Here is a 130,589-nt window from a genome sequence, read left to right as displayed (position 1 = left end):
AGTCATCTCAGATGGTGGTTGGTGGGGTTGAGATCAGACTCTCTGCAGGCCAGTCAAGCCCTTTTACATCAAAGTATGTGAACATCCTCAACCTTCTTTAAAAAAAATCACATTATTCCTTTTAGCACTGATGATTTTATATTTTCAAATCTGTTCCCACCAACCGTGACTTTCTCCCCCACTCTCTGACAATTCAATCCTCAACATGTAATAAGCGCTGCAGTCCACGTGGTGGCAGCATAGCTTCAGTATTTCTTAAACCACCTTGTTGTGAGCTCACCCGAACTTAAGTGATACATTTAATGATTGTACTTCAGATAAAGTGTTTTTATTATATTGTTAACACTGTAGAATGTCAGGAAGACAAGTTCTTTCTCTGGCTATAGATGACAGATGTTTGCTGTTCATGTTGTTGTCATGTGTCATCTCACTACAGAGCTGCACAAGAAGCTGAGGTGGGCATAATAGTCAAGAAAAATAATGCGTGACATTTACTCTACAAAACACATTGAGTTTGTGTCTGAATGGATGAAAAATGGTCACAGAAAACATAACAGATGAGAGCCGCCGCTGCTGCATCTTCAAGTGAAGGCAATTTTTGCAACTGGGACAACTGCTGAGAGAATAAATGAAGCACCTGCCAGCTTTTACCTGCAGGAGACAAAAACATGTGATGGTGTTCTTATGCTTAGAGAAATCTGAGAGTTGGCACTTGCATTTGGGATAAAATCATACCCTGAAGTTTGTCATTCAGAATCTCTCCACCAAAAGTGTCGACATTTGATTCACTCACAAGTTGTTTGCAGGGCTGAACGGTCCTCAACTTGTACTGAAGGCTGAACAGAAGAGTAGCTTCATCTGCATTACAATCTGATGCTATGCAGAAAATCCGTCTGAATGAATCTACTACACCGCACATCGTTCTCTCTGCACTCACCTGTAACTGATAGAATTAAGCCCTTCAGGTTCATTTGAATAAGCTTCCTCCAAAAACACGATTCACTCAAGAAAAGAAAAAAATCTGCATCGGCTTCTCTGTCATCGCGTCAATAACAGACCAGATACAGTGAATACATAATCAAACACAAACCAGGGGCAACACAACAGAGCTTCCAGTGCATGTGTCCAATTAGCATACCATGCTGGCTGGCTGTGTGAAAGACAGACAGACGGAAGGAAATATCAAAAGATGCCTCCTCGTTGTCAGCTGTGACACATAATCAAAGGAAAAGAAGCTTCTCTACAAGAGGGTGTTACATTACATTACCCTCTGATGTCTTGGCAGAGGAAAAAAAAGTGCAGCGTGGAAAGTGTGGTGCTGCTGGTCACCAAACGTACCGTAGGTCTGTGAAGGCAGCACCGACACTCCCCATTAATCACAGGTGATGACTATTAGTACAAGCCTTTGGTGAAGCAAAAGCAATCAGAGGATTTGTGATCTCCGGACAACCAGGATTGAGAACAACTGGCCTCAACTAAGTTTTCAGCGCAAGAACATCCTGAGACTTTTTGTTGTTTTCTCATGTCAGGTCAATTCCTCCAGCTGTTGTTTGGGCAGAGGATGAAGAATTGATGCTTTTTGACCTCCTTTTCAGCCAACACACAGAAAATGCCAGCTGGATCAGAGCTCAGACTTGTCTGCCATACATTCAGACACTTTAGGTAAAGAGAGAAAAATTGACTGCTGTAGTGCCACTTCAGTAACTTGACCGTGCCCGGCCTTCGCTCTGTGCTCAGTGAATGAGTTTGGCAGCAGCTGGGCTCCCATTGATGATGAACTGGAGAGAGAACGAGAGAGAAAGGTAGGGGGTCTCGTGTGTGTGTGTGTGTGTGTGTGTGTGTGTGTGTGTGTGTGTATAACCGATCTGGCTAAAAATAGATCCCACGTTAGTGTGTGGAGGTGGCGGAGGAGGAAAAAACGAAAAAGATTAGGAACGAATTGTACTTTTCACACCGACATGTTGACTCATTAAATGCAAATAGGGCCCTGTTGTCGCACTTTCTCTGTCAGTGTTTATCTGTTGACGAAGGGGATTTTATGGTCACTGCAGCCTCAAGCTCGGGACAACACACACACACACACACACACACACACACACACACACACACACACACACACATCATTTGCACTTTAAACAGTGTGTGGACCACCATCAAGCAAACCTTACGTTCAAACAGGGCCTTAGCCATAATTTCATACATATCAATACTGAGGTGATGAGTCTAAATACTCCCAGCACAACCCCACTCCCACTTAGAAATATTTGATTAGACACAACGCTTTCAGGAATACAATTCTGGCAGGAAAAAAGCTTTTTTTTTTTCACGTGCTGAGGTAACAACGTAATCAACACTGAGGACATGTCCACAGTGGTGAAGCTATGGGCCCCGGCTCCAAGTTATTACCAGCTGCGACAACGATGCTGGTATTGTTTTCACCTTGAGAGTTTGTGAATGACTCATCATAGCCTCATGTGGTCCTGGAAGCAACTATCGTAACAGGAACTACCGCAGAGGTTTGAGTACTTTGCCAGGTGTTTATATGTCTGTGAGCAGATTTTGTCACTGCAATAGCGCCACAACTGTGCAAGATGCAGTCACGACATTTTACAGGTGTGTAGTTGGGATCAAAATGAAGGCCGAGTGTGGTCTGAGCAAGGGCGCTGGACGGAGGGGGGTAGGGAGGGGGAAGTTGGCCCTCGGCATAGCTGCTGGTGTGATCCCATTACAAGATGGTCTATTGTTCTCTTTGACTCCCACCCCTTATTATATCTGCTTTCCCTGACTCATCTTCATCTTCACAAAGGAAAATAGTTGTTGCATCTTGAGTGCCCTGCACAAACGCAGGAGCTCGACCAGCAACAAGGACCCCTGTCACTTGGGGTGTTGCTCCACCAATCACCCACAGGGGGCGCTATGGATCCAGGTTTGAGTGCTGGTGGCCCCATTATTACAATTTAATGGTTTATGTGAGCGAAGAGGCAATGTTCCCTCCTCTCTCTCTCTCTCTCTCTCTCTCTCTCTCTCTCTCTCTCTCTCTTCCCCCCTCCCTCCCAGTAGAAAACTGTGTGCTGCTCTTATCTGGCCAGACCTGCTGCAGGAGCCAACCTGCAGTGCATTAAACAAGCCACACGCACACACACACATATTTATATATATATATCTATATATATATATATATAAACAGGCAAATGCACACAGGAGCAGCGTGTGTGTGTGTGTGTGTGTGTGTGTGTGTGTGTGTGTGTGACTGGCTGTGGAAATGAACAGAGTAATGAGAGAGGAGCGACAGTCAGAGACGGTTAAACGGAGGAGAAGGAGAGTTCATCAGGGGGATTGATTGGACAGTCTATTGTAGTGTATATTTGTGAATAATTCATCTCAGAGATTACACTCAGAGAAAACCATGAACATGCAATCTCGCTCTGTATATCCTGTGCAAGAAAGTGACCTGGAGATGAGAGTAATGGGAGTGTGTAAAGTGGCATTTAAGACAGATTCAACACTTAAGTATATTTAGGTTGTTAACTGGTTCCCTAATTTGACAAATCTTGCAATTTAAATCTTGAATGCTGGAATTGCTGGTAGACCTTTTGCACCCATGTTTCTTTGTGAGCATGGACACATAACAGAGGTAGCTGTGCATGAGACCTGTCAACTTTGCAGCCATCTGAGTCATGCCAACTGTGTGTGACAAGTGTCAAAATGGATGTGCTTCTGTGTCAGATCTGCTTTGCCACGGTGAAAAGTTTGGTGTTTTGTAGGGTTGTTTTGGGAGGTAAAAATGCTCACACACGCACAATGTGTGTGCCAGTTCGCTTTGATTCACACATCCACACACGCCCAGAGAGAGAGAGAGAGAGAGAGAGAGAGAGAGAGAGAGAGAGAGAGAGAGAGAGAGAGAGAGAGAGAGAGAGAGAGAGAGAGAGAGAGAGAGAGAGAGAGAGAGAGAGAGAGAGAGAGAGAGAGAGAGAGAGAGAGAGAGAGAGATATAGGGGGATTTGGTTGGAGCACTAACTTTATTTCACCACATCTGTCATAAACCTCCGCTGCGCCTAAAACAAAGATTCAGTCAGATCTTTAACATGTCAAATCAAAATTCCGAGCACATGTTTTTTTGTCTTCTCTCTGTCCTTCTTTTTTTTTTTTTTTTTACAGCCGTAACAGCCATGCACGTACACATAGGGAGACAGACATGTACATACAGCACGGATGCTACCCGGACTATTAAACTCCAAGCTGCCCGACACGCCACTCTCTCCAAACTAGGCGCACAGGCATGAGCGGCCGGTTTCAAGCTGCCCTCTCTGTGAATTGATTCTACTATGAGCCTACACGAAGCGCTGCTCTCAGAGGCGGGGGTGAGCGATGCAGAACAGCGTGTCCGATATGGCTCAAAACCTAAACCGAATGTCACACAAGTCGAATTAAGTATCTTTAAACGGCATCTGTGATTGTGTTTATTTCGCTATAACGGAAATACAGCTCGTTTTGTGACGGATTTGTGGCATCTCCCGTGTTCCGTCACCCCCGCGCCGCCAAATGGAACATTCCACAATTTATTCCAGGGAAAGACTGACAGTTTTTTGGGTCATGAAGCAGCTGTTCAAGTCAGCGGCCGGTCCCCCCTCCGCTGGAATAAGAAATTAGTCCATTTTAAAGTAAATAACTAAAGCCTCCGGCCGATAAGAAGGAATTATAGAATGGAGTGCAGGCTCAATTTGACGGAGAGAGAGACCCCAAAACAGTTAAAGCCACTAAATATGATTTCCCCCCCTCCTCCAGCAAATTATTAAATACATTGGTGTTAGAGTTAGGCCAAGTTATTGTCAACACAACGGAAGATTGGAGGCTGTATACCATAAGCAACTTACACCCATTATTGAAGAATTACATTTGCAAGGCTGCCCAATGGTGGCAAACCGCCTGCAAATGCACACACAATGATGGGGAAATAATTCTTGGTGCTTGAATGAAATTTTAGGCCTCTTGAAGGTCATGCAGAACATTATCTGTGTGATGTTTGATTCCTAACTGTTTAAACGGATTGCTCGTGGTGCTGATGAAGACACGGCTTTGCTTATATTACTGTCGTCACAGGCTCCATTTGTGTCAGTTATCACTCCACTTAGTTGGAGTTTGACAATAATTTGATGCTTGGAGAGAGTGAATCACAGCGACCGTTTGTGTATTCCTTTAGTCATTTTTTCTGCGTTCTGACTTCTTCCATAAATTTGTTGAGCAAAAGCTCCGTTTGCCATTGTTAAGTAACTTGTGCTTATGAACTTTCACAGCACGTGCTATGTAAGACTTTCTGTGTAATTAATTCTCCTGGCTTCAAATAAATGCCATTGAACACCTTGACTGTATTTCCTAGAACATATTCCAGATTTAAAGGGCTGTATTAGTTAAGTAGGCCATTAGTTAAGTAACAGTCAGGTATTGTGCCAACATATAATTAAGTTTCATGAAGCATAATGCTGTATGAGATTAACAATTTGCGGGTTGTATTCATAATGAAATACATCCTCCTTATTTTCAGTACAGTGGAACTAATGCTGAAAGTGGTTCATAAAGTTGACTGTGAGACATGTGATATCATTAAGTATAACTTAATCTATGAGATACACCAGATACAATTGATAAAAATGATCAAATGTAAAGTCTGTCTGTGTGCTGCTTAAGGAACTGTGTGGTGGAGTATTGATAATAAAAAGATGAGTCATTCTTAATCTCTTGACTGAAAACACATTTATTCTCATTAAGCTAAACTGCTCTCATATATAACTACTGTAATAGACGCTATGTTTACATCTAGACATTTATGGGCTAAATGACTTTATTAAATAGGGAAAAATCAAACAAGTTGGAGTAGAGTGATATTGCATAAGCTTAAATTCTTGAAAGACATGCTCAACATAAAGTAAAAATAACACCAACGCCATTAATAGCGATGGCATTTGTGTAATAAATGAACAGGTAGTGTCCATGTGGGAAAAGTTGTAATCTGCATTTCTAAAACAAAATATACATTTCCTTTGTGTGTTGTAAGACTCAGAAATCAAAGCAAATCATGGGACCTTATTTCGGAAAGAATATGGTGGTAGTCTGCAACGAGAGACGAACCGTTTTTTGATCTTGTTTGAATTGTGCCATGAATTACACATTTGTCAATTAAAAAAATATATTTTTAAGTCAAGAAAGTCGCAGTTTGTCGTAAAACTGCTGAAATGTAAGACTGTTAAAATACGTGATTAGAAAGACAACACACCCAAAAGTCGCGTAAGTGATGTCGTAACTTTCTGCCTCGCTGAAGCTACGATGCCAAATGTGTTTCGTACAGTTAAAATTAGGCAAGGTAACATAATATGGAAAACGTGCCCCAAACGTCACCTGTGTAACTTCCATGCAACTCAACAACTGAAACACCAACAGCGGTCTCCTGGGTGAAAGTCCCCTTCTACCACCCGTATGTACTCTCTCAATTGTTATAGACGTCACTTGCACTGAGCGTAGCATATTCACACGTATGCATTTCCATTTTTACTCAGTGCAGACTACGTGGTGTTAATTGACATACAAAAAGCAAGAATGGCATTGTTATTAAACGCTATCATTACTTAAAAATTGTCGTGTCATTCATGCGCCGTTTGGTGAGACCGAGCTGGTAAAACACATCAGACAAGATAACATTTGTGAGTGGAACAAAGCGAAGCTACCTAGCTAGCTAGTGTTGATGACGTTCACCGAATGGTTTCACACAAAACGTAATAATACTCCTACAAACCTACAACCAACTGCAGCTTGCAAAATTATGTTTTTAATTGACCAACATCGGATGAGTATTTCATGGCGCAATTCAAACAGGATTAAAAAAAAGAGTTGTCTCTCACAGTTGTCTACCGTACATATTTTTTTACGAAATAAAGTCCCACTGGGGACACCGGAAGGGGAAAGGCATTTGTCTCTCTACACAGAGATATATATGACGGAGTCGGAGCCTGGATTGAATTTACACCAATCCCCATTCACTTTTCTCACTTATTCCTTCACATCTGTCAGTTTTTAATTGAATCCATTTCATCCTTCTCTTCTTGTCTCGTCCACCTGATCCATTTGTCTCTCTACCTCTACGTTTCTCCCTCCCTCTACGCCACTCTCCATCTGTTGGCCCACCTCCGTCTCCTCCTCCTCCAACCCTCCCCTCCTGTCTGCCCAGAGTCACCAGTCATCCGCCAGCATGCGTTCCTCCTCTGGTCATAATGGAGATCATATGTTGAAGCCAGCTCTGAAACCCAACACGGGACGTCCACATCAAATAAAACCTGCTGTCAGCAGCGGGGCCTGGCTCTGCCAAGGGGAGTGAAACCGTATCTGAGTCGGCCTCACCAACACGCCGTAAAATGGAAGCCCAAAAGACCAACAGACAGACAGACAGACCACACCTCTCTGGGAGACATTCCATTCTCCTCCTGCACAACTATAGTTTTTGTTGGTGGAGGTGTGCTCAAACCTCCTGAGGTGAAGTCTGCAGCCTTTTTTTGTTTTTCTTGCAAAGACTTGCAGCTGCCAATCATTCGGAAAAGATGTCTGATTGGCAAGCGCATTTGTGGAACCGCATGAAGATTCAACATGTGTCTTCTTAAAAATCCCAACACTGTCTTTGCAGTTCCGTCATCACTGTGGCATGCTCACCACGTCATCGGATACTCTTGTTAATTGCATTACCTTGCCTGAATACATGGATTTTCTGTACCCCGCACACAGTAATGTTGACAGTGCTGCTCTAAGTTGTTTTACCAATGAACAAAACAGTGCTGATTTCTAGTTTGGTGCCAAACATAGATACCTCAAACTTAGAGCATCGCTGGACTATCACACTGCATTCCACAGTGAAAAGAATGTGACTGCAGAGGCCACTGTGAGTTGGCCATCGTGAATGATTTTCAACTTCATGGAGAATCTGCACTGATCTGCTGAAAATGGGGCAGGTCGCCCCGGACGGTTACCATCAAGTATCTCACCTCCCGACTGACCCTCAGACCAGTCGGAACGGTCGGGAATATATGAAAGATGTTTGATATAATAACTGGAAAACATACACTAAAACCTTGTAACAAGCAGCAGCTCAAATACGGGCCAGGTATAGGTTGTTGCCATATTTGGGATGACGTCCAGTTGAATCCATGCAAAACTTTGTCACACTGTATATTGTTTGGAAGGCCACAGCCTGTTTAAAATAAATATATAAATAGTTTTCTGATGAGACCAGGATCCAAAAGGGTCCAAGAACAGAGGCCGTCTTTTTCAAGCTTGTTCCCAAAAAAGGGGTGCTTACGTTGAACTGGTGCGTATCAGATCACCATAAATCTCAACCAGTGTACATTTATATGATTGTTATCTGTATCGGTGGCTTCCTGTGTTGTGTTCCACACGTGTAGCCTGTGGCCCGCCACCCACCGTATGAGGCGGCAGGGCAGCATCACCATTTCTCAGCAGATACGACTGAGATTGAATTGCCCTTCCAGTCCCCATGTCTGAGCAGTGTAGATAGAGATCCAGAGTAAGAGCTGGAAGATGGATGGAGCATCGGCGGTGATGGTACTGCTGCCGGGGGGGTGGGGGGGTGGAAGCCGGAGTGTCCTGTTGTTCGTCAAGTAGCTGAGAGATCAGATGCTATCGGGCCAGGAGGTGTCTGCTCTGCCCGGCTCCGCTCCACAGCCCGAGCACTGCACACAGCAGTTAGTTTACGTAAAGGATAAACAGTGACCCGGGGGTTGTAATCCACTAGCGGGCCGAGCAGGAGCTGTGTGGATTACTGGAGGCTAACTGTAGCCTCTCCACTTGTTTTACACCTCAAGAGGATCCTAATTGAGCTAAATCTCATTATTTATGGCTGGCTATGGAGACGGTAATCAGAGTGGCTGGTGTGTCTTTAAACAGATCAGTCAGGAGCTGCGCCTGCTAATGCAAGCATTTGCGCATGTGCCCAGCACACACACACACACACACACACACACACACACACACACACACACACACACACACACACACACACACACACAGGTTCAGTTTCCAGGTTTCTCTCATGAGAAGATTTAGCAGAGGGAGGGGAAATATTCTGTGGTCATTAGAGGCTCCAGCACACTCATCATCACTGTGTTGCACATGTGAGAGTGTGTGCTTGTGTGTGCAAGTGAGAAATCAGATGAAGGTTTTTTTCTTTTGCTGTAGACAAAACATACCAGGAGAAATGAACATCGCTGTCACTTGTAAATGACTGATTTAATATTTCCATAAAACAACAGTTAACGAGACATTTCCCCCTCATTTATTTCTTCTGATTTAATGAATCCAGCCGATGTAGATCCACAATATTCATTGCAAGCAGCTACCTAGACCAGCAATTTCCCGTGTTATTAAAAGGCAGGGATCGTTGATATGAAGATAAGAAGTTTCATTGCTGGCTTATATGAGAATTATGAATGGCGACGGGGGGCAAGAGCTGACCCTGTGTGGAGTCATGGCACTGCTGAGGTCTGCAGCCTCACTGAGACAATGGGGAAGAGAAACTCCAAGAGCAGTTCACATAAATGTCACGCTTTCTAGACTGCTAATAAAAAAAAAAGAACAAGGCTCACAATAAAAGCTGCAATGGTGGAGCAAATGAAAGAGAAATTAAGAGAGCAAGAACGATGAGGAGGAGAAGAGGAGTATGTTAATATAATTCAGACAAAAGGGGGGAAAAATATATCAGACAAAATGGCGGAGGAGAGATTTTTCAAAGATTTTGAGATGGTTGATGATGTGGAGCAGAGTGAAAGAGAGAGAAAGAAAAAGAAAGACGAGAGATGGTGGTTTGGGAGTTTAGAAATCTCTCAACCATATGCATTTCTATGTCTGCAATATACATGCAAATGGCGGCATGCATGAGCGATAGGAAAGCAAGGAGCAGAGATCTTCTTTTTTTTTTTTTTTTCAGAGCCACATTACCCAGAACGATGGCATAGCTCCAGCCCACCTCCACCCATCAACACAAAACACACAGAGCTGCAGACGACACTGGACATTTAACTCTTTAATTAGCATTTTCCTCTCTCAATCTTCCACCACTGCAAATCCCAATCTGTATTCATGACTGTAGGTGAAGTCACGGCTTGTGTTCAAAGAGTTATTCTTACAGACAATTAGAATTTTTTTTTAGCAACTCACAGAATGGAAAAAAAGAGAGAAATAAAAGACGATTTAGAGCCGGGGAGAGACAGTAATACAAAGAGACAAAAAGACATATCAATAGTGCCTGTAGGAAGGGGGACCTGACTCTGATTTTGGCAAACAGCTCGCACAGCTACAAAGCAGCTCCAACGCAGACACGGAGAACCCAGGGAGACATAAAGCTGCAGAAGAAGGAGCTCTGTTTTCGGGATGAAGGGAGAACCTGTCTGGAGCAGATGTTTTATTGGGGACACATGCATGCTTGAGAGGACATTTTACTGTCCATTTTACATCAAAGAACTTGGCCAGCAACAGGACAAATAAAATATGTCTCAATGTGTATGTGTGTGTGTGATCTTGTATTTCCATCTCTATGGGGACCAATTTGAATGTCAGACATTTTTGTAAAGTGAGGCATTTTGGCCGCTTTACACTTCTTCAAAAGGTTTTTTGCAGGTTAAAACTTGGTTTTAGGATAAAACTAGGATTAGATTACGGTTAAGGTTGGTGTTAGGGTTGTGGCTAGCTAATGCATTGTGTCATGACAAGTATAGAAGTACAAACGTGTGTGTGTGTGTGTGCGCGTGTGTGCTCACTTTAGCACCTGTTGTTTTGCCAGTACAGTGGACAGAAACCATTCGGTGATCACTGAGCCAATGTTTTGACACAACCTGATATATCGAAGACATTAATCTTCACACACAATGTATTACATGTGGAGTGGGTCTTTTGTGTGGTTGTGTACTCGGGATATTTAGCTACAGTAGCTACATTCATGGTTTCCAGAAGATAAATCCCAATCCCCTCCCACGTTGGCGATTTCATATAGTGCCAACGTGAGGATGACATTTTCAGTTATTCGTGAGATGTCTCAACTTTTGAATTGCATTGCCATGAAATCTGAAACAGTGTACATCCCCTCACTTTTGATCTCGTGCTATCATCAGGTCATACATTTGAATTTGTCAACCTACGTTTATGACTATTACTTACAGAAGTAGTGACATTCCAATCAGTCTCAGCTGATGTATATTGTGATCGTTAACTAACAACATGAAAACTAAGCTGGAGAACATGGTAGACGTTATAGGCTACCCGATAAACATCAGCATGTTGGCATTGTCATTGTAAGCATGTTAGCATGGTGGTGTTAGCATTTAACTCAACGTATTAGTTTGACTCAGGACAGTATAACAGAGACTATAGTGTGGTTGTAGAGTAGACTCTTAAAGATCTAATGTGTAGGACCTGGTGGCATCAAGCTGTGAGGCTGCAACCAACTGAAACTTCTCATTCGTCCATCATTAAAGTTTTGGAAACAAACAATTTAAAGAATACGGAGATGCGTAATTTAAAGATGGATTGAGGCAGTTGATTGCAGAACTGCTTAGTAACGAGATTGTCGCAAAACATATGATAAGACGAAAACAATAGCTTCATGCTAATGTCATTCATTATTCCTGTTTGGGGCTAGCGCTACACATTGCACTGACGCAATTAATTCAGTTTTGTCTTGTATTGTGAATTTTTGCATTGAGTCAAAAACACATCGGACTCTGTGTGCAAGGTTTCTGTGCAGAACGATTTTTATCGGTTTTAAAAAACGCATCAAAAATACGGACTTGGTGTTTAAATGTCTTGTTACTCTACAACTGCATGAAGCTTATTTGACAGGGTGTAGATGGAAATCCTACCAATAAAGGAGATTTAGGGATTCAAATGAGAAGAAAGAGAATCAGAGAATTTTAAAGTTCCGAGACAATTGTTACTGAGTTGAGTTGAGGGGATTGTAATACTTTCATTATTTTAGTTTGTTACATATGTTCAAAATAAAGATCTAACAGGCTAAATATATGCGAGTACATGAACAGATTTTTGTTTCTGATTTCTGACCTCAAACAGCTGCCATACTACCGTTTAAAGTGTAATTTTTATTTAATTAAATGAAGGAAAAAAAGCTACATATTTTCTATCTCAAATATAAATTGATAACGCTTTATTATGCCAATTTCAGCTACACACACACACACACACACAAAGAAATGTCGATTGTGGAAAAGCAGCATTTGTTGGCATGGCAACATGTGAGGGTGTACACTGTGGTGTGGTGGTGTGCGACAGAGCTTGTACAGTATGTGGAAGGTCTGAGTGTTACACATGTGAGTGTGTGAGCGTGGCTCCATAAACACAGGAGCGTCAGAACAGGAGTTTAAGAGGCTGGAGAGGTGTGGAGGAAGGGGAGCCACTGTAAATGTTTGTCCGAGAGTGGGGGCTGTAAAAGCATTAATGTATGTCGCACTGTGCGTTTTAAGGCCGAAAGACGCACATATGTGTGTGTTTGTGTTTGCGCGTGTGTGATCTGAAAGGGTGTTCTACTGATTGTATCTCTGTGAATGAGCATCTGATTTTTTTAATGTGTGGTAAAGTGCATGTACTGTTGTCTGCATTTGTACATACAGTAGTGTTGCAGCCAGCAGAGAGATTTACTGTTTCTCTTTGTATATGTATGTGTGTGTGTGTGTGTGTGTGTGTGTGTGTGTGTGTGTGTGTGTGTGTGTGCGTGTGCGTGCATGCATGTGTGCAGGACATTGTGAGAGGAGCAGCAGCCTCCTCTCTCCTCTTCTCTCCTGCAGTAATCAGTAAGAGTGGAGGTCTGGCCTTCTCTGCCTCTCCCTGCCTGTGGTTTGTTCACATACCGTCCCAGCCGAGCGGGTAGGAATGTGTTTGTGTGTGCGTGTGTGTGTGAGCATTTCTGCGTGTTCTCATGTGTCATACCAATTGTGTGCACAGTAATGCGTGCATCTTGGTGTGTGTGCACATCCGTATGTGTGTCTGTGTGTGTGTGTGTGTGTGTGTGTATGTGTGTGAGAGAGAGAGAGATTTAGTGCGTTTGTGTGTAAGAATAGAGGGTGGGGGTTGAAGAGGCCCTGTAAGGGAGCAGACAGAAAACCTGAAGGTAGTTAGTTGGCCTTTTCCCTGCAGGAAACGGCACATGAGACACATGAATTCAAACCAGCCTGTTGTGAAGTGTATGCACGTCATATGAAAATGATAAACATTTAATCAAACTGTACTGAAGGTAGCTGGCTGAATGTCAGCCCAGGGAAGGTTAATATTATAATTGGGGGAATAAATAAAAAGAATTACAGATTAGATTTTTTCCATCCGGGTGCAGGCTTCCTGTGCAGTATGCTGGTCTGTTGTAATAGAAGAAATGCAGCTGGAGAAGTGTTGTCCGTTTTTGGCTTTGTTCACTAGAAAGAGAAGCAGACCCACAAGCCCGCGAGCAGAGCTGTTTTGCAGTCAGATGCGGGCAGAAGGGGACAGAGGAAAGCATTGAAACACCAATGTTTATGCTTTTTCCCAGACAGTCTGCGAACTTGGTAAGCCTCTCCGCTGGTTCCCAGAAACTGCGACGTGCACACACTGGAAACACGCAAACATGAAACTCTCGCCCTCTCTCCCTCTTTCTGTCACACACACACACACACACACACGCACATACTCTCCCTCTATCAAGTTCATTAATGAATTAATGCGGCTCCCGAACAAGGCACAACGCGGGGCTCATATTACACCGGCTTGGCATGATCCCTCAGCTGATATAATCACCATGTGATGAGAGGTTGTGATGACACATGGAACAGGGAACATTTGGTGCCTCTCCAAAATATGTCACTGTTACGATAACCCACTTACCACGACGTTATGATGACTTTGCAGACGAGGCAAAAATGCCTAGCGTTTTTGAGTAGCCTGTATTCTATTCTGTTATACAGCTTAATCAAACCGTGACGTCATACTGAAAATATTTGGCTCATCTTGTGACTTTAAAGTGTTTGGGTTAAAAATGGTTATTTTACTTTATTGTAAATCACGTCCTTCACACTGAAAACAGGACAGTCTGTGCTGCAGTTCGTGATGTTAAGAAACACACGTCCTTGAGCTGGTTCATCACCGGCAACCCAGTCGCCACGAAAAAATGTTGGCATCGTTCAATTCTGCAAACCACGGATACGTATGTAGAATAGCAATGTTTTTGCATTCGGTGAGAGCAAGTAAATTAGTTTATTGAGCGCCGGTTATTAAAAGTTACGACCGAGAAACTCCATTGAGGGCAGATGGAAAGTGTGGTGGATGAGTCAAACAAACACATGACTAGAACCCAGAAGACCACTGTCCCTGCCCTATGTGAAAACAAATGTAAATTTGACAGAATAGTAAAAGGTTTTCGTTTTTAGAAACATGTTCCACTTGTTACGTAACATTATGTAAGAAAGTCCACGAAGGGCTGTTATTTACTGTATTTACGCTAGTTGCATTGTTGCATTTCGTTGTTACGTTTACACTATTTTAACACACACCACGATCTTTCTACTGCCTAAACCTAACCACTTGTTTCATAACATTAACCACGTGGCATCGTACGTTTCTGCAAGTGTAATACAAGGCTGATATGAAACATATATTTGGTTTTACAGAAATCTACAATGCCAGCATGTTGTATCTGGGGACTGGTCTGAGACTGGACGCTGTGTGATTATCCAGTGTGTTTATCAGGACCTGTTGAACAGCTATGAACAGAGAGAGAGAAGCACGTTTGGGTGTTATCGAAGTGAAAACCCCTTTTGGTGCCAAAGAGGGCAAAGGAAATACAACCCCTAAAACTATTCAACAACTAAAAAAAGCAGGTTTTTCTTTAACCAAATCTTTGCCTTAACCCCAAGATTAAACCTACAGGAGACCTAACGCCTAATTGTAACTTTACACAGAGATGATTTCCTCCTTGTTCTGCTGGCACACCGCGGTCTGACTGCTGATAAATTCCACTTTATTTCTGGCAAATTCATGACTTGAAAATCTGAGAGAATATTCAAGATTTGTCTCGTAAATTTGTGTTTTTGCTGTTAATTTACTACTTTAATCTCAGGGAATAACCACGTCTGTTCCTGTTAATTCTGAGCTTTTTCTTCCTTCCACCAGCTCAGTAATATATATATATTTTATACATACAATGTCCCTAATATGCCGTTGTAGGTGAAGTAATGACTTCCTGTAAGTTGAACAGCAGCTATTGGTTGTGGATAGTTTTGTTCGTACCAAAGCTGATTCAAAGAAGAAGTTCTTCGGGTGTTGCTTCTCTTCTGCTGATCTCTTCAGCCTTTTGTGGATCTCTCTTGAGTCTGTTCCTCATTTGCGTTCATACATACCAAGCACATGCAATCAACATACCTTATTAGTGTACCCTATAATTACAAACAAATCTGCACGCTGTCTCTGTAATGGGATAAATTCACAGTAGATTTCACAGGCTGTTATTAAATTGTCAGTGGACAAACTCCTGAGATGTTGATAACATCACAGATTTGCATATTTTTCCGTCACATTCTAGTAGCTTTGAGAAAGAGTTGTTCATAGTCACTCGTGTTTGGGTTGGATTCAAAGATTAGCATATTGAATGAGCATTAGTGTCACATTGTCTGTGGTTTAGTTAGGATGAGAAGATCACTGACTCTCTTGAACAATCCATATGCAATGACGATGCAGCAGAAAAGCAGCACTTCTCACTACCCAAGTGGGGTGGCAGCAGGTCAACTGGAATCTATAATTCAGTGTAAAGCATGGCTGCAGTATTAGACGAAAGCAAACAAAGAAAAGACAAAGTAAGACACAGAAAGAAGGCGAGAGCGATGACAGGAGAGTGAAATCATTACAATAATTTAGAATTAAGTTAATTTATATAGCCCAAAATCACAAGGGCTTTACGATCCGTGCAACATATGACACCCTCTGCTTAGAAGGCTGTCAGCCGTTTAACCAGCCGTGTCTCCTAAAAATGACATTCCTATACAACAAAACTGTATTGTGAATTAAAGTTTGACAGAAACGTATTTTGTCGTAGATTATATTTATTTGTGTAGTATCACAAATGCAGTGGTTGGGTCAGAATAAACAAAGCTTTTACCCAGGAGACTTCAGTTTGTGTCCCATGTGAACAAAGTGCTTTTGTTGCCTAAACCTAACCAAGTACTCTCATCGCGTTTTTGTTTAGTTTCAATTTCGTAGTAATTTTAAGCCAAATCATAGTATTTATTAGTAAACCTGACCAAGTAGTTTTTTTTGCCTAAACCTAACAAAGTAGGTTTGAATCGTTTTGATTCAATTCAACAATCTTAACGACATGTTTCAAATCTTTTAAGACTGCAACCCCATTTAAATGTAAAAAGGAGCTTATAACAACCGAATGCTGAACAGGAAAATTTAGGCAACCAAAGAGGGTATACTTAAGTTTCATGAACTGAAAGCGCACTGGTTTGTTGACTAGGGTGTCGAAGTCTGAAATTCGGCTTTTTGGTCGTCGCCATCTTTGTTTTTGGCCTGACAACGCAGTGGCAGCGACCTTTCAATTACAAGATAGCCCCGCCCTGAAGCATACCCGACTTATCATTTTACTCTATATGGGACCATCATTTTACAAAATGAACATATCATTTACCAACTCAGAGAAGTGGATTTTTAGTTTTAATTCACGCTCTAAAAAAGAAAGCATCTCTTTCACATCTGGACACATGTAATGGAAACTTACCTGACACCTTTCTATTGTTTGTACTGCATTCACTACTGGTTAATGATTACAGGACTAGGAGCTGCTGGGTGCATCTGTTGGTGACCCACCCTGACCTCCCTCCGCCCTCACACAGCATAGAGCTGTATCTCTCAGTAAAAGGGACAGTACAATATGCTCCCGCGTCTCTTCTCTCTTTGAGCTCATCCTAAGCCACCGCCCAGTCTAATTCCAGCCTGCATCTCAGTGCCTGGAAAAAAAGGAAAACATGGTGTCATAAACTCATCAGATTAGGTCAGAGTTGGTTTCATAACCACTCCATGACCTCTTTACTCTCCCCCTCTTTTTCTTTCCCTTTCTGTCTGTCACTCTTTTTCTCTTCTCTGCACTTTTCTGTCGTCTCTCTCTTTCCCTCCTTCTCCTTCTCATCTCTCTGCTCTCCACTTTCTGCAGACCAATCTGTCCTCTATTTGGCTTCAGTCTCTTTTCCAATCTTCCCGATCCCCCGCTTCCCTTTTATGTGCTCTATCTTCACACTCTTTCGCCCACTTTATAAGGTCCCGCTGTACCTCTAAACTTCACAAGTCCCATGCTCCTTGTATTTGCCTTTCCCTTTTTCCTTTTCTATCTTTTCTTTTCCTTTTTTTCTCACCACGCTCGCACAGAATTCATTTTCCATTTTTTGTGCTACGGCCATCTTAGTCACCAACTCTCCGCAGCAACTCTCAGCAGCCTGGTGTCTCAACACGGCAAGAGGACCTTTCATAACAGCAACTATAGTCAAGTGAATGTATAGATGATGTCCAGCAACCATAAAAAAGACTGAGATTTATGTAAATAGCATTGAGGTGCCATGTGAAAAATTGTACATGCAGAGTACACCTGTTTTCATTTCCCCAATCATATATCACAGACATACCAGCCCAGTTCTTTATTCTTTGTCAGTTCATCTTCATTGTTTCGTTGCTGTGTGGAGTTTTCCAACAGGAAAGGAAGTTAGCATCTTACTGGTTCCCCTGACCAAAAAAACAACGGGATTTTTAAGTTGGCTTTTGGATAATTGCAGAAAATAAGTGCTGTGGCAAACAAACGTTTGTGATACTTACACGTTTTGTTCAGTAAGATAATCTTCACATGCGAAAACCACTTTGATGACTTTTGAAGCGTGAATGCAAACGGCAGAAGTAAAAAGCTAATAGTAGAGTATAATCAAACTACACCACATGTCTCCACGAGCAGCAAAAGAGTAGTGCAGTTCTACTGTGATATATCTACGTATTCCTGATCTACTTTTCCATCAACACTGATGCATATGATTGATTCATCATTTTAAAACTGAACCTGACGGCAAAGAATGCTATTTGCATAATTGAACCTACATTACATTGGAAATAAAACAGTCAGAGAACAAGGAAAAACATAGTTCTAAGATTAGGATTGACATTTAGTATTAAGAAAAGTTGCTCCTCTCATAATGCAACTTTAAACATTTTGAAAATGTTCATATAAGTATTTCTTTCCTTATCATTCATTTATTTACATACTTAAACCTATTCGAAGTAATGAACGCCTGGATCCAATCTATAATAGGGACATTTCACCAGTTCATCACAGAGCAATCTAACACAAATTAATGAGATTGGCCAACATTACATAAATACTCCAAACTAATACCAAAAACTACTCAAAATACATGTGTAATTCCAGGCTCACATGTTGTTTAGAATGAACCAGACCAACTCTTATTCCCGCTGAGTTTCACTGTGAGGGAATGAGAGATGAAACCACAGGAATAAAACCATACAGTGCAGCCTAAGCTTGGATAAGACAGGTCAGCTAATCTCTATCTATGTCAAAGGACAACACTCTTAAAAGATCATTTTTGATGTCTTTATTTGATCACAACATCTAAAATTTGTATCTCTATAGCACTAGATTAGAGATGAGAAATATAGAGAACAATGTTCGCATTATTTAGTGGACTTATTATATAAAATCATGAGCATATGTGGAGTAATCTAAACCATCTGCACAAAAACATATTGCGTCACACATATTGACTAGCTGGCTACGCTGGCATATAGTTTACACTGAAACAAATAAATGCATTGTGAAATTGTCATGTGTATGTTTTGTAAAGCACAAACTCTGCTTTAGGAATGGATCTTGACTGACTTATTGGCCATAAAATTCATTGAGCACAGCTTTTCAGAAACACGTAATGTAACTCAGTGTTGAACACTAACAGCATGGCTGCCGGGCACGTTTGTGGCCAAATATTCTGTAATCTGTTGTGGTAATTTAATTAGTCTAGAAAGAATGTGATTAATCAAATCAATTAGATTGCACTATGAAACATAAATCATGTTTCCCCAGTCTCATTATGAACCGCGGGGTGGACGTGTGAAAGAGAGTGTGTGTATATGTGTGCATCCAAACATGTGTGCATTTCTCAATGTGGCAATGTGTCCAATTGTGGCAGTGAGAAAATGTGGGTCTGTCCTTTAGCAGCAACCATTTTATCGACAGAGGGTATCCGCATCTGTGTGTGTGTGTGTGTCTGTGTGTGTGTGTGTGTGTTGACGTGTGCAGCTAGTGTACACTGGAGAGTAGCTAGAGAGGAAAAAGAGAGGGATAAGCATTTGCAGGCTGCAATTATGGGTAATTTTCCAACAGCAGCTAAATTAAAGCCCCCCAAAACAAAACAAAGAGGGCAAATTTACTCCCTGGATGAGTCTGTCACTGATACACGAGAGAGAGAGGGAGAGAGAGAGAGAGACAGAGACAGAGAGAGAGGGAGGGAGAGGGAGGGAGAGAGACAGAGAGAGAGGGGGAGAGAGAGAGAGACAGAGAGAGAGGGGGAGAGAGGGAGAGAGAGGTTGACTGTTAGACATACAAAGCTTCAGGCAGCATCTATAATACAAATACTATACAAATATTGACAAGTGAAGTTTGTCATGTGTTGAGTCGCTTTGGTTCACGCTGGGTCTCCGGCAGCATCTCTTCCTTTGGGCCCTGATCAGGAGGAGCCTTACTTGGTTGCTATGGCATCACATTAATCCGACCACACACATCCGTTTAGCCTCCTGGTTGTATGTTGGGTGCATCTTCAGATTAGACCTATAGTGTGTATCCAGCTTGGAAGGGGCGAATACCTTCATAAAGTGTAAGCTGCAGTGGTGTATATATTAGCAAGATTGTTGTTGTTTTTTCTTAAAATTTCACCTTTGCTATAGATGCATTTCTGACACATACATTTATGGAATAAAATGAAGCAGCTTATTACCTCTAGTGGCCTGAGGAATTATGAGGAGAGCAAAGGAGGAAGTCAGGTGTAGCATTATAGAGAGCGACAAACACACGACTTTCACCCAGGAGACAGGTGTCGTGTCCCATGTGATACCAAAAGTCCAAGTCAAAACGTTATTCCAAGTTATGGACGTAACTACGTCAATTACTTAAGTACATAACAATCGTACTTATTCAACATATCCTCATACAATGGTTCGTATATCTTACGAAAGTTACTTCTCATTTTTCGTGCATTTTCCTACAAAAGTAGACACTTGAGCCTTCATAGACTAAATTAAGGCAACAAAACTACTTGGTTAGGTTTAGGAAAAGAAAAAAACGACAAAATATTTAATAGGTTTAGGCAACAAAACTCCGTTTGATCTTCGTTTGGGTTTGTTTGGGTTCAACAAACAGTGGTCTCCTGGGTAAAAGCAGAATTTGTGTGCGGTAAAACCAAAGCAAAAAGGTAAAACAGGCTAAAAATCCAACTGCAGAGTCGGGGAATAATTCTCTCTGGGTTTGTCACAACCAGCAACGGTAACATTTGTTTTGATCCACTGTTAATATAGATATTATTGATTATTGGAGCCTCATCTGTTTGGTTTATGAGGTTTTCATCTGTGAAAGTATCTGTCAATGAAGACAGTGAAACACGATCAAATCTGAGTTAGGTTTACAAAAAATCCACAAAGTAAATATTTTGTCTTCCAAATGTAGATAAATTCAATCGTCAACTTCTCACAATCCAGCTCTGAGAACGAGGAGTAATGGAGAGTGAAGTTGGGTAGGTGTGACTCATCCTGTTCTGAGAATCACCAGAGCTGAAATTATAAGCTGGTATGCATATCAATGAGAACTGAGCTACCATGACAACTCCCAATGATCTGAATGTTTCTCACAACATGTATACCTTTTTGCTCATTTAGTTTTCACACGTTATGGAAGGGGGACTCGCATCAGGATTTTACACAAGCTCTGGATATGTAGCAGTGTGAAATGTTAGTGTTCTTGCAGCATGATTTTCAGTGAAACATCCCTTTAATGCACTCTGCGTCTCCCACTGCGAGGTGATAGCAGAGAGCAGCCACGATGCAGAATTGGGGTTAATTAACTAAACCTCACAGTGTCACTGCACTCCTCTCCTCTCCTTTCCTTTTTTCTCTCCTCTTCTCTCCTCTCCTCTCCTCTCCTGCCCAGGGCCACTTTTATAGTTGATGTTGTTTCCAATGACACCAGAATGACCATCATTAAAAGCCAACCAGCATATAGCCCATAGCGCAGTAATCCCATCAAAAGGAAACAGGGTAACAACCTCTGTCTATCCCTCATTAGCCTAGCTCCTCCCCTCACATCCTAACCCCCCCCCCCCCCCCTCCTCCTCCTCCTCCACCAAACACCAGTAATTAGCTTAGCACTAACGAGTCGCCAGAGGTAGCAATAGTTCATTTCAGCTACAACTCATGTTAAAGTTCAAAAACGCACAATGGCAACAATGGCATAAATCTATGTCTTTTACTCAGTATCACATACTCCCCAACCATTCCCAATAATGACAACTGTCACAGATGACCATTTCCATTTCAGAAATAATTTTAGCAATCAAAAAGGAATCCTCTCTGTTTTGAATCCATCGTCAGCGTCATGGCTCTAAGGGATGGATTGCTGTAAAATTTGTACTAGACATTCATGGTGCCCAGAGGATGAATCCTGGCGGCTTTGGTGCTCCCCTGACTTCTCCTCTCAGCCATCCTCAGGCCAAAATCTATATTCATCTAATACTTTGGTTTATGACAAAACACCCCATCAGCCTCTGCTGGACTTTTGCTGGACTTTGTATTTCGTGGTAATAAGAAAATATTAGCATGCTAATACACTTAACTATAATGGTGATCATGGTAAACATTATACCTGCTAAACATCAAATGTTAGCATAGAACCAGGCGACAACCTCCAGTTCTGAAAAGGTAAGTCAATGTGGAAGTGCTTTAAATTTGCATTCTTTATAATGGCCAGCAGGGGGCGACTCCTCTGGTCGCAAAATAAGTCCAATTGTATGGAAGTGTATGAGAAAATGTTTATTTGCTAAAGTGAGCACTTACTCTAACCACACCCATCCTCGTACTCAGCCTTCATTTTAATCTCAATAACACCTAAAGTTTTGTGACAGAAGCCTTGCGCTCACAAAGTGGCCAATGTATGTTAACTTAAGTGCACGTCTGATGACAGTGAACTAAGTGTTCATATACACTGAGCTATGAGCAAGGAGAGGGGCATGTTGAGTGACCCTCAGAATTTTCAAATAGTCATAGAAAGCATAGCATTATAGCGCTATTAGCACCGTTAGCTGTGAACCGCATGCTCGCCGATACCATGTTGAGAGCCGTCGAGAGGCAATCGAAATACTCCCAATCTTGGATCTCGCACTCTTGAGCATTGTTACCCTAATCACCTGTAGTCTTGCAAAACGTATTGAATTCTACATCACTCATGCCACCCATCCAAGGCAGTTATCTCAGAATTAGTCTTTTTCTCAGCCAGAAATGTCCACTTCAGAAGCACTTACATACACCAAACTTTCCAGTTTCATTCTTATCTATTTCCTCTCTATAACTTATTCTGATGGTGTTTGCAGAGGGGTTTGTTCATATATCATTCATCACCTGATTTATAGTATTGTCTGATTTATGGAGTGATAAAAATAGATCAAAATTAACTCTGTAAAAACCTTTAAACCTTTAAAGTCTAATATGTCAACAAAATACAACAAGACTTTTTAACCTGGCTTCATCCAGTGTTCAACTTTCTGTTCTGGGAATTTGTGTACATTTACATATTGTATACTTAATAAGATGCTGCCTCATTTGCATATTTAAACAAACTTTCAGAATACAAAAACTAATTGTCTTAACTTTCATGTTTATCTAGTTATTATAGTGTGAATGCATCCACAGCTGGACTGAAGAACTACATATTCAGCTTTGAAGTACAGTGTGCATATAGATGGCATAGCTTCAAAACAGCATATCCAGACATTTTATTATTCAATTGGAAATACCAAATAGCCAATGCAGTCTGATGATTTTTTTTCTGTTTTGCAGCATTTAGTGTTCCCACAGATACAATCACATGTGAGCAGGGAAGCAAAATCTCCTCAGAATTGAGACACATATGAGATGCACTCTGCAGTCAATCTGAACTGGATCTGGACACAATCTAGATACATCTGGATACAAGCTATTAGCTCTGAACATGGCCTTTGTTGAGTCATGGTGGTTATCACTGTTCATGCTGAATACAGCGTGCATCTGTTGTTGTTGTTGCCAGAAACAAACATAACTTCTGTTTGCCACTTCTTCCCCGACAGACCTCCCTGATTCTACATGAAAAAAGTACATTTTAAAAGCTTTCATGACGTGGCTACTGTGTCACATCAACTACTGGAAGAACATACAAAACACACTTTAAAAAAGATTATGAAAATTTCAATCAAACTGCTGAAAAAGAGCCGGTCAAAATAACACTGCTATCTTATAATTATGGCGTCGGTCTTTGTTTTCTGTGCCACTGGGGGCTGTACAGTCCCTATATGTTTGAGTTTGTTTGTTGGATTAAATACACAGTGACAATAAAACTGCTAGCAATTTCGTTTTCACAATAGTCACGTGCTCGCCCACTGACCAATCACAGCACACGCTGCACCTGAAAACTGAGCTGCACGTAATGCTGACGTACTTGTAGGCCAGCTAGCAGGCTCTGGCACGTCAAAGAATACGCCCAACATGTCAAACTAAAGATCTGATTGGTTGAAGAATATGACAATCAACAATATCGTCCCCATTCACTTGAACTGCAAAGGGATTCACGTGTGAGTCTTCAGGCCTCGGGCCTCTCTTCTTACCTAGAGACACAGAGGTGAGATCTGATTGGATAAAAGCTCTACTTAAAACAAGCTGCACTGGAAGCAGAGCAACTGAGGCAGACAGTAGCTGTGCAATGAGAAAAAATAAATTATAATACATGTAGTGTATTTATGAAAAATGATATAATAGCTATAACTTTGTGGTTCTGTTTAGGCCAGCAGAGAAGGCCTTGCTGGCCCTGACGGCCCACCACTGCTATATACTGATAAATCTGTCTCTTCCTGTCTCCCTCTCTCTTTCTGTCTCTTTCACTCCGTCAGGCTGAACCCAGCTGATCTGTTCAATCACCCAGGAGCGCCAGGCAGGACCCTATAAAAGGTGATTCACTCCATTTCAGCCCTCTATACACCATTTGTCCTGCTCCTCTCATCGCGTCTTCTCTCTGTTTATAGTTCCCCTCTATCAGCCATTGTTGACCTCTCACTGCCACGTTGCATTAAAAGAAGGACCTTGAAAACTGTTTTTCTATTCTGCATGAATAGTGTAGTTTATATTCTTTAGCTTTCTGTCATTTGAAAAAGAAAAGCATGCACAGACACTCCTATGTTTATTTGCTAACGTTAACACATCTGTTATGCAACCGCCGCTTAAACTAGTTCATTCTGTTTTGGTTTGTGAGAGACTTTTCTGTAACTTTTGTGACATTTTGAATTTTTTGACAGTTTGAAAAGCTGTAGAGTGCTAACAGGCAAACTGTGTCTGCTGCGTCTTGTTTGCAACCAATGACTGACATCGCGTTACGGATGCAGACCCAGATCCCGGCCGGTTTCCAAACTTTTGTAGATGTCATTATAACACATGAAGAGTTTGACAGCCAATCGGCTGATAGGTGAGCCAGGATTAGCCGACAAAGAAATCCTGATAAGTAAGATGAAGAGCTCCATATTTTCTCCGACTCTCAGTTAACCAAATTGAGATCTTGATTTGGACAAAAAGAAATTGAAAAACGCTGTCTTCGTCCAAAAAAATATCGTAAACAATTACCCTATGTTCCCTATTGTTTCAGCCATTGACCCGTGAAGGCTGAGAAGTGACTGATGTCTGATTGTATTGTGCTGTAGCCCCTCATCTCCATTCGGTGTGGCCAGGAAATGTAGGGGAACTGGGCAATTATTTCTGATTTATCTACTTGGACAAATCCTGGCATATAATTGAGCCGGGCTCCGGAGTGTAGTTGAGGTTTGTGTCCTCATTATCGATACTCTCCATACTGTTGGATTACTTCAAGCTCTGCCAAGACGGCCAGTTTGTTCTTGGGGTCCTTGGTGCATGACTGATTTTAAGAAGCATGCTTTTCAGTCATGTAAATGAGTTCATGGGTGAGTAAGTCATTAAAGGAAGAAAGTTGGCCTGATTTAATCTCAGAATTACACATAATATTCTATCGTAGATATCGGATATGATGATGAAATCAATCTTAGTATTTGTTGGTGTACAGGATGATGAAGGGAGGGTAAAAGCCTCAGTTTTGTCAGAATATATGTTCTATGATTTGGTATGAATTTTATCCAAAATTTGAAAGATAGGCTATATCAGGTCAGGGATAGGCCTCTCAACTGGCTTTGCCCAGGGACCACGATTTTGTATTTTATTGAAGCTTTTTTCAGAAGAATAAGGGGGATCATGCCCTGGCACTTTTTTTTTAATACAATTTTTTTATATATATATAAACAAGCTCTTTTAGTATATTTGATGCTTTTTATTGCCCTCTGACACTTTTATTTACATTAAAAGTACAAAAGAAATCCCATTGTGAATTCATTTATTCTCATTGGGAATTAGAAAATGGTAGGAGGGCCAAGTTGATCACTGTAAACCTTACAGAAAATACAACTAAACTGCACTAAATTATGGTCGCAGTTTAAAAAAGTTCTAAATACGGTTAATGTTGAAAAGTTTGAAAAAACAAAATGCTACTACTTCGTTAGGCTTAGGCAACAAAACTACTTTGTTAAGTTTTAGTTAAAAAAACAACATGGTTTGGCTTAAAATTACTACAAAATTGAAATGAAACTAAACAAAAACATAACAAAAGTTCTTGATTCACATGGGACACAACTAGGAGAAAACCTGTGATTTTTAACTAATCCATCATCCCATCTTTCTCCCATTTACTCATTTAAAAAATGTTGTGATACGGCAAAAGCAAATCCATGACAAAATACTTTCACAATGCAGTTACATGCATTAAAATGACCTTTAGGAGACAGGGGGAAATGTTTTTAACTGGCTGCTTGAATACTAACAGCTACTGTTTGAAACTAACTTTACATAAATACATAAAGATCATAAAAATAAACAAAAACACAACTAAACATAATACTTACTTCCCCCAACATTAGCCACTTTGGAGCACAGGTGCCTGTTTAACACAGAGACACACCAGGGGAGCTCATTCAGCCTCACAAACCTAATAGAGTGTTGCTGTGTTCTGACTTGTTAAATGTGATGCTTTACCAAATTGTACGGTTGCAAAACTTGATCAGATGCCATATAACACGACGCTTGACTGCCAGTTTAAATATGAAGACATCCAGTTCCTTGTGTTGCATCCTCCTTGTTTCTTTCACTGTGGTCTGAAACTGTGGCCGTTGGTGTGCCTTCAGGCTACTTTCTACCAGAGCTTTAGTACGGTTACGTGTACAACAAGCCTACTGCATATGCATGTACAGTAAAACTACTAATGCTATAAAATAGTGTGTGAGAATGTTGAGAGTGCACAATTTTGGCAGTTAATATACAGAAGATGATTTGCGTTGTGCAACGACATGCATCAATCAAACACTCTGGCAGACTACAGACAGTTTACAAGAGACTTTACAAGAGTTGACAAACTGCTCTTCCAAGAGCTTAGTTCTTTTATTTTGAGCTGCTACCATAGCTAGGGCACTATTGTACACAGTCTGGTATTTATTGCCTTATGTAGCTCTTTAGTAATTGTTGTGTAAGTGTACACATGTATGCATACTGGCATTTTTATGTATACTTTATGTGGTTATTTTCTAGTGTTTGCATATACTTTATACTTAAACCATGGTAAGACTCAAGCAACAGCATCTGTTCGTAGAAAGTGTTATGCACCAGTCACCAATTCAAATTCCTTGTTTGTTTAACGTACTTGGCAATAAACGGTTCTGATTCTGATTCGGGTGTAGAGAATGCGGAAGTGCCTTAAAGTTGCATTCTTTCTAATAGCCAGCAGGGGGCAACTCCTCTGTTTGAAAAAAGAAGATTTTATAGAAAAGAAAGTGACCTTACTTCTTTCTTGATTTATTACCTCAGTAAACATTGCAAACATGAGTTTATGGTCTAAATTGCGAGATAAAGTCTTCTTTAATACAGCTTGACGTTCATTTAGTAAATGATGGTCCCATTTAGATTTAATATAGACGATAAAGCAAGGGAATGCTTCAGAGCTTACCTTGTGGTTGACGGGTCACTACCACGGTGTTTATTACCTCAGTAGATATTGTTTATGTCCTCAATTGCTAGTTTCAGCATGATGTTGATACAGAAAATTATTGCCCCATTTAGAGTAAAATAGGCTACCATGTGATTGACAGGTCGCTACCATTGTACATGTTTTTGTCTTACAACTTCAACCCTTTCACAGAGCGTTTTCAGTGCATGAAAGTTAATACAAACATTTTGGTCGCCTAAAAGTATCTTATTCAGCGGTTAGACTTAACTCCCGCCTCTTGTGTCGCTCGTGGTTGCAAAAAAAACAAAATGGCGACGGCCAAATGCAAAACGTCACGGTGGCTATGCCCACTTCTTATATACAGTCTATGGTTATAACTAGTACTGATACATACTGTACTAACATGCAACTAAATCAAATTGCACAAATCATAGTGTGAGTTAAAATTGAGGATTTTAATGCATCATGTCAAAATCTGATTTAATTGTTGGTATTTTTTTTTCAGGTACACTCAATAAAAGAACCATGACATTATGCACGTGGGCACAATTCCCTGAGCTTCACTTTCAGTCTATTATAAACCATCATATTCCCTCCATCGTGCTACTCCCCTGCTCCACCCATCCCCCCCCCCCCCCACCCCAACAGTAAATTGACACGGCTCGACACATAGAGCATGTGTCATATTCTTGCACATGGAGAGGCCCCTTCAATTAATTCCCAGGCGGGCAGCTAGTCATCCAGCCAGCCAGGTTGGCAGGCAGCCAGGGAGGAAGCATTCTTCAGGAGTGGGCCATGTTGTCTCGACCAATCACTGGCGTACGTATCTTGTAGCTACGACTGCGCCTCCCTCATAGCTGGCACTGTGGCTCGGATACGCCTCTTTGTTCCTACTAAATCCTCATTTGTCATGCCAAACTGACACACACAAACACTGATCCAAACCCCTCCATCGTCCAACCCACTTGCCAGAAAGAAATGTTGACATTGTACGTTTGTGCGAACCACGAATATGAATATTGACTTCTCTGAACCACTGTTAGAGTGTTTTAACTGCTCGTGGCGCTTTGGTGTTTCGAATCTGAATTCTGAATTACATTTAGGTTCAGGCAACAAACCTACTTAGGGAACAAATATAATTGGTTAGGTTTAGGAAAAGGTCATGGTTTGGGTTAAACTAAGTAAGTTGCTTTTGATTTCACACGGGTGATAGTTAAGTGTTTGACCCCTCCATCCATCTATCCACGAACCCACCCGCCCTGACCTCAGCCCTACAGACTTTTAGTGCATGACTATGCGTGTCATGGCTGCCACTCTGCTCCATTTAATCAAACTCTGCGTAAGTTTGTGTTGAGTGTGAAACCAAAAGTTATGTACTTGTTTTAACCCAATCCATGATCTTCTATGAAACCTAACCAAGTAGTTCTGTTGTTGAAACCTAAACATAATTGAGAATGCAGTTTAAAAACGACAAAAGCACCAAAAGCCGTTAAAACACTTTAACATTGATGTCAAAATAACTACATGTGTGAATATGAAACGTATTGTTGCTTTAGAAACACACACATCTAGAAATCTTGATATGAAACGTACTTCAATGTCAGAAATGTTGATATTAAATGAGTTGGTTTTCAACAATTGGTTTGTTGAGTTGTTTTTTAGAAATGTACAATGCCAACATTTTATTCAGGCGACTGGATTGGAAACAGGATACAAACAAACGTCTCCTGTGTTGAAATCACATGCTTCATTGACCCATCCAACCACTCCGACCACCTCCTGAACAGGTTTTTGCGCTGCTATAACAACGTCCCAATCTCATATCTTGCACCTTAAAGGGGTCAGTATGCTTCAACAGAACTGCACGGCAGATGGTCCAACAACCCCATGTTTATCGGGGCCTCCCCCTCGTGTCCTCCTCGGCCGGCTTTTCAACCACCTTTCAACCAGTGTGGCTGTTCAGTAACACTTCTGACGGGGTTGAGTGACATGTCGTGTGAACCGGTTCTTTATAAGCAATGGGGCTATGTGTACATGCCTGCCTTGGTGGCATAATAAGCTGTCTTTATGTGACAAGTCTATAAAAATAGGTTTTAAGAGGTGATTTAAAAGGTGAGACTGTTTGTGCCAGCAAGTTCTTCTGGCAGGTCACACCAAAGTCTGGTAACCTTGAACTTCTGGGGGCCCTGCCTGATGATCTGAGGCTGTGCACAGGCTCATGGCACGGTGGAAGGTCTGCGGTATAGCTCGGATCCTCAGCTTCAGAAGTTAATGGTACAATTTTTAGAAATTACCATTTTTACTGCATCTCTTCGATAAGCTAAACACATGTCTGGTTGATGTTAGAAAGAGATGAGAATAGCTCAAGGAGCAAAGCAATAATTGGTGCTACATTTCTGGTAGGCGGCATCCTTTTTGGGTGTCTGATGAACGTCTAGTTCACTATGAAAGTAAAAACGAGTCCATTTGCATGATTCTTCCGACATTGAATGATTCACATCGATAGGTTCAACCCTTGCGGAGCGCACTATTTATAAACAAGTGTTACAGTCCTCTGACTCACAAGTGCCCCTAGTTAAAGTCTTTTTCGGAGATCCTACGCCAACAATGACCACAGCGTAGATTGCGCTGCTTAATCATCAGTGTGCTGAAGGAGCTGCAAGGTGCCATGACACACAATAATATCCAGATACTTAAACACACACAAGCAGAGGCAAAAAAAACATAAAAAATGCTGAGAGCTGAATCTGTTATATTTAAGTCTGTATTCTGCGTCACGGTGGCGGGGGCTGTTTACGGAGGATGTGTTTGTGTGTGCGTGTATGCATTTGTAAATGTGCAAATATGTGTGTTCTTTTGAGCCACAGTTTTTGTTTTTTTCCTGAAATAAATATGCACAGCACATCCACTGTTTGTACTTAGGCAAAATAGATGGCATTGCTGGTGAGCAAAACATCTATCATTTCTGCCTCTGATTAATAGTTGTCCTCGGGATGGCTGCTCTGCAAAGAGAGAGAGAGAGAGAGAGAGGAGAGAGGAAGAGGAAGAGGAAGAGATGAAGTGTTGGATGAGAGGGAGAGGGAAGAGAGAGAGAAAAGCAGAAAACAGCAGAGGAGAAAGAATGAGAGAAAAGGGGGAGAGAGAGACTCATCCCACTCAGGGGTCTGAAACAGTTAAACGGAAAACTGAGCTCAGAGATTTCTGAATGTGTCCTGTTGTGTTGCAATTGTGTTAAAAAGGGGTTTATGAATAAAGCCTGTCAAGAGGATGCTGTCATTATTGGTGAATCACAAACCACAGTGAATAATGTTGTTTGGAGGTTTAGTTTTTTCCAATTCCCCTTTCTTTCTCTTAGATTAGCCTTAAATTATATGATATATCACATCCTAATCTGTTACTGTAGTTACTACAGTGTTATGGTGGTGGTCGTGTTCACTGCAGTGTGAGCATCATCACTTAAACTGCCATGCAACCCTTAAAAAATGAAAATTGTTGGCCATGGGGTTTCCCTACACAATTATCAATACGTTTTCCAAACTAAACAGCACAAATGGTTCGTCATTACCTTCCAAAAACAGCAAAAATGAGCATGTTGGCAGGACCGCATCGTTTCAAAGATGGTTCATATGGCCGTTGTGCGACCAGCAAGAACAAAAAGTGAAAAAACACTTCGTGAAGGTTAGGTTAGAACCATGCTAGTGTTAAGGGGCGATGTTGGTCAAGACGAAAAGAAGAACTTGGCTAAGGGGTTGGGAAAGAAGATAACTGTCAGCAGGAATCCTGCAGCCTGATCTCCTAAAAAATGACATTCCCATACAATAAAACTGCATCGTCAAGTTTCGACGGGAACATATTTTGTCTCGGATTCCGTTTGTTTTTGATGTATCTAAAAATTGTTTCTTCAAAGTCCACGTATGTTTGTGTCCTGTGTGAAACAAAAAGTAACTTATTTTAAGCCCAAACCATGATCTTTTACTAAACCTAACCGAGTAGCTTTGTTGCTGAAAGCAAAACGTAAGTAAGAATGCAGTTTTGAGACGGCAAATAAATACTACATACGTGTATATAAAACTTATTTTTGGTTCATAAACACACTCACAAACCCAATCTAGAAATGTTGCTATGAAATGTATTTTTGGTCCAGAAACGTTGTGATTCAATGTATCTGTGGTTTGCAGAAACGTACAATGCCAACATTTTATTCTGGTGACCGGATTGGAAACAAGATACAAACTGATGTCTCCTGTATACAGCAACATTGCCCTATTTCACCTAGACACAACATTTTTTGTTCGCATGGCCTCCAGCAAATACAGAAAGTGAAACTGTTTACGACAAACGTATATAATTTGATTTGCTAACAAAAGGAGGATTGGTGCTTTTATGGTTATGTTCGGGCAGCTCAAAGATCAAAGTCTTGTTTAAATATTGAAAAAGTCAACGCTGACTTGTTTACTTTGTCAATATTTTACCAAAACCACACCGTTTCCTAGGCTTAACCAAGTGTCTCTGTAGCCTAAACTTCATTTGTAGCACTTCCTAGAATAGAAAAAAACAACTGCTTTGTGTGTGGCGTGTGTGCGTGTGTGTGCGCGTGTGCGCCCGTGTACAAGTGTGTGTCTATATGAAATATGGGTGTATGCTAATAAGAAGCCACATGGATATGTAGGTCACGTCAACCTATTTTCTGCAAGGCATACACCCCCTTCCATGAAACATAAACACATGTACGGAAGCACGCAAGCACACATGCCAAACACGCACGCAGAAATACAGTCGCTGCAAAACTCAAAATCCCTCCTTACTTCTTAAAACACCCGTTTTTAGTTTGAGCGACTTTGAGTGAAGCTGAGGTAGAGGGGGGAAAAGAGGGAGAGGGAGCGATGCTACATTCCTGACACACACACACACACACACACACACACACACACACACACACACACAAACATGCACACACCTACCATGATACTTTTCTCATACAAGCCAAAAAGCCCCGGTGAGCATCTTGCCGAGCCTCCACCTCAGTGTGAAGCCTGCGGTGGCATTCCCCAGGCGTCCCATGGCGTTGGCTCGGTTTTGATTTTACTCTTCACAGTGGTGCACATTGAGACAAAAGCTTCAGCGTGCCGTCCCCGCTGCCTTCTTATAGTCTTCAAGATTTTTTTTACAGTGCAATTTAAAGCAGGAGCAGGGTTCATGCAGGAGACGAGCTCCCATGGGTCTATCTATCGAGATGTTTAAGTGCAAGGAGAAGGGGGAGGAGGGAGGAGAAGACAACCAAACAATACCTCCATCCTACTCTCCTGACAACACAAGCAGCTCTAAATTCATCATCCCACTGTGGCTATTTTGGGAGCTTAAAAAATTAAGCAAACTTCATACAGACGTGTCTCCTGATCTTCCTCTCTGGGTTTGTTTCTGTCTCTCCCCCTCCCTCCCATCTCTGTCTGCCAGTCAGCTGGTGTAGGTGTTAAGAGCGTTAAGAATGGCTGTTTACTTTCTGTGTGGTATTATTCATATCATTGAGCCCTCCACCGCCCCCCACCCTCTTCCGTGACACTGACAGGATCACAATCCAGTGTGCCCTGCCCACCGCTACACGCATCATCCCGCCTGACACACCCCTCCAGCTATCGTGTCCCCTCGCTGACCTCGTCTTTGCATCATACGCAGTTTAGCCAAGTTAGTCAGATGTACAAGCAGCTGACAAGTCCACTGGAACAAAACGCAGCTGATAACACATTAGTCTCCATCCATTGTCTCCATCAACCCGTCACTGCTTTTTTAAAATATATATATATAAATACCTATCGCACCACTTGGTACTTGCCATAATTGATTTGTGATGTTTTATTTTCAGGTGTTCAGACTGAAAAAGATCACACGTTGGGGAAGAAATCTGACTCGCATGCAGGAGACGGCATTGACTCATAGTGATGACTCTGAAATGAAAGTGAAATACTTAATGGCTGTAAAAGTTGCAGGTTTCGTTTTCTTCCCTGTGTGATTGGTAGTTTCATCACTGAAGCTTCTGTTGTGAAGCTCGTGGAGTGAATGACGTTCAAAATGGCACCAGTTCTCGCTTGCAGGGCACAGAGGAGCAGACGACCGTCTATCCCTGACTCCCTGGTGTGACAACCCCCATTACCCGTCTGCTTAAACCCCATCCCCCCCCTGCAACACACGCACACACACACGCACACACACACACACACGCACACAGAGGCACACATTCATGCATACACGTAGGCCCTCGAGGCAGTGGGAGGTCACAGTGCTCCATGCCGCCTGGCAGTGGTGTACGAGGATGTGTGGGAGACTTGCAGCAGAGACAAACTGTGATGCAGAATGTATGCATGTGCTAGTGTGGGCACGCATGCTGGTAAGCATGCTCATGTGCATGTTTTGGTAAGGAGAATTAAAAAATGTGACAGGGCTCGGTGGGGGGGGGGGGGGGGGGGGTGAGGGGTGGTATTAGAGAAAGAGAGCTTGCTAAATGGAGAGTGGGGATGGTAGAAGAGGAGGAGTGACTTGGCACGCCATGTTTTTGCGGGTTCCACCGAGGCGTGTTTTTGGCGTGGTGGCTGCCTTCACGCTGATGATGCAATTTCACCGCCTGCCTGGCAGTCGCAGGCGGCACATGTTCTGCTGCCACCGCCGGCCAGGTCCTTATCTGAGTGTGTCTTGCGGTTCGCCATGGACCTCAGGGTCCAACTTAAGGGATCGGGGTACCACAAAGCCTGTTACAGAAAACAGCTAGCTGCCACTCTCACTTCTCACTCACTCCGGGGCCAACTGTAGCCCGTCGTCTTCCTCGGCGCTGCCATGGTAATTTGATTCTATAGGTCTGACGACGGCAAAGCCAATATATTGTGGTGGGGTGAAAGTAGAGGATGGCGGGGTGGTGCATGGTGGGTAATGGATGACGGAAGCAGAGAGTGAGCAGGCATAGGATGTAACCACATGTTTCAGTGTGGCTCTATCGGGTTGGGCCTAGCTGTTTGTGGTTCCCATCTAAAACTAAGCAGGAAGCCGCATTGGAAAAACACAGAGCAATTCCTCCTCACAGTTATCACCCAGAAATAAAGAGGATCTACTGGTGCAGACATTACAGCCATGTTTGTCTCTGTATTCTATCAGCTGTGATGTGAAGTCACAAAGGAAATTCCACTGGTGAGAGCAATACCAATACTTTCACTGCTGTGGCTCATCTGGGGTCTTTCTCTCTCTCAAATACAAAACTTTTACTCAAAAAATCCTCCTGTTCTTTCCCCCTCTCCAGCACGCAAGTAACCGCAAGTAACCCCTCCTCCTCCCTCTCTACGCCGTCCCTTCCTCTTCCATGTCTGCAGAGTACGATGTGATCACAGCTGTGGAATATGGTCGTCAACATGGCTCTCTTCCCCGACTGTGTGAGGATAGGGACCCTCACTCACACGTAGAAAAATGTGTTGCCTTCCTGTGTGCGTGTGTGTGTGTACGTGTGTGTGTGTGTGTGTGTGTGTGTGTGTGTGTGTGGGCAGGCGTGTGTTCATGCATGTGTGTGTTTATGCTGCGGTGGGGCTGTGCCACTTCCCACAGAAAGAAAACACATGAGAACATCACCACCGCCTCACTCTCTCTCTCTCTGCCACTGCACTTCTCTCCATTCTCTCTCACCCCCTTCCCTCTCTTCTTCTCGTTCTTAAAGGTGCAGGGACAAAGTAATCGTGTCGAGAATATAATCACATGCTGCTCTCTGACCGCACCTCATCAGACCAAGTTTTTTTTCCAAACATTTCAAGATGCACCACCACAATTCAGTCTTCAGTATGAGTTCTTTATGTACTGTATGTCAAGGGAGACGGGTCAAAGAAATCTGTGGCGATCCGTTTTTTGAGGCGTGTCAGATTTTGCAAACAGAGACACATCATCTACTCATGTAATCCCTCATGTTTTGGTTTTTACTTCAATCCACGAATGGCGCTTACACTGACACGTTGGCCAGTGTATTCTGCAACACTTTGTGTCTCTCAGTTGGGAGAATTTGATTGTCTTTGCCGTATCTTCTCACGCCAAAGCTCTAAATTGTCGGCCGGTGGCCTCACAGTGCGATCTAGCAGCACCGCTTTGGAATGACGACCAAAGATTTCACCATGTTTCTCTTCAACGTCAACTCGCACGGTGGATGAAGAGCCTCGAGGCCGCGTTCATACAGACACAAGCAGCTTGTGATTAAACCAACTTCTTGTCGCTCCCAACTCGGCAAATAACGACGCTTGGTCTGTAGCCCTCGGCTTCTAACACCTGGGCAACAAAATTGCATTCTGAGGGAAATGTATCGTCACCCAGATTACGTTTGTTTTTGGGGTGTCATGAATTGGTTTAGAATCAAAGCGGTTGATGGGTCATACAAACACTCAGGAGACTGCTCTCTGTGTCCAGTATGAAATGAAAAGTCAACGTTGGCTTGTATTAACGTTATGTTAAACGTTTAATGTTACGTTCGTAACTTAAGTTACGAGACAAATGTATTTATTCAAGCCAAACCCTGATCTTTTGATAACCCTCGGCAATACGTTTTGCTGCCTAACAAACAGTTTTGTAACGTTAACCGTGTGTTAAAAACTGTGATGGAATCCAGGAGAAAACACGTATTTCTTGAAACATGATTGAGAATGCAGTATGCTGTATGGCAACATCATTTGTAGGAGCCAGGGTGGGAAACAACATTACCCCACCAACGCAGCCCAATGCATGTTTTTTCTTTTAATGCAGTGGTGTTTTTAATCTGAACGCCTGGTTAATAAGGCCTCATCGCTCTTGGGTTCAAGGTTCGATTGATGGTGAGGTGGCTTCATCAGCTGATAAAGCTGATAAAGTAACTGCACAAACAAGTTGAAAAGAAAAAGAGGAAAATGTCACACAGATCCCTTTTGCCCATTAAGGCTTTTGTGTTGTGGAACGGTGTTTTTAAAGTTTGCCCCGACTTTGAACATTTTTACGAGGCGGCCCAGAGTGAAAGATATAGGAGATGGATTTTTCTTATTATTGCTTTCATGTGTGGCTGCAACCTGTATCTGCAACGAGTGCCAAAGCTTTCTTTCTTTTCTTTGTCTCTAATTATGGCAGCGCTGAAGAGCACAGTCTTTCTTCATCACAGCAGAGGCCGGCAGTAGCCGCTGGGTGTCAGATGGATGAAGCAAAGCGAGGGGGTGGGGGGGTTGGGAGGGTGCCGGGTGTTTTGGGAATGGCACAGACAAACTTGGTGACCAAGTGGAATGACGCAAATCAAAACAGACAAACAGACAAACAGACAGGAAGGCAGATATAACAGCTGGTAGATAGGCACGCAGACAGACAGCAGAGCAGACAGACAGGTTCATTTTTGGGATAACAGAGCGCTTGAAGTTATGTAAGCTGGGGCTTAGAGCTTCGAAAATGTTTCAGCAGGAGTAGATGTTTATCGAGGCTGTGTTGTGCAGATGGATTTTTTTATTTTATTTACTGCTGCATACAATTTCCTACATGCTCAGTGTTTTGTTTGGTCTTTGCTGAGATATGTACTTTTTGCAATTACAATGTAAACACCTTAAGCTGAGCATTATTCAAACCAAGCAACCAAACAAGACCTGTTTGTTTGTGGAAGCATGATTTCAATTCAGTGACCGAAAAGCCGGCCGAGGATGTTTCACGTTAACTTTGGCTGAATGAACTATAGAGTGATGTCTTGCTTGCAGCTTCCTGTGTGAATTTCACATGTGAGACAGGATTAGCATCAATGATTTTGCCACATGAGCATTATCCGCTTTTGTCTCCCCTTCTCTGTTACATGCAAACAGATAAACTACCTATTGGCCTAATCAGTGACATAAAGAGAGATTCAAGAATTCTCCATAATGCATTTTAAAGTGCCATTTCTCCTCTCTAAATCAAGATGTCAAGGAGAAGGAGGAGGAGGAGAGGAAAGATGGACTGCGAGTGAAGAAGAAGAAGAAGAAGAAGAAGAAGAAGAGAAGAGGCGGATCAAGGGGCCACTGCGAGTCAAGGCTGACTCATAGGGATTGTAGGGCGGAGGTTTCATTGCTGTCTTGTGTTTGGTTGTTTCTGGGTTGTGTGTTTCTCTTTTTACTGGCCCTGGAAAAGCTCCTCCACCGCACACACACACACACACACGCACACATAACCTACACACACATGCAGGCTCTGGGGACGCCTCCTGAGGCAGGTGCCGAGAAATGGGCTGAGAAAGGCATCCATTCGCTCTGCGCTGAATTATTCAACCTGTGATTAATTACAATTTGGCCTCACAAAGGCAGGGGCTGGGGGAATTCCTCTGTTGGTCTGGACTGCAACTTATTGTGTTTTTCCTTCCCGTGCAGGCCGACGTCGGGTCGTAGCAGAGCAGAGACCTAACAGGGGTACTGGATGCCTGCACGTCTAAAGTGGACTCTCACTGCTGGAGCTATTGCATAACGTGACAGTCTTTAATGGGGGAAGGACTGCACTCTGCGGACTGAAACAGGGCAACAAGAGTTTAGCACACAATTCAGTGTATAGACATGTGGCCAGGAATGGCTTAGTGGTTCCTGGTTTTGCAATAACTACATTGCTTGCCTGAGTGAAAGCAAGGCCACCCAAAAGAGAAAATGACAGAGAAAGAGAAGCAGGAAACGACAGCACTCGCTTACCTCCGGGTTCCTGCCCAAATAGTTACGGGTTGCCAAAGTAAGGACACGCAATCATGATTTTCTTTTATATATCTCACATTAATCCCTTTGTTACCCTGATCAAGGGTAATTGATATCAGTGAAAGATATACTGCTGCAAGGCGTGGTCTCTATTACTTCAAACTGTATTACGGTTATTACATATCATCACTATCATTACCTTAAGCTTTTGACGTCAAACATGTATTTGATTTATCAGATGAATTAGCAGTTTTTATAGTTCACCTCAGCCATGTGGCATTAAGCCGGTCTGAAAAAGTATAATTTTAAGTGTCTTTATTGGTCTTGGTGAAAAGTCGTGACATTTTATCTTCGCTGTTGCGATATAGTCTCATTATTTTATTTTAGCACACTGCTTTTTCTTAATTTGGACACTTCCGTTTGCACGTCCATGTAACTGTGTACACTATATGTACTTACTTGCGCAGTGCGATCATTTCGCCAGGACAGTGTTGTCTCAAATCAAGCATGTCTGTTAAGCACTCACCGGAAATGTTTTACCTTTCACTTCTTCTTCCTTTTAATTGTAAATTGCAACCAGACAGAGCATTGCCGCCAACTTACATTTGTACAGTGCGGTGTCCACAGGAGCAACCGCTGCAGCTTCCTCGTCTGCCATTTGCTCAAGTTTGGTGTTCTCTTCCCTTCTGCTACGTAGCCAAGATGGCAACTACTGAGGGGGAGAAGTGACTTGGGTTCCACACACGTTGAATGTTTGGAGTACACCATCCAGATACTCTTAGTACACTGCATTTTGCTGTACTTGTCAGTGTGAACGCACGTATGCACTCAAAGTGCCGTCAAAATGTTAGCGATGCAATAAAATAACTGAACCTTTTCAAAATATGTGACCAATTCTGATTCTGTTATCTAATAAAAAACTGTCAAAAAACCCATTATGCACTATATACATTACAAAAATTCATTTTTCCAATGTTTTTTCCATTAGTTTTTGATGTATACGGACCAATACAATGTCAAAATTAGAACAAATTACAACAAGTTGAAGTAAATTAAACAATTTACACAAAACAAAATGTCTTCTTTGGTTCAATAACAACCCTGATGGTGTCCTCGGGGTCGTCTCGGCTTGGCCTGAAGGCTTTATTCTGAAGGCCTAGATTTCAAACTGGAGCTGTTGGGATTGAAAGAGGGTATGAAGGGTCTAATGAAAGATGCTATTTCGTTGCATTATGGGAAATGTAGGATGTAGGTTTTTGGAACTTGACCCATACTTCGGAATACATTTAGAATATCCCTGCTGTTTCAATTTTCATCATTCTTTTTTAAATCTGTCTCTTGTGAGCTCCCCAACTTTATAGAATTGCAATACAAACTCGTCGGAGTACCCCTTTAATTACAAATATAGAACACTAAATAATTGATTGCATAAATATTAACCACCTAAAACCCCCTTGCATTCTCCAGATCTGGTTCCTGGAGCCAGCGCTGTATCATACACTGATCTCTGTGAGCAGTAAACTGGCCTGATAAGGGAGCATGCTATAGGATATTAAAAGTTAAAGATCACAAGCACGTCCTGCCTTTAGGCCTGGTTGACAAACACCATAAACTTGTCTCACTTTAAGGATCTCGTAGCTAATCATAGATGCTATTATACAGCACACTGGGTGATATGGAACAACCAGTGTGCCACCTCTCTACAGCTGCTTTGTAATTGGAGTCGGAGGTGTAAGAGTGCCAGGGAAAGTGGGTTGCCCTCGGGTCATTGGGGTGTCAGAGTTGGAATGAATAATAATAACCAATCCCCTTTTAGCTAACAATCAGCTAAAGATCTCATCAGGACGTGGCTTTGTGCGAGACGTGAAATGTACAGTAGAAGCTGCGCCCCGACTGTGGGGCGATCGCTCTCTTTGCAGAACAGTGAGTATTTGACTTGGCACTGGAGACTGCTGCTTAAGCCTCCTTCTTGTTAACCAAGAACGCCCTTGGTTAACTCATCGCTTCTGGATCCACATCAAAACCGTTCATTTTGTATTTTTTTTAATAAAATAAATAACAAAAGATCAAGTCCTTTGCAGCTCAGAAAGCAGATTGAGTGAAGTAAACCTCAGAGCTGTTTGTGTGTTTGGTTGTACTCTGACCAGACTACAATCATGATTATCCGTCAGTTTGAGTCAAATAATTGTGAAAAAAAAGGTGCATGAACTTTGACCTCAGTCAGTGATTATCATCCAGCAGACACCCACTGATATAAACAAAAATCAATATGGGTTTCAGAGGCCCAATCCTCATACCATTTTGACAGCACTCACACCAGTGATGCATATTAGTAAGCATTTATCCAGCTATTTCATTTGTATCTCCTTTTACTTTAAGCATTGGTCAAGAGTTGGTGAACACTTTCTTTGCCTGTGTCTGATGACCTGTATAGATGACCCACATCAAGATCAGGGTCTGAGCCAAGTGTGTAAACTGAGTAGCTTGATGAAGAGGTTTGAAGGGACCAGTGAGTAGAAAACTACCTGACTCACAGCCCTATATGTCCTGTGAAAGGAGCTTTAGGTATAGGGATGCCATGGGTCCCAAACAGATTGTCTCTGTGTTGGGAAATGTGTGGTTGTCCTGGTGTAAATGGTCACCATCAGATCACACAGAACCCAGTGGTATGAGAAAGTCATTTCTACCTGCTGTTCGATGCATGCTAATGTAGAACAGTGGTTAAATCAGAATCAGAAAGGTGAGTTCAGACTGTACGCAACCGGTTTTAGGCGCGCCGTGATTGGATTTAAAGTTCTAAATTCAAAAGCGTGGGTGCACACAAATAGATGCATATTACACTCGCTTAATTGCTTTATCTCTACAATTCCTGAGGAGATGAGACGAAAAGGTCGGTTTTGAGATCAGTCTCAGGACGAGCTGTCAGTCAAACACATGAACACTCACAGCACACGGTCGTAGGTTTAGAGCTCGCCACAGCTAACATCTGTTCAACTGGCACATTGGCTGTTTCAAGCAAAGAAATTGCCAAGACAAGCAATACATTTTACAATACATATAGACAAGAACATTGATATTTGGCAATTCGGCAAAACCCCAGATTAATGCCAAAAATAAATGTATTTTGACAATATTTTTGTTTCTTAATTCTTAGGTTTAATTAAGTTAAATTGCCTTTGTTCGATTATTAGTCATTGGAATTAGGAATTATGATTTCTGGATTAACATCTTTCCCCTTTTCTTCTGTTGTCAGGTAAACCAGTTGAACTATGCAATATTAAAAGATTAAATTTGGAACTGCTGCCTTTGTTCATCTGTCTTTCCAGACAAGCAATTGAGTTGGTAATAATCCTTGAACCACACTATCCTAAGGAGAACTCATTATTCCTTCAAACTAAATATTCTTCAGACACCAGCTGAGGATTTCTTGGGGCCATAGGCTACTCTAATGCCGGAAACATACCAGGCAGCTCGCCGCGCTTATTTCATTTTTTCCACGGCCAGGAGGCATGCGCATGCATTTCTGGCAGGTAGAAATTGTTTGTAACAGGTCAACCTGTCGCAGGAGTCGCAGGACTCTATTGTCTGATTGGCTGCAGGAACTCTCTGGTCGCAAATCGCCGCAGATTCTTAACGGCCGAACTTTGCCACTGCTCTGGTGTGTTTTCATTATAATGTTACTACTAAATGTCATTTTTTTCTTTACATTCAACGCTTCTTGCCAGGTTTAGAATGAAGCTTTGAAAGTCTGTCTTCATCAGCCTGAATCAACCTCCTTTAATAAATGTAACTCGTCATTGCGCGCCTCCTTCTCGCCGTAGCAAGCGGGAGAGCAAACAGATTTTTGACCGCAGTGAAAATGTAGTTTTTAAAAGGCTAAACGCCAACAAATATGGTTTGAAACAGAATATTATGTTCAACTAAACACAATTCAACAATCCAATGCAGCCACCACTGGAATCTATGAATAGTATAATACTAACAATATTAGCGTAGCCTAATCTTTATTTTATCTGCAACTGTGCAGAAACACCGGGTTTAAACAGTTGCGAATAATGATTCCGAATTTGAATGTCAGCATTATGAATGAAGCCTTGGACTATTCGGTACAGCCCTAACATCTAAAAAATAGAATGTGTCCGTTGACTTAATACGTTTCCTTAAGCTCATATGGTGCAGCGCTTATTTCGGGGTCATGACAAAACAATAGCCTACTTGTTACATCAAGACCAAATCACACATATGGGAAATAATGCCTTCCAAAAAGCATGTGTGCAAACATTTTTAAAATGACAGTAGCGTCCTTATTGGTGTGAGTCAAAGTATAAAATCAAATTGGAGCCTAAAGTCCTGGAATGTCTTTTTAGGGGGGGGGGAAACATTAGGACTATTGCCAGCCTCCCAAAAAGAGCTGGCTGTAGTCCGTTTAGAGTAGAGCCCTTTACCCGGCATGCCTTTCCCCATCTTCCCCCCTTCTCTCCTCATGTTTCTGAGGTCAGTAAACAAGAAGTGTGTGTTTCCCTTTAAGGAGCCCCCACCGTTTGCACAACGGAGGGAGGAGCAGCAGGTCTGCGGAACAGCGGCTGAGGAGGGGGAAAAAAAATCCAACAGGACGGTTTCAAGTCCCCCCAATAGAAACTGTGCCTGATTTGTGGCCAATGTTGGAGATGTAAAAAAAAAAAAGAAAAAAAAAAGAGAGAAAGAGAGGGAGGGAGAGGAGAGAGAAGGCGGAGGGAGGAGAAGGGGGGAGGAGGAGGGGGGGGGGAGGAAAAACACTAAAGGGGTAGCTATGGAGATGGAGCGTTTTCCTGGCTGCTTTCTTTGACAGGTGTTGAGTGGGGCAAAAGTCTTAAAACAGAATCCAGCATGTACGCCAAAGGTAAAGGAGCTGTCGTCCCTTCCGATAGCCAAGCGAGAGAAAAGTAAGTGAATTACGCGCTATACGGGAGGACTTTACCTGCTTATCATAGAGGCGAGGGGGGCATTGGAGGGGAGTCCAACTTTCTAAACTAGGTAGTGTAATTTAAAAGCAGCGTACTGTACAGAAAGTGCGCTCCTCCGTGCGGGGTTTCCACCTTAGAGGTGCGTCTTAAACTTTAGTTTTCCTTAATTTTTACCTCCTGTTTGCACTTTTTGTTGCACGGGATATTTACTAATATTGTGCATTCGTGCAACGCGCGCACACTTCTTGCAACATTTCGGGCTGCAACAATGTATTTAAATGTTGCGATACAACACGCTTTCTGCAGCGTTGGGAGAAGGAGATGAAGCGCGGCTTTTTTGTTGTTGGTTTGTTGCTGTTTTAATTCGTTTCTTTGTAGAAACACGTTTCTGTTTGAGGGTGGAGGTGCTGGTCCCTGCCCGCTCGTCCTCTCGTAAACTTTCGGTTGAATTATTTCGTGTTGTAGAAATAGAACCGGGCAGCTCGCTCGGGCTTATTTAGCTGTGTGCTCTCAGGCGTGAAGCCGGGGCGCTATCAAACCCGGCGATGAAGGGAAAAGTTTTGTCCCATTCAGCAGCCAGACAGCGGTGGTAAACTTTTTTTCTTTTTTTTTTTTTAGTTTTTTTTAGCATCAGCTCACGCGAACGGTGGGAGACATGCTGCCACGAGCATCAAGCTGTTAATATTACAGACTTCTATTACAAGACCAGCCGGTGATTGTAGTATCGCATGTTATTCTTCATGTGTGTGGAAATAATGTAGACAATAAATCTCTCTGTTGGGTGTTTTCAGATGCGGTGAAACTCCATCATTTTTGCTCGATTTTGTGTTAAATGTTCTTCCCCCCCCCCCCCCCCCCCCCCCCCCCCCCACTTAAAAGCACATTCACCAGTGCACGGATTACTGCTTTTGTCTAAAAGATGAAACAAAAAAAAAGCCAATGCAACTTTTAAATGTCACTGTCCCTTGTAGACTGAAGCTGCTCTGCTCTTTATTTCGACGCATGCCTAGAATACTTCCTGCATGGGGCCATTCAGAGATTTGGACCTTTCCTTTGCATCCCTGCGCTTCAGATCGGTGTAGCCTTCCATCACCGTTTGCTATTTTTAAGCACTAAACAGTCTGAGGGTTGGAGGAGTGAGCAGGCATCCCTGCTGAGATGCAATTGTAATCCAGAAAACACTGTCAGGTCCTGAGAGGCTGTGCAGATCCACAGCACCTCATCCATCTGTAATAGAAACAAAATTTCTTCAGAGACTCTCTTGTATTTTTTGATGCATTGCTGTGTCACATTCAATTGATTAAGCTTTCTAGAGATGTGGCCTCGCTCATGTGCTTAGTGTAAGCTTCCTCGAATACGACTTTGCACACTTCTGGTGCCACAAGCGTTTAATTTCACTCTGAATTCACATCCGATTATTGGAAAATTGAGCAGCTCCTTGTGTGTGTCTGTGTGTGTTTGTGTGTGTGTGTTTGTGTGTTTGTATCTGTGCGGAGTGAATCCTAAATGAAAACAGTCCCATGTGGGTGGATGAACAGCAGGCAGAGTGACCTTTGAACCAATATGATGCTTTAATATTGCATATCAACCATCAGCAGACGTTGGGCTGCTTCTACACCTGTTTGTGTAGCGTTGCTTCCTTACTTTTTTATTTTCATTGAAAGCAGTGGATAATTTAAATGCTGTGTGTGTTTTTTTTTTTTTTTAATAGACAGCTTTTAGTTGCTTGTTCAGGGAGTGTGGATTATGTTCCATGTGTTATTGGGAGTGAAATCAGTGCAGAGGCAGCATGTATTTCAAATCAAAGTGTAGGAGGAGGATTAATAATTTAACCTATAAGAAAAACAAGTCTTTTGGGAGCTGGGGATGATGAATGCGTCTGTTTTAAGGCTGCTTGTGAATAACAAAACTCTTGTTTTGTTTGTTTGCATTCATTTCATATATCAGAAACTCCACAGTAAATCTCCTATTCTTTAGACCCATGTTCATATTTAGTTAAGCCTGTATGTGGGTTTGCCCGCCTGCACGACACAGGCCTATCGGTATTGTCCACACATAATGGACGTCGCTTGCCCTCTCCCCTCACCTGTCTTGTCACCCTAACCTGCCCCGCAGGGCCAACACATGTTCCCTTGTAAATGTGGAGCTCACAACAGCTGCCTCGATGCATCACTGAATTAGCTCATATTCATATTTACATATTCATATTATGTCCCTTTACATATTCAGATACTAAAAAGAGGGCGCCCCAGCTTGACTCGCTCTTAAGGGATGACACAAAGTATCACAGCTGCCGCTCTTGCTCAGAGGATTGGTTATCAAGTCATACACTTTATTAAATAAACTATAAGTTGATCATATATTATCTATCTTGGCTTTATAAAGTGAGGTTGTAATCAGTCTGGTCATGTTCAAAGTACAGAAGAAAATAGTTTTCCTTGTGTTCCACAGAATGTTTTTAGCCCATAATGTATGAACTGTTTAAGATTATTATTCTCCTTTTTAAACTAAGTCGCACCATATTGCTGTTAGAATATACACAAAAGTTTGAAAAGTAGAGACTGGCAGTACATGTAATCTGTCCAGAGCCGTGTGAAAGCAATCCGACAACACAAAGGTGTGTGCAGGGCACGTGAGCTGCTACAAGGAAGGAGTTACAGACGGGGATTTTGTGTATTTCCTGCAATGACTTTTTTTTCATACACATACAGACTTTATTACACCATTTGGTTTCAGTTAGCAAGCTGGTGTCGTTAAGATTGACGGCCAGCTGCGGAAGCTTTTCAGGGAAATTGTGGATTAACCTGAGAGTTTCAGAACAGCCAAAAGAAACATGTTCTTCATAATCATTTTTTATCACTTTCTCTTCTAACCCTGAGAAAAGAGCGGAACTTAAACAACTTCTATCGCAGCAGTGATAAAGGCCGGCAACTGCTGCGATGTTGAGGGTGTTTCTACGGTGTTTCTGATCAGCTCCTGGTGTTACGATCATCCTGTAATGATGATTTGTTGATTTCAGTGGGGAGTTGCCAGATTTGGAACAGTTCCTGCATGTGATCTGGTGTTGACAGATGTGCAGTCTGACACTTAAAGAACTTCATAAGAACAAGCAAATGCTCCTCTATAGTTCAGCATGTACCTCTGTGTTAATAGTACTGAACGCCTCAGTTATCAGCCACCTGAAGAGTTTACAGTAGTTTTAAGAAAATGTTACATCCTCAGTCGTGTGTGTGTTTTTGTTTCTTTCCAAAGCCTTGACACCAAGGCTCGAATCCAACTTGTTCAGAAATGCAACATAAAACGGTCACAGGTACATTGCACAATTGATGTGGATTCCTCCACGTAGCCAAGGACTCGCCATACATTCGCTGCCTGGTTTCACTGTCTTAAGTTCACCGGCAGCCGGCCCGAGTGGGGAGTGAAGTGATGTCTTTGCACGTCCTTGAGAAGCGTTATTGTGATCGGACATTTTGTGAAAAGAAAACATTGATAATAATAATGATATTATTAATAAAAGCAGAGGAAGACCTGGCGCCCTTGCGACCAAAGAAATTAATTACGCTCCACACTTTATTTTCCCCAGCGTTTAATTTAATTTAATTTGAACAGGGGTACAGCAGCTTCACTATTGATGTCACCTTATTATTTAGTAACTGGAGCCTCTTTGAAACGTGCACTGATGAATCCAGCTTCCTAATTAAAGGTGCCATTCACACAAAAAAAAGATTTAATAGCTGGAGCAAACATCTCATTTTTTTTAAAAGCACGTTCTTAATTTTCCAAAAGAATCCTGCGTTTGTTTTCTAATCTTCCGTGTTTGTTTACTGACAGTTTTGTGCGATTTCAAGTGTCGATGGATTTGTTTGGGAAAGGAACTTCAAGAACTTCAAGTTAATCAGTTTGTTTTAAACACGGGGTTCTTTACATCCTCCACTCCTCCTCTGGCTCCTCCCACGTATTTACATGCAGTTTAATGGGGATCTTCAGGTCTGAATGCATGGTTTTGATTCTACACAGATGGCTCTGCCATCTGCATTTTACCCCTTTTGAAAGGAGCATAAAGAGCTACGCGCTAACACAGGCAGAAACATTGCACTAAAAGTAAAGAAACCCTTGATTTACCCTCGGCACCCTTTGGCTGACTGCTTTCATTCAGACATGTCAACAGTCAATTAATGCTGCCTTTCGTTAGCTGCTTTGGGTGCATCCGCACAAATCTGTTCGTTTTCTCACTTGAAATAAAGGAGACAGTATAAATATTGAGGCTTCGTGCCTGAAGTTGTTAATCAGTTTGGCGACAGAGCACACAGAAGAGAAGTGTGTGTGTGTGTGTGTGTGTGTCTTTTTATTACAGAGAAAAGCTGCTGCCTCAACAGACAACAGGTACTTAAGAAAGACTTCATGTGTTCCTGAGGATGAACATAGAAAACAAAGGATTTGATTGGATTATTGAGGTTAAAGTTACCTCATATTACTGTCCTCATTAACTGCTGTGGGAGAAGAGGTGATAACAAAACGATGTCAGCGATGTCAATATGATCTCTCATCACACACCGTTAAGGATCCGTCTCCTCTGCCTCTTTTATTAAAAAGACTGAAAAGGAGCAAGTTATCCTCTGTTAAACTCTGAGGTTAGAGGACGTTCACAGGTGAGCGTGTCGATAGGTAGCCGTCACGGAGTCGAGCTCGCTGCTGGTAGAAAGCGAGAGGACTAAATGTTTGTGTGTGTGTCAGTGTGGATTAACCCATGGCTAAAGCCAAGCGTGTTTACACGCGTACTGACACTGATTTGTTTTGACAAAAGGAACTGCCATAACAAAGCCAAGCAAATATAAACCGTGTGTGCAGTGGGAATAAGCTTTAGTGAAACAGCTTCACGGTATTACAGGTGTCTCTAACCGCCATCCAATCTCTCATTCGCCTTCAAGGGAAACATCACTGCAACCACACCCGTTCACCACGAACAGTGTCAGATCTATTCTGCTTTCATACCATGTTTATAAATATTTAATATTTAGGAAATAATATTTTGTGTTTTTTTTTTTTATCCAGCTACGCTTTGTGCTACATTCGGTGCCCCTCTGAATACATAAATGATGCATGCTATCCATGTTTATTCTTTTGTTAAAGATTGTATATGAAAGTGTGTGCCGTAACGAGCCCCGCTGAACCCTCCTCCATCACTTCCTCCGCTCATACCTTACCTCACCCTGCCCTCGCTGCTGAATTATTGAAACGACGACATGAAAGTTAATTTGCTAACTGTCTGTGCTTTAGCTGGCTAAACTAAGCCGAGATGCCCTTGTCTCTGGAGGCGAGCGAAGGAAAAGGGAGGGCTGGATGGGGCAGCCTGGGGCTAAATGTCAGGTGTGTTTCCTGGGGACGAGGCAGTGGGAGAGATCTCCTTGATGTGTGGACATTGAGCAAAGCACTAGTTAGGCCGCACAAGGTTAGGGCCGGGAAGGGGAAGAAGATCGCAAAAAGGTGCATTAGATCCCCTGCAAGTTGCTATAAACAGTTTACGGTTTATTTCTATTTTAATATAAAGTCACTCAGCAGCTTTACATCATGAGCCGCGACATTTAGTCAGCAGTCAAAGTGCAGGTTACATGTTCCTCCTCCCACTCAGACAGATCTTCTTTTCATCTCATGTAATTTGAATCAGAATACGTTATCGTTAAATTTCATCTGCGGACGACTTCAGCCGAGGAAGGAGGCGAGTGAAATGTGTTGCAGAGGAAACGCGAGCCGTGGAGTGGGCTGCGTGGTTGTGGTTTGTCTTGTAAGCATCTCATCTTTTATTCCTGAGTGACATGTGTAACTAGTGCAGAGTTCACAGGGAAGGAATTCAGGTTTACAGTATCCAGGGAGGAAAGAGTTGAGGCCCTGACCTTCAGTTTCCCTCTGACACAGCTCTCCTGTACAGTACAACCCCCCCCCCCCCCCCCCCCCCCCCCCACATGACTCCTTTATCTACCTGGCCTTCCTCGGGCTTTGCTCCATCAGCTCGCCAAAAAAAAAAAAGTCTCCTCCTTCACCGAGCTACACTTACTGCTTCTGACAGAGTAACACAAGGTGTCCCCCGAAGCCTGGTTTGAATGAGTGTTTTTAAATAATGCATTACAGCCGGGGCAGGTGCCCATCACTGAGGGATAGAGCCCCTGAGATCACACCAGGGTCTGCCATGAAAATTTCAGTGCATTACCGCAATGCTCATGGGAATGTCTGTTCGATCCTGTACAGTGAGGACGGGGTATATAGGAGCTGATGCCTGCCGCTGGGTATTTCACACTGCAAAGAGGACCTCATTTCTATATTTTACACCAACAGACGTCTCACTTCACCCAGTACCTGGGAAACGTAAACGCCACCTGAACTGCTCAGGCTCACGGTTACTTCAGTGAACGACCAAAAAACACAAAGCTGAACATTTTTAATCCTATTTTTGCCCTCTCATTGGCTGCGAGCAAACCATGCAAAAAGATAAAATGCAAGTATCGTTTGACTGGAGAAGTTTTGATACCCACACTCACACACTTTTACAGTTTTTGAGTTTGTTTTACTCACTAAAATACATCCAAACAGTGTTTTCGTGTTCAAGGATGGCGCCCCCTTCATTCCTATAAAAGTTGCTCTCTGGGCGTATCCTCGTAAAAACAAAAAAGCTTCCTCAAAGATCTGCGTGTTTGGGCCGATAGAGCGTGCACACGTGAGTCCTCCAACCGAGCCGGGTGAAAGCAGGGGAGTCCATGACTTCCGCGGGCCGAGCCGGAAATGTTAGTGGACCAAATGGATTCAATTCTGATAATATAAAGATCTGTTTTGCGGGGTTGTGACACAAAAAAATGTCATACCCGCTACTTTCCCCCCCCCCAAATAAATGATCCCATTGTTATTCTAGAAGGTGCAATACCCCATGTGGCCACTACACCGAAATTGGGAAACGAAATCTACAGTTAATATTCTCCCTAAAACACTCAAAAATGTAACATCAATCAAAGATATGGCAGAAATAGATGGTGCTCTTTTTAATTTAATATTCATACTTTATTTTGACTGTTAAATGTTTTTTATACAGCATTTATTGTGAAAAGCTCGATAAACTTTTTCATCATAAATATGTAATTTGCTGATTGGATGTAAATGTATATAAAGGATGGACATCGCGTTCACTTTTCCAGACAGAAAATGTTCTTTTCACATTTTCAGACGACACATAATTAAACGTCACTGATCAGTTTAACGATACCAGGAGAGTCACTCCATTTGAGATCAATATTAAAAATTTACAACAAGCAGTTTGCTCCTTCTTGTGACTTCTCACAATCCTTTTTCTGCACACCGGACCTTTAAGTAGTGACGCCTCTTTAAAGAAACACTGACATACACGCTGTAATTAAAAACTCTGTCGAACTATAAATCCTCTTTTATTTTTTTTCAGTGTGTTGACACTACGTAACTGAAATGGGTGTTGATTCAGTTGTATCTGATGTAAGAAGGAGAAACGGAAGAGGCGATAGCATCTAGTGTCTAATGCGAGTTGAAACTGGTTTGGACCAGCTGTAGCAGATCGTTTTCTTACATCAGAGCAGAGGGTTGTCAGGATATTGCAGTGAAATTCAGTGGTATCTTTGAGGAGATAATGAATCAGGTTGCTCAACTGTGGCTCATTATTGATTCATTCAGTATCAACTCAAACATCATACCTCTGTGTCTGCTCTGGCCTTGATGCATGTGATCAGCATAAAAACAGTCGCCCTCCGTACATGAAAAAGCACGTCCACTTTGTGTCAGACACGGAGACGGTTGCATACAGATGATTTTGGGCTGTGATGTCTGTCCAGACTGGTCAGAGTGAGAGGTCCATGTCTTTCTGCAGCTTCATGTGTAGTCCGATGAGGACTCGGCAATATATATTGAATATCTGAGATGATCCTGGTGGGTTTAGTTGCAGACACAGAAGAATAAGAGGACAACATTGTCGTTATTAAGTTGTTCCTCGGTGGAGTCTTGAGTCGGGGCCAAGCTGCTGTAGACTTGATCACCTTCTTGTCTCACCAGGGATGAGCGGTAGCCGAGTTAAGGCAAAGATGGTGACAAGTAACAAGGATAAGTCAGCTGTTAAGAGAAAGAGAGAGCCGTGATCTGGTCCCCCCCCCCCCCCCCCCCCCCCCCCAAAGAAAATCACACTGTGAAATGTAAATGGTTCAATTTTAGTGGATCGGGTTCAGAGCAACTTTCTGCCCTTTTATGCTTCTTCAGTTAAGACATGCCTTTGTTCAACATTTGGGAAATACACGTATTTGCTGAGAGTTAGATGAGAAGATTGATAACACCCTGATACCTTTACGTCAACAGGACACTGTTAGCTTAGCTTAGCATAAAGTTTCAAAACCGCTCTGTCTGAAGATAACAAAATGCAACAACCAGCACCTCTTAAGCTCATTAATTAAGAATTTAACAAACGCTTGTTTAAGTCATTTTAAAGACAGAAGTGTAAAAACAGACCCATTGTGCGTCTGCGAGGGGTTATGTGTTGGACCGTTTCTTAGCCGGGAGCAGTGACTTCATGGAGTCTGCTCATCTTGTTGCCAGGCAACCAGACTTTTACTTGCGATGTGAAAACATTACATTGACTCTTTGTATCAACAAATCACACAGAAAAATGTCAAAACTGGCACAACTTGTCGTATAACAGTCAATTGAAAATAAATTATTAGTTATAAATAATAATTATTTCTCGTTGCATGACTGAAGTGTTCAAGTGGCCAATAGAGTACAGTCGGCATTATTCTCCTTTCAATGACAGTTGCCACCATTGATACATGCTGTGCTGTATTTAGCCATTTCAAGGAGAAAGCGCCATTTTTTAAAGCTTGATAAAGACATTTTCTTGTAGATATGAACCCACTGAGAGTCAGTGATGTTGGTGTTTTAGCACGATGTTTGTTTGTTGCAGTGTCTCAATTCGGATACCTCCGTTACACTTCCATGTAGTACGCTGTGTACACTATATGTACTTCTTTGCGCGAGGTGGACAATCTCAGACCGTCTCAGCCATTTTCACCAGTTTGGCGGTCCGTCGCCTTCAGCTTCGTAGCCAAGATGGCAACGATTGAGGGTGAGAAGTGTTCCGCCTTCCACGCTCAAACGTTTTGACCGTCGTGAGCACACCATCCGGGTACTCTCAGTGCACTGCATTTTGCCATACTTATACTTCTGCACTCAGAGTAGCAAGTGTAAGTACGCAAGAACACAAATTGAGATAGAGCTTTTGAACCAAATCTTGTCAGTATGTGAGATTTAACTCCAATTAGATGCTCATATTGCTCTACTGTATGTCTGCCGGTTATCTGTTACAACTTGACAAGCCAATATATTTTTAATGACTATGTTTCTGTGAGTTTGTTTAAGTAATATCTGTTATATCTGATGCATAAAGCATCAGGCATCAGCATGTGCGTGAGACCTAAAAATAACAGGAATTCAACAAGCAGCCCGGTGAATCCGACTTCAGCCACGTCTGAGGATATTTTTCGTCTCCTCTGTCCGTGTTTCCCTCGGTGTCTACACTGTCTTGTTTTCAGCCTCTGTGCCTCAACGGCAGAGTTCCTAAAACCACAGGGATATGGCCGAGTGCCACGGAGGCTCTTTAGCCCAGAGCTGCAGAGCTTTACATCACACATTTACAACCCCTCCACAGTGTATAAGATCCCCAAACTGTGAAATCTTGTTTATCCAAGCGCCATCTAAAATGACACCGTGATGATTTTCTGCCAGCTGTGCACGTGTGTGGGACTTACGTTGACGGGCTACTTGGAATGAAACAAGTGTGGCACATTTTAAGGATGAAGAAAGAGCATGACCTTGTTTTTTATTCATTTTGTAAACTGACACCTTTCTCTCTCTCTCTCTCTCTCTCTCTCTGTTTTCCAGGTTAGCTTTATATGTGTACGAGTATTTGCTGCATGTCGGCGCACAGAAATCAGCACAGACCTTCCTGTCAGAGGTAAGACGTTCTTTCAGTTTGACTTCCTGTTTCTAAAGCGTGAGTGTGGTTCCCCCTCTATTGTATGACCAGTAATGGAATTCACATTATAAGTTGCTCTGGGTTCAAGCAGCTGTTGAGCAATCTCACTGAAAATCTAAGACAATACTAATACATCATGAGCCAAGACTTGGTTTTTTTTATCTACTGCTGCTGAGCAACAGCAATGTTCTCTTGAGTGTTTATTAATTTGGGACAATGTAAACATGGCATCGGTTGGGCTACTAAATATGATTACCCGCCCTTCATTATTAGCTCTAATTTGTCATCATAAACATTACTTAATTAGAGCAGTTTGACATATTGTGAGCATGTGTTGCTCATTTGATAAGCAAAGTAAAAATCAAGTTTACCTTTTAATATTTGAACCAAACACGACCATGTGTCGCAGGTCTGCTGTACTTATTAGTCTCATTTTAGGCCCCTGAACTGTTGAAGAGGTAATGTCTCTAATGTGTTGCATCCTCTTCCTTAATGGACATCCTTCCTGCTAATGGTCCCGTGTCCAGGGTTGGACAACACCTCTCCTGCCCCACTGGCTTTATTCAGCTCCACTTAATACACTCCCCAACGCTGAGAGGGCTTTAATAGCAAGCAAAGGCTGGTCCATATTATTCAACTTTAATACTGACAGTGTTTATCTCTCATTTCATCTGGTGAGCTCAGTGTAGAGTCGCATAGAGATACTGATGCATCTGCATAAACTCACACTGCACACCCAGAAGTGAGAGTCTAGTGAGCAACAGGCGGTTCAGCTGATCATCTGTAAGAGTGCTAGCGAGAGGCTTTGGTTCATTTTAAAGTTGAAATTAGTTTCTCTACCAGTTTCTTGTAAAAGGCAATGTTTTATCTAGAATTAAAGGAATAGGTCAGCATTTTAGGAAATGTGCTCATTTGCATTTTTTATTATTCTATACCACTCTCATATCTTATATATATATATATATATATGTTTATATATATTTAATATGAAGCTAAGGCTAGCCGATTTTAGCTTAGCTTAGCATAAAGACTGGAAACATGGTGAAAAATTTAGCACTGACCAAGTCAGTTAACATATTATATCCTGTTACTTTAATTCGTACAAACACTGAAGTATAAAAAACGTTTTTTGGGGCGTTTGTCCTGGACTTTATCTCGGTCGAGCACAGTTACTTCCTGGAGTTTTGTCGTCACCGTGAAGTAGCCAGGTAACCAGTGCTGACCCCTTTTTTTCCAGTCTGTATGCTAAGCTAAGCTAAGCAGCTACTTGCTGTAGCTCCATATTTATAGTGCAGACATGAGAGTGGTTTACATTTTCCCATCTGTCTCTCAGCAAGAAAGGGAATAAGAGTGTTTCCTAAAATGTCAAACTATTTATTGAATGGGTTGCACCTTTAGTTAGATGGTGATAGAGCTTTTGTTAGGTTTGCCTATAACTGCTTCCAACCACAACCATTTATTTTATGTCTTACTTGGCCTGGGCCACAAAACAAGCTGTAAAAGAACTGTCACTATCAATGCGATCATTTTAATCCCTAAAAAAAAAGTCATATCTCTTCCAGTTGAGTTGAAAAGATTTTTGCAAAAATAAGAGAAAACACATAAAAAAAGAACATATCCCAAAATCACTCTTGCTGGGACGTGGATGTATCAATCAGACAGTAATTGGTTGCCTTAGTTTATAGTGTGCAGGCAGGCTGCCGGCAGGGCGGGCAGTGCTGCTGGAGGCCGTCCCAGCTGCCAACAACCACGGGCGGACGTCTAAAATATGAAGCAAAGATGGGGGGAAAGCAGCACAGGGAGATCAAGTGGTGGGGCTGCAGAGAGCCTCGCTCATTGCAGAGCCCTTGTGGGTGAATATTCCCTCCCGGAGATTGAGCGTTATTGGTGAGCTGCTGGAAAGGGGTGAAGTTCTGGGTCGCAGGCAACCGGAGGCACACACAGAGACCCAAACACACATTTAAACGGCCTCCAACAAGAATTTAAGCAACATCTCCACAGATGGGGATTAGAACAACATACACGCAAACACACACACACAAACAATCCATGTCCACGAGGCATGCATGCAAAGACTGCTAAGTCAATTTGACGCCAGTTCTCTCAAAATGTTGCGCCTGCAACCGTATATTGCTAAATGATTTTGTTTATTTCAACCACAGCATCGTTTGTGTTTTGCTGTCTTATACGGTCGGAGTCGGTGTATTTGGATTAGACTAACGGTAAACAAACACAGCAGCTTGACCGTTCACCTTTTCACCTTCGTGCAGCAGTAGAATGTACTCTCACGAGTATTTGAAGAAAGGTTGCAAACGGAGATGATTTGTTATACTCATCTACATGTTCGGTTACCCTGTTCGCACTCAGTCAACGTTCTCCAAATCTTTCTTAAAGCACACAAAACCTGATCACCCTCTCTTGGCTTTGATTTCTTTCCTGTAATCCTTTCGTTTCGTCGATCATCTGCCGTTTTTTTTGCTTCTGTTCCTCTCTATTAACCTCCTGTTAAACCTCCTCACTGTTTATTCTCCTGCTTGTTTCTCCACGCTACAGTGGCTGAGTGCCCTCAATGAATGCAACTAAAGAAAGCGCCTGCAAATGGAGAAAAAAATCTTCGAAACAAATTAATGCAAATAAATATAACGCACTAAATTCAGAGAGATACACATGCATAAGGAGCATAAATGCACCGCAAATATAGACGCGCTGCAAATCAAATACAACACAATAGAAAATCGTTGAAAGCTTTGATCTGGAAAAAGCAAGTAAGAGGACTATTGCTTACTGATTATCGATTAATCTGCCATTTAATCTTGATAAATCAATCAATCATTTTGTCTCTAAACTACCGCAAGATAGTAAAAATATACATAATTTCCCATAACCCCAAGGCGATGCATTGAAATAGCTTGTTTTTTTCAATTTGTATTAGTCTAAAACCAAAAGAAATGCAGTTTATTAAATAAATGACGAAGAAAAGCATCAAATCCAGAAACTTGTACATTCTTTACTCGAATTCTTACTTAATAAAAATGACTAAAAATTACAAATCAACTATCAAAATAGTAGTCTGTTGATAGAATCATAGATTAATTCAAATAAACATTGTTTTTATTTTAAAAACAGTTCAAGATGTCACGCTAAACGTGTTCTTTGCAGTGCATAGAGATCACTCAACCTCCGCACCTATGTACCTCTCAGTCTCTTTCTCTCTCTCTCACACACACACACACACAAAGAAAAACACATAAATGTTTCAATAGATAAGGGACTTCTATCCTCGCAGGTAAACTGAAGGCCCACACACTCACACCTGTTCATCTAATGAGAGCGCTATCACCTGGACTCTCCTACCTCAATTAGCCTCTGTTCCTCTTCAGTGAGGAGCACGCACACACACACACGCACACACACACACACATGCTCATATTTATTGTATACACACAATACACTTCTGTCCCCGAGAGGACTTTGCCACTCTATGCTTTCCTGCACAGTGCAGCACTCAGCTCTTTAGCAGCATTAAATCAACAAGCCCAACCCACCTACGGCACATCACATCACTACAAACTGCACTGGGGAAATCTATAGAATAGACACTTCAATAGAAATCTGAAGCTAGGATCTACTGTATAGAAAACAAAGACAAATCTTGCTGCTGTCATGCTGTCCTCACAGACTGGTGAATCACGTATATGTATGACTATGTGAATGTGTGTGTGTCAGGTCAGTAGGACTGTGTGTGTGTGTGTGTGTGTGTGTGTGTGTGTGTGTGTGTGTGTGTGTGTGTGTGTGTGTGTGTGTGTGTGTGTGTGTGTGTGTGTGTGTGAAGCAGGCAGCAGGGTCTGCTATCTCTCATTGGATCTTGTCTCGGTGTCCAGATTCAGGCAGGAGCTCTGCTGGTTTGTGAGGGCAGTGGAGAGGGCCGCTGCTTCAAGACAGCCACAGTTTCTTATCCGGGAACTCAGCGCTGCACTGCACTGTCGCTGCGCCGCCCGTCGGCTTATTTTTCTGTCCGACTATCGCTCTGTCTGGCTAAAGTTGGGAGGACAGTTGAGCAAAATGATTACGATATGCATAAAACATGCTGCGATGTCTAATTTTTTATTTCCCTCCTCTGTCTTCTCCCCTCCATCCTCTATTGCACTTCTCTCTTCCTCTCAGATCCGATGGGAGAAGAACATCACACTTGGGGAACCTCCAGGATTTTTACACTCATGGTGGTGGTATGTACATGTTGATCCTCTTGTTCTTGACCACAACAGCTTACGTTCATACTGTAGAAGTACTCTTGATGGTCTGAAAGAATGTGCAGGGGTAGAGCGGGACAGTAATTGCAGGGAATGCTAAGTACATCATCTCACACATGTTTAAGTGCTGTTATTCTGGCGTCTCTCTGATTGACAAGTGAGGTAACTTGCCTTGCTTTTTTATTTAAGCACTTTTTAAACCTCCCGTCGAAGTGTGCACTGTCCAATCAAAGTGAAAATCAGAGTCAGATCCTCTGTCACAGTGGTTCTGACACTGGGGACCCTCCTCCAGACAAAATCCAGGCAACATATCGTCGTATGTTGATATGGTTTCAATTGCGGGCGGTGGGCTACAATTTGAGCCCCCTTTAGCCTACATGTGTTTACATTTTAGGGAGTTGGCACCATTGAAAGTATGCCAAATTAGCAATTAGTACATCTTGTTTTTCAATGTACAGACAACTATCAGTGGATTACTTTGATACTGAAGAGAACTTAAAAACGGGGTTATTCTCAAGCAAGTTCTGACAAGGAGTGTGTTTTTTTTTCCTGTGATTTGTAAGTGGACGTTTGTTTGCCGGGGCCATCAGGGGTAATGACATCCTCAGAAAGCACAAGTCACACTGAATCAACAAATATATGTATCATGTCTGTGTGGTCTGATTTCCTGGAGTTATGACTCGAGATGAGAGGGCCATCTTTGACGCATATAACTTCCTGTTGTTTTTAGAACACCACCTTGTTTTTTCACCTCACCCATCTATCGCTTCACGTCTGACCCGCCATGCCTCCTCACAGTTTGAAAACCTTTACTCCGTCGTCAAGCTTCTTGAGACTTTTTAACCTTATGCTCCATTTAACAGAACACGGCTCTGACGTGGGTTGTTCCACTTTTCTTTCTGCATCCTTAAACAAATCTGTCAGATCTCTTAATGCTAGATGAAACGAGGACAGTGTTTTCTATCTGGCTGGAAGAAGGGGGTCAGTGGGCTTAGGGCCTGACACGAATGGGAACACCCAAATGTAGGATTCCCCTCTTTCCAGTTGTCAGGCCAAGAGCCAGAAAACCCAACTTAAAGGCAAGGAGGCGAGCAGGCAGGCAGGCAGGGATGAGGAAGCTGGGCAGCTGGAAAGGATGCAGACAACGAATCAAGCAGCCAAACAGACAGGGAGGTTGAGAGGCTGAATCCTCAGCAAGGCAGCACTAGAGGCAAAGAGAGCCAAGATAAGAGGTTTGACAGGGCCCGCTTTGTTTGTCATTCATGCTATCCTGCTCATCCCTAAAGCCCCCCGGCCGGCCCTGTGTAATAAACCCGGACATGCGGCTTCATTCATTCATCCTCTCTGGCTCCAGTGTGTGTTGTAATTGTGGAGCCTGTTGACACGGTTCATAATGGTCCTTAAAGAGCCTGGCTTCTCTCAACCTGACAGCTCTCAATTGGACAGCTACCAGTAATGCTGACAGAATGACATACACAAACATACAGCGCAGCGTAGGTTTGCTCTCGCCTCTGCCTGAACCAATAAGAGGGCTCAGGGAGACTGGCCCAGTGTGTGTGTGTGTGTGTGTGTGTGAGAGAGAGAGAGAGAGAGGGAAACAGAGAGGGAAGCCGAGCGCTCCTAGTGTGTGTTCTGACTGCATTGAAATATTTCAGCAGAGTGTGGGAGATGACCTCGTGTGTGCGTTGAGCAGTTGGAGTGTAGGCTGATGATTAGCCGGGCTGAGCGGGGCAGGACTCCGGTGTAGTATGACCTCGCTGAGGGGCGTCTGTCTGGGCCACACAGCACGTGGACGCGGAGACTCACTGGGGGTGGGGTCTGGGGGTCGGCTGCCGGGGGAGTAGGGGGCGGGGGGCAGGCGGAGTCCTCTGTCCAACCCTACACCACCCAGCAACCCCCCCCCCCACCCAACCTCCAGCCTCCCCCCAAAACAAAAGCTCCAGATGGTAGGAAAGCCACCAACCTCCCTCATCCCTCACCCTTCGCTCCCCCTCCCTCAACCTTTGTCTGGAGGCCTGTCCCTTTGTTTGCGGAAGAGAGACCCCCGAACGGATTAACTCTTTGCATTCCAGCCTCTTTTGTGTTAAACAGCCAAATCTAAGACCCCGACCCCGCCGCCACCCCTAGCCCCGCCCCCGTCGTCCCTTCCTCAGCACCTCACTGGGGTTTTCTTCCCTCCTGTCTCTGCTTCTGTGGCTGTTTCCTGTAGGATGGCGTTGGCGGGGGGCTTCAGAGTGAGACCGGAGCTGTAAAGGGGGGGGGGGGGGGGATGTTGGGGGAGGAAGAGGGAGCCTGGCGGTGGGGGTCACTCATCCACATCTGTTGTTATGGGTGGAAGGATAAAGAAAAGGCTCAGCGAGGGCTGCAGGTGTTGATTGTGTCATTAGCTCCCTCTCTATTGGCTGCTGCTAGTTGTCTCCTCCTTATCCTCAAATCGATTGCTTTAACCAGTTTTCACTGGATGGCCACTGAATCCTCAGTACACCCCCCCCCCCCCCCCACACACACACACACACACACACCCCTCACCCCAACACACAAAACATACACACACATGAAAACCTCAGCACAACAACAGTATGTCGAGGGATCATCTCTGTGATTGCCTCCAGCTGAAATTCTTATTTGTGAGGGGTAGAGAAAACAGTGAGAGTACAGCCGTCCTCTGCCCCTAAATGTCTGGACTGCTCTTTATAAACACAGGTTTCAGAGAGTCTTCTCTGCCTCTTTCTCCTCTACTACCCTCTCCTTGCTAATTCATCCGTCTTTCCTCAAAACGTGTCTTACAGATCGTAAATTGGAGCAGCTGAGTTTGAAATACTGTTCACAACTTCAGCCTCCTCGTCGAGTGCGACATAGGAGACAGACCATCGCCTAGCTGTTGCATCTAAATACAATCCAATAGGAACACTAACACAGTCAATTCAGCTACTTCAAAAGGAGCAGCACACTGTTTGTTTCTTATCTGGTTTCACTTGTTAACAAACTTCTATGATAATACAACAAAACAAAAGACTAATTAAAGCAGGTATGCCTACGAGGCCAGCAAGGGCAGTAATCATCTTGGAATAATGCATCGACAGTCTCAAGTCAGAGTGACGGGAGGTTTCCTGTTCCTCCCATTTCTCCGACATTGCAGCATATTCAAATCCATTTGTAGTGGAACAGAAAATCTGATATATTCTGAAAATGCAGATCGCCTACTGATGGCTTCCTTGGATACCCTGAAAAAAAGAAAACTCTATCAGTCTTATCTCAACTCTTTCTGCGGTTGAAAACTACTTGAAAAGGTTGACTTTAGAAGAATTAAGGTTTGGTCCCTTCACCTTTTTAATAACCAAATTTAATTCATTAATTTTAAAGCAGTTGGTGCAACCAGTGGATTTTGCTTTTGGAGGCAAAGTAAACCTGAGCAGAGCTTGCCGAACGAATTGGCATCTTTCGGCAAATCTGAGAATCCAGAACAGAAGAAGCTATCGCGTCATGTCTCGTGTCGTTTTATTTGACCTCTGCTCCACAAAGGAGATGCAGCGTGGTCTGCAGTCAGCTGCGAGACATGTGTAGAAGTAACAGGATTACCGGTTACAGACAAAAAGCGTGAGTATTCGCTACATCACCGAGCTTCCAGCGAAACCCATTTTGCAACAATGTGTGGATTAATTTTGCACTGCCACTTAAACTGTGGGATTGGGCACTTTGTCTTTGGCTGTCCAGAAGGTCTCTGAAGTCTCCACCGTGTACCTCAATGCAGGAATTTCCTCCACCTGCATGTGTGAACATCTTAACAGCACACGTACGACTTCATTTGAATTGTTGACTCCTCTTAAGCCGTCACTGTGTTTCTATTTATTAGTCCAAAGGGAGTATTCCTGATTTACATGGCACAGTGGTGCTGTTGTTTTCTCCTGCTCGCTGGATGCATTGCTGCTACCAGGAGAACGGCTGACGCTTGAGTCAAGGTAATAAAGACAACTGGAGGGGTTGTGTTTCTCCGCCTCCGCTCTGTGATTGCAGCGTTTTACCCCATTAAGAGGAGCCTGTTCTGATAAGAAGCAGCATAGTCGACTCTCTGAAACTTTTCTTTGGACTCATTCTCTGTCTGCCTCCTTATCTCCAGCTGTTTCCATCTCTGTCTTGATGTCCATGTATATTTCCTTCTCTCCTTACTGCTCACGCGTTGAAGACGCACACAGGATTATCATGTAGACCTGCGGCCAGCAGCCCGTGTGTCTGTCTCTCCGTGTCTTTGTTTACACTCCTTATTATAATGGAAAAGCACATTGTAACCACTGGCTTTGTGAGACCACAGTTAATTGCAAACAATTTTCATGATGGCATTTAATTTTAGTAATTGTCTTCTTCTGGACGGCTGGTCGCTAATCCCTTCCTCCTCTGTTCTGGATATAACGTGTGTGTGTGTGCGTGTGTGCTGACAGTGCCAGCTCATATTTTCTTTGCCTTGTTTCTCATTTGAATGAATGAAAAAAAGAGTTTGCATGACCCCAAGCTGCAATTTAAATCTCCTCCTGTGACTTCAAAGTAAGAGCAGTTTAAGTTTTCTCCTACACAGAGTTGTTTGGCTCAAATACCATCGGTTGCTACCCATAATACCATAAAGAGCTTCCCATGATGAGATGATTAGATTGAAATGATTAGATAATTGGATAGAACATTTACTATTACAAGGGTGTGCAGAGTACAAGATTTCTCGCAGATTGCTGTTGCTAATTAACTGCGAATTTTGACTTCCCAGATCATTTCTAATGATTAGTGTCTCCGAAAAGGAAGAGACAACAACTATGACAAGAGCTTTTTTCTGGAAATGTGGGTGGGATTGTCAAATCAGAGATAGCAATGGTCCCATCCAGACTTTGCCTGGATTCAGTCCCAGTGATACATAAGATGGTGCACTAGATGGGAATGGATTTTTTTCCCCCTGATTGCACCCTGGAAATCATTAGTACAACATTAGAGTGATTCTGCCTGCTAATCCAACACCTTTTCACACCTAAGGGCTCGGTTGTAACTCTACAGAGGAACGAGTCCTGCATCAACCACCTAAAATGATATGAGAATAATGAAAGTCTTGGTTTCTGCATTTAGTCTCATCCACCAGCGATCCTGTTTCAGATTATGCAGAGCAACCGAGAGAATGAGATTTCCCTGCGTGGCTCAGACAGAAGCAGGTCAGCTGCTCAAACCGCAATATATTTCAGACTTCACAGGCCGTGAGATGTTAGATCACCTCCCCCCCGCACACGTACCTGGTTGTGTCTTTTCGGGCAACAAACTGTAACCTACGTTCCGTTTCATTTCCCTGAGAGCTGATTGGATTTGCGATGGCCGAGCCTTTTCACCGCGGCCCGTGGCTGACGGAGCAGCAATCTTTTTGACACCGACCGATGGATATGATAATGTACACTGGCTTTATTGTCAAGTGACAGAAGGGCAGCGCGACACGCGCACCATATGTGTTCACTGCCGCTTTTGAACAGTCCCTCTCTGTTCCTTCAGCGCCCTCCTTGTCTAGAGGGGACGCCTCGGGGCACCAACTCTGTCTTTTAATCTTTAAATACTTTACCAACACATTTCTATTGTAGTTCACATGCTTTGAGCGGTTGGTATCATGTGCCGACGGGTTGAAATATCTTTTTTACTTTCAGGACACCCATTGTTTCCCTCTTGTTTTTCTTGGTGTCCTCCAATAGCACAAATAGCTCAAAGGAACATGAGTGAAAGTGCATATCAGTGATCAGGGATGTTTTATAATAACCATATTTAGGAGATGATAGCACTGAACCATGAAAATCAAACAACTTGTTCAGTGAAAAATGACCAACATGTAACAGGATGCTAGTGAGCAATTCTCTGACACTTATGGGCAATCAGCTAATATTTTCTGCTCCATTTCGCAGTCCGTCAAATCAAGTGTCACGGCTGTCCCCGACATCAGCACAAAGAACGCGCGTAACAGTTTATGTGCGCCTTTAAATGACAGCAGTTCTTTTTTTAATATGTATAAGCTGTCCATGAAATCAATATCTTGAAGAAGTAGAAGTCCTTAATGTGGACCGGCTTAGCAGGTACTTCATTTCAGTGCAGTAATTAAGGGCCCATTTGGAGTGGGACCTAGTGGCCCCTGTTGCCCTGAAGGAGTGGGATTGGTCTCATTAACTAATATGAGAACGGCTGATTGGGCAGTAAGTAACATAATCACAGCTCATTGGTCAATAACTTGCAGGTCACCAGGGCAGATTGAGAGGAGCATTTGGTGACCCGTCCTTCCTGGATAAAAGCTCTCTGGAGGACTGGCGGACTGTGTGGAGGCCAACGTGAATCTGAGTGCTGAGGGTTCCTGTTTTTACAGGGCTTTTTAATAGGGCTTTGTATCCAATCACTGGGTCTATAGCTATCAGAATTGAAAACTGGAAAGTAGAGCTGAAATACCTTGTCCATGAATGAAAAGGCAATTCATTTAAATACATTTTAAGGAAAAATGCTAAGTGAATGTATGCTGGTTTCTCTATGATAGTAAACTAAATGTCGTTGGGTCTATGACCGTTTGTTAAACAAAGCAAGCTATTTAAATATGTAAACTTGGGCTTTGGAAAATTGTGATGGGACCCATTTTACCAAACAATTAATCAAAACAATAAGGTACATCAAGAATGAAAATGATTGTGAGTTGTAGCTATGTGAGTTTACGTTATCGACTTATTGTACGATATTTGTACATGATCTCAATATTTTATGTTATCACCTTTTTGTACGATATATGGACATGACCTCGCTCATTTTTACATGGTGGACTTATCGTAAGATATATGGACATGACCTCAATCATTTTTACGTTATCGACTTATTGTACGAAATATGGACATGACCTCGATCCTTTTTACTTTATCGACTTATTGTACGATATCTGGACATGACCTCTTTGATCATTTTTGCTGAGCTCATAATTGGCCCTGGCGTTTACATGTGTGTTTGTTGACACAGAACGCCAGAATAAACAGCAGTGCTTTTCCGACCATTTCCAAAAATTGTGCATTCTGTAAAAAAGCAGATTCCCAGATTTCACTCTTACTTTTAAGACATTTATTGAATCAGTACATCCAACTTGTGCTCTGCTCTCAACAGACCGTCTTCCAATCTATTTTATTTCTGCAAAGTTCTTGTTTGGCTGCTTATGACAATGTACTATTTAACGTTGCTGTCACATTTGGACTTGTAGTTTAATAAATATAACTAACAAATGATACTGATACCAGTGTGCGGTGAGTCATTTTACCTTCTTGAGCACACAAAAAGGCGCACTTGTGAATGCTGTTTCAGAGATGAATGGCTTGCATTGAAAAATGTGTTTGTATTACTTAATAAAAGGTTATTTATACCTTCGTCCTATTCATATTACTTTATTTGTTGTACCTCCATCAGTGCACTTTAACCACTTTCCCTCAGCACACTAACTTGTCTTCATTTAAAACCATCTCCACATCAGTAATACACAAAACAGGAACATACCATGTCTCTGGATCCACAGTGTCTAACTTGCTCTCTCGTCCTGTGTGCACAGTGTATTCTGGGATCTGTACTGCGCTGCCCCGGACCGGAGGGAGACATGTGAACATTCCAGCGAGGCCAAGGCTTTCCATGACTATGTAAGTGAACTTAACCAACCCTCCAGTTGTGTACTAGCATGGGCACAAATGCAGTTTGCACACATTCACCACTTGGACACACGTGCTTGTGTGAGCACATACAAGCACACACACACAGGGTGTGCATCAGAGAGATGGGACTATTCTGTCTGTGATAATGCTGCTGGTTCTTGTTTTGACATGTCTGGTCGGCCTGCTGCAGCCTTATGTTTTGCATGGGACAGCCTCTGAGCCAGACGTCTGACGTAGCATGCTTTTAAAAATGCAACACCTATGAACACCACTTCTATATTTCATGGGAAAGCCCTTAGACTTCCGCCTTTGAATTTTTAAAGTCTAATCGAGAGTCTTCATGCCATTTCTGCCACATTTCACATGATCGAGCTTGGTTAGCTATCTCTTTTTTGCAACCCTGTAGCTCAGCTGCTGGCAGCACTTCCTCAAACGTCGACCCCTGACCCCTCAGGTCTCAGCCAAACTGTCGAGCCTGTAGGTGAAAGGTCACAGCACTGCCTGGCTATTTATTGGTCCACTCAAGGCTTCAGCAAAGGTCACAGCACATAAAGCAGCTGGCTGATCACACAAGCACATTAACACACACACATTCACAAACAATACATATACACGTAGGACACATTTAGAGCTGGACAGGCGACTATAGTTGTGGCTGTAGGGGGCCGGACGGGGCGATGAAAGGTCAGGGTCTGCGGCCCTCTTGACCCTCTCATCTTCTGAAGAGTTGGTGCAGTCGATCAGTAACCTATTGAACACACGCACACACACACACAAGCTGGGTGAGAGCGGATCGACTGCAATTGAAAGTCTTTGTTGGCCCAGCTCGTATTATTGCAAATGACCGTTTTGATGTGTGATTGTGGCCCTCACAGACTGACTCCCTCTCTGTCAGTTTGGGTTTTAAAATAGATTTCTGTCTTCCTTTTTGGCTTGTCCACACTACATGTTGCCCGAGACGTATTTGAATAAGGATTACACAGGCGTTAGGATGTCGACTGGACAGACGGCTTCACCCACTAGATTATCGTTCCACCTGGGCAGCAGTGAAACCTGAAATGGATTAGAGGCGCTATTCTCACCATTTCAATCAGGCTGTTTCAGCCCACAGCCGTTCACACATTCAGTTGAACTCTCTTATGAGGTTTGACAGCAAAAGTGTGAGCACTTGTCAGCTGAACAGATTACATTTGTTGTGCATGTACTACGCATGTGTGTGCGGGGCACGAGTCGATGTGCACGTACTCCCCTCCTGTCTGTGTGCGTTTGTGCATGCGTCGGACCACCATAAGATTAATTACATGGTTAATTAAACCTAGTAGTTAATTAAATCTGACAACTGTGTCTAATTAATCTAAATGCAATATAATTTCCTACACCTTTCTCCAGAGGTAGGCCAGCTGGATACCTGCATATCAGCTCTTTAACGGCTCTGGTTTGACAGGCCTGGTCAATATATGGCCGAAGCTTCAAATTCTGCCGCCGTAAAAAAAGACACATTTAAAAAAAAGTGTTTCACTCTCCGGCTGCGTAAATCAGTCAGGGTCACTGATGCTGCTGTATATTTGACGACAGAACAAAACAAATACTTAAACTGCTCTGTTGGAAGTGATATATTGTAGTAAATGAGGACGCTATGAGGTCTTGTGAGCTCGTTTTTAACAAACGTTCAAGAAATCAGACAGTGTTGTTCGATCTTTGACCCGGCTCAAGTTCAGGAGGTTGGAGTGTGTGAGCTGTCTGTCTGTCTGTCTGTCTGTCTGTCTGAGAGGGCAAATCTGTTGACACTTTAGATAAAAACATGATTCATTAAAGCATTAGTTGTGAGACTTTATCTCCTTAAGATACAGTTATAATATTCTAAAATGTCTTGGATGTCTTGTGCATCTTTTTATACACCTTAATCCTGATTCATGTATTTGCTCTCTTTGGGAAACTTAAAATAAAGTGATGCATCTCTAAGCACTGTTTGGCTGCACAGCATGAGTTAGTAATGACTGACCCAGGGGGCCACTGCTTTTGAGTGATGCTATTTAATAATAAAGGAATATTGTACTTTTTCCTCCTTTTCATTGTGAACGCTGGAACATTTTAAGATTCACCCCAAAGTGACAGTCAACCGTTAAGTGTGTGTGCATGCTCAGCGGGTGTAGCAGAGGCTCTGACAACAGTAAAATGCTGTTTGTGTGTGTGAGCAAACATGCTTTTGTGACTGTTACCGAGTGTGTGTGTGTGTGTGTGTGTGTGTGTGTGTGTGTGTGTGTGTGTGTGTGTCTTTGTGTGACAGAGAGAGGAAAAGAGAGTGTCAGGGTCGAAGCGTGTGAATCCCCAGGGTGATGAGGGGTCTGTCTGTCTCTGATTAACTCTGGCTCCTCGGTCCCCGCAGACCGACGGCCTGATCAAGTCTCTATCGCGGCCCCTTGCTGATAACGGCTCCCTCATTCCCGCTGGTCCCCCCGGATCACAGAGTGAAAAACAACACGGCTCCCGGGAGTCGCACGCGCTCCTCTCTGTGTGTCGTTCTACAGAAAGAGGAATGTGTGCGAGATAAAGCGGGATTGGTTTTGATTTTATTAACGTTTTATTTCTCTTATAATTTATGGCCTCCGCTATGGCGACGCCAGTTTGTTCTCTCAACGTTGCTGTGCTATAAAACTGATATTTAGAAATGCAGTTTGCTTATTTGTTTCCCGGAGCCAATGTGGTTGCTAGGCAACATTGAGCCCATTTACAGTGTTAGTTACAGATTTGGTTTTGGCTCTGCTCAGTTTGGCTCCATTTGGCCCGGTTTGAAGGCACCTCTTACTCAGCCCTGTCCTACTGGCCCCCATTGTGAGCGATGATGTAGACTTTGTGGACTCTCCAGTTTGGGAAAGATAATGGTATATAATGTGCTAATCCTCAGATCTGGGGACTGGTTGACAGCTAATCCAGGGGAATGTGGTGGGATTGGAGCCCTGGCCGCACTCCCAGAACTCTGACTGGCTGGATCGCTGCTTGGCTTCACCCCTGGATGGCGATTCTGCTATCATAGCCACTCGAAACTCACGCGTAAACACTCACACATGCAGGCACGCTTACGTTCGTATCACATACCCACACTTGCATACAAAAAAAAACACACACACTCAAAGTAAGCGAGATGATACGGTATCATAAAGAGCTGGAACACTCTTGTACCTCTGTAAAGTAATTGAAGTGGTCTCTCTTGTCATCCTAATTGTTGGAGTTGTGTTTCTGTCCTTCCTCTTCACATTGCCGTTTCATCATGTTTATTTCTTAAAAGAGATCCGCGCGTCTTACGGTCCTCTTTTCTGCTGGAATTTGGATGTTCCTCAAAAGAGCACTTTGTTGAGGAAACATGTTTGATTATCAGAACATGGCACGTCTTTAGTAACTCAATATTAATGATTAAAGGACGGGAGCTTTTGTGATGAAGAAAGCATACATATTGACGAGCGACGAGGCACGCTTCTTCACACACACGCATTCTCGCTCACATTAAAGCAGACAGAAGAATGAGTCTCTGTTTTCTCTGTCGCTGCACACACACACACACACACACACACACACACACACACAAACACAAACACAAACTCATGCACGCACTTGCAATCACAGACAAACAGTCTTTCAGGAGGCGATACACCCGGCCTTGTTGTAGCAGACATTTTGCTTTGCCCCAGCCAGAGCTGGCAACCCAGAACATCTGCGATTCATGCCAATCCGGGTTCACCGCCTGCGGAGTGTCACAGATTTAGTGCAACAAGTGCGTCATTCATGTCGCAGAGCTTCACGGACTCCACTCAGCTCTCCGCTGGTTGACGAGAACTGTCATGACGGTTGGGATAGAAGAGTCAAATAAGGGTATCTGGATATGACACAGGAAAAACTGGAGTAAATATATTTGGTGAATTTGATCTGAAATGGTTATAAAATTATCATTATTTGGTTGTTTGAGTCAGGCAAAAATGCCAGAAATTCACTGGTTCCAGCTTCCCAAATGAGAGCGCTCACAGTGTGTCTTTGTAAATTGACAAATTCAGTATTTTAGACAAAACTTTGGACAAAGTGAGCCGTCTTAACTAGGGCTGGGCGGTAAATCGATATGATAATTAGTCATCTTTCAATGGAATCATATTGTGATGAAATCGCATCGAGACATCGTGATACAAAATTACGACAGAATTGCAAGCATATGCTAACTTTAATTACTCAGGAAATCTGATCAAACTGAGTTCAATCAAACCATTGTCTTAATCTGATGACTTGGTTACACTGATTTGTGTATGCATGTAATAATAGTCAAGAGTCGAGCTTGAAATATTTATTCATTTTTTCTCCATAATTTCACTTGAAAGTGTTCACTTTGCACTCGAGTTCTTAATGAAATTAGAAAATACAAAAAAAATAGGCTTTACCATATGGTTAATTTATATCGACGATATATTTTATATATAACCAGAAAACATTGTATATGGTGATTTATATCGAGATATGAATTGAGCTATACTGGACACATCGCCCTAATCTGAACACGTCATATTGGGCTCTGCCAAAATGTGTTGGGTGCGGATATTTGTAGACTAAATGATAACTAAATTAATTTAGGGCCGCAACCAACAGTCATATCCATCATCTACAAATCACTGCCCATCACGATTTCTCAGACACCGAGTGGTGATGAAGTCTACAAATGTCTTGTTTTGTCACACCAAAACCCAAAGATATTCAGTTCACCGTCATATAAGACCACAGATGGAGTAAATCTCCACATTTGATATGCTGGCACAAGCTGTTGACTGTTTTCTGTTCATCGAGCAATTGATGAAACAGCTAATTGTTTCAGCTCTGAATAAATGACTGTAAAGGAAAAACAATGGAAAGAAGTGGAAGCCTTTAATCTGATCTGTTCCCAGCGTGCAGTGTGCAGACGGAGAGGTAGACGGAGGTTCTCTGTTGGCTGTTGCCTGGGGATTCTTTGAGAGGGTTAAACATTTGTTAGGCTGGACCACAGTAACAGGTGGCACGAGGGGAGGAGCTGCACTCTGTAAACAACCGTTGATGGCCTGGCCTTTGTCTGGAATCTGTGTGTGATTTCGTGTGTGTTCTCCACCTCCACAACTCCCTGTGTTGCCGCACCAGGTGCTCACTCGCCTTACTTTGACGCCACACGCCTGCTGAAGCCCTTCCTTTTCCTTTCATAGCCGTCTTTGTCTCTGTCCTTTTTTTTTTTTTTTTTTTTTTCGAAAGACAGAATTTACTCATCCTGCACCGTTTTCCCTGCTTCAATTCCTCTCAGGTCTTTTTCACCACTAACACCCCCCCCCCACCATCCCTCACCACCCCCCCGTCGCTCTTTCTTTCCTTTCCTCTCTGTTCCATGCTCTCTTTCTGATCCTCCCCCTCTCTCCTTTTGCCTCCCTCCATCACTCCCTCCCTCCCACCTCTCCTCTCGCATCCCTCCCCCTCTCTCAGAGGAGATTGATTGGGTAATCTGGCTAGGTGCCAGCAGTGCCCGCTTTCTTGCTCGGGGGAAGGAGAGAAGCGGGGGCGACGTGACGACATGCAGGAATAATAATAACACCCATAATATAGGCAGAGTAGGTATGGATGGAGGGATGGAGAGAAGGAGGGAGCAGAGGAATGGAGTCAGCGTTGGCACAGCGATGTCTTCTTTTATTCTCCTGGCCGTTTTCCGTTTAAATATAGCCCACACACGAAAGGCATGCCACAACGTTGTGTCTCCATTTCTGTCCGTCTCGATCTGTCTTTATATCTTTCTATCTTTTATCCCCCCTTCCTCACTTCCTCCGTTTTCGTCTGTGTCGTCTTTTAATATCAAACGGCGCGTGGAGTGCAGGCTGCAGGCAGACGGGCGTTGAGCGCGATGACGCTGTCTTTGTGTGCCGTTGTTTACCGTTGTTGCCGTCTAAATGAAAAAGGCCAGTTGGCTCCTCTGTCTGTGTATACCTTTCCCTATCTGAGGGAAGCAACAAAGCCTGAAAGTGCTGCCCTCAAGCTGTGTGTGTGTTCGGCTGGAGGTCTGGAAGTGACAGAAGCGGAAGATCAAATATTGTTTATGATTCCCTCCCTCACAGGTTCATTCTGGGCAAGCTTAAAATGTGCCGTGGTTTAGCATTTGATCTCGACTCCGCAAGCGTGAGCTCCCGGATCTGTGTTTGACAGAGACGGACATGAAGACAGACAGATGGAGACAACAAATCAGGGACAGAGAGACGAGCGACAGGAGCGAAGAGGAGGACACATGAGGCAGGAAGCAGGAGGGAGTTGGAGAAGAAGAAGGGGGGGGGGGGGGTGTATGGGCGTGCAGGAAGAAAGAGGTGTCTGAAGACACTGGGGACTCTTTTTGAAGTCTGCCTTTTTCATAGTTTATCTGAGTTGTGGTACTAGCTATGCCGTGCATATTGCTAGCCAGAGCAGCGTAAATGCCATGAATCTGCCCGAGCAAAGTTATTGCAGAAGCCAAAACCCTGCAGCGTTTACTTTCCCTCCTTGCATGCAGATTTCCAACCCAGTCCCATTTAATTTCCCTAACCCAGTTACCCATGAATGCCCTCTTAGTTGCAACATCATCATCCATAAAATTTAAACGCATGCTTTAAATGAATACTACATTCTGGGAAATAGTATAAACTCCTCAGGGCATTTGTTTATCTCTCCCAGAGAAACTAGTAGGTGAATGCTGCCAATTCTTTTTCAGTTTAGTCATTTCCAGGAAATAGATTATGGTTCAATAATTTAAAAAAACAACATTCATCACTTGTTCGCCTCGACTGTAACCAGTTTACTGTGGAGAATTGAAGTGAGCAATGTGTAAGGGGGTTGGAAGTTCAAGGGCGACCTTCCATGCCAGAGGTGTTTCTGGCTGCGGCATCTTGTCTGTGCTGTTTTCTCCTGGCTGTGCTCAGACATTTACATACAAATGCTCTCTCTCTCTCTCTCTCTCTCTCTCTCTCTCTCTCTCTCTCCAGCTTTGAAGTTCACTGACACTGGTGACTCCCAAACCACATCCACTTACAGTATCCATTGTGTAAAGAGACCCTGTCTTGAACAAAATGGCATAAATTACTGCAATTACAATGCTTCCGCTATGTTTTGCTTCTGCATGTGTTGGCAACTTGCTGACTTTGTGTTTTTATAACTTTGTGTCCTAACTCCGCGGGGATAGAGCAGACCAACCGGGTATAGCGTTCCAACAATGTAAGGTAACTTTTGTGAGCATTCTGACTGTTTGACTAGCTGCGTAGCTCCCTGTTCTCTCTTTCCAGAGCAAAGCTCGGAGCAGCACTCCATTACTGCCGTTCCCCATTAGGTCTAAAACACCGACGATGGTTACGAAGATTGTCAGGCGGGTCCCAGGGAGCGAAAGGGATCTTTAAACACACACTCCTGTTGGTTAACTTGGGGAGTTGTGAAGCCATTTCCTTCTTTAACGGCCCAGTCCTTAAATTAAATCAGCTCACACTGGAGCTGCCGTGGTGAACATAATATGAGACAAGTTTGATTTTTTTAAATCGAGCTTGATTGCTTGCCGTTGTACAGGTCCAGGAGCGCGCGTTAACTGACCGCCAAGGAATTTAGTGTTTGGCAAATTGTGCAAGTGGAGGAAATAAAGAACTGGGACGTTCTGTGAAAGTGTCTGAGGACGTATTTAAGGCTGCGAGATTATGGATTAAACAGGAGTCACGACGTTTGAGATCAAGATTTTCACTCACAAGAGAAAAAAAACTCTGTACACGTTTGCAATGCTTTTTATATATGTATATATATATTATATATATATATATATATGACATATTATATATGGCATATGTGTGCTTAGCAATCCACACATATGAGATATAACCTCAGACGTATTATAATAATAAATCTATATCCTAGTTTTAATTATAACAATTCTAATAATAATATTTGTCATGATAATACATCTGATTTGTATAGCACCTTTCATACAAGAAATGCAACACATAATGCTTTACAATAACAGACAATAGACACAGATTGAACATAAAAAACAGGGATTGAAGGCCATAGTTATATGTAAAATATGATTAAACACACTTGATAAAATACGATGAACACATGAACACAAGATGGAAAATAAAACCCACTGAATAATAATAATGAAAATCATAATATTAAAATCATATATGTGCCGCAAAGGAAAATATCTTAATATTAAGTGGTCGTACTCAATTTTTGTACCTCAAAAAATCGATCCACTGATTTACAGACGTCTCTTTCCCAGTGTAAGTCTATGGTAAACATTTATTTTTTGGCCCCCTGGCATCACGTGACGGAAACCGAAAGATGTAATTCCACGGTTTGGCTTCAAAGCCCGGCGCTCTTCGTGGGGGCTCGACACAGCCTCTAGAGCAGCCTGTTGCCTAAGAGGACTTTATTGGTTGCAGGACAGTCGGGTAACGATGTTCAGAGACGCTTCAGTGAGAAAATCAACCTGAATGTGTACAAGTGAGGGGGACATGTGGTGCAGCAGGGCGGTTTGTACTGGAGTCTTTGTAAATTGGTCGAGCTTCCTCTCTCACCACCTTCCTCACTCTGTGGTGAAACTTCCAGTGGTTGTTTCAATTTGAGGCGTTGCCTTGTGCTGCTGCCGCCGCCACCACAACACACTGATTGTGTAGTTGGTGCTGTTGACTGTTGTGGTCAACCAAAAATGACCGCGCGACACTTTGTTTAATTACGCTTGATGACTTGTTTCTCAGTGAGCAAACATTCATGGCATGAGGTTGCAGCTTTTACGCCCCCTCTCGCCCGTCTGCCTGATTGTTCTACCTGTTGCATGCTTGTGTTTACATGTTACAGTACTTTGACACGTCAGAATTTAAAATGCAAATGCAGGGGATTTAAATGACAAAATTGCTAAATGTTTTCGTCTTCGTCCCTCCAGTCAGGGCTGCTTCTCTGCTGGACACTTGAGTTTGAGTTTCATCCTTTTAAACATTATAACAATCACGTCTTTGTCCACTCTCACAATCCCTCTCCTCCACACACACACACACACACACACACACACACACACACACACACTCTCATGCACACACTTTGTACTGCCCTTTCTCCTTTGCCTCTGCCTGTCTTTGTGGCAGTGGGCAGACTTGTAGCTGGCAAACGTCGCAGCCTGGCACAGTGTGTCCTTGGCACAGTGTGTGTGAGTGTGTGTGTCTGTGTTTGCGTGTTTCTGCTGTCTGCTGCTCAGCTCTGCCAGTCTATCCGGTCTCAAGTACCAGCTGGGCACCCAAACTCCCAACCAAAATAAACTGGCTGCTCTCTCAATGAGCCCATGGGTTACAGCGCGTGTGCAGAAGTGTGTGTGTGTGCGTGTGCGTGTGTGTGTGGTGGTGATCGGACACCCTGCTTATTAAGTCTCATTGAACCGAGTGGTGAAACAAACACAGTCCTTCCTCAGATGAATGCCTGAGATGCTTGCCAGTCTCAACTTTGCAGCACACTGAGGCCCTCCCTACTAGGATTAAAGACTAAAACAATTACAAAGCCTTATTTGCAATTCAAATTCACCTAAATGCAGACTTAATCCCCATTTTTTTTCAGAAGCGAATGAATGTGTGAGTTCAAGCCACTGTCGAGGTTTTACAGTTGCTAAAATAACACTTATAAGGTATGGGGGGGGGGGTAATGAATGTGCTTTGAGCTGGTCGAGTTATATTTGGAGAACAGTTTGTTTCTCTTAAAAGCCTGTCTTTGTAATGACGGGAGAAATGCACAGAATCATCAGGGGAGTCGCCGAGTTTCTCACCGCTTGCAGAGAGTCGCACTGCTCACAAATATTTGCATTTTGCTTTCTTTGCACGCGTGTGTGGGTTTTTACATATGCACACGCGGTGTGCGTTAAGGTGTGCAAGTGTCCTGATGGCGGGGGCCACAGTGAGCTCGCTTTACTGCTGCCCAGGGTATATTTACAGACAGTGACTTTAATGCAGTGTAATGATTATTTTTATTCCAGGTACTTGGGCAGCCCGTTCACTCTGAGTGGAATGACTCCCCATTGGCCCACTGATTACCTCTGTGGCTGCTGCCACACCTGGATCCTTCAGCTCCCCTCTCCCTCCGCCGTCGCACCCTCAGAACCTTCCCCACTTTTATTGCTACACCGTCGTCTGTTCGTCCCTCTCTCAGTGCACCTTTAACCGTCGTGATTTTCTTTGGTCTCTTTCTCTGCTACAGCGCTTTGATCATATCCGCATCTCTTCCTTCCCTCAATCGTTGCACCTCGACTCTCTAACTCAGCACCTTTGTGGCTCCTCTTTCGCTCCTTAACACTGCAGAGGTGTGTGTAGATGCTGGCCGGTATACTTCTGTGTCGGAAAACCAAAACGCACATGAAATACAAACGGACTAAGAATAATTCAAATGAGCTGTTCTATGTTTCAGGCTTAATAACTTGTGTTCCTCCTTTCACCTTTGCTCCCTCTATATCTGTCCATCATCTGGCTTTTGTCTTCTTGGTTAAAACAGAAGACCTGTTATTGGATCTTGAAGGGAAGATAAACTGCCCACGTTGACGTCATTGCTTTCTTTCCCTCCTCGTCTGAATGTTTGAAGTCAAAATCGTGTTTGTTTTCTAATCTTCCAAGCGAGTATCTTCCTCTCCTGCTTTCCATTTTACAGAATCCTTCTCAAGGCTCTCACCCTGAGCCTGCTAGTACGCCACCGTTCTCCATCTCGTTTCCTTGGTTCCACCTTCACACTTTCAATTGTTGCTCGATTTGAGTTTGTACTCACCGCATTGAGTACAAGTTGAAAGTTGCATTTTTAGATTTAATTAAGACGAGGGCGTCTGATGAGATCTGTCATTTATTGCGGTAACCTTGTGACAACCAATCATTTGGAATGAGTAATGAGATACTACTCTTGGAACTCTAAAAGAGCTTCAGTTACATTAAAGGGATAGTTTGGGTGTTTTTAAGTGGGGGTTGTAAGAGTCACTTATCCATAGTCAGTGTATTATCTACTGTAGATGACGGTGGTCACGCCCCGGGTCAGTTTGAAGAAACAAACAAGTACATTTATGGGAGAAAAGCAATTCACCAGGTTAGCTTGACGGGAGACGGACATTTCTGACGAGGAACTGAAGCCGTTCTGGCCAAAGCCACCAGACTCCATTGGGAAAAAACTGTAATTTGACTTAGCAGAACACAGGGGTTGCTGCTCTACTGCTGCCTCGATCAGTTTGTTTGTTTGTGACATTGTTAAATCCGAAACTAACCAAAGTCACACGATAACCAAACTAACCAATCAAGGCAGATGTAGACCAGTAACTATACTGTTTTCTGGAAGGTAAAATTACTGTTGTCTTCAATAGAGTACTGTGGCTGTGGCGAGGGCGTAGATGACGTAGACTATATAGGTCTCAAGGCCCCCTTCTACAGCAGTACATTTTTCAAACTGGGAGGCGTGCCGACCGTCATCTCCTTCAGGTGATATACTGACTCTGGATAAGTACCTCATTCAATCCGAACTAAACATCCAAACGATCATTTTTACAGGAAGTTTATCGTTAAAACTGACTTTTGGAAAGAAAAAGTTTCACTGTGAATATTTTGCCTCTCCATACTCGTGCTTCTACTTGGAGTTAATCTTTTGCACAGAAAAGATTTAATAAATATACGTATATATATAAGTGTTTATGTATTAGTGTGTGTGCTTAGGCGTGTGTGACTGATGTTTTCCTCCTGAGTGAGCTATTAGCCGGCCTTAAGGTCAGCGTGCTGTCAAAGGCTGACCCTGCTGCCGTTAGGGGTTAATTCTTCTGAGAAGGCCAGAAAATTCAAAAATCCACATCACGTACTTGGTAACAACTGCAACGTGTGAACTTCCAACCTGCTGTCTGCATGTAAGACAGATCAGATCAGTTATTTATATCTCTTGTGATTAAGTTCAGCGGATAAATAGGGCGGCACATCTGTTTCGTTATTGACTGAATGTTTAGGCTTGTTTAAGCTTTGGTGTGTGTTCATGTTTCCATCCATAGAAAAAAAGAAAATTCAACAACCAACAGTTACACCGTGTGTGTGTGTACGCAACATGCTCACACACTGTACATGTGTTATTCCTCTTACGTGTCCCGCCTGCGCCGTCTGATCTGTTTTTATCACATCACATCTTTCCTGTAAAAAGTGACATTTGGAATAGAGAGATCCACTGCACTGCACTGCACTCTGAAAAGGTCAGCGTTCACTGAAGGAGTGCGCGCAAACCAGCCGACGCTCGGCGAGTGTGACAGAGACCAGATAGTGGTTTCCTCTGAACAGTCGGAGCAGCTCAGTTTTTGGTCGGACGGACTGTAGATTCCTGCTTTGTGTCGACTTGAGTTTCTTGCTCTGTGCGAGGAAAGCCATGCTGTTCTGAACTGAGCTGCTCTCTTCTGTGCTGAACTGTTCTGCTGGATGCTGTAATCTCTTCAGTGCATGGCCAGATTACTGTCTGCTCCATATTGTCTGGTGGCGGGCTGCAGGATGGAGGGATGGCAGAAGGAGGGGGGAGAGAGAGAGAGAGAGGGAGGGATGGAGGAGGCTCTGCTCTGATCTGCTGCTACATAAGGAAGATTACCTTTTTATTAATGTATCCATCTGGACGTTTGCTATATTTGGTTGTTTGTCCGGTCTATTTGTTTGTGTTTAAGGACATACTGTATAAACCTTATGGGATTTCAATCTAGATAAATCAAGGCTGAGATTAATAGACATATGTATCAACCAAATGACTAGATTGCGACGTAACGCAATTATGATTTGATTGTATTCAAATATGTGAAGAATTCCCTTTGTGACTAATAGCATAAATTCACTGTGCTATTTACCCCTGAAAATGTTATTTTTTAATAGAATGACTTTTAGTGAAGAAAAATGAAGAAATATGAGTATTCAATAACCCCCCCATCCACACACACACACACACACATACACATACACGTACACCAACAGCACCACTACCCCCACCCTTCCACGCGTCTTCCTCTCCATCTCTTTCTGTCTCCTGTGCAGAAATGATTTCCATTCCTGCTGAATTAATGAGGTTCTGCTGAACTGAGAAAAGGCAAGGGGAGTGTGTGTACACACACACACACACACACACACACATACACACAGACGCAGGCAGGGAGACACACAAACACACACACACACATTCTCAAAGGCACACATCTACTATGGCCATATTTAAGTCTGTCTTCACACTCACACATGCACACAGTGATTCACTGAAGCGTGGCCACTTCTTTGCTGTTTCAAAGCACAAACAGTATATTGTTTTAAAGTAAATTTGAGGAAATGTAGACGGAAATAGAGTTGGCCAACGATCACAAATGAAGCCAAATCTGAGGCCCAACAACAATCTACATGCAACTGGTATATTTTTAAGTGCAAACACACGTCAACGTAACATATTTACACTAGTCTGTGTAATAGAACATGTGTCAGTTTCATCGTAAATGTATTAATAGAGATAGTCCGGTTAGTTGTAGTGTCACCGCCAACATGGTGCGAGCGTATCAGCCAGGTCGCTCATGCTAATGACCCGTGGTCGAGCTTGGCTTGCGATTGGCTCGGGCGGGTGTGTAGGCGGGACTTTGGTTCCACGGCTCCAGCCCCCCGATGACTACTGAATATGGCTCTTAGTAATGTCAAAATCTCAAGATGTCAGTTTCCGTATCCGGGATTTTTTGGCTTCACTTTCGTACATTGGGAAGAAGAGTAGACGCGTCGTCCATCTACAGTCTATAATCGGACCCCATAGCCGGTCCCAGTCACCATGGAAACACACTACTCTGAGTATTTATTTACATACACACACACACACACACACACACACACACACACACACACACACACACACACACACACACATAAATGTCAGTGCAAGTTTCCCCCTGTCACTCCACATCAGTCTCTGTCTATGCTTGGACTAAACTCAATCTTAAGAAGAATCAGCCTCTACTTTGCTCCTGAGGCTCATTTTCGTTATCTAATGATCGCAACACTCAGGTGATCAGCCAATCAGAAGCAGAGCTCTTTCCCCAACCAAAGGCCCGACGTGCTGACGGGTGGCCCAAGTCTGGTCCAAACAGTGGAAACACGCGCGAAAAAGAGTGTCAAAAGGATGTAATTGCGGTGCAAGCGGCTGTTGTGGTGTGCCAGCTTGTGTGCCACTTGAAAAGCTCGGCTGAACAAAGAGACGCAGAAGTACCGACCGACAAAAGTACCGGCTGATTCTGCTGATGTTCTTCCTTGTCGAGCTGTTTTTTCATATTTTTTTTTTAAAAAAGCTCGACTAATGTGTGGAGTTGTCAGGTGTGCAGGCTTCACGGGGAGTGTGGGAAGCACAGACGCAGAGGCACACAGACGGACCACATCTGGCCACATGTGAAGCTTTGAAACAAGTGAGCTTCAGATAACACTGACTGTATCCAAACTGAGCTTTCTTTCTATCTTTCCGGCTTCGTTCTTTTTTTCAGTCTTTCTTGCTTGCTTTCTTGATTAAATGCATGTGATCATGCACATTCAGCCGCGCGCACGAAAAATGCAACCTCTCTCCTTCTCCCCGCTCTCTCTGCTGTCTCAGTGTTTTTCTTTCCCCATTTATCATCACTGAAGCAAAGGAACCGATTCCAATTTCATGTGTTTTCATTCCTCTCTATTTGCTTATTTCTTCATCCCCCTGTCTCTATTTTGATCTCAGGCAACCAGTCAGCAGTCAATAATCTGTTAAATAGCATTGATCGCCACCATTTAGTTTCCTGGCCAGCTACTTAGGTTGTAAAGCTGATCAATGGCTTTGAATGGGAACCACCTAGATAGCGGATTGACTGCTGGGACGCGCACTGCAATCATATCATTTGTTTTCATTTGCTGTTCAATTATTTGTTGTAATGGCTGCTGTCAACCCCCCCCCCCCCCATGCTGGCCCACAATGGCACACAAAGCCCTAAAAACTGTAGAGTGCACACTGTGCCGACTCGCTCCGCACACCTTGATTCAGCCCCCCCCCCTCCTGCTCTCTGCCTCTCTCATACTGCTGTCTAACAGCAGACGAAAGACGTTATATAGTAAACAGCATGAGAGGAGCAGTATCACATGTCGAAATTAGTATAGGAATGAGTTCCTGTGTGTGTGTGTGTGGGGGGGGTGCACTTTTGAGTGTGTGTGATTTGTGAGTGCATGCAGATGGTGCTCATGCCTGGATGTGTGGATGAAGTCTGACCCAGACTGGACTTCCTCTGTACAAGAGCCCCTTCCTGAAGTCATCAATCACTTCTTGTGGGACACGGGCACGGCTGCGTGTGTCCACGTGTGTTCTTTTAGCTTTGAGCTTTGAGTTTCAAGTAAGATTGTAACATCTCTTAAATGTCCTGATTGATAAGACTTATTTGCTGAAGAAATTTGGGAATGTATCAGTGTTTATTTTAAATATTAAGAACACGTGAAAAAATTATTAAACTATACTGATTTTGAAAATACAGTTTGTTGGTCGTACACTATGTTAATTTTACCATTTGGTGCTTTCCTTTATCATTTTGAAGGACTACGATGCATAATCAGTATGACATTTGCATATTCCCCAAATCTTTCTCTTCGCTTTCTGTCACTAGAAACATTTTCTGAGCTGTGACGGTGCAAAAAGACCACAGTAAACTGCAATGGTCAGCTCAGCATCCTGTTGCAGCAGAGACAAATAACGTTTGTATGCATGTCGAGAAATCTGGCTGAAAGTGATCCATGTCTGTTTTGGGGTAAAACTAACACTGGAGAATTGACAAAGAATGGATTAAAGCCACTGATGCTGACCATGAATTGCGCTTCACTTCCGTTATCTGCCCCGTCTCAAGGTCCGATTCTCAAAAGATATTGCTCGAATGATATCACAGCACAAACACCCCCATAACGTTTTGCAGCTGAGAGCAATCATATGCAAAGAAAAAAGGGCAAATTGCAATTATCTGTGTGGTATTATCTAAGTATCTAAGTATAAATGTTGCTTTTGAGCCAAGATCACAGTAGGCAGAATAATGGCAGAGATTTCAGACTTCAGACATCCAGGTACTGAGCAACGAGGTGCAGAGGCATTCCTCAAAACCTCAGGCGAGGAATTTAACCTTGAGTGAGAGAATCCGTGGTCGGGATTTACTGTCAGCGAATGCACTTCAGTTACAACCATCTCTCTGAAGACACTCATAATTTCACTGTAACTCCGTGTGGCTATTAGCGCTGATGTTTGTGAATTGGACTGTTTTTGCAATGAGGCTCATTTGTATAGAAAGATGCCAATTCTGCACCAAATGTATGCATATTACGGCATTTAAATACATGCAAACAGCAGGTCGATTCTATTAAGAACAGGAGCACTGAGACGCTATTTAGTTGGCAGCGCAGTTAGTTAGTTACTTACTTTTGCAGGTTTAGAGACCGCAAGAGCCGCGCAGGCCTTTCCACAATTGGCCTCTCATTACTTTTGACCATGTTATAAATGACTGAAACAATAAGTTGTTTGAATGACCCTCCCATTAGTGAAATAATAGTTGCAGCATTAGTTTATTCTACTCATTCTCTTGATCAGGCCTCATTTCAACATTAAAGATTCTTCCCCTGCAGATTTATGTCTATCGGTCATTATATTGCCGGCAGGGCCTGGTCAGTCTTTTCTACTTTTTGGCTCATCTGGCACCAACTTTACTCTTTTCTACTGTAACTCCCTCTTTAAATCTCTCCGACTCTTTTCTTCTTCTCCTTCTACCTCCCCTGGTTTTATTGGAGAAGGAGTGTCCCCCTCCCCCTGCTTGTTTGAAGTGGCCTGCTCATATATCACAGCCTTTCCTCGCAGGATATCCTCCCTCTTCCTGCCTCTCTTTCTCTCTTTCTCCCTCATTCCCTCCCTCTCTCTTAACCCCCCCCCCCCCCCCCCTTTCTGTCAGCTAGGGGAGGTGGAGGAGGGGAATACCTGTTAACTCTATTTCTTTTCCACAATTTAACACTCTTCCCATATACCCAGCGGACATGCTCCCACACACACGGATGATAATGTTGGATGTCTGCACAGAAGAGCTCAGCTTCACATGAGTTCAATTGCCAAAATACTTTGTAAATGTACTTGTCACATGTGTCCTAAAGGGCCCGCAACTAAAGGATTTCCCCCCAATGAATGATTGATTTTCTTTATTTGGTTATGATTCCTGGATTAGATTAGTTGTGATTTGTTCTCATACTTTTGACTTGGCGCCTACATTCAGACTGAAGCCTGAACTTGATGTGGAATTTTGCATCTATACATAACTAAAGACGAGTGTGTGTGATGCCTTGAGATTCAGTGCATTTACATGCAGTTTGACTGTAACCGGAGGGTGGCTCTGATTATTGAAACTGTCATGTACACAAATTGACTTGTTTATCTTATTTGCATTATGGTGGTCATGATTGCAGTATAACTTGATTTACAGGGCTGAGATGCTCATCAGTGTTTCAAATTACGCGTGGCATGTGTACAGCTTCGTCTGCTTTCTCTTGTGGCTTCGATTCTGCATACACACACACACACACACACACACACACACACACACACACACCAGCGACAGTGATTTGGCTTTTATGTGAATTAACATTTCAAATAATAGGATTTTCATGATGCTGCACCATAAATGCAATGGTTCAAAAAACCGATAGAGTCCCTCAACACTTTGGTGCAGACACTAACTTGACTATCAAACAGGGGAAGTTGGGTCACCGGAGATCTTCTTTATGTAAAAAGTATCTATCAATTGTTCAAATGCCTTACGCAACTGATGTTTACGTTTACCAGACACGCCATCTCTTGTGGTCACTCAAATCATGACTGTTACCTCTTAAGGTGGAAGTAGACATAGAACCACAAACCCACAGAAGTAGGAGGTCAGTTGTTGGGGACACAAAAAAAAAAAAACATTGAGATACGCTAACATCTGGCTTTTGTCTTTAGTGAGAAAGGTTACAATCGGCTTTCATTCTGGGGACAAATGACTCGGTCACGGGTATTTATCGGCTTCGGCTTCCGATGAAGTGAATATATAAAAAAATTAAATTAAACCAGATTTGGACAATTATGAGAATGTATTAACGTACAACACATACAATTAATATGCTGTCCTCAAAGCCACCAAACTCCAGTCAGACAACAGTCATTTTACCCCACAGATCATCGTAACACCCTTCATTCAAATTCAACAGAAACAAGAGCCAGAGATTTCCCTCCGGAGTGGGTGGAGACTAAAAACAGAGCAAAAAATGTGTGAATACTGCACTTATGTTCATCCGGAAACACAACTTCAGATGAATGATAATGTTGCTCTGTGTCTGCTGGATGTGTAAATCAGCAACTGCTTGCTAACAGTAGGTGATGATGTTGTGTTCTTAACGTTTTTTCTGACCAAAGTAATCTGTTATTCCAGTTTTATTTTGGTATTGACATGTACAGCCAGCACATGGCGACACTAGCACGGCATCAAAGATCAAAGTTGGAAAGAATTGTATTTGTGATAATGTTTTCATCATATTTATGCATGAATTAGCCATGCTAGCACAGATCCTGCATGCTCGCTTTAGGAGTCATAAATACAATCCACAAGTCGCAACAACACTGCGCATTCAGTCACTCATGTCGCCCTTTATCGTTTGGGAGGGGGAGCAACAATTCCAGGTCGGACCGAGATGCCGGGAAAGATTCGGTACTGATCGGCCATGAGGGGGGCTGTCATTTCCTACAAATGTCATACAAAACTAATTTCATCATTACATGAATATGAGGGCGTACTTCAACATTAGTCCTGTTTGGTTCATTTTATTTGCCACAGAAGCTCTACCACCAGGATTACCCCACTGTACTTCATCGCTCCCTCTCGTAGCACAGTTTATTTGACTCTTATTCGTCCTTAATATCTTTCCTTTATGAGATTCATTATTCACTTCCTCCTTTAATTCAGCCCTGTACTGCCTCTCCCTCTCTCTGCCTTTCTCTCTTTCTCCGGCTTTCTCTCCTTTTTTGTACTCCTTGTTTTTCTCTCAATGCCCTTGTTGTCATTTAGCTACTTCCCCCAGCTCTGCCCTCCCCCTCCACCCTCCTCTCTCTCTGTCGCTCTTCCTTTTCATATCTTACATTTTCTCTCCCCATCTCTCCATCTCTCCATCCTTCTGCCCTTTGGCTCCTCCACCCACCTCTCTTCTCTTCCTCGCCATCCCTCTCTCCATCCCTCTCTCTCTTCGGCTGAGGACAAGGAGGTGAAAGCCAAGCGGATTACAGTGGCAGTTTAATCTGGCTGACCCACCAAGGGATTGCTCTCTACTTTGCTGTGAGGCTGCAGGGTTGGAGGGCAGCGGGACTGGATGGGTGGGTGGGTGGGTGCTGTGAGGGGAGGGCGAGCAGGGGAGAGGAAAGGGAAGGAGACCAGGCTGTAGGGGGGTTGCTGTATAGGGAGCAGAAAAGGAGGGAGCAGAAAAGGAGGGTGAGAGAAGGCAAGGAGGAGGGAGAAGGAGGAGGATGGGAGCGGTTGAATTTTGAGAATTTTTCCTGTTTGTCTCGGGCTGAGCAGGCTCTCCAGGACTGTTTGTACGCACATACACAGGAACATGCGTTTGTGTGTGTGTGTGTGTGTGTGTGTGTGGGTGGGTGGGTGGGTGTGGGTGTGGGTGTGACCGTGTGGTGCCAGAGGTGGGGGAAGGGCTCTGGTTGTTATTAAGAGATGGAATATTAATGCTACTTTGCCTCTAATTTCTTTCCATCTGTCATCAAGTTGTCCTCTGTGTGTGTGTGTGTGTGTGTGTGTGTGTGTGTGTGTGTGCCTGTCTTAGTCTATGAATAGATACTCTTCTGATATTAACAGACAATTAGTCTGTTCTGTGTTTCAAAGACAAAATACAAAAAACGTCCTTGGTTTGATTTTCCTTTATTCTGAAAACATCAAAATCTCATTTTACTCCGTCTTGTCAAAGTCATTCAAACTCACGCGGCTTTCATCCACAGTTAACGCCCAGACTGAGGCCTCGCCAAATGTATCAGTTCACCGAGCACCTCACAGGATTTCTCTTTGTCGGCTGCAGGTCATTTGTGTTTTTATTACTATTTTTAATCTCTTGAAATGTGAACATGAAGAGCGAGGATAATGTGGCGATTAACAGTAGGGGTGCACACAAGGGCTTTGGTTTGGTTTCAGTCTACTTAAAAAACTAAAAATATGTGAATGCCGTTTACTGTGTTTATATATTTACGTAGTTACAGTATAGTGTAGTGATTTGGTATATCGGGCTTTCCAAATGAATGGTACTCGGGTAGAAGAAACAGAAACATAAATGATAGCCTTCTTTAAAACACATAGTTTTCAATAGAGCCTTAGATTTGATTATTGGTCAATAAGAGTAAGCTTTACTATTAATGTATGTACAGATTAAATGGTTCTATTTGTTTATTTTTCCTGAAAAATGTTCAGTTGGGTTTTCCAGCTCGGAGTCGTGTCTGCAGTTCACCTTTCAAGCTGCAGGTGCAACCTCCACCGATCAAAGGCTACAGGGCAGCAGCCTGAGAGTTCAAATTTGGGGCAAATAAAGTACGCAAATCACTAGCTGCTGTTCATGAAGCTTAATTAGTTTGAGCGTATGGTAATAATGATTAAAGGTGACTAAGATGAGCATATCAACATTTTCATCAGCTCATCTCGATTGTGACTGCTATAAGAAGATATTGTTGAGAGATGTGTTAGTGAGTGAACCGAACTTAAACTATGAAAAAGGGGGGGTGGGAGACAAAACAGGACTTAGAAAACGTGTATATGGAACATTTATACAAATACATATCATGCTCTTGAATCCCACCTGTTTCAAACATTCGACTCGGTCCTGTGTACAAACCTGTTCAAATACAAAATTAAGCACTTTTACTATTCGTTTCATCGTTTCATTATTGCTGTTGACCGGCCAGTTGTGCTGAATAAAATAATTTTGGATGGCTTCGAGGCTTTTCCCTCATATAGGCTCTTTACTCCAATGAAAGCTAATTCGGTTTCATTGATTGTGAGGAAAATGTGATCTTCCAGTCAAGAGTTTCGGCCTTGAGCAGACAGGGAGTTAATGGTCGTTAGAACACATTGTGAACACAGTTCAGACATTCATTGCTTTAACCTGTGCATCAAGTGGCAGCAGGGTAGAAACGTCCACCTAAAAAAGGAAGTTGGCTGCCAGCCTTGAGCTTGAACAGCGAAGTCGACGATGTTGTGCTGTTTTAATGTCCTGAATGCCTTGTTGTACAGTGCTGAATGCAGCGCGGGGGTCTGAGGCAGGCTGTGTCTGCGGCTCTGTTTGCCTCATATCAGCCTTCCTTTCATCAGTCCGACCCCCGCTGTGCCGCTTCGAAGGAGGGGTCCAGTCGGCGAGTCGGATTAGCTTCCAACTGGTGCTTGCCCAGATCCCAACTCTGAAGGGGGGCTTAACCAACCTCGCCTCAGAAAAGACGAGAGGAAGGAACAGGAGGGAGGGAGGAGAGGAAAAGAGCTCCTGAGGGGTTGACTCTCCTCTTCAGTTGTTTACCTTGCAATTAACGCGCTGGATTGTCCTGTGAAAAGGAAGGAGAAGTCAAGTGTGTAGACTATAGAGCAATAGGCCACCACTGATACGGATGCAGGAGCTGACGGGGTTCATTATACAGTAGGGAGGGCCCGGGGTGCAGCTCGACACCTGCTCTACTGGAATAGTTCTGTTTCCACGCGCACACACTGTACAGCATTAAAATGTATAAAGGCAAACCCCCATACTGCGAGTGTCGTGGTCGGGGCACAGACGATGGCATCGACCAATCAGCAACAGATGCCCCCTGGAGATAAATGATCTGGACTGGAGTGTGTGTGTGTGTGTGTTGTGGCACAGTGGTTAACACATGCCCGCCCCCTCCCTCTCCGAGCCACTGTCATCGTCGCGCCACCCTGCAACATGGCTGCCTGGGGACCTTATTTTAGGCCACACCAGGTGCAAGTGTTTTGGGTGGGTTACATGATCTTGGATGAATGTGTGTGTGTGTGTGTACTGTGTGTATTTGTGTGTATGTGTGTGTGGAGGTATATAAAGAGCTGTGATTGTGTGCTGGGTCAGGCCCGTGTGTGACTGCGTGCTGGAGTCCAGGAAAGGTCAGAAATTGGGTGGAGGTGCCAGGAATAGGGGTGTGAGATGCCTGGGTGTCTACAAGGCCATGTGAGGCACACACACACAAACACACACAAACACACACGTGCATGCAAGGCCTTCAAAGCTGAAGACACAGCAGAACAAAAGCTGGTCAAAGTGGGGCAGTTTTTCTTTCCCTCCCTCCTCCTCCACCTCTCTGTCCCTCACGTCTATCCCCAGCACTGTTTTCCTCTCTCCTCCCTCCCTCCCTCCCTGACTTCCTCCCTCCCTCCCTCCCTCCCTCCTCTCCTCCTCTCCTCTCTCACGTAAACACGATGCTGCTTTCTGGATCTGGGATGCCTGAGGGACAGAGCACAGACAGGAGCCCCGTCACCATGACAACAGCTTCTCTGAGCTGCCTGACACCCAGACGCCATTGGCTGAGGGCGGTTGGGGGAGGGGGAAGTAGAGAGAGAGGGAGAGAGAGAGACAGAGAGAGAGAGAGAAGCGGGAGTAAGTTAAGCAAGGGGTAGAAAGAGAAAAGGGAGTGTAAAGGGGTGTGTGTGTAGAGAAAAGGAGATAACGGAGGAAAACGACCCCATTTCTCCTCATGGGGCTGTTCATGTGCAGGTTTTAACATAAGGAGGGAGAATGCTGAGGAAGAGGGGAGAAAGAGGTGGGGAGGAGCAGGAGGCCAGTGTGTGTGTGTGTGTGTGTTAAAGGGAGTGAAAGCTTGGGTGTAAATGATCTTCAGGTCGTATAATCAAGCCGCTGGTCCAGGTTTGTGTGTAAATGTGTGCACACATGGCGTGTATATATGTTTGTGGCCGTGTGCTTGTTAGCTCACGAGTCACTTTCCTACCTCACAGTTCATATGAGTGTTTTCTTAAGACTCATCTCATATCACATTAAAATGGCTTGTAACCGGAGACCGTCACATACTGAACTCCTTCCTTTTAGAGCACGTTGAGCTCTAGTAGAAATTCGGGTTTCGCAACTTCCGTTTCATGACATAAGTGCAGATATTGTTGATTGGTTACTTTCATCATATGAATAGGGAACAGTGGGGGAAAGGTTTTTGTCTCTCGGTTTACTGTTATTGGTAAACCTGTGCTGTGTACCTGTGCTTTGAGCTTAATGCTAAAATCAGCATGCTAACATGCTCACCCTGTCAACATGCTGATGTTTCGCTGGTATAATGTTAGATAGCATCTTAGTTTAGTGTGTTAGCATGCTAAACATGCTAATTAGCACGAAACACAAGCTGAGGCTAATGGGAGTATCACTAGTTTTTGCAGTTATTTAGTCATAAACCAAAAGAGAATTACCATTTTGACCTGATGATAGCAATAAATTAAAAGTCAAAGGATCCCCAAAGTGATTGAAATTCATCCTTAGAGGAATATGAATGTCTGTATCAAATTTGATGGCGATCCATCCAATAGTTGAGATACTTTTCTTCACAGTTTGGACGAGTGAACGACGGACATTGCCATCAGTCGAGCCATGCCGTTAGAGTGGCTAAAAAACATAATTTTAGCAGACACATCATTTTAGCTGCCATTATATTAAAAATAAAAGGAGTCTTGTTGTTACTTAGTTTTGCGAAAGTGAACTGCCGCTAATTTGACATTCATGTCTGCTGGAGCAGAGATGCTGCACACACACACACACACACAGTCGGAGAAAAGTCAAGTAAAAACATCTTAATTATGTGTTGGTAGAATGCACGTTGTTCGTTTATGTACTTAGTTTTCCCTTTTGTGGATCACAGGAGCAAATGATGAAGACGACGGAACGTATTTGTAATAATGTCACTGCTTCTACCCACATCTCTTAAAAGCACGGAGGGCTGAGTGTGTGCAGATGTCCGCTGACGTCACTGACCCAGTATGCCTTTCCGATTGAAGTCGTGTTAATCCGTGAAGTCACCTGATGTGTGGTTGAACACTCCCTGCCCCTGAATGGACTTCCTGATATACATGTTCTTGACAAATGACTTGCTGGTTTAGTGATGCTTCATTTCAGACTGTATTCTCTGTGGCTGCTCAGTCAGAGAAGGAGTAAGACACAAAGAACAAAGTTGTATGAAGAGGGAGAGAAAGATGGAATCAGAGACTGAGTAAAATGTATCTTTCAGTGGCATCGACATGGAGGGGATTATGACCCCTGGGCACAGACATGCAGAAGGCCCCACCACCTCTCTTAAAGGAGCTTATTTTTGTTGTGGTTTTGTGTCTCTTTGTGGACTTTTTAAGTCCTGGTTGGTACGTCTCTCTTTGAGTGACATTTTGTAGGTGAAGGCCAGGGGGGGGGGGGCCCCCCTTGAAACTGGGCCCGGTGGCACCGTTCAGTATTCCACCCATTGGTATCGGCTCAACAAACAAATCAAAATATAGAAAACAATCATACAAAATACTGAATATAGATAAAGGCTGCAGGGCTATTTTAAAACCATTCGTACTTATTAATATTGAAATAAAATCTGATTCTGTGCTGTAATTTCTACCAACAAGGACAGGTTTTTTTATTCCTCGCAATTTGCTGTTGAAAACACCAGAGTTTCACTCGGTTCCGACTGAGAGCGAGCGGGCCGCTGATGTGGCTTAAATATTTTCCAGTGTTTGCATTACTGTACCTGCAGAAAGGCTGTGAAATGCAATGCACTATGTTTATGTGTAGCTTGGCAGCCTGCCGGCACTGCTCGGAGGGGGAACAGCAAATGAAAAGTTTGTGTGTTTTGGAGCAGAGAGAGAGAGCGAGAGAGAGAGAGAGAGAGTGTGTGTGTGTGTGTGTGTGTGTGTGTGTGTGTGTGTGTGTGTGTCTCCATGTAAACCTGGTCTTCCTGCCGTTCTGTGATCACTGGCATATTTAGACTAATCATTGAAGAGGGGGAGCATGTGTCTCCATGAATATGATCTTGCATGAAGCCTGCTGTTTGTTCGTGTGTTACTGTGTGTGCGTGTGTGTGTGTGCGTGTGTGTGTGCGTGTGTGCGTGTGTGTGTGTGTGTGAGAGAGAGAGAGTAACCACAACTCACACAGGGGGCATAAACGTCTCAGGCTGTGCTTGCACACGTGTTGGTGTATCCATTTGCAGGAGTTTTATTCTCTCTCACACACACACACACACATGCTGAGACAGAGATGAATTGAAGAGAAGAAGGGGAGAGCGGTGAACGAGAGGAGGTTGTTTCTAAATCAGAACCAGAAGTTGAGACGAAGTGACGGAGCAGAGGCTCAGGGAGGGAGGCAGGAGGGGGGGATTGCGTGTGAGCGTGTGTTTCCGGAGTGTGTGTGTGTGTGTGTGTGTGTGTGTGTGTGTGTGTGTGTGTGTGTGTAAGTGTGTGTTGCAGCGCTGCAAAGCGCGGTCTGCTCTGTCTGTCTGTTGGGGGTGTGGAGGTGAGGAGGTGGGGAAAGGAGGGAGTCTGTCTTGGGAGGGGCGGGGGCTCAGAGGGATGTGTGGCGTTCAGTGTGGGAGAGAAAATAACCCCCTCCTCTTCCTACAAACAGGAGTGAACAGTAAACATGTTTTACCTCGGCTATCAATCCTTTCTCCTGAATGGAGACCCGGACCAAACAAAACGAACGGAGGCATCTCTATCCTCTTTCTTTAAATCTCTCCGTTTTCTTTGTCTTCTTCTCCCGGTTTCTCTGTGCTTCTCTTTTATGCGCTCTGTTTACCTCCTTCTTGCTCGCTTCTCTCTCTTGCTATCTCTCCCAGCCTTTATCATCATGTCTCAGTCTGTGTGTGTGTGTGTGTCGTCCCCTCTCTGGTTCTCTCTCTCTATGCGTGCCAGTGCTGTGCTATGCTGGGGATATTTCTGTCAGCCTCTATTTATTTATTGATGGCGATGCTGGTGAGAGTTCGCCTGCCTACATGCGTGCTTGTGTTAAGAGATAGGGAGGTGCTCTGTGGAAATCTTTGCCCCCTCTTCTCCTATCTTGACTCCTCAAAAACAAATATTTGTCAACCTCCCTCCTAATGACAGCCGACCCAGGAAGTGTTGGCTCTTTGACCTCTGAAATAGCTGAACGGGAACTAGCTCTGCTCTGCGTTCTCTGTCTTGTCTCGTGCGGAAGACGAAAGGCGGGTGTCACTGAAATGGAAGTCTAAATCATCCCTGAAAGAGCACCTCCCCGACGCCGCTGTCTCCGACAACAAGCTACGGCAAGCTGTGAGCCACGCTGCCTGGCAACCAAAGTAGTTCCTGGAAGCAAGAATGCAAATAGAGCACATTAACGTCAGATCTCATTGTAAGTCGGGCCCTGCTGAACTCTGGGAGCCTGTCGGCTGGTGGTCCACAGGTCAGCAGGTCCCTCCAAGGCCGTTTATCTCCCAGTGTGTCTTCCAGGGACGGACAAGGCGGAGAGCTAGTGGAGGTGGGATGGCAGGGTAGGAGTAGGCAGGCAGGTATGGTTGTAAGGTTGCCGTCTCATGGATGGCTCACCCTCCTTCTGTCACCCTCCTGTTCTACCATCCATCCATCACAGCGGCATGGTATCATCTACTACCCAATGCTGCAATCGAGAAATGTCAGCAAAATTAGTAGAATGGCAAAGTCCCATTTCTTACAACTTGGCAGTGTTCAAATGTCAAAGTCTCCTACAAATAGTGGTTTCCGAAATATTGAGTTGGGTTCAGGTGCAGCTAAAGCCGCTTGAAGCAAAGGGGTTAAAGCTACAGTCTGTAGGATTTGGTGGCATCTAGCGCTGGGGTTGCAGATTCTAACCGACTGAATACTCCTCCGCTCACTTTCTCCTTTTCCAAGACTGCCGTAATGTGAGCCACCGCGTGCAAAACCCTGGTAACGCCGTTCGCCTCGCTCAGAGGCCATCCTTACCATAATAATACTACTGAAGGAGCAACGGGAGTCAAACCGCAGCTGGCGGTACCACAGTTTTGCACAGTTTGCAATTACCGCAATTTGCAACTACGATGGCCTTCTGGTAATGTAAAAACCCAAAAGGCTCTCGCTAGAACCAGTGTCGGGTTTGTCCGTTCCGTTCTTTAAGGTGATTATTTACTAATGCAAACACAGTTATGCACTCATTTACATAGAATTGGAGTTACATCCACGTTACCTATTATGTCATTTTGCGCCGGCTTACTAAATAGTAGACTGCCGTGGTGCATGTTTACGTTCCTTCATTTTAAACTATTCACTAGTATAACATTTTGGCATAGTACATTTCTGCAAACCACGATTACGTTGAATCTCAACGTTTTTGAACCAAAAATACATTTTCAAATCAGATTTCGACACACGGTAGACATTATTCCAAGACAGTCTGCAGTTTTCTAGCACCATAATCACACCGGATGAAAGGGAAAATAGCCTTAATTAGCTATTTTTGACACATTACTTACAGTACTTACATTGGTTCATGTACAAGTTAACTCAACTGAATTTGTGAGGGTATTGGATATAATTTCCAATTAATTTACCTCTGGATTGGTTTGGTGTTTTGGACTTTTGTTTTGCCAAGTCAAATCTCCTAATTTAACAGGGTTTCCCACAAGAGTTTGCAGTGGAGGCAGGCCACCTCACCTGAGAAAGCACAGGCAAGAGACAGGCTACTGTCAATGACACCAGATTAATACACTTTTATGAAACAAAACATGAACCTTCAGGTAGAAAAAAGAGCAGTGGTGCAGTAAATTGTTGCTCAGAAATTTGATTAAGAGACGAGGCGCGTAAGGCCTGGGTGGTTTACCACCTCTCTTAAACTATTTCCTGGGGGAAACCCTGGACCAGGAGGCTGACGTAAATGTTTTCCCACACAGCTGCCTGTATTTATGGTTTGTATGACGTGACTCATAAGCTCACACTGAAACACGAGTGCTGACTGAACTGAAAGTGCTCAAAGGTGAACTAAAGTAACAGCAACAACAGTCTGCTCTCTTTTCTTGCTCTTTCTCCCCCCGTGTAACTGTAAGCAGTAAACCCCCCTTATCCCATTTTCTCCTTATCAGTTCCCCACAACAGTGCCAGCACTCCCTTTCTCTTACACCTCCTCCTTATTTGGCCACTCTCTTTTTGTTACTTTCTTTTTCTTTCCTCTTCTCTTACTCAACATCTTTCTTTCTTTCTCTCCGCCTTTCACCCACAATTTTTCCCCCTTTCCTCGAGGTGCCCCAGGGCCCTCAGAGTTTCGGCAAGTCCCACAGACCGTCCATTGTCTTGGGAATGCGGTTTGCTGTCTCCCCTCACCTCCTCCTCGTTCTCCTCCTCCTCCATGTCTGGCACGAGACAGGGTAAGGTAGTGTTTGGCTCCTGGGTCCTCAAGGCCACTGGGTTTAAAGTCAGGAACCTGACTAATCCCAAGACCTGGTCCATGACAGACGATCAGGCTACTAACAACTTGGCTTTACTCCTGTTGGAAAGACAATATTCTACATGTCTATTTGTCTGAGGTTACAAGCCTGTAAGTCTGGAGATGCTCGCCCCGATGGATTTATCGTTAAGTGAATGGAAATGTTTGGTGTAAAGCAATGAGTATTTTGGCCCAAAGTCCCCAGAGACATTTAAAAAACGAAAAAAAAGGTGTACATCAGACAAAACGTTTGCGCATGCGTCTCTAACTAAAGGTCGTTGGGTTAGCTGACTGCTTATTTGGACTTTATGTGTGAGTAATTCTTACAATGTTAGCATCAGTATGACGGCAGAGATGACGCACAATGAGACACATAAGAATCCCAATGACTGCGAGTGTAAAAGCTTCATTTTCTATATTCATCAAAACATTTGAATCTGATCTTGTCGGTTGCGAGGTGGAGGTGGTCCACATGGCGGTGCCTCTGGGATACAAAATGGAAATTTGTAGCGTGTCTGTATGTGTGTGTGTGTGTGTGTGTGTGTGTGTGTCTTACACCCAACCCCCCAATGTCTGGCGCTCAGGAGGACTGCTCCTATGGGAATGCCTCTTCCTGCCTCGTCGGACACACACACAGACACAGACACAGACAGACAGACAGACGTATACTCTAAAATAGAAATGGGGTGAGTGCTTCAGACTGGCATGAGATGGTTTTAAATGTCTTGTCTGTTTCTGTTGGTTGCTAAACATAAGTGTCGGACACACACGGGTTAGAATTTTGGTATGAATGTCGAATGTGCATGAATTATTATAGTAGAGCAGAATAAAGTGAGGCTGCAACTGGACATTTTTTCCCCTCAATATTTCTCTAATTCTGTGCACACAGTGTTTACTGAGCTCATTTTCGCTATTACAACATTATTCAGTGTAATATTTGGTAATTATTTAAATGTTTCTAAAGACGTCTGGCATCAGCTTTGAGGTCCGCCATGTTGCTTTAGGCACTATGGAATGTCTACAGCCCGACTGTAGCTCCCCGGCTGGCTGCGCATCGTATACGGTACCTCCACTTCCCTCTCCTTTTCATCTCGCACCTTCTCAGCTTCTGCAGAAATATAAATCCAGTTGTGTGAGCACAACATGAGAAAAAAAGAGAGCGAGAGAGCAAAAAAGAAAAAGGAGTGAGCGGGAGAATATGAAAGAATGCCAAAGAATAAGGAGGAGGTAGATATTGCTAACAAGGTTGCCAGAGACTCTTTTCATTTTTAATAGTCCCGTAGGAGGTCTGGCTGATAAAGTGTTATATTATATTATTAAATCTTGGCAAAGTTTGAGCTGCAACTGTTCCAACAGTGGCAAGTGTGAAAGTGAGTCTGTAGGTTAAAACTGCAGCAGAAATGAACGGACATGATACCATAGTGGGCATTCAACCGCTCAATAAGCAACGATGGGTGAGGGGTCCTTTCTTCCATACATAACACCCAACATACCCACAATCTTTCAAGAAATATTCGTTTATATGTAAAGTTGTTGAGACGGGACCCTAGCAAACACAATGTATAACATCCATAACTCATCAGTTGTCTTTGCAATCGAGTGAAAACTGTTTGTAGGATGTAGGAACATGAATGTAGATGTCTGAACCCACAGCAAATATATGTTTGCAGATATGTAAATGCCACTTGGTATTGCTCGCTAAATGTCATCGTGTGTAGTGCAGCAATGTGCCAATGCACTTCAGAGTGTGCGCATGTGTGTGCTCACGTAGAGTACGTGTTGATGCTTCACCACTGTAGGATCTTTATCATCACTCTGAGATCTTCACTAGATTCCTGGAGTTTTGGTGATGAATTTTTTTATAGTTTACATACCTTTAAGTTTTTTCCTAGAATTCTATTCTATGAAGCTCAAGGCAGCGGCTGTGAACCTGTTGTGGGTTGTTTTTTTTTCACCACATGTAGGTGGAAAGAGTAAAAAGTGACGATGAAAGCGATGAGGGAGGTTGAGGTTTTGTGGCTGAAAATAGTGAGCATCTCGCCTGGTTGGCAACATGCGATATGTCTTTTGGCTGGTTGCATTCTGCTCTACGGAGGCTGATCAGATGTTTATCTGTGCCTCTTTTTTAAATGGATTGGTGTGATTGTTGAACGTTGGTTCTTTGATTTTGAGGTACTGACACGAGAACCGACTGCAGATGTTTTACACCAGGGAATATTTATTGACATTTGTCCCAGAAGAAGAAAACAATGAAATGGACCCAGAAATTGCAACACGCATCATGCTGTACAGCTTTGTAACAGTGTCAAAAGTGTTTAAGCATGCCTGCCGTCACCTGTGAAGTGGCCTTTCAGGGGATGATCTACCTGCTCCATCCTGATCTGCAGCCCTCTGTGACCTGCGGAGCTGAGCGGTGACTGGCGCCCCGCCGGATGCACACTTCCTCGTGAATAAGAGTTGTGGTAGCGTGACACCAGCCAGTTATTTCAAAAGGACAGGAGTGATATAGAGCATGATAAAATCCTTTTACCTAACTCCCTCTCTCCTGTCTCTTACAAACGCTTAAACACCTTTCATTCTTCTGCCAGTGTTCACATTAGGTTTTGTCTCCAAGCATTCTATTATTCCCTAATTAGCAGCATTAATAATCTTCAATTAGGCATGTAGCTTTGAGTGCATGTGGAAGCCTCTTTCATTCAAAGTGTGTGTGTGTGTGTGTGTGTGTTTGTGTGGACGAGCGTCAGTGTGACACCCTGTCCTCTGGTTCTCTGGTGGCTTTCCACCCAACACCAACTGCCTAATGAGGGAGTGAAAGGCCACGGGCAGAGGAGGCGGGGGCTGCATATCAGTGTGTATACGTGCACTTGTGTGTGTGTGTATACGTGTGTGTGTGTGTAATTAAAGAGCAGTGCCAGCAGGGGGGACCTGTGTTAGAAAGGGTCACCAGAGCGAGCAGCAGGCCATCGCCAACCTTTGGTCATTAACTACCGACACCGCCAATAAAGGCTTCAAGGTGTGTGTGTGTGTGTGTGTGTGTCTGTGTGTGTCTGTGTGTGTCAGGAGGCCAGCTACTAAATTACTTTACATCAATAAGTGTTTCACTCAGTTTGTGCATGTTTGAGTCACTTTCGTTTAGCTTATAGTTTAGCTCCAAGTAAGATTTAGTTAAACCCTCCTTGGTAATGCCTCTCAGTTTTAAAAGCACCATTATTCTTGCAATATCAATATTGAGGTATTTGGTCAAAAATATTGTGATATTTTCTCCATATTACCCAGTCCTACCAGTGAGCTCTGGAACTATGGAAGTGAGGCTGAAATGATTGGTCAGATGATCAGAGAGGTTGTCTCTGATCTGTTGAAAGTACTGTAGGTACTGCTCATCTTTCTTACTCCATCAGATTCCCAGATCTCAGCAATGAACTCTGTTCGGGAAATGTTGTGATTTCCAATAGAAATGATGAGCAAAACTATGAAAATATAAGTTTAATAAACCGTTCTAAAACTATTCTTAATTCTATTCTATTTCTCTATTTCTCAGTGTGTTATTTATTTATTTCGGGTTGTTTTGTGTGTCGTGTGGAATGGATCCCTCCCTTCATTCTGTCAGCTGCCATCCAGCCCACAGTGAGTCACCACATCAATATCATGTTTACAGGAGGCAGAATTGTCTGTCTGCATTTCTTTTTTCATCTCAGATCCATTTTTCAGGTGTCTGTGTGCACAAATGTGTGTGTTTATGCCATCTACACTCCAGAGTGTGTGTTGTCTTTCCTGTCAGGTAGTGTGTGTGTGAATTGCCATAGGTTGATTGGTTAGCCTGAGAGGCAGCAGCGGGAGTTAAGGCAGGTGCTCCAGGGCAGCGGGGGGAGAGCCGGGCGACGTCCCCCAGCCACGGCGCCTTCCCTCTGGGCCTCCAGCTCCAAGCGGTGCCTGGGTAGCTGGGAGGCAGCTCCAGGCTCCTGGGGCCCTGATGCTGGGACGAGATGCTTGGGAGACAGAGGCGGTGCGAGGAGGAGGGTTATGTGCGTGTGTGTATGTTTGTTTATGTTTGTGTGTGTTCTGTTGGGGGATCCCAGGCAGATTTGTTTACCGGTAATTAATTCACCTGATTGACATAACAGCTGCCGCAGCTATGGGAAGCCAATGGCATGATGTGTGTGTGTGCGTGCGTGTGTGTGTGCATGTGCGTGTGTGTGTAATATATACAGCGTGATCCCATGCATAGTCGCTGTGTGTGTGTGTGTGTGTGTGTGTGTGAGCACATTTTGCTGCATACCTGTTGTGTGTGTGTGTGTGTGTGTGTGTGTACACATGGCTCCTGCCGTGGACGGCGTTTCCAGGTGGCAGGGTTAGGAGTCGGATTCCTGGCAGAGCAGCCCGGCAGATCTCCGTCTTCCATCGATTAGACCCGACCGTCCGGCGGCAGCCCTGCTTACACACTCCTGCCTCTTCGCTAATCTTTATAGAGTTGACTTCGGTGACAGAGTTATTGGAGCTCTTGAAGTTGAGGGGCAGAAGGAGGGTTGTGACAGAAGGACAAATGGGGTAGTTTGGAGAAGAGGGTGACGGCGATGACAGTTGGGAGCGGTGTGGAGAAGGATCTCCGGGTTTGGTTAAGGAGATGCACCAGATGAAACCGGCCGTTTTTTCTGCAAATCAGTCTGCAAGTCACATAAACTACATGTATGAACGTGCAATGGAGTGTTCATTCACGCATAAGCGCATCCGAATGTGCACACCCCTGTTTATGCCTGCACAGGCGGCGGTATTTAAATGCAGCCTCTTTATCTTTCATTATATGAACAGCTTGAACCTGTTTTTTTTCAGTAGCATTCACTTTTTTTGTGGAGCTGTGGAGCAGACAGAGAATGAGAGTGAAAAAGAGAGAATGTAGCAGGTATAAACAGAAGGAATGAGAGAGACACAAAGAGCCCCTGTGTGAATAATGTAAGCTGGTAAAAGAGTGGACTGGACAGTGTGTGTGTGTGTGTGTGTCTTAGGGTGGCAGTATGGGCATTTGTATACGTTTGTTCACACGTTGCAGCGTTTCTCTGTGTGTTTGAGATATATCGAGTGTGTGCGGGGGTCGCAGTCCAGGCAGGTCAGACTGAGACACTTCTGAAAGAAACGCAGGCTTGTGCGCACACACACATATTCACCGACACACACTCACTCGGACTAACAGGTCGGTATCAGTGTTGTTGTGGCCAGCAGGTAGCAGTGTGTTGGCCTGCTTGTCTGGACCCAGATAACAGCAGATCCATTACCCCCTGGAAGCAGAGGTCTGATCACCGGACAGATAGAACCGCTCACTCACTGTCTGTGGGCCATCCAGCTAGCCAGCTAGCCAGCTAGCCTCCGCCAGAGAGCTAAAGAGGATCACAACCAGGAGCAAAAGGAGAGGAGACCCCTTCTGTTAGAGGAAATCATCAAATACATGCACGATGATAACTACAGAAGGAATGTTTCTACTATTTTTGTCATTTACTCAGAAAGAAAAAAACTCTTAGATGCTTTTCAAATGTCTCTGCCAACAGTTCAGGGGTGTAAATATAGACAGACAATGCAGTGCAGTTGCACTGGGGCCCGTGGGTTGGGGTGGCCTCTAGACAAAGCAGGGCCAACATTTATGGAGGGCCTGCTTTGTGAAAAGCTAACCCACCTCTGTCATAGTTTTACAATTAGTCAGAAGCAGTCTATAACAAACTATTCAATGAAATATATTTCTTATTGTCCTTGGTGTTTTTGTCAAAGGTGTACAAAGGTGTGCACTGATGATTCTTGGGTATGTGGGTGTTGTCCAATGTCAAGTCTGTTCCATCATGTGACGACATGTTACGATATACGGTGGCCAGTTTAGGCTGCAAAATCTGCCAAGATCACATCTGCAGAGTGAGCAGTCAAGCCTTTCAAACATAAAAGCGGCAGGAAGAAAAGGCCGGAGAGAAAAGAACAGGTGGACAAGGTGGCAAAGCTCCCAAAATTAGATTCCCTTTGGCTTTTATTTTTTACAAACTTCATAACTAGTAACTAGAAACTGCCGTACCTTCCGTACGCCACTGCTACAGTTTGAATATGTGTTGAGTCTTAGCTCGTATTTAACACGAAACAAACAGTGTTGTCTCTATTTTGTTCAGGTTCAGTCTAAAAATTGTAAACTAGATACACAAGACTCTCAACACTGTTAAATGCTGCCGTTGTTATTTCCTTTTTATATTTATCCCATGAAATACAATGTTTAGAGCCCAAACTAGCTGTTTATCAGGTACAGACTGCATGGGCGCAAATCCATGCGTGTGTCATGTAATGAACTATTCTTTGTCCTAACCGTAGGTGTGGCTGATGTTAACATAAAATGGCCTTGATTATAAAACACCTTCACGTTCTGCGTCTCGATGCAGCTGTCTGCACAGGCTCCGTGCAGCTAAACTGCGGTTCACTGTGTAACGCTTCGTGTTGACTGTTTTACGCTCCCTCTGAACAGTTTAACTGACGTTCCTGCTGGGTGCTTAGTTCCATTAGCTGTTAGCGCTGTTAACCAAACACACCGCAGGACTCCCACTGGCTGCTAACAGCTAACTAGCTCTCCTCCTACCCACATAGGAAGACACGTTCAGTTGAAGTCATCGCGTGGTTCATTTTGTCATTTTGCTAAGTCAGCCTATACATACATACATACATACATACATACATACATACGTGCAAGTATCTTACATATAGGGTTGCAAACACCCTGGAAGAAAATGGACAGAGAGCTTTAGATTTTGAAAACATTGGTGTCGAAACTCTTTTTCCGATATGAAGGAGGGGGGTATGGATGGCTGCAGAATTAAGACTGAAGATGTTATATGGCGAACAAGGAAGGATCATTAGTTAAAATGGGATGCTGAATGAAGATAGCTTGTATGAAAATTGATTTGAAATGAATGAAGATAATGTCGTGAAGAGGCAGCTCGGATTTTAGTGGATGGTTTTTATGGAGGTGCGAGAGAGAGAGAGAGAGAGAAGAAGAGGGAGACACAGGGCTGCTATCAAAAGCCACAGGCTGCTTTAAACTCCATCTCTCTTTCTTTTTCTCTCTCTTTCTTTTCTCCTCTACCTCCCTCTCTCTCTCTTGCTCTCCCTCTCTCTCTCCCTCTCTCCCTCCCTCTCTCCCTCTGCTCCCTGGCCATGCTGATGATTGACGGCCTGAGGGTTTTAATGGGCACTGGAGAGCAGGAGCTGAGGTCGGGGTTGTCATGGCAACTAGGAGAAGGGGGCCTTTTGCTGCCGCTTCACCTGAGTACTGTGGAGCCTCGCTGGCTGGTTGAGACACACACACACACACGCACGCGCGCGCGCGCACACGGACACACGCGCGTGCACACACACTCGCCACACATACTTACATGCCAGCACCACTTCCATTCACTCTTTCTCCTCCCTGAGAGATGCTCTGCTGTTCATCCAGCCATCTCTGGCCTTCTCTCTTCCTTTTCTCGTTTCCATCTTTCTTTTCTCTTTCTCTGCTGATCCCTGAGCAGATAAAATGCTCTCCGATACGCCGTACCTGGTTAACCGTGCGTTTGCATGTGTGTAATATACAGCATTTAGCCTATTGTTTTTGCTGTCCCATTGTTCGACAACAGCTCACAATGACACGCTTTATAGGGCTCAGCTGAGGTCAGAAGAGTCTGAGATCCCTCTGTGTTTCTTTTAGGTGATCCTGCAAAGTTGCTCCTTCCATTCAACTCATTTCACACACTTATTTATTTTGTTGTGTAAATTTGGACGTGATCTAGCCGAGGCAGACCAGTGGAAAACCCACCCGTACCCGTGACTCGCGTAAATATATTTTCTGCCCGTTTGCGAGGGAGCAGAGGACAGTCAGACCCCATCCAAAGACACGCCAGGATAATTAGTCTTGATCCAAAACCCAAATAAAAAGAGGACACCACCTTACAATCAGCAGCCATTGAAGAAGGAGACAAAAACATTTCATTCTTCCTCCTGAAGCTCGCCGCTCACACTGTTCTTCTTGACTCAAAAAAAAAACACCTTTGTATCTTGCAGTGATTATGATTGTGATCAGAGCTGATAATGGGTTGGCTCAGATCCACATAGCAACAATACAACGGGATCTGACCCCATTAGACTGAATATAATTTGGTAGGAGCCTGACTCTGGTCCTGGGTTGGGTCTCAGTTATCAGGAACAAAGTGTCAAAACGTCTTGGAAGACTCTTTTTAAGATGTTTATTTAGCATTTTTGCCCTAATTTGACAGATATTTCAGAAAACTATACATTCACCACGTCAGTAGGGTTATGTTAAGGTTAACTCAACTCAATTGTTCATTTTACTAGTTTGATAACCTGCCGTTGTAATACCGCTCAGTGGCCCAAGGCTTCAGACTATGACGCTCTCGGTACCCCTCAAGCGACAGTTTCAGTGTCAGTTTCTGCTCGTTACATGCATACAGTCCCTTTTACAATACATTTCCAACGTAGGTTTACTTCGTTTTTAGGTTCACTTACTCAACAAAACAATTTGGTTAGATTAAGGAAAAGATCATGGTTGGGGTTAAAATAAGCATGTTTGTTGCGTAAAGTAAGTACTTAGATAAGTATGTAAGTTACATAAGAAAACTGAGGTAAAATAACTCAACGTTGATTGCCTTTCACGCGGGACAAAAACAGCGTTCTCCTTCATGAATGTTTTGTTTGTTTGACCCATCCAACCTCCCCTCCCTCCCATCCTACACACATTTTCTCGCTCTTTATACTTCGTCAGTTGTTCTGACCATCTAACAATGACTCTGATGGGTTTACATTGGATTTGGTCTTAAGCCTGGAGCCTCTCATACAGACGCTAAAGGGTGCCTCAGTGCGTCGGTACCAGACACCAAGGGGAAGCGTCTGTATTTGACAAGTTGGGAGTGAGAACTTCATATCTGAACTGTTGAATTATCATGAATAACTTTGTGTTGCTGGGGGCATTGTTGCTTTCCGATTTGGTAGATACTCTTGACTTGCATGCTTGTCTGCTGTTGAGGCTTGGAGGAAGTGGTACGGTTCACACACACACAGACAGACCTCAGAGGACTATAGAAGCATCTTTAGCAGACTGTTCTTCACTGTCCGACCTCTCCTCACCCTTTGAGAGATCTCGCTCTCTCTCTCTCCATCTCTGTTGTTTGCCAGGTCTGTCTGTCTCTCTCTGTGTCTCTCTGCTGGTGTCTGACTCCTGTGGATATGTCCACATCCACACTCTGTAAGTCTCTTATGATTTGTTCGAGTCCCACAGATCCGCACCCTCTTACCAATGTGTGTGTGTGTCCGGCTTCATGGCCCCGGGGCCTGTTAGTTAGTGTCTGGGCCGTGCAGGTCAGCCGAGGGATGGAGGGATTGTTTGCTCTGGATGTGAGTGAAGCTCTCGTTACAGTGGGGGGGAGGGGCGGAAGGAGAGCGCCGTGTATGTGTGTGTGTGTTTGTACGTTTTGTGGAGAGTCTGATTGTTCGGTTAGCTAACAGATTTTGTGATTTTAAATTTTAAAAAGCAACGTTATTACTATAAAAGCTTCTGTGGTTCCTTTGACACTCTACATCAAGTCCTCCATCTGGACGTAAGATCCACATGAGCAGTTTTCTGATCTGCCGCCTCCCTCCATGGTTAACATATGGTTACGTTTAGGTAACTAACACTACTGGGATAAGGTTTGGGAAAGACTGTGGTCGTGGTTTCTGCCTGTCGAAAGAAGCAGGATACTAAACCGCAGTCCGTGGTGTCAAAGTCTAACGTTTTGACCTTTTTTTGAGAAGTGCAACATCGTCAAGCTACTTCTACGTTTGCGTCTCGCACGATCATTATTCTTACTATAAGACACTTGTCAGGGAAATGTAAATATGAGGAATGTTAAGTGTTTGAACATACAACCAATACTGTTGTATTTCCTTTGTGGAAGAAGGGCTGTTTGTAGCTTAATATTCCTCCACAGTGTTGGATCCTCCTGTTACACGCGAATTGGCTCCACATTCGGATTGAATATGTATTCTTTGGGTAACTTTTTTTTTTTCCTTTCTTTGGCGCCGGCCATGTGTGAATGTCGAGCTCTGACAAAGCAGTCATGACCAAACACCGCCTGTCAGCCTCGCTGCCTCGCTGCCTCGCTGCCTCAGAAGGAAACCAGAGCAGCGAGCGTCACATCTGTCTTCTCCCCGATGTTGAAAATCATTATAATTGAGAGAAAAGATGAAGGAAATATTGCCGGAAATGTATTTGGAGGCCATATTCAAAATTGGGATTGCATGCAGGACTAAAGGCTGCTCTGTAAATCAAGATTATGGTACTAAAAAATGGTCATCTCGTTGTTCATCAATATGAAGTGGGACCAAAACACTGACAGGAATTTAACAAAATCCACCAAAGTACGGGAGTGAACTGGGTGATGACCCTCAATACTTTGTACCCAATGAAATGTGTCTTTTTGAGCGCTGGCGAGGTCAGCTTGATCCGAGTTTTATTCTTGTAATTTACTCTTTAATCAGATTCTGCCTGAACTAAAGCTATATGAAGAAAATATGTTTGGCATATTTTTATGAATTAAAAAAAACATCTTTCTTCCTCAAATTACTCAGGGATGTTTATTGAAGATTTTGAGCTCCTGTCCTATATGGAGATGCCGCTGGAAGGCTTTTATTTTGAAGCAGTTGCAGTAAAAGTTGATTTTGTTTTTTGACATTCAGGAGTTTTATTGTTCAGTCTGAGTTTGTGTACAATTTGCACATTTTTTTGCTTAGTTTTTGTTGGCCAACAGATCCATTTGGAACATTGACTCGTGGAAAAAGAAGAAATCGAGCAAATAAGAGCAGACCTGAAAATAGTTTGTCTCCTTTGTGTTGGAGAAAGAAACAAACATAACTCTACCTCGCTCTCACGTCTTCAAGTTCAGCTGAAATGGATCTATTGGTCTGGCTGTCTGTTGCAGCGCATCGTACAGACAGTATATTCGTACTCCACTGGAAGCACGCTGAAGCCTTAATGTGCCCCCTAAACTATCTGCATCTTGACAAGATAGTTTCATTTATCACTGTGACTAAATAATCATATCTTCATCAGTTAATCGGTAATTGCTCCATTTGTGTCCCGACATTCAGTGAGTGTAATCAGCGTTTATTTTCATTTCTGCGCGCCATATCTCTCTTTCCATTATTTTCGGTGAACGTGGGATTATTTGAACACCTGATTGCTGTTTACTGCTCCATCAAACATGAACACTGGGAGTAAACTGCGGTCTCTTGTGTTTTTTTGTCTTTCAGAGTGCGGCCGCTGCTCCCAGTCCAGTGATGGGCAACATGCCACCCAATGATGGCATGCCAGGAGGACCCATGCCCCCGGGCTTCTTTCAAGTAAGGAACAGAACTTTCTAACTGACTTCATCCCTCACCCACCCCCACCTTCACCCATCACACAACAACATCACACGACCGGCCCCCTCCCAGCAGCCCCTCCCGTAGCCATCGCTAAGCCAATCCTTCTGTCTCCTCCTCCTTTTTTAGCCTCTTTAGCTGTCTTAATCCCTGTCCAGATGTGTTCCCTTCTCTGTCTCTCTGCCTCCGTCCCATATGTCCATGCTCGGGTTGTTAACTCCTGGGGCTCTGTCTGAAGCTGACTCCTAAAGAGCATTTTTTTGGTACGTTGTATCTGCCCAAATATGAAATGTTGCTTTGGTGAATGTATTAGTGCTTGTAGATTTATTTATTATTTATTTTGGGTTAAAGAGACGAGGCTATTATCACTGGTTTGTGTTACTTGTGTCACTATTCCTCGTGTCACCACTGTTCTCGGAGGCTGACGAGGTCACACTCTCTCTCTCTCTCTCTCTCTCTCTCTCTCTCTCACGCTGTTTCTCTCTCCGTCTCTCTCTCCATCACTCTCTCCTTTCTCTCTCACACACGAACATGCACACACGCAAGCCCTATTTAGAACACATTAAGCTCGTAACACTTTCATAATCTAAAATATCTGCACCCGCAAAGATATTCCCCTAATTGGCAAGGGTGTACATTGTTTCACTTAAAGGTCCCATGTTGTAGAAAGTGTTCTGAACCGCTCCAAAGGGACTGTTTCTGCCCATCACATTGCTGTAGGGCCCTCTCTGTCCACGGGCCCCCCCAACCCCTATGGGCCCCAATGCTACTGCACTGCCTGCGCTGTCTGTATTTACGCCCTTGATATTGAACGAACTGCCTGGACTCACCTAGTCACCTAGAAGTGCCGCTAAACTCTGTGTAGTCAGTGAGTCCCCGCCTGCAGTAACGCTGTGAATATGTCGATGGCGCAGATGTGGAAGACCGGAAAACTATGACCAATCAGAGGTGTTATTTTGTGTTGGGGGGCTTAAAGAGACAGGCGCTAAAATAGAGCATTGAAGGCAGATGGTGAAAACAGGTATACTCAGACATGTAGAGGTAATCGAGCAGAAACCAAAAATACAAGTACGAACTTGAAAATGAGCAAGATATGTCTCTTTTTAAAACTCTTTTAGAATATTTATCACTTATTTATCGCATATTATTTACCATGTTTAGTTTGTTTGGCTGCAGCTCTAATATGTTATTAATGATTAAGCATGTTTTACAAATGTGCTCCTATTGGACGTTTAGTATGGCTGGTGTGTAAATATATCCAGTGTGGAACTGTATAGCCATAAGCCTGCGTTGTCTTGTGCTGGTTGATTGGCAGCATGTCGTGTGCTGTGCCGCCTGTGTGTGTGTGTGTGTGTGTGTGTGTGTGTGTGTGTGCGTGCGTGCGTGAAGGGGTCGTAGAGAATGTTAATGATGTATGAGCAGTGAGCAGGCCAGGGAGAAAGCTATCCGATGGTGTTGCATGAGTGACATTGCTTTCCATAAATAGACCCTGTGTGCATGGCGGACAGGCGGACAGACAGACAGACAGACAGGATGGTCAGAGGGAAGACAGACAGGATGGTCAGAGGGAAGACAGACAGAAGAAAGGCGGGATTGATGGTTTCTTTCCAACACCGCAATATTCACTCTCTTCTCTTCTCTTTGCTTAGCTCAGCTAATCTGAGCAGCAAAGCAAGCAAATGTAAAGAAAACCAAAACGGAGAGCCTGCATAACACACACACACATACACACAAAAGCATAACACACACACACACACACACACACACACACACACACACACACACACACACACACACAAAAAAACATCGACAAAAGGTTCTCTGCACCTTCACAAACTTCACATCAGACTTCCCTAAATCGAACGGACGGTGTTGCCAGAACTGCAGCATATCTCAATGCGTGTTCATATGGCATCTTTCAACTTCAGCTAGAGCTGACACCACACACGCTGCTCAGGTAGCTGACATTCACTCCCCGGTGAACTAATGGTTGCGGTCTCCGCTGAAAATGCAGGCTAGCGAGTTTTCTGCAGTTCATTTATTCATTCAGATGAAGGGGAAGCAGATTTCTTTTTCCTTTTTTCTTTTTTATCGTTCCCTCCCACGTATTGTTGAGATTTTACTCACATGCTCATCTCACTGCTCTCAGTTACACTGGAGGTAAGGTCAGTCATTTGACAGGGAGAATTTTCCACCTTTGTAAAAGACTCGACAATGGTTATTATGTTTCTGATGTGGGATTGTGAATGGGTTGTATCTGCTAAAATGGAATTTTCTCCGTGCTTTAGTCATTTCTCATCTCCGGGTCTGCTTCCACCTTCTCCCTCTCCTCTCTCCTCCGTACGCCTGGCATCATTCTCCATGACATTTCCTTGCTCTCTCCATTTCCCTTGACTTTGAAACTATTATTTTCTCTCTCTCTCTCTCTCTCTCACACACACGCACTGCTTCAGTGACACATGCTTACTCACCAACTCCGTTCTGTAGGAACTGTTCACGTGCGCTCTGTGTGTATGTGTGTGTGTGTGTGTTGCATTACATTTTTCCCAGTTGCACTAGCTGTGTAATTAACATGGGTGACCCCAGCACTGTTATTGGCTACAGTCCTGTGAGAGAGGGATGAGGGGCAAAGGAGGGACAGTGGAGAAAAATGGAGGCAGAGGGTGCAGCAGGAGGGTGTGCTCCCCTAATCTGTAGCTCACAGGACGAGCCGGGCATCGAGTCCTGCAGAGACAAAGGAAAGGTAGATGAAGAGAGACATGCTTTAGGTTAAAAAGACAGAGGAAGGAGGAGAAAAGGGAAGAAGTGGGAGAGAAAGGCTGTGTTTGGTGTGAGGATCTCTATACATTCGGTATATAATCCTCCTCTCCTCTCAGCCAAAGTCCATCGCTGCTGCATCATGGCCCTCTGGGGAGGACAAGCAAAGGGGGAGAAGAGGGAGGGAGGGGGGGGGGGGGGGGGGGGGGGCTGCGAGGAAAGAGAGAGAGTTAATGACAGGGAGGAGGAGAAATAGAAGAGAGGACACTGAGACGTCAGGAAAGTCTTTCAAAAAATGTTTTTTATTGGCGTTCAGAGATGTGTGATCACAGAAATGACAGCTGACGACAATAGTGGACAGTTGATGGATTCATCTCCCATCTGCTGCTCCAAAGATGGAAACGAAATGTATCAGGAAAATGTTTTACTGTACAGTCTTTATAAGGCATACAGGCATATATATATATATATATATATATATATATATATATATATATGGACATTCTATTATAAAATAATGAAAAGGAGACTAAATCTGGGAGAAAGCTGCATAAATAACAGTTAGACTTCCATCCAAGGAAGAACAAATTAGATAAAATGTGCTCTTTTAGACATTTATATAATCCACCTGTCAAATAATGCCCAAAAAATCCCTCTTTGTTGGCTTTATTCTCTGATCCACACGACGTACGTCAAGTACTCGAAAGCTTAATGCGCTCCATTAAGTCTGTAAACCAGTTAGGGTGGGGCAGCCTCTTTCTACTAAACTGGGAAGGCGCCTCTTGCCAAAAAAAAGATCCAAAGTCAAGGGCAGTGTGTTTTACTGCAGGTAATTGTGGCTCTTCAGGGAGAACACCAAAAAGCACAACAAGAGGATTAGGTTTGATTACACGTTAAACAACAAGCAACCCAGCTATCAAAGACAAATCTGAGAACCTGTTCAAAAGCTTAGACATGGCAGGCACGTGGTGAATTAGGGAGACATCTGCTCTCAGTCATTTATTTATCAAAGGTAAGATTAATATCAGGGTTCATCCTGGTCACTTGTATGACTAAGATGCAGATAAATAAGAAGAAGTGCTTTAAAATGTTAAAGGGAGAATTAAAAGCATTGCTCATGAATGGTTGTTCGGGTGTTTTTTATTATCTGTATGGGTCAAACGTTAAATCTCAGTGTTTGGTCAGGGTCGGTGTTGATACTTCAGCAGATAATGTAGACTGTTGGTGTAGTTGGGTGATCGAGCGTCAGAAAAATAAAAACAAGGTTGTTATGGCTTTTCTTTGGAAACGCGCATATGGCCCAAACTGTGAGTCTAATCTAAGCGTTCATCTTCTTTTGAACATTGATTGTTTGTAAAAAAAAAAAAAAAAAAAAAAAGATCTCTGAAGTGTTTTCACATCTTTTTCCTACCGTGTCTGAAAGGGCGTTGTGGATAGATGTTTCAAAAAGACAGATGCAAGAGGAGCCAGACTTTTCACTTCAGCCTGAACTGAAGGAGAGGAACCGTCTTTGACTCACACTGTCTCGGCTCCTCCTTGAGAGTCCAGCGGCAAAAAATGATACCTAACAATTCTCCTTGAATGACAACACACTTAAAAGGCAATCCTTAGAAAACGTTTCCTCTGTCCATTGTCTGCCCGTAGCTACTGCTAGACCCGGTTGATAACAGTCACTGCGGTTAAACAGTGATTTCAATGTAGCCTTTGTCTCCTGCTGTGCGTGCTCCATCCCCATCGGCAGCACGTTGCAGATACAGTACGTTTAGAGACAAGACTACCTCACACACGTGTCCCCTGTGAGTGTTGGTGAAACTTGGAAGAACCCAAGGAAGGGCTATCACAGATGTATAGAAATCATTCGGTGCCATCCTAACATGTTTAAACGGCTGTCAGCGTCTCACGGCCGTCCTCTGGGAGAAAACACCCCTGATAGCGTGTTCCCATCTCTGCGCTGACGTGTCGCCACGCTTATATACAATGAGCTAGCAGAAGACCTACTGCTGCCACTGCCGCGCTCTCAGGAATGTTAGCAAGGAATGACAATGAGTGTGCACTCAGCGTGTGTGTGCGTGTGTGTGTGTGTGTGTGTGTGTGTGTGTGGGGTGCTGTTCCTCCTGGCTTTGTTTGTTGTGTGCAGTGATGCAGGCTGCTTTGTGTTCTCGCTCCCAGTTTGTGTGTGTGTGTGTGTGTGTCCAGTAGTTTGACGGAAGTTACACACTGCCCTCTAGTGTTGGCAGCTGTAAACAAGAAAAGAAAACTCAGGCGACTGCTGCTCCTCCATGCCTTTCTCTCTCCCCCTCTCTCCCTCTGTCTCCCTCTGTCTCTCCCTCTGTGTGTGTGTGTGTGTGTGTTAGTGGTCCATCAGGGGCAGCGGTGTGGGTCTTCCTTAAGCTGAAATGAGTGGTGGGGAGATGAGGGGGGGGTTGCGTTGATGGGTTTGTGGTACTGTGCCAAGCTGTTATCTCCTTAGCCGGGTAGAAAATGATTTTATTAATTGCTTCATTTAACGCTCCCCATGTCCCCCTCCCTCTTCCCCTCTCCTACACATACAAACAGCACCACGCAAACACACACACACACTGCGCACACACTCCAACCAAGCTACTTTTCAAACTCGCCCTGCGTACACCTCTGTGACAGTTGAAATGCAGTCTCTCTCTCTCTCTCTCTCTCTCTCTCTCTCTCTCTCTCTCTCTCTCTCTCTCTCTCTCTCTCTCTCTCTCTCTCTCTCTCTCTCTCTCTCTCTCTCTCTCTCTCTCTCTCTCTCTCTCTCTGCGGGGACCTGTAGAGAGAACAGTACGGCCATAAAGGCCATATGCTGGCCCATTCAGATGTAATAGCAGGAAGGCCCAGGGAGGCCCAGCCAGAGGAGCTATGCTCCATTATGGCACATTATAGAGAGGAACAAGAGAGGAGCATTGTGTGTGTGTGTGTGTGTGTGTGTGTGTGTGTGTGTGTGTGTGTGTGTGTGTGTGTGTGTGTGTGTGTGTGTGTGTGTGTGTGTGTGTGTGTGTGTGTGTGTGTGTGTGTGTGTGTGTGTGTGTGTGTGTGTGAATGGGATTGTGTATTACCTACAGAGCAGTGAATGTGTTCACACAGCCACATTGTGGGGACTCGACTTCCATTTGGGGACTAAAAGCTGGTCCCCACAAGATGAACTATTACATTTTAAGGTTAAGACTTGCTTTTTGATTAAAGTCGGTTAAGGATGAGGTTATGTTCGCACTAAAGGGTGGGGTTAGGCTTGTAGTGGCAAAGGTTACGGTTGGGGTAAGGCTCCAGAAAATGAATGTAAGTAAATGCAGTGTCCTCCTAAGTGACTAAAACTAGGTTGTGTGTGTGTGTGTGTGTGTGTGTGTGTGTGTGTGTGTAGAGGAGAAGCAGACTGCTGTAGCTGGATCAGTGCAGCCAGACCCCGCAGGGGTGTCTTGTTAGACATACACACACACACACACTCTCTCTCTCTCTCTCACACACACACACTCAGACTGGCACATCAACAACAATAACCTCTGAGGTCAGACAGAGCTAGCGCTGCATTAGCCCCAGTGTGAACCTGCTGAGAGACAGAGCGAGCCAGTACAGCTGGTGTTAACCACCCAAAACATACACACACGGAGTGGCAGAACAACCACCGTGGCACCGGTACAAACGTCATGACTGTGCCAACACATCCAGAGTACACTGTATGTACAACTAAATAAACATTTCCAGATTGTTGAATAGATTATTGACCGGCTGTGTGTTGTGTAGCTGGTTAATAAGTGGCTCTATTGAAGACGTGACCGCTCCTCAGATGAGCCGTTCTCACGACAATGAGATGAATAGAATCAATGCAGCAAGAAAAGTAAACTGCAGAGTCTCAAAAAGGAAAAGAACCGCCTGCCTTGAGTGGTGTTACATCTACCGGTACTAGAAGGGCATCACAATGCCTCGCCGTTAAAGACGGTACGATACCCCATTTAATCAGTGCCGCAACTTTAAGAATGACAGCTTTTTAATAAGAGCTGCAGGCTATTTCCTATGAGCAGGACTGCATTGGGATTGGGATCCGCCGGGAACTTTGCTGCAGTCAAAAAATAAACTGCGGGTCTTGAGATTTAGCAAGCGCTAACCGTACAGTCAACGAATGAGACACTACACAGCGCTTTCTACGGTTTATGTGGTGTCTTCCTGATTTTAGCAGGTTTTCCATCATCAACTTCTGACAGAAATTCCCAAAGAAATTCCCGTTTTTGTTTTGGAAGCATCTCTCTGTCTCCCGTCCACTTATTAAGGACCACTGTTTAACAAGTGATATCTAGGTGCAAATATCAAGAGAACTATCAAAGAAATCACATTAACTCTAGTACAGGTTACTGCATACCATGTACATTTTTTAATTAATACATTTAAAAATATATATTATTAAATATAATAATTTCAAGTTCCACGGTCCATTACATTTCCAGATGTTTTAAGTTTTTCGTATCGTATCGGTATCGAGGTATTTAGCCAGGGTATGGTATCGAAGTCATCATTTTGGTATTATGACACCACTAGTGCTGAGAGCCCTGCTGCTGCTGAGCTCAACGCTTGTGCCTTGCTACAAAGGGTGGTGAGACCATGAATAAGTGCTTCTGCTTATGAGCAGTGTTGTTTTCACGTGTATGTACAAGCTCATCTCTCCTGCCAACATCTGAGCTCTTATACGGTGAGCCTGGCAGCGCCGCGGCGTCGTATCTGTGCCTGTGGGAACGCACTTGTTTCAAGCTGTCAGTCAGGCATGTTTATTTTCCCACCGCAGCAGCTCCCACAGGTTCCTGGTGCTCAGCTCTGTCGGCACTCCACCATGCCAGCCATGCCAACAGTGCACTCGCACAGGGAGGGCAGTGCAGTGGGCAGGGTGGGAAAGTGAGGGAGCGCCAGAAGTGGGGGGAGGGAAAGGGGGTGGAGAGACTTAAAGGAAGTGTGTGTGTGTGTGTGTGTGTGTGTGTGTGTGTGTGTGTGTGTGTGTGTGTGTGTGTGTGTGTGTGAGGCTGGAGAGATGCAGGTATCTGTGCAGCTGCATCCTTCAGGAGGAACGCTGCACACAGGCGAAGAGGTGCACAAGTCTAGACAGTTACGTGTGACTGTGTATGTGTGTGGGTGTGTGCGCTAGTGCTGAAGCACTTAGTCCATTAATCAAAGCTGGTCAACAGAAAATCACGCCGACAAATTATTGACAATAATTGTGAAAAATGGTTAACTGCTCAAGCCTCTGTGTGAAGGATTTTTCATTTTTCTCTTAAAAGAACACAAGCCATCAATTTTTTAAGATTTTATAAAACTGAATAATAACATCTATTTGCTGGTTCCAGCCTCTGAAATATGAGTTATTTTACTTTTTAGTTTTAATTTATATCATTGTAAATTTAATATTTAATTTAATATCTATGCGACAAAATTGGCTATTTCAATGCTGTGTATAATTTTATAAGTGACCAATTACTACGAAAATAATTACTGGATTAATCAAGTCTATTATAATTATTTATAAAGCACCTATTAAAACAGAAATGTTAAATCAATAAAGGAAGCCTTATTGTGTGTACATGCATCTAGTTCTGCATATTTGCTCGAAAAAAATGAAACCATGTTATGTAAACATGTCTACCAGAGTGTGTGTGTGTGTGTGTGTGTGTGTGTCTCAGGTTATATTTCACATGGGTAATCCCCTAATCCTTTATCTTTTTCACTGTGATGTTAGACACACACCTGTTGAAGTAACAGCCCTCAGCAGCTCCCTTCAATACGCATACTGTACATGCACACACATATTCAAACCAGCACACACTCAGCACCTGAGGGAAGGAGATCCTGCTTTCACCTGTGGAAAAAAAAAAAGGGGGGGAGATCTCATATTCGCACTCATCACCACTCAGTTGCACCCCTCACACACACACGCACACATGCACACACACCTGTAATGTTACCTGATAGCAGAGTGCTTGACGGAGGCTCTGGCAGACTAGTAGATACGCCTGGTCTGGCAGTGGGTGGTCCTCTTTCTCCGTATATTGATGTTCAGGTAGTAACAGTTCTGTGTTGGAGCAGCTGCTGCTGGAGTCAGATGAGGTTACTGTAGGAAGAGACAACACGGTCACTCAGACCTCTGATACTGTATTCACTTTAATGTGCTTAACACAGTGTTTGTTGTTGTTGCGGTCGAGAGATTAACAAGAGAAACGGCTCGTTCACTCTCACATTGCAAAAGTGAAACTGCTGTTCACATACCAGCCACTGAGTCAGAGAGACAGAATTATTATTTTCAACCTGGGACACATTTTCCATAATGATGTTTGATTGGGTTCAAATATTTGGCACATCCCCACAGACTGAAAGCGCTCACCAAAATTGAGCTTGCTTTGGCCCTTGACTGTGTGTCGGTCAGCAGCTCCTCTGTCAAACTGGATCAAGTCAGGGATGAACGTAGAGACCCCAACCTTCGTTGTTTGTTCTCCTTCATGCATCCCTTTAATGCCTGTATGGTGTAGAACGAACTTAGGAACACTTGACATCACAGACAAAAATCTATTTTAAAAGAATTGGCGTAAGAACCACAGAATAATTTTTGAATGTTGACAAAACTTTTTACAATTTCTTTTAGTTTTTTTAATTAGAAGAAAAAAACGACTGAATTCATCTACAACAGTTGAACAGTTCACAGATTTCACCAAGAAACGACTGCTTGCCAAAAACCCACAGCGCTCGATATCAGACAGTCAGCTGCAGCAGAAGTTGCCGTTTGCCAGCAGTAGGCTCACTACACAGTTTATAAAGGCAGCAGGCACAGTTTAAAAAAGCTGCAGGTCTGTGCTGGGCACAAACACACTGACACTGGAACAATTAGAAGCAATTCATAAGAAAACTAGAATGGCGCTCGGGAGAGAGCGGACCGTGGTGTGTTCACATGCTCCTCGGATGGTCACATCTCCCGAGTTGAGAAGTCGTTCTTCTGATTTCCGTGTGTTCTTGAGCTTTAAGTGGTAATGTGGAAATAACATAACCGCTACGAAGACAATGTGTTGTATTTTAATTCTTAAACAACACGTTTTAAGTTGTTTCTACTTGAAGGGACATTCACATGAATTTTCCCCATTGCTAATTCATTGTTAAGATTATTCTGACACCACATGAATGCAGCACAAATGCCCTATCTCGCAGTGTTAATTAAAGTGAATCATAATGTGTTTACCTGCGCTGAATCTTTTAGTGGTACGGAGTACTGGACCGTACCGGCCTGTTTTCAGCCCAGAATCAAGCATCGTCGTGGCAAAAATTATAAAAAATACGACATTGTTTGAAAATACCAAGAATTATCCTTTGAAATCCTGACTGAATGTTGATTAAAGTCCACCTCGTGAATTGATCTGACCTCATCCTGGCAACTAACACTTCCTGTCCATGAAAATCAATCTCCAAATGTCAGTGACTCCTTGTTGATGTAGCAGAACAGATGTGATAGTTGTGCTGTTATTATACACACTTAAATTGGACATACTGTAATCACTTTAATTACTTAATTAAAGCTGCACCCGGTGATCTTGACCACTAGGGTGCAAAGACAAACAGAAACAAGGTTTGCCGTTGTGTATTTAGTTGCGTGACTGCGAGCAGCATTATTATCCCTCTGAAGTTGGGTTTCTAGTTAGCTGATGAATTTAAGTCGAATATTTACTGACCTTTTAGCTGTAGTTTGGTTTGACGACTCCTGAGTAAATACTGTATCTACACGTATGTCTCTCCACCAGGCCTGACACTATCTTTTCTTAAGTGCTTGTCGTGTGTTTCATGGTTTCATTTGTTATGAAGTCGGAATTCTATCGCACGGACCAGCAAACCAAACATAACAACAACCACTTCTTCACATTACATTCCAGTCCTTTGATTCAATCATACATTTCTAAATGCAGGTTTCAAATGTTGAACACACGAGAATGTAGATCATAATTAATTTATGTTTTTTTTTATGTTTGTGCATAACGTAATCAGCTGTGGGAAAATGTTGCTACATAATACGAATACGAGAACTAAATAAAATTTTTACTTTTTTTCTAATGGTCGATTCACCCCAATTACTTTTACTGCTTTTTACAGAGGAAATAGTCGCTATGAAAACTGCTGATGTGAAAATTGCTATTGACTTTGTTTTGTTTTGTTTTGATGCCGTGAGCATCACCATTCACTTCTATTGTATTGGGGTGGAAGCAAAAATCTTTCAATCGTATCTTTCGATCTGGGCAATTAAAACCCAGATATTAGGATATTCATCTGCATGGCTGAATGAAACGAAAGTTAGAAAATATGTTTATTTAGTATTTGTGTGAACTGACCCTTTAAATGTTGTATCACATTGTTCTTTCTGTAAATACCTCTACTGCTCGCTCTGAAGAGGGACTCAATGCGAGGTTGTTCCACCTGATATTGTTGTTCCCCAAGCAGCTTTGAATATCACTGAAGACATTTATTGACGTCTTGTTGAATTTTTTTCACCAGGGTCCTCCAGGATCTCAGCCCTCCCCTCACACGCAGCCCCCCCCACACAACCCCAGTAATCCCATGATGGGACCTCACGGACAGGTAAGACGTAAACATTGACACTCTTTTCTCCGCTGCTGTGTATTAGTTCCCTCTCTAAGCCCACTCGCACTTTCTCGCACTCACTCACTCGTTCACTCGCTCACAACCACAGCAGTATAAAACCAGCACGCAGGTCGCTTGTTGTGCTGGCAGACAGGACATGGCAGCATCCACGATGGTGGGTTGGATGAATAATTTAGCTGTGTTGGCCCCGCTGTAAGGAGCGGAGGTGCATCTGGAGGGCCTTCGCTCTCCCCCAGCCCAGCACTCACCATCCCATAGTCCATCAATAGACCATTAATATTGCAGCACAGCCTGACACGGTGCAGCTCTCCGTGCACAAACCCACCACAACATGGTCAAAGGAGGAGCGGAGAGGAGGAGAAGGTAGACCGGAAAGTGAAGGAGGAGGAAGGAGGGAAGAGGGTTAAAAAGAAAACAGTAGTAAATCAGTCCTCGCCTCAAGGGCTAAATGAGATTATATAATTCGTCCTCTGCCTGCCCCCAAACACACACACACACAACGACACACAAAAACATACAGCACATAATTACCATTGAGAGCCAGTCTCCTGTTGTATTTGTGTTGTCTGTGCTTATCTCTGTGTGAAAACGATGATGTGAACATTATTCTGCTCATGCTCCGTGACCAAAACACACAACTCTCACCCAATCGGCATTCAAATCTGCATGTTTCCCCTCGATACTAAAATAGTTGGATTAATTCTTCTCATCTGACGCTGACATATGGCTCACTGGATGTTGGTATTTGTAGTTGCAGCAGCGTAGCTCTCATAGGTAATTCTGAAAACCATCTGTCTGGGGTGCATTACATTATTCACTAGTTGTGCGCTGGGCTGGGTGTGTGTGTGTGTGTGTGCGTCTCGGCCAGCCTGCTCTTGTCCCCTCTCTGCTGAGGCATCTATGTGGAATGGTGCATTCCCTCTCGGTTATGAATCACACCATCCCGACTGCATTATTGTAGCTCTGGTGTTTGGTGATACAGACACGGTGAGAGAAATGTCCGGCACAAGTGCAGCTGCACAAAACAGACAAAACATTAAGATGTAGAACACCTCTTCCTCTGCTCGTACGGCTTCATCCTCCCTTCCAACGATGTCATGTTCTTTTCTGCTCCACCTCCTTCTCGGCCGTCCTGTTCCTCCGGTCCAGGTTTCTGTCCCACATGTTTTCTCCCTCGCTCTTATCTTATCCTCCTTTACCTTTATCCTAATGGATTTTACCACCTGAGGTCTTACTTTACAAAACTTAATGACACGCCCCTCTTTCTTGGTGAAGGGAACAGAGCTGCTACAGAACATTATTCTTCAACACAATAGCTCCCCCTGCTGACATGTAAAGATAACACCTCCACATTGTTCAGGTTTACTGAGCCTTTTGTGCATCGTTTCACTGCCTACGTGTGAGTGTTATTTAGGTTTGTCCGTTATTTGAGGTAAACTTTGTTACTATCTTTATGTAGAAAGGAGAACAGATTTGCCCAGATATACTAAGGGAGTTTATGTTTAATTAAAGCTGATTGTAAAGATATTATTATCATAATGTTGGGGTTATTAGTAGTCTGTAGAGATCTGCACTTAAAAACACAATTTTATTTTTTGACCCTTATTTAACCAGATAAAATCTCTTTTGCGATGGAAATCTGGCCAAGAAGGCAGCAAAGTTAAACCTTGAGTTCATGTCATTTCATACATAGAATAAAACAAATTACAGAGTAAAAACTTCAGTCCACGCATCCACAGAACCTTGAACCTTAAAGCCGAGCCATTTATTGGACCTAAGACAAACTTAGCGCCTAACGTTCATGGGTAAACTATAAAGGCATTAAGATATATCAATGCTCCATCATGCACATGTGTGCAGTGATGAGTCCTTTAGCCGGAGTTTGAAATATATCTCGAAGCAGCACGATAAAGAAACACACACAAAACAAATGAACACCATCTTAAAAACCAAACAAACAGTAGACCAACCAGATTTATGGATGTGCAGTTGTTAAGCTGAATATGACGTTTGCTGAGCTGATCATGACAACGGCACGCTGAGGCATGTACACTGTGATGGTTTGTGTATTTTGCAATTCATGCATTGTTTCATCTCCATCCATGTCATTAGAAATCTGTTCAATCGCTTCGGCTGCATTCATTTTATCTTGTTAAAGGTTGTGTAAAACAGCACCTTGATTAATTATTCATGATGAACCTAACATTATTGTCTCTGTCATTGAAACCATTGATTTTTAGAATTTAAATTAGAAGCTAGATTTCATGCTAATCAATGAAATGTGTTGTACACTCTATCTTAGAGTTGTTGGAATTGCACTTGAGTAAAACAAGGTCACTGACAAAGTTATTCGTGATATTTTAAAGCCCATCTATCAAGAATTCGAACAAGCATTCCTCTCTTGATCATCCTGAAATAAAGTAATTGTAATGTCCTTCTCACGTCTGTCCTGCAGCCATTCATGTCTCCACGGTACCCAGGCGGCCCAAGGCCCGCCCTCCGTATGCCAAATCAGCCTCCTGGGAGCATCCCCGGGTCACAGCCTCTCCTACCAAACAGCCTGGACCCCACCAGACCTCAAGGTATTGATAAAGGCGTGGTGTTACTTCAGAGCGGCTGCGCTTTGCAGAGTAATCTCATATTGGCTTCTGAATTCAGAAGCTCATTTATGGAATTGTTATTGATCCAAACGGCGCTGCCATTCTAACAAGCTGCACTCTTGTGTTTCACCACAGGACATCCAAACATGGGAGGTCCAATGAGAATGAATCCCCCGCGAGGCATGGGGGGCATGGGCCCACAGGTAGGCACCAGCGACATTACTCCATCACCCGTGCAGAATAAAACACAAAGGATTGCGTTAATAAAGTCATGACAGTGGGTGGTGTCCCACAGCACCACCAGCCCACTGCACACCCACTCTGCAGCTGCCATACAGCCAGATTTGGTGCTTGGGACTGTCGGTTTATGAACAAACCCAATGTTTGGTTGCCCTTCATTAAAAGCTACCATAAAAACCGCTATAATGTGAAACCGGCATCCTATAAACGGCATGCAGATAATCCATTCTTCTTTGCTAAGAGACATTTTAGTTCTGCCAGCCTCATAACTTTGCGTTTTAAATGTCAGAAGCGCTCAGATGATTAGCTTGGCTCTGACCAGAGCTCACCCACTGCCGGCGCCAGTTCCACATGTTAAATCCTACTTACCGACTCCCACCTAGGAAGACCACCCCTGAGCGAGCAGCCACCAACACATTTTGACAAAAAAAAAGAAACAATGGTGCCAACTTTGGTTTTCCTTTGATCACTTTAATTTCCGATGTGATCCCGTGTAAAACATAAGATGCTGAACAAACAGTGTCCTTTTGAATTACCGCTACCAAACAGCTGCTTCATTCTGCAACCCAACCACCTCCCGCTCCAACATCACCTCACACAAAGACACACGCACACACACACACACTCTCTCCCCGTGCCCCTCGGCCCCTCTCTGTGCCACCCTGGCTCGGTGACTTTGGCAGTGAACGCACCAGCAGCTGGTGTGGCATCTGCTCGACAAGTGTAATCGTCTGCTGAACAAAACTCTTCCTCTGAGTGGAGCTACTCTCTGGCCTTCCCCCCCCTACTCTCTCTCTCTCTCTCTCTCTCTCTCTCTCTCTCTCTCTCTCTCTCTCTCTCTCTCTCTCTCTCTCTCTCTCTCATATATCCACACACATACACACATGTAGCGCGAGCCAAACTCGCCTGCCGGGCAGCCATGAAAACATACACGCAAACACACAGAGGGGAGCGTGGACACAGAGAGGAGGAGACACGCAACGTACAGATGGACACAAACACACTCACACACAGCTGTCCTCTTCTCACACACAGCCCGTACATCACATAATTAAAGGCTAGTTAGGGGGAGACATGATGGTCGCTGACCTTCATTAGGATTCAAACCTTTAGACGGAGCAGGTGTGAGACGCCGTGCTGACTGTGTGCTCCTCTCTTTGTGCAGAACTACGGCGGAGGAATGAGGCCTCCTCCTAACTCCATGGGGCCAGGGATGCCGGGCATGAACATGTTAGTAGATTGGAAAATAACTTTTTAATGTTTGTGAATTCTGCCGCCAATTACGGTCTTGTTTAACCGTTGTTGCGAGCAGTTAGGAGAACAGTTTTCTCACAACTACAGTGAGTATGGTACGACAGACTTGAACTTGCTGCAGCATTTGGTGTTGTTCACTCGTGTTTCTGCCCTTTTGGACATTTATTCCTAGATCTCAGCATAACATAGGTGAGAAAAGATAATTACTGTCACCAACATGTTCATGGAAATCTTACTTCCCCTGTAATAAAAATGCCATTAAGTGGAATTGACTGTATCACACCTCTGAAATTAGCAGAGGTGGATGAAGTCCAAAGATCTTTTACTTAACTAAAGGTAGCAACAGCACAGAGTAGAAATACAATAAAAGTCCTGCATAAAAAAGTAGTAGCATCAATATATACTCAAAGTAAAATTATCATCATGCAAAATGGCCTATTTCAAAATAATGTATATTATTAATCAATAATAATAATGCATCATAATTATATTTTGTATAATTAATCTCAATCTCTAAAGTAGCTAGTAACTGATGCTGTCAGATAAATGAAGTGGAGTAAAAGTACCATATTGTATCTGAAATGTAGTGGAGCATAGTGGAAATACTCAAGTAAAGTACCTCCAAATTGTACTTAAGTACAGTAATTGAGTAAATGGACATATAGGATACATCACAATGTAAAAACCCTTCATTGACAGGTAATATTTTCAGAAGGATATTATATTGGTGTTTGTGAATGAGTGCCTACTACAGTTAGGCTCGGTTACACCAATACAGATACACGTTTAAACCCAATCTAAATGGACCACACATTAAAAATGTATTTAAATGTCAGTTTAGTTTTTACTCTCAACCTAGATTGAATTTAATTCTGTTGCACCAGAATTTAAACAATTTTAACCTACAATTGAGGAGGTTTAACATTTAAAATGGCTAAAATAGATGAATTAAGCAAAATGTTCAAGTTCCTCGGAGAAAGTTACGGGGCAGATTCAACCCAGATGAGTTTTTTGATGCTGCAAGATAACGGTTCAGCAAGGAATCTGTTATCTCTTTTTTCCTTGCTGTTTTTATATTCTCTTATTTGGCCATATTGCTCCATTAATTCGGCCAACAATTTCTTCTCAAATGAGTCTAAATTAGAGATTCTCTGCAAAGCCATCATGAGTAACATTGTGCCAACTAACTAACTTTTTAAGCCAGCTAGCTAGAAAACAATGTAACGTTTTGTTAAGGAATCCTCCCTTTCTTTTATAGCATACATACTAAGTCTTAACAGCAGGCGCATGTGTTCATGTATTCATTTTAAGTTGTGTAAGCAAGCATCACATTGATTAAACTCTAAACCTGGATTTACTAAACTGAGATTCGTTTTTAATTGTGCAACAGAGCTCTGCATCATTTTGAATCTGGATTCATTCATTGTAAAGCAAGTTTTGTTAAACTCTGATTAGAATAATTTTAGATTAACTTAATCCTTGCTGGTGCAACCCGGCCTTACAGAGCTGTGTACCATACTTTAAAATATGTGCTGCCATGATGCACCTACAGAATCATCACACGTAACATGATGCATGCAACTTTGCTGTGTGCCAGAAATCTTCTATTAAATATCTTTCTCTCTGTCTGCGTCTCCAGGGGTCCTGGTGGAAGAGGTCCGTGGCCGAACCCCAACACTAACTCAGTGAGTCACACTCTCTTACATCTTCGTCTCCGACATGACTGAGTGTGTTTACAATAACTGTGTCTCGTGTTTTGTTTCACCTCGGGTCTATTCTCTCCACAGATAGCTTATTCATCTTCATCTCCAGGCAACTATGTGGTAAGTGTCCCGTCATGGACTCGTGTTCGACCACGGGCCATAAATTACCTGTCATGCGGTGATATCTAACAGGCATGCTGCCATCTAGATGCACTCAGAACTCATTTCTCTTTTGCTCTCGCTTCTTTCGCCCCTCAGGGCCCTCCAGGGGGAGGCGGCCCACCAGGAACTCCCATCATGCCAAGCCCCGGAGGTGAGTTCTACGCGTCAGTTTCCCTTCTGGTTTCTACTTTTATCCAGCGTTCACTGAACACGGCCTCTGTCTAACAAACATGAAACCATTTCTCTGTGAGATTCACATCTCTCTTCGGCAGAGACAGGCAGTGATAGCCCCCTAAATACTTAAGGAATGAAATCTTTAGGAATGATTTTGTAAGTGTAAAATATTGTTAAACTGGTCAAATATTGCACTGAGCCTGATTTGGATATATCTGATGCATGCGTGATGATGATTTGGTCGGGTATCATGTTTGTTATCAGTCCTTTCTAGTTTAGGCACATTCTGGAAATGATTCCAGTGCCGTTAGATGTGTTCTGTCATTGTGGCGACAGCTGAATAAAAGGGAAGCGGAGGCACGTCAGTCTGCAATCAAACGCGCGATCCATCTCAGCTTTGACCCATCAATCTAGTGTCTCTGTGGAGGATTAGCGGAGAACAAAACACTGTGGGCTGATATCCTGTGGATGTTCTGTTTCTGCCGGCCTGTGGAGAGCTTCTTTTTGTGTCCACTATTTATTATTTATATACGTTCCTCTATTGTGATACGTTGCCGGGGCAACCTTTTTGCACAAAATGCTCCTGCTCACACGTACACCGGCAGGGGAAACATATTTCCACTGCAGTCGCCAAGACTGTACGCGTGCACACACACACACACACACACACACACACACACACACACAAACCTCCCACAAAAATGAACACCTCCCACTCAGTATTGCCCCCCTCCTCCAGTCACGACAGCACAAGCTAGATTCAGGGACACTAACAGGCAAGATCTCTCCGCCACTTTGCACATACTGTATCCATCTCCTCCCCTATCTTTCAATCTGGTATTTCTTTTTTTCTTCCACTCGCAACTTTCTGCCTGTAATGTCAGATCAAGGTGACCTCATCCTCAAGGTGACAAACGAGGACCGACACAGCATGCATTGGGTGTCCATAAAATAACTTCTAATCTCCTGATTGTAGGAATAAGATTGAATTGGGTTCTTTTTTTATTGTACATTGCAGTGTGCAGCGTCTAGATTGATTGACAGACTGATTCACTGACAATATGTACTGGCACTTAAAGTAACACACTGGTGGTCCTCGTCCTGTACAGCTGAAGTAAGGACATGTCTGGGCTCTAGCTGACTGAATTGTACAAATGGCAGAATTAAAGTGAAACATTGTCAAATACAGTGACAGACAATGCCACTCCAGCCGTTTCTGTGCAGGTTAGTTCGTTATTTTCCATTCATTACCCCAAACCCACCTTATTTTTTGACATTTACAACAGTTGGATATAAGAACACACAGAGGTAACAGTGCAAGGGTCTCAAACTGCTTTACAGTATTCTGATTTGAAATATCATTGTTATCATAGATTCGACAAACTCAAGTGAAAACATCTACACAATGATGAACCCTATCGGCCCTGGTGGAAATAGACCTAATGTAAGTAAACTCATTTTGTTCAATTTTGAATTGCAGTTAAATGTACAGTGTGTAGGATGTGGTGGAATTTGGCGGTGTGGTTGCAGAGTGCGTAAACACAACAATTCTTCGTTTCAGCTGCTTCTGTACTGATGACAACATAGTTGTGAATGTTATATTCCATTTCTGCTAATAGAGCTCAACAGTGAGGTTCTGGAAGTGAAAATCCCCTTCGTAATAATTATACGACATCCATGTTCGACTTACCTTGAGCCATGAGAGTGTGAAATGATGGTACATTCTCCTGCAGAAGACACAATATGATATCAACCTTGTTTTAAGAAAAAAACACGTTCTATTCGCAATGCCAAGGAGATGTACTACACTACCCACAATCCTAAAGTGTAACAGCAATGTCCCTGATTGGTGGATCTCGCTGGTACCATGGAAATGTTTACAGCAGTGAGGGTACGAGCTCGAACATGCTGCCCTGTGGTCTGCTCCCGGATCTCCAACCGGGCCAGCACGACGGCTCGTTTGGAAACGTTCTCTTATATTACAGCGATAGTTCACTGAAATGTGTTTCTGACAAAAGCCAAGCAGTTACTGAATCTGTCCACATTTTAAAAAAAACATTTAGATGAAATGTTTTTCGTGAGTTTCAGCTTCCAGATTCAGCGAGGCCGCATATGCAATAGTTTATGGGATGAGTAGTTCCTTCACTCTTAAAGTAATCATAAACACAAGACTTGTACCTTTGCCTTTCCGTTTGAAATTTTTTTTTTTTTTTGCTGGGGATCAAATGTTTTAGGGCCACGATTCATCTCGAAGTTGGTTGGATAGTTCCATGCCTAAAACTTTTAATACAAGAATTTTCTGAAATGTAAATGGAGTGAATGAGTGGGCGGTCACGTTTGAGCTCGATAGATTCCCGTAATTGCTACACACTGGCCCTTTAATGAATTTCACACCAGATGTATTTGTCTAATCTACTCCACTGCCATGCTCCCCAAGCAGGGAAGGAGCAAGGTAACTAACCTTCGTACGTCTGTCTTTAGTTCCCAATGGGACCGGGTCCTGACGGGCCCATGGGTGGAATGGGTGCTATGGAGCAGCATCATATGAACGGATCACTAGGTGAGTAGCCAAACACAATGCACAGTGTATGCAGCATGTACTTGCTATAAGCTCCTGAGTATATCCAGTGAAACCTGTTACTCTCCGTGAACAAAGGCCTTTAGAAGTGAGAGTCTGCCCTCTCATGGCTGGTAGAGGAAGTGTTCTTCCTCCCCCTGGTATTGATCCCAGTTAAAACAGATTAGTGGGGCAGTGAGTAGGCCAATTGATCCTGCAGATGGGTGAGACGTGATCAGTGAAGCCAGTGAGTTGTTGCTCATCTGTGTCTGAAACAAATAGCTTAATTAAAGGCCATTTCTTGTGAGAGGGCAGGTTGTTTCTACTTGCACTGGATATCCTGAACTCGTGTTGAATTAGCAGCAGGAACGCTGAGGATCACTTGACAGTTACCTGATAATGATTCAGGTTTCTCCTTTTTCCATTTCTGATCACAGGCTCTGGTGACATGGATGGGTTGCCAAAGGTAAGAGTGACTGACTCTCTGTCCATCTATCTGTCTGTCTGTCTGTCAGAGGGCTGTGTTCTTACCGTTTCTTTTTTATCTGTGTTGCAGAATTCTCCCAACAACATGGCAGGCATGAACAATCCTCCCGGCACTCCGCGGGATGACGGCGAGATGGCAGGCAACTTTTTAAACCCATTCCAAAGTGAAAGTGTGAGTACACACAGAGACAACATACCTTTGAAGCTGGGAACAAACTGCAAGACTTTAGATAATCCTATTCAATTATAATAAGGCATAAAATCGCATATTTAAATAACTTGTTTTAGATTACAGTCATACCTGCACAGATCTCCACTGGTAACTTGATCAAACAGCAGGATCATATTTTGATTTGGACAGTCACAAAAACTGAATATATTTAATACAATTGCTCCATCTGGTCTGAGACTCAATCAAGGGTTACGGAATTTAAATGCTGTGTGCTAATTGTCCAAGGTGACCTGTGGCTGGTTACACAAAAATAGACTTTGACTTTGACTAGATCAAACTAATAGTCACACTTCAGATTACTTCAGACTAATTCTTAAGACTATTAGGGCCATGAAGAAGGGAAATAATGCTATTTTGCATTTCAAGTCGAAGTGTTGCATTTTGAGAAAGATGAAATGTTGACAATAAAGTTGAAATACTATTCAAGAATATGGATAAAATCTTGAGAATAAACGTCAAACATACGAGAATAAATATACTAAATAAACTACCGGAGTTAGTGCATATAGTGAAATTTCGACTTGCAAAACATGGCCCTAATATTCTCTCGTAACTTCTTGACTGTCTTGGCGGACTTCACACTAGAAAAAGACGAGTGTCACCACAGTGCAGACATGTGGTAGAGCTCAGATGCTGTGGCTTCTTGTGGAGCTCTCAGCTCAGTCCTTGCTTCACCAACACATCAGATGTCCTCACTGCGGTACATTTCTGTAAAAACTTTCCCTTCTTATTATTCGCCGCACAGCAATGCTAACAAACCACAAAATATGAGCCTGTCTTTTTTTGTCTTATTATAGAGTCTTATTTCTGAGTTAGCCTGTGGGTAGGTCAGTTGGTGGTACTGTCAAACTTAAACAAAAAAATCAAGACTTCCCTAACACTCCAGACTAGTCTAAAATACCTTTGTGAAACCGGCCCCGGGTCTATTTCGACCTTAAAACCAGTCCTCATGGCTAAATGGAGCCCAATAATCGATCCTTTAAGTTGTGCTCAGTTTTCCCAGCTTTACCCGACACACACAAAAACACAGCATGCACAAACACAAGCATGGGAAAGAACCACATCATATGCTTTCTCTGATGCATGGAGAGATCGTCATAGAGTGATAATGAAACTGACGTTTTGCTACAGTATCTTCACTGTGTTCTGAAATTCCCTAACACCTTCTCCTTGGGCTGGACTCTGCTTTGCTTGCTGCTGGTCTCCTGACTTAGAGAGGGTTAATGGTTATGTGTAATGCTGCAAGAGGCTGGAGAACTGGACATGGCATTTAGTTTAGTTAGTTGTATTGCTTTCATCTTGAACTGGGTAGTATATTAAGTTCAATATAGATTTGGCTTATCTTTTCTCCCCTCCCTCTCTTTTTTCTCTCTTTACAGTATTCACCCAACATGACGATGAGTGTGTGATTTCTTTTTTTTTTTTTGATTTTATTTTATCTTTTATTTTATTTCTTTTTCATCTCCCCTTATCCCAATCTCCCTCTCCCATCCACCCCGGTGCGTCTTGCATTACCCTCCTCTCCCCCTTCCTTCCTCCTCCTCCTCGTGGACGGTGTGCTGTGCCACACAGCCCCATGGGATGCACCTGGAAAGCAGGACTCCCCTCAAGGCCCCTCATCCCAACGCCTGTAAAATGGGTTTAAGAACATGAAAAGGCCTCCAAGCAACAGGAAGGGTCTCTTCGCAGCTTCTTCTTCGCCTGCCGGGCCTCGACACGGGCCCTAGGACAGTAAGAGCCCGAAACTGCTCCAAGCCTGTCTCTCCCAAACCCAAAACCTGCCCTCATGGGGGGCATTCAAGCCCAAACAAGATGCCGCGCTGCATCTACCACCACTCCATCATATCACGCTGATCATAATTTATGAGGGCACGCAGTTGTTGACTGACAGGGGCCGAATACCCTCATTCAAAAACTCCTGTGTCAGGAATGATTAAAAAAAATAAAAATAAAAAAAAGAACTGATAATGTTATTCTAGGGCAAGAATTAAATGTTTGTATTTTTTGTTGTTGATGGTAATATTATTGTTATAATTTTCATAATTGATATTATTCTACTAATGTAGTTATGATTTCCTGTAAAGGGCACATTTTATCTCAGCAGCAGCATCAACAATGACGGAATAAGCACACAAAATGCACAATCATTTTCTGTTTACATGATTTTAGGTCATTTGTTTGTCTTGTTTTTTCTTTGTCATAGTCTTTCTCACTTCACATACCTCTCCTTAAAACTTATTCTGGGCTCGTAGCTTGAGTGTTTGCCATCTTAATGTTTGTAGCCCCATTCGTATACATGTTCAAAGTATCAGTGATCGGGATAATTAACTCTCTCATCTAATAGTTTACTATCTCGGCTAAAACTATCCATACAGTTCAAGCAGAGGCTTTCTCAGAGCGCTGCTGTTTTCTGGTACAAAGTGTCTGCTCATGCACCTCGATGATCCTATGTCTAGCTATCTTGTCTTAATAAGCACCCCTTCTCACAGTCTTCTATGTTTTACTGCATGGGAATTGCTCTGAGGTGCCAGTTTCCATTCAGTAACAGGCAGAGCAAGAGAGCATCTCTTCTATGGATTTGGTCTTGTCTGTAAATACAACATATTTAGCTTGTATTGTGGTTGTTTTATTATTTGTTATTTACAAGTTGTCTGTGGTTCCTACCCTTCCATCACCTTGTTTTGATTTCAACCTCACTGTGGACTCCAATTGGAACTGTTTTCCTCCCAGGGTTCATTCCGGTCTCTCGCCAATGTCTCCTGTTTTTGGGGGACACAAAGATACACTCACGAAGCCGGCTTTCTTGCTTGGAGTTTGGGGTGAACTCACAGATCCTGTATGATCCACTTTCTTAACCCAGACAAGACGGGCTAAATAACTGGCTCCCAATCGACCAGTTCCCTCAGCGAGCCCCAATGCGTACGGGATAATGGATCCACAGTATTGGGAGGATGTAGCAGCGCTGACGACGGGAGCAGAGTGATGCACCTTGGGGTTAACCGACCATGCAGCCACATCGGTCTGAAGACGAGGAACAATACCGGGACACTTTTGTAATGGATTTATTTCCATTATTTGTGGATTGTTTTCAGCAGATTATTTTTATTTGAAGTGTATTCAACTGAGAAAATGAAAGCCCATAGAATCTGCACACAAAGAAAAGCATAGTTACATATTACGCTATTTAATTTGTTTCTTTCTGTATGTTATGTGCCCTTGGCCTGATCAACTCTCTGTCACTGCTTTCAAAGGGATACATTATCTCTCAAGGCATCACACTGCAGCAACTTACGTCATGGCTGTGTTCAAACCGACAATAACTAAACAACCATTGTAGCCTCTATGGGTGATGGTGACGTACTCGTCAATTTTCTGATATCAATGTGAACAGATTGTACCCAGAGTTCAACAGGGACAGCTCCAGGATTTGGCTATTGGTGGCCTGGGAAACACTCTCCATGTGTAGTGACACACACCTCCCTTCTTTCCTCCAGTCCCATCCCTCACCTCTCCCCAAAAACGTCTCCCCTCCCTTCTCTTTAATTTCCTTTTTTGTAAATACTGTATAATGCATTTTGATATCATTGACATGTTTTGATATGTCAGTCACTACCAATGAATACAGCTGAAAGTAAATTATAAATAAAACTGACCATGTTTTTTTCATAGAGAAAGGATGCGCTGACTATTTGGCTCATGTGGCTAAATTTCCATAAAAATGTATAGAATGCAGTAACACAATAAATGCAGACTGTATGCTGAAGACTTGTATGGTGGGGAGGATAGGACAGAGAGAGGACAGGACAGAGAGAAGCAGACAAGCTGTGGCGTCCTCACTCTGCCCTCGTCTCCTTGTGTTTCAGTTGAATGTTACTATTGGCTTTGAATAATCATTTGAATCATTTTTCCAAAGGGCATCTTCTCACAAAAAAAAAACATGTGACCTCTTATTGCAGTTTTTAATATGAAGGATTTTTATCAATTTAAGAAAACTTTTAAAAAGGTAAAAATACTTAAGAGAACCTCATTTTAAATTAAGACTAGATCAAAAAGTAACTGTGTCCTTTGCTATTCGCTCCTGTTATAGCGTTGTATAGATCGAAGCTCTCTCACTGATCCTCTCTCAGTCCTCTGTGTATATCGATCGTTGGCCATCTCTGTACTTCTATTGTGATGTATAATACTGTACCATTAGGAAGAGTTGCTGGTTGGGCGGGGTGGTTATGTTGAGTTGGGGAGGGGTGGGGGATTCAAGGGAAGGGGATATAAATGATTCTCCTGTACCATTCATAGTCCTTTCTGATGACACGGCAGTATTCAATATGAAGCAGTCTGTCTCTTGGGTTTGCTTTGTATTTTCATGGTAGCATAGTTCAGAATCTTGTCTTAGGGACTTAGGTGTCTTGTGTAGGTAATAAAGATGTTCTTTGTATGTTTCTTTATATTGTAAAGTTTCTTTAGACTGAAAGAAAAACAGATAATTTGCTTATCAAAAAAGAAACAATGCATCAATAATAAATGTCATTTGATTTTTCCTTGCTGTTTGAATCTCTTCCTCTCAGCTCTCATTTAGCTTTTAACCATTTTGCAGTACAAAAAGAGAAGTTATATACAGTGTAGGAAAAGATCACGTAAACATTTTTTGTACATTTTTTTGAAATTTTAATATCATGTTAATATTAAAAACACCCCAGTCAAAATTTGGAAAGTTAAATAACTTGCTATATTTTTATTTTTCATTAGTTAGGATGAAATTAATTACCTTTCAAATCAAATTCGGATTAAATAAACTTATAAATGACCTAAAAAATGATTTTAAAAGTTCCCTGGTTTAACTTTTAACAGCTCTATAATATGCACTTTTTTGCCTTAACCTGTGCACACACCTCTCATAAAGATTGATGATTTTGAATTTGCAAACAAC

General features: G+C 43.3%; 1 protein-coding gene and 1 long non-coding RNA gene across 3 annotated transcripts; both read left to right on the top strand.

Annotated features, from left to right (window-relative positions):
* The first annotated feature begins 34,456 nt into the window (after positions 1-34,456).
* LOC142946948 (uncharacterized) lies at positions 34,457-39,020 on the top strand. Its single transcript, XR_012953157.1, has 3 exons — positions 34,457-34,588; positions 34,698-34,827; positions 37,332-39,020. It is a non-coding gene; the product is annotated as an uncharacterized LOC142946948 (long non-coding RNA).
* Positions 39,021-42,652: 3,632 nt separating this feature from the next.
* Positions 42,653-129,918, top strand: ssbp4 (single stranded DNA binding protein 4). 2 transcript variants are annotated; one of them, XM_076087702.1, is made up of 17 exons: positions 42,653-43,007; positions 52,965-53,037; positions 57,223-57,284; positions 64,885-64,969; positions 104,765-104,854; positions 116,150-116,233; positions 118,713-118,839; positions 118,993-119,060; positions 120,263-120,327; positions 121,991-122,036; positions 122,139-122,174; positions 122,313-122,367; positions 123,764-123,834; positions 124,872-124,950; positions 125,385-125,413; positions 125,504-125,605; positions 127,238-129,918. In XM_076087702.1, the coding sequence occupies exons 1-17, from the start codon at positions 42,952-42,954 to the stop codon at positions 127,316-127,318; spliced, it is 1,209 nt and encodes a 402-aa protein (XP_075943817.1). In that variant the 5' UTR covers positions 42,653-42,951; the 3' UTR covers positions 127,319-129,918. The 2 variants fall into 2 exon arrangements, with proteins under 2 accessions (XP_075943817.1, XP_075943818.1); XM_076087703.1 differs by having other exon boundaries at positions 42,654-43,007; positions 127,045-127,238.
* The last annotated feature ends 671 nt before the right edge of the window (positions 129,919-130,589 follow it).

Source organism: Anarhichas minor, unplaced genomic scaffold (assembly GCF_050575085.1).
Source record: "Anarhichas minor isolate MPS153535 unplaced genomic scaffold, ASM5057508v1 ptg000010l, whole genome shotgun sequence".
NCBI lineage: Eukaryota > Metazoa > Chordata > Actinopteri > Perciformes > Anarhichadidae > Anarhichas > Anarhichas minor.
This window is presented reverse-complemented; position numbering and strand designations above follow the sequence as displayed.

Coding starts and splice junctions, on each gene's coding strand:
- ssbp4 (XM_076087702.1), top strand. CDS start 42,952: ATGTACGCCAAAGGTAAAGGAGCTGTCGTCCCTTCCGATAGCCAAGCG. Junction 120,328..121,990: donor GGGATGCCGGGCATGAACAT/GTTAGTAGATTG, acceptor CTGCGTCTCCAG/GGGTCCTGGTGGAAGAGGTC. Junction 122,037..122,138: donor CGAACCCCAACACTAACTCA/GTGAGTCACACT, acceptor TTCTCTCCACAG/ATAGCTTATTCATCTTCATC.